Raw genomic sequence first — 144,179 nt, 5'->3', positions numbered from 1 at the left:
CATAGGGGGCCACGATATCATAGGCCTCCATCTGAACCAACACTCCACTTGTAGTCCTCATCTGTACGAACCCGCTCTCTCATCTTTGCCAGTAGCTCATCATCTGGCTGAGCTGCAATGATCCTATCATCAGTGAGGGGCTGTACTTGAATGTGTGTGACAACCTCATATGGCTCTTCCACCCTGGGTTTCTGCTCAAAGTCTCACACAAACTCCATCATGTCCCATTCTGCTATCATTAGCGGAGCCGCAAACTCTATAGTCTTCTTGCGACTCAACGCGTTTGCCACAAGATTTACCTTGCCCGGATGGTAAGAGACTTCAAACTTGAAGTCTTTCAAGGTTTCCATCCATCGGCGTTGCCTCATATTCAAGTCACGCTGAGTGAAGATATACTTAAGGCTCTTGTAGTCGCAAAAGAGCTCGAACTCCTCTCTATAGAGGTAATGTCTCAAGAGCTTTAATGCGAAAATGACAGCTACCAACTCCAGGTTGTGTGTAGGGTAATTCTCTTTGTGTTTCCTCAACTGTCTCGAGGCATATGCAATCACCCTGTCCTTTTGCATAAGGACACAACCCAGACCAATGCGAGAGGCATCAATATATATTGTATACTTAATCCCTTGCTATGGTAATACTAACACAGGGGCCGACGTCAACTTGTCCTTCATCTCCTGAAAAGCTGTTTCGACCTTCTCATTCCAGGCAAACTTCAAGTCTTTTCGTGTCAACTGAGACAGCGATCTGGCTATCTTTGAGAAATCTCGTATGAAGCATCGATAATAGCCTGCTAGGCCCAGAAAGCTTCTCACCTTAGTAACCGAACCAGGCTACTTTCAGTCCTGAACTGCAGCTACCTTAGCGAGGTTGACTGCTATCCCTTCCTTGGACACCACATGTCCTAGGAACTTGACTTCCTCTTTCCAGAAGTCACATTTCTTGTACTGCGCAAAAAGCTGATTCTTCCTAAGAGCATCCAAGACCGCTCTTAGGTGCTCCTCGTGCTCTCCCCGACTCGTCGAGTATATCAAAATGTCATCGATAAAGACAATGATGAATCGGAACAAAAACGGCCGAAACACCCTGTTCATCAGATCCATAAACACGGCCGGTGCGTTCATAAGACCGAACGACATCACAAGGAACTCATAATGGCCGAAACTAGTTCTGAATGCGGTCTTCTGCACGTCCTCATCCTTGACACACAACTGATGATACCCTGATTGCAAATCTATCTTCGAAAAGTGTCGTGCCCCCTTCAACTGATCAAACAGATCATCAATCCTGGGCAAGAGATACTTGTTCTTCACTGTCACCTGATTCAACCTACGATAATCTATACATAATCGTAAGGAACCATCCTTCTTCTTGGCAAATAGAACAGGTGCTCCCCAAAGGAACATACTAGGTCGAATAAAGCCCAAATTCAACAAGCCATCAATCTGCTTCCTCAATTCCTCCATTTCACTCGGAGGCATGCGATAGGTGGGCAATGAAATAGGTGTCGCACTAGGCATGAGATCGATGGTAAAATTAATCTCGCACCGAGGGGGTAATCCAGGAATCGTCTCGAATATATCCTTAAAATTCCAAACCACTGGCGTGTTTTCAAGCGCCAAACCAGCAATACTCTCCAACAGAGAAGTATAACAACCAAATCGGAAAGGGTAACTGACCTGAACAGGGAAAGTAAATGTCTCGCCCTCAGGTCCATGGGCTGTCACCAGTCTAGCCTCACAATCAATCTCTGCTCGCATCTTCGTGAGCCAATCCATGCCCAAAATGACGTCGTAATGATATAGAGGTGCGACAAACAATTCAACTAGAATCGACCTGCCCCCTAGATATATCAAACAACCCATACAAACCCTAGTAATATCAGAGGAGGTCCCTGTAACAGTAGTGAGTGTCACTCCTTTCATAGTAATAGCACCCAAACTCAGGCGCTTAACTGCCGCATACGATATGATAGAGGTAGTGGACCCTGTGTCCACCAATAAGAAGACGGGAATACCTTGGATGTGAGCTGAAACCTCAAAAGATCTCGGTGTTAAGTCAGCCCCAGGCACTTCAACTGTAAGCGCGTGAACTCGAGCCTGCTGAGGGCGATTCGGCGGTGGTACCATAGGCCGTTAAAGGGCCTGAAGCGAGGTACGGAAGGCCTGAAAGATGGGTGAGCTGGTGCTGAACGAATGGGTGGAGTTGATATGACCTGAGGCATCAGACGGCTGATCCTCTGTGGCGGATCACTCGGAAGCAAAGGAGTAAATCTACCCAGCTCCGTAAACCGATTCTCATACTCTGTCACTGACATCCCTCCCTGACGGAGGCGAAGGAACTCACTCTCCTTCTCGTGTCGGTAAGTGACCGAAAAATACTTCTCGTGGAAGCGAGTCTCAAACGCCTCCCACGTCCACACGAAACCCTCCGCAACTGTACGGAGAACACTGTCCCACCATAAACTGGCCTCCTTCTCAAACATGAAGGAGGCAAGCTCAACCTACTCCGCCTCAGAACAGTGAAGCGGCCTCAGCATCTTAGAGATGCTTTCAATCCAGTACTCGGCCTCCTTGGGTCTATGAGTACCCACGAATGTGGGAGGTCGTAAGCGTTAGAATCGCTCAAATGTGCCGCTAGCACTAGCGTTCCCAGATGGGTGCATAGGTGAAGTAGGTGGAGTCGCCCCCATCGACTGAGTAAAGATACCAGACATGGAAGACAAAAACTGCTGCTGCTGCTGCTGGATCTGTTGCTCTAGCCTATCAGGAGGCGAAGCGGACGGAGATGCATAAGGCGTCGACGCAGATGCACGATTCTGCTCAGGAACCGAAGGCTTGACTGGAGGAACCATAGATGGTGTCACAGGAGTCGGCCTAGCAGCGGGGCTAGTAGCTGGCTGAGAATCCGGCCCAGCACCAGACGGGCCCGACTATGGATCTGTTTGGCTATCGCCTAAGGGGGAGACCCCATCAAGCGACTCGCCCAAAGAGAGACGGGCCGAAGTCCTCGAGCCCTTAGGGGGCATACCCTACATTCAATAGAGGGTGCAACCTGTAAGATTTAACATCCACATAATCCACCCACACAGCATTCACATCACAACTTAAGGAAAACAACATGCATTTCATTTAACAAAATTGTCGCAATACAAGAAGTGCAGCATTACATGGATCGCGACAGAGAAAGCATGCGAGCTAATACAACTTAAGGTTCAAACAACAAAACAACTTTCAAGCTACTATGCCTATAACAACTACACACAATAACAAGCAACAAAACAGGGCAAAGGATGACTACATATGCAACTACTCGTCGAAATCTGGCGATGGAGGAGGGGCACCCTTATCCTGCAGGCAACATATGATAGATTTTAGAGTACGAGTCACCTTCTTGAACTTATGTTTCACGAGGCCCCGAAGATCCATAATGTCCTGTCATAGGACAGCCTGACCCTCCTCAAGTCGAGCTATACGGGCATCCCTGGTGGCCTGATCTGTGCCCTGCTCCGGTGCCGTAGGAGGAGAACTCTCACTCGTGTCCTGGCCCTCCACTTCTTCCTCGTCCTGCTCTTCTTCTTCTTTTATTTCGGCTCCACCTTCTTCATTACTCTCTTCCTCTTCGCTCTCAGTCTCATCCTCACTTTCTTCAAGTAAGGCTTGTCATCGACGTGGCCCGATATCCATCTGATTAAGAGTCGTCTCATTGATGTAACAAACAGGTACCGGCCTTTTCGCCCCAAGTCTATAGCCAAACTCATGTGCAATCTTACATATGAGTCGGCCAAATGGGAGCGATTCAGTCCTTCTATTCGAATGTGCGATAAGGACTATCTGTCGCAAGATGTACGTAGGCACACACAGCTTCTCTCCTTGCCCTACCTGATACAAGAAAACCACCATCAGGCACGTGTACTCACTGCGATTGCTCCACCTTGGATAAACATTGAATGTGCAGATGTGGTGAAGCAAGCGGAAGTCGTCTGTCATGTTGGTCGTTAAAAGACTTATGTTAGGTTGCCATTCAACTAGACGACCACAAAGGAACCGAGTGTGGCGATCCCTTTCATGCGCACTACTCAGATTCTTCTCACTTGCATGAAACTCGCCAAGTGGCACATTCAGAAGTCGGGATATCAAAGCAACGTTGATTGTGGCCTCCCGATCTCTTCTGCAAGGGATCTTGAACTATAATGGCTCCAGCGAAGGTTCTCGAATGTGGAAGTAGAAAGCTCGGACATTACCCACATTTGCGTGATATTCGCCCTCAAATAGGGGACCCCACCTGCCTCTTTAAGGAGCTCAAATAAGAGATTCTCTAAATAATCGCGCATCTACATGAGCTTCAAAAAGGACCCTATGGCCCTTATAAACTCCATGAGATAGCTCCGCCAAAAAATTCCTTCCAACAGGAGACTGATGATCGAGATCCTGCTTTGTCTGAAACTCTCGAGTGGCGGTTGTGCTCGTGGCGGCACCTCTCGGCCTCCATGAACGGGTTGGGCTGATAGGCCCGGCTTCATCAACGGGAGCTCTTTTCTTTCCTATGAAAGAGAGAATGGTGGAAATGGAAAATATTGTCGTAATAAGCTCGAATAAGGCCATGAAAAATGAGAGAACAGAGGAAAATGGAAGGAATGATGGGGCTTCCACGAATTTAAGACTCAAAGTAGGGATTTGAGTGCTCAAATGGAAAGAAAAGAGAGAAAAATCAGCAATGGAGATGGGTTTTGAGATGGGTAGATTGAGGGTGCATGAAAATGGAAGAAGAAAGAGTTTGGGGAGGGATTTTTGTGGGGTTTTGAAAGAAATTTTAAGAAAAGGGAAGCTTGGAGGGGTGATTTGTGAAGGAATGAGGGTTTATGAGCGGTTAAAAATGTCCGACCGTGGAGGAGTAGGCCACACAAGGCCCTAATGGTGCGGGCCTTGGGCGGCGAGGGCGTCACCGGTCTCTGGACTTTTCGACGAGGGCTCACCATTTGGGTGAGGTCCTCCTGTCCCCTGGGTCAGAAAATGATGTGGGTCCCACCCTGGGTCCCCCTGAAAATGCCTCGATTGGGCCCCTAGTCCGTTTCAACTCGTTTCGGGTCGTTTCGAATAGAACCTGATACAGATTCAAGTTTACTGGATTTTTAATGGCTAGGACAGGATGATACACGGTCTAAACCTGTCAATGGATGGTCTAGAAGTGATTTTGGGTCGTTGTGTGTGATCAAGAGTGTGCACGGACTTGATCTTGGCGATCGTTTTCAGTAAACTTTCACCGATTGGTGTAACTGGGAATCCTGCATTGTTTCTAGATTTATCTCGCACCTTCCTACACTAAGGTGGTGTCAATGTGCATTATGTGATCATAACCCAGGTCCGGTTTAATCCAAATCATGCTCTGATACTAACTTGTAACGCCCTGAAATTCGAAGGTCGAGCATAACTCAGCTCCCAAGTTTCAAAACATCACTTATGCAACATATGTAATGATGAATGTATGTTGTCTGTATTAGTGCATAAAACATGAAGTAGATTAAGCCAAACTGCAAATATAATCCAGGGACAGGTGAAATATATATGCAAGTGGAAGATCAAGAAATATATATATATATATAAGTCCCCGAGATATGTATGCTCCCAGTCATAATTACAAGTGTTTGTTTAAAGTACATGTATCAAAATGAAATAAACCATTCAATAATAACCTTGAATCCCCGTAGCTCAAGGACACGGCTCACATGAATCCGCCTGAGACTGCATAGAGGAGAATGCCACCTCATCATCCTCATACTCCTGCTCTGCCTCATGGGTTGCATCATCATCGCATCTAAGGCAGAGTCTGGTTGGTGTTTAAACACCATCCCGAACGTAGGAGTGAGTGATCAACTCGGTGGAACTATACAGAAAAGTTAACATGTTATCAATTCAATCAAGCAAGAATGATAAAGCAATACAATCAAACATGTCCTAATTGCTCTTGTTAATGCAAGGATATATGTAGAAATGATGCATGCTCTCGCCGCAACTCCCTCAGTATCTTCATCTTACGTTACGCATGCCACCTCCCGAGTGCTCCACAACGCGAAGGCACATGCAATGCGGTGCATGAACATGATTACCAAGTTGTTATTAGTCCTTTTCATATAGCAAGATTGGGAAGCTAAGGTACCTTTCCCATATCACCATCCAAACAGTGATCCATTCTAGGGTTGTCAGTCCTAGATCATCTCATACGATCATATGGTTTTAAGTCGCTGCAAAGGGCTCGTCACCAATCAATGCATGCCTAGTCATACTTAGTTACTAACCTAAGGCTCGTCGCCTCAATGCAGGATCAAGGTATGCTCGAGGTCACTACAAAGGGCTCGCACCAATCAATCGATAAGACGAATATAGTGTCCCATACCACCATAATTTGCTCACGTATTGTAATCCAAAGAGGGCTCATAGTGGTGGAGCCCTCCACTCTTTTCTCTCTCTCTCTCTCTCTCTCTCTTTCCCTATTGATGGCCCGCCTTGATGATGTATATGTTTTACCCCACTATCTATTTAACGAACTACATCCGCTATCCAAACTAGGATATGAAAGGAAATCACAAAAATCAGCTTGATGCAATGTGTGTGGCCCACTGGACGTGGGACCACTATGATTATGTATTTTATCCACGTCATCCACATAACTAGATGGTGGGACCCACGTACACGTGTGGAGTCCAGCACCGTCTACCAAGGATGGTGGGACCCCACCTTGATGTCTTACATGGTATCCAGGCCATCCAGGCCTGGACGCTGGAAGTAAACAGAGAATATATATATATATATATATATATATATATACATACATATGATAATATATAATTATATGTATATATATATATGTATAGCTGGTGGGCCCCACGTTGGACCCATCGGATGTAAGCTTCTCATCCACACCATGCATCCACCGTGATGCAAGTGTTTTATTTATGCCATCCATCCATGCAGGCCCCACCATGATGTGTGTTGAACATTAACACCATCCATTTGATGTGTCCCCTTTAATTATTAGGATGTCCCAAGAATCAGCCGTACACAGAACTTAAGTGACCCACACCATCTAAATCATGTGATGACATGTTATAACACATTAAAACACTTACTGGGGCCCACCTGATATTTGGATGCGTCTAAAACTCGGTCTGACCCCTTAACCAAGTGGGACACACTTATTGGATGGGCTAGATTTGTGAACCCCGGCTTGGTGGGCCCAACTTATGATGATGAATGTTTTAATGGAGGGTAAACCTCTCAATTGCGTGCCTGGTGTGGCCCACACAAAGCCACAAATTGACTTGATTTTAAGTCTCAAGCTCCACCATGATGTGTGTATTATACCCACACTATTCAACTATTTTCCTAAGGTCGTGGGCCCCATTGCATTGTATGGCCCACCATGATGTATGTCTTATGTACACACCGTTTGCTCAATTTTTCTAAGCCATGGGCTACCCCATAAGGCCCACCATGACATATGTGTGTTACACACACTCTCCATTTATTTTTGGGTCGTAGGCCTCATTGCCTTGAGAGGCCCACTTATTGTACATATGAGGCCCATTGTGTTGTGTCAAGCCCATTGTGATGGCATGAGGATCATTGTGATGTACATGAGGCCCATGGGATGTGTCCCATTATGATGTATATGTGGTCCATGAATGAGGCCCATGTGATGCGGCCCATTGTGATGTGTATTAGACACACGTGATGCGGCCCATTGTGATGTGTATTAAGCCCATGAGATATAACCCATTACGATATGTGAGGCCTATATGATGAGGCCTAGTGTGATGTTTGTGAGGCCTATGTGATGAGGCCCATTGTGATTGTATGAGACCCATTGCAATTGTATGTGGCCCATTGTGATTGTCCCATTAGGCACATGTGATGCGACCCATTGTGATGTATTTAAGGCCCAAGTACGAGGCCCAATGTGATCTATATGAGGCCCATGAGTGAGGCCCAATGTGATGTATATGAGGCCTATTGTGATCCGTGATTCCACTAAGATGGTTTAATGTCCGTGTTATATGAGCAATGATGGTTAGATGTCCACGTTGTAACTCTCCCTAGGTCCCATTGTTAGGCCCATTCTCATCTCCCCTTAATGGGATAACCCAAACCATTGGGCCTCTATTGATGATTATATTACCCATGTTTCCCTTTATTAGGCTATCGCAATCCGTTGAGCCCCCATTTGATAATGATGCTTTCCACCATACCCTGTAGGACCACCCAAGCCTTCGAGCCCACCTTGTATTCATACTGAGCCTTCCATAGGGAATGTGGTTTACCTTGTGCTTATTAGGCCCTTAGGAAGCCCAGATTGCTATGCGATTGAACGGGTAAGGAAACCCACTCCTTGTTCTTAGGCCCATTCTTGATAGGAGTAGGCCATCTAGGCCCATCCTTAATATAAGGAGAGAACATCGTCATCGTAGATGGAAAGATCGGTCGTATCAGGTTTGGTATATCTATTATTGAGGACCGATCCTCATATTATGTATTAGATCTGCCGTCCTTCTATGAACCTTGCCATATATATCGGCAGATTATCGATTATGGCTATGATTGGTATACATACTGAGTATGTGTTAGCATAACATTGTGATTGTATGAGGCTCATTGTGATTATGTGAGGCTCATCGAGATTATATGAGGTCCATTGTGTGATGGTGTGAGGCCCATTATGATTATATGAGGCCCATTGCGATTATATGAGGCTTATTGTGATTATATGAGGCCCATTGTGATTGTGTGAAGCCCCTTGTATATGTGAGGCCCAATTGTGATGTGTGAGACCCACAATGTGTATGTGATTGTGTGCACGCCACTCGTTCATTATTACGGGCCATGAGCCGTCTTATACAAGCTCACCATGATGTACGTGATTATAATCATGCTTAGTATACTTCATGGTACATGCCCATACGCATTATTCACAAGCTTGTTATGAGGAGTGATTGAACATAGCATGTGCCATTAGGCTGATTGTTTATAGAACTCCCCGAGAGATGCAATTGCCCCACATGAGCCTGCGGTACGGACAGGTTTGATGCATGATTGGATGGTATGGCTCATACGTCTTGCATTTTGTGACATGATCATTTGGCACCCTAATGACATCAGGGCTGTGGGCTCCACAGGCATATTGTGGATGTCTAGATGAGACATAGAAAATGTTTGGTTTGAACATATGGGAACTTTGGATGTCCATGGGTGAAAGTCCCTACACTCACGTGGCCAGGGAATGCTCCAACGTCTAAACTGAGTGGCAGACATGAGTGCTGAGTGCCGAATACTAGGAGGCCGTACTTTCCATTGTGTCGTGGTCGGTTGGGAGGGTGTGTGGCCTTATCAGCCCGAGTGAGGGAGCTGTAAGCTGGGCTGAGTCTGACCAGTTCCCAAATGGGTCTGCTATCGACGAGCCAAGCCGATATTGGTAGGCGGGTAGTGAGGTCTTTTCCACTGGCTAGGTTGCGTAGTCGGCAGGAGCAACAATTATGTACTTATCATTTGATTCATTCATTCATTTAGTATCCACTTGGGCTAGTAGTGCACAACTAATTGTTGTGTACCTTTACAATGGCCAGGATTTCGGTTAGGGCGTGTGACTAACATGAGATCAAGAGTTTACCACATTGAGTTTTTCTATCTAAATTTAGGTATGGGATTGGTTTGGATAAAAGTCCCTTGTAATGAACCCCATAGCCTGTGATACTACGTACTATCATCCCGACTTCACACTCCAGCTTGGTCATTTCATTCACACCGTATGTTACATTACATTTACAGCATATGGCATTTTGGGTTGCTACGTTTCTGTATTTATATGGCCCAGATGAGGTTAACGGTATTCATGGACCCGTCAGGATTTACATATTGTATTGCATCCTTAGTATATGATATTTGGCTTACTATGACTCCACATTGCATAGCTGATCTACATTGTTTCCTCAGTATATGATATTGGCTTATTATGTTTTGCATTGCATAGCCTGGAAAGGGCTGATGGTAATTATGGATTTACCGACATGTTTCTGGATTGCGTTGATATTGCATACTTGACACTTACTTTGTGCACATACTTACACCACCCTTTAAGCTTTTAATAAGCTTATTCACGATAGATGTATGTAGGTGGCACCAGGTCGTCGAAGCGTCGAGCTTGGAGCATGCAGCTATCTTTTGGAGCTTTGATTATCAATATATGTGTTTCCCTTTCAGCACTGTATTCAACTATTTATATTAGTAGATATGTGATGATGATGTTGCCTTTATAATTTGGGTAAACTTGTGGTTATGCTTTTTACGAGATAAATGTACGTTGGAAATCCTCCTTGTAGGATCCCAGGATTGGAATCTGGCGTATTGGTGCTGGATGTCGAGAATGGGGTTCTACAGAGGCTGTCGGCACCGGATTCGGCGATCGAAAATTTTGTGAGGCCAGTTTTCAAGTTTGGGGCGTGACAACACCACATTTCCACTACTTAGTCTAGGTCCGTTCAGACCCGCTTGAGCTCCCAAACAGGGAGGAAGAAAGTGGAAGAAGAAAGGAAGAAAGAAAGAAGAAGAAAGAGTAAGATGGAAGTGCGGCCGTTGCACAACTTCGACTCGACTCGCTGGGTGTGCGAGTTGGGCCTGGCACATTGAGGCAGAGCCTAGGCATTTCTGGACTTTTGAAAAGAAAGAAAAAGGGAGAAGCAGGAAGAAGACAAGGAGAAAAGAGAAGAAAGAAATGAAAAGAGAAGAAGAAAGAAAGAGAGGGGGTGTGCGGCTTTCGACAAATTGGATGAGTCATTGACTCACTGGTGCGAGTATTGGCTGATTTTTGGTCAAGAAATCTCACTAGACATGCCAGAAAGAAAGGAGAGAGGAAGAACAAAGAAGAAAGAGAATGGAAGAAAAGACAGGGAGAGGGAGTCGGGTGCAAGACCCGAACTCGAGCCGCACCAAGACATTGCTAGAGTCGTGGGCTGAGTCGGACAGGGGCTAGTGAGTTTGGGCATGAGTTTGGTCCATTCCAGACCTTGTGAAGGACCAAGGAGAAACAGGAAGAAAAGATGAAGAAAGAAAGAGAGATGGAGGGAAGGTGCGTCGTTGCACCAGCTTGAACCGAGCCAACTCGCTGCCGAGTTACGAACTCGAGTCAGGCTGGGTTCTGCTGAGTCCATTGCTAGACACCTCCAGTAAAAATGGTAGGGAAAAAGGGGAGAGAGAGAGAGAGAGAGAGAGAGAGAGGGAAGAGAAGTAGAGGGAGAAAGAGAGAGAGAAGGAGTGTGTGTGGATGGTTAATGGCTTCTTGGTTCAATACCGAGTTGACTCGTTGAGTCTTAAGTGAACCGGGATGGGTTCATTGCTGGAGTCCTGTGTCCGGGGTATGGCTGGACGTGTAATATGGAAAGGAAAATAGGAGAAGAATGAACAAAGTAAGGAGAAAGAAGGTAGAGAAGCAATGGGATCTTGACTTGCTGAGTCAACTCGGCTGAGTCAAATCATTGATCAAGCTACCAAATCATGAGTTAACTCTCTATTCCCAAATCAGATTATTTTGAGTTACCATTAGTTTCATTACCATAATTGTGACAATTGTTAAGCATGAATAGCCTTTAGTAAATTATTTATACTAATATTAGTTAGTACATATAAAAATTATCATTATTAAATATTAGAGTTTTATTTTGTCATTATTAAATATTATTATTGACGTTAGATTATACTATGTATTTTCATCACAATAATTATTAGTATCACGTTAGTTAATATTAAGTATATTATTAATATTAACGGTTATTTTGAAGTCATTAGTATTATTAGCATTATGATCAACTATATATCAATTAGCATTCGAAGCCTAAAATCTAACTTAGACCAAAACTCTAGGATAAAACCCTAGACCTAAGTAATCTAAACTCTAGGTCAATACCCTAAACCTAGGAAGTGTTTAGAACTTGGATCTAATTATACAAGTTCATGATTTGTGGTAGGATTCAATTCTAAGAGCACAAGCACTTAGCGACACTAGAAAGTGATTCAGTTTATCAGGTGATGACTTTTCCCCTTAAGCTTTCCATTTCTAAATTACTTTAAGCAATAGTCTTTAATTGTGAAGCTCCATCTTACGCACCGACTTAGAATTTCTGCAATCCGATCACGAAACTGCCTCATCTTACGTAGCCGCATTATGAAAGTGCTATGTTGATAAACCCTCAGTATTGTAAAATTTTGGTGTGACAAACCAATTCAAGTTTGTATCTTGGTTTGTATCAATCTTGTACATTTGTTCACATTGAATCTTCGACGTCCATTTTGTTCATGTTGAATCTGTCTTGCCGATATCTATGACGAACTTATCGAGATCTTCAAACTGGAAGAAAGTGAAGACTTTCATATATTGAGTAAAGGCAGAGTTTTTAAAAATATTGTGGTTCAAGATTTGGAACTAGAAAAGTCCAAGAACTCAAGACCTAGTTGAAGATTATATTTGGTATGTCGAGTTCAAGCTTTGAAGATCGTAAGAATAAAAGCTATTGAAGTGATCGATAGATTAAGTGTTCATATGTTCTATCTCACAAGTATGGTATGATTGACCTATATTGACCTTAGATCATGATTAGATCATTTCATACTTTTGGTCGGTCATTTTGATCATTTTATAAGTGTAAAATTCTGTTCCTTCGACTAGCCCTAGCACTGGCTCGACCAGTCCTAATATTTCCTTCACCAGTTCAGGATTTGTTATGAATTTTTAGAATTTTTCTATTGGTCTACAACCAGTCCTGAAAACTGTTTGACCAGTCATGTGGTGTCCACGACCAGTCGAGTAGGCCACTTAACTAGTCGTGGGACCCATAAGGCCAGTCGTGCAGCTGAAAAATCTTATCGCGCCAGAATATTTGAAAATCTATTTGGATAAGGCCAGTCGTAGCTAACCAAAGGCTAGTCGTGTGAACTGATTTTTCACCTATAAATAGTGCTCGAATTTCAGAGTTTTCTATTCAATTCTTATCATTCTTAAGCAATCACTCTGAGATAATTTTAAGTACATTCTAAGCTATTTTGTGCATTTTAAAGATTCTTTAAAGTAGCTCTTGTTTTTTAATTTGAATCTCTATTCCATTCTCATTTTGAAAAGGGATATTTGATTTACCCTTCCTTGAGATCAAAATCAATACAAAGCCCTTGCTGATTTAATTAAAAATTATCTAGACTTACAACCCTATATACTTGTGAGACTAAATGTTGAATATCTACTTCATCATCAAGTTGGTTCTCCCTGGCCACTTCAGAATCGTCATACAGATAAGTTTTTGCTTTTTCTATAATTCAATTCATTTCTGGTTTGTGAGATTGTTTTAGAAAATCTCTATTTTGGTTTCATTTGAGCTGATCCAGAAAATCTCAGAGCGAGGGGTTTTTTGAATTGTGTAACCCCATCTAAAGACACAAATGTGAAGGTTTTAGGTGAACCTTGAAAATTCTATTTTGATTAGTGAACGCTAATATCCCGAGGGAGTGGATACTAGGAGTGGAGTAGTTGTGTGGCTGTTTATTAATAGTTAGTGTACACACAAGCGAACCACTATAATTCTCTGTGTTTGGTGGTTGTGTGATTTATTTCTTTATCTTTTAAGGTTTAAGATTGTGGGATGTATTTGTGGATGTGAAAGTTGTAATCTTTATATTTCAGCATTGTGTGGTGAATGTTGTAATAGATTACTTTCTATTTCTTTCATATCCTCTTAAGTTTGAGTTTTGGATACTCACCCACGTTCTAATAAGGTTGTCCTGCTAGAAACCATTGGTTTTTGGTGTTAGGTTATCCTTAGAACCAAGTTTGTATCAACCTCTCAGTACTTGATTTTTGAGGTTGTTATTTCCTTTTATTTTTTGCATTCATTTTGGCTATTTGTTGTTTATATTCTTCTTCTTATTATTTTTTTTTGGCATAGTCCTATTCACCCCCCCTCTAGGACACATAGCTTGGCCTTTTCAAGTGGTATCAAAGCCTAATAACTTGTTCATTTGGATTTAATTCCTGAGCTAACTGATCTGAGCTTTTAAGATTTCAAATTCTGATAGCCTTTCTATAACTAGGCCTCCACCTTTTAATGTCTCTAATTATGTTTATTGGAAAGCCAAAATGAGAATCTTCTTAAGGTCTCTTAATGAGAATGTGTGGCAAGCCACAATAATGAAATGGACTCCACCTACTGTTGAAGTTTTAGGCGTTGATGGAACTAAATCTCTAAGGGTTGCTCCCTATAGCACTTAGACCACTCTTCAGAGAACTGAGAGTAGTGTCAATGCTAAGGCTTTAAATGCAATTACTTGCGTACTATCACCAGATGAATTCAAAAGAATTATATCTTGTGATATTATGAAACAAGCCTGGGATATCTTAGAAATGACACACAAGGGCACGACTACTGCCAAGAAATCTAAACTACAAATCCTCACCACTAGGTTTGAGGAAATACCTATGAAAGAAAGTGAAACATTCATGAACTTCTTACTAAGTTGAATGACATGGTCAACTTTATGTGGGGTCTTGGAGATAACATCCCAGAAAGCAAAGTTTGTACAAAGATACTATGCTCACTACCTGAAAGGTTCAATTTAAAAGTCACAGCCATTCAGGAACTTCCTGATACAGACCATATCTAGGTTGAAGAACTGGTTGGTTCTTTACAAACCTACGAGTTAAACTTTAAAACTCCGAAAGGTAAATCCATCGCCCTTAAGTCTTCTAAAAGCATGTCTCATGAAAATAATACTTTTGATTTAGAAAATTCTAAAGATGATATGACCCTTTTAGTTAAAAAGTTTTACAAGATTTTCAAAAGTAAAAAGAGGGTTGATGTTCAAAAACCTATTAAAAAGAAAAGATTAAGATCAAAAAATTGGAAATCTTTAAAAGATAGTCAATGTTAAAGCTACCATGAATATGGGCATCTAGCGAACAAATGTCCTAAAAAGGACAAACCTAAAAAGAAAGGTATGTTGGCTACATGGGATAAATCTTCCTGCTCTAAAGCCTCTTCTGAGTCAGAAGATTCTGAAACTGAGTCGGGTAATGATGTTAAGGCCCTAATGACTCTAGCCAAGTTCACTTTCTTAGATAATGATAAAACCAGTGAAGAAAATTTGGGAAGTGATTATGAGAATGAAGATCTTCAAGATGCTTATAATGCCCTATACAGGGAAAGTTGTAAAATAGTTGTTAAATTAAAATTATAGAAAGAAAAGTTTTTAAAATTGAAAGAGAATTTTGATAATCTAGTTTTGGAAAAATTACACCTTTCAGATTGCTTTGAAAAAACTAAGTGTGACTTAGATTTCAAAACGTCCCAAGTTGAAAACTTAAAATCTGAAAATAAAAACCTAAAACTAGAAGTCTCTTCACTTTTGAGTTTGAAGGACACATGGAGGTATGCCCAAGGTGACCCTAAATTAGAAAAATTCCTATCCGGATCCAAAAAATATGGTGATCGATCTGGATTGGGCTACGATAAAAATATTCCTTTCAAATATAAGAATACTCCACCTAAATTTGTTAAAGGAAAGTCTTCTAACTCAAAAGGGAAAAGTCTGAATCAAAATATTTCTAAAATGACTAAAACTTTTCAGTCCTCATATCCTACAAAGAACCATATCAACTATAAAAATCAGAACCGTAATCCTTTAGCTGAGAAAATTGTAGACTTACTTAACGAGCTTTTAAAATCTAACTCAGTGGGTAGGACGTATAACAATTATAAGAAGACCAACTATGGTCCTAAACCGAAAACTGTAATGAAATGTTTCCCTAAGGTTGCTTGTTTGGTTGCCTACACCGCATTTAAAGCCACGAGCTATTCAAAGTGGTACCTAGATAGTGGTTGCTCCAAACATATGACAGGTGACAAAAGTTTGTTCACTAGTCTTAAAGACATGACTAATAGTTCGATCACATTTGGTGATGGTAACAACTGTAAAATTGTTGGCCAAGGTACGGTTCAACTCCCTAACCTCCCTCTATTTGAGAATGTTTTATATATAGAAGGTTTAAAACATAATTTATTAAGCATTTCTCAATTTTGTGATAATAATCACAATGTAAAATTTTCAAACCAAAAGTATGAAATCTTAAATAAGAATGGTTCTGTAATATTAACTGGTCACAGAACTTCTAAGAACTGCTATATAGTTAGTGACTCAAGCTTATCTATGCTATCGTGTTACATGGTTTATACCAATGAGACCGAACTATGACATAAGTGCCTTAGACATGTACACTATCGCAAATTATATAGATTGAGCAAAAGTGATTTGGTAAGAGGTCTACCTAAAATAAAGAAAGCGTATAAGATATGTGGCGAGTGCCGGATTGGTAAACAAACCAGGAGTGTTCACAAAAAGATAAACTCCACTGCCACATCTAAACCACTCGAACTTCTTCACATGTATCTCATTAGACCAACTAGAATGGAGAGTCGAGGTGGCAAGAAGTATATTCTGGTCATTGTAGATGACTTACCAGGTATACTTGGGTAGTCTTTTTAAGAAAGAAATCTGAAACTCTCGATGAAGTAAAAAAGGTACTTAAATGTATCCAAAATGAAAAAGAGTTACAAGTCACTAAGATCCATCGTGATCATGGTTTTAAGTTTGAAAATAGCAGTTTTGAAAAATTTTGTAGTGACCAAAGAATATCACATGAATATTCTACTCCTAAAACATGACAACAAAATGGGGTAGTGGAAAGGAAAAATAGGGTGCTTCAAGAAATGGCAATTGTAATGTTAAATAGTATGAAGCTTCTTAAAAATCTTTGGGCTGAAGCCATAAATACTGCTTGTTATATAATTAACCGTGTTTATATTAGAAAATCTAATAATAAAATGGCTTATGAGATGTGGTTTGATAAGAAGCCTTCTGTCAAATACTTTCAAGTTTTTAGCAGTAAATGATATATCTTGCGTGACTGAGAACATCTGGGTAAATTTGACACCAAAAGTGATGAATGGATATTTTTAGGGTATGCTCTGAATAGTCGAGCATATCAAGTACTTAACAAGTGGACCAGTGTAATACAAGAATCTATTAATGTAGTCATTAATGATCATTTAAATATACCTGTCTCAAGTTTAGAAGATGATGAGGTTCTTCTAATTGATAAACTAGATTCTTCATCTAATCAAAATAACACTGAACTATGAATAAATAAAGATCATCCTACTGATCAAATCCTTGGAAATTCCCTCACTGGTATACGCACTTGTAAATAATTAGAAGATATGTGTAACTACGTGTGCTTTACATCTCAGATGGAACCGGCTAACATAAAAGAAGCTCTTACTGATAAAAACTGAATTGTAGCTATGCAAGAAGAGCTCAATCAGTTTGTGAGAAATGATGTTTGGTATTTAATTCCAAGACCAACTGATAAACATATTATCAGAACAAAATAGATTTTCAAGAATAAATCTAATAAATTTGGTAACATAATTAGAAGCAAGGTTAGGTTGGTTGTACAAGGATACACCCAAATTGAAGGTATTGATTATAAGGAAACCTTTGCCCCAGTAGCTCGTCTTGAATCAATCAGACTGTTTATATCCATTGCGTATTTTAAAATTTTCAAAATATATCAAATGGACGTTAAGAGTGCATTTTTAAATGGTAATTTGCATAAAGAAGTGTACGTTGAACAACCAAAGGGTTTTGAAGACCCTAAGCATGTTAATCATGTTTATCGCCTAAAAAAGGCACTCTATGGTTTAAAACAGGCTCCCAGGGCATGGTACAAGAAATTAACTAAATTCTTGTTAAGTCATGAGTTTGTTATGGGGAGTGTAGATAAAACATTATTTGTTAAAAAACATAATGATCATATTTTAATAGTGTAAATCTATGTTGATGACATTATCTATGGATCTACCTGTACTAACATGACTGTCGAGTTTGTAGATCCTGTGAAGTCCAAATTTGAAATGAACATAGTTAGAGAACTAAATTATTTCTTAGGGTTGCAAGTCAAACAGCTTCCTGATGGATTCTTCATCTCTCCAACTAAATATGCTCTGAACTTAGTTAAAAGGTTCGAATTTGAGAGTGGAAAAAATTTTGATACTCCAATGAGTACCACTCTGAAACTCTCTAAGGATTCAACAGGTAAGAGTGTGGATCCTAAGTTGTATCGCAGTATAATAGGAAGTTTACTTTATTTAACTACGAGTTGACTTGATATTGCTTTTAGCATTGAAATTTGTGCCAGATATCAATCGGACCCTAAAGAGTCCCACTTAATTGCTGTTAATCAAATTTTGCGATATGCCGGTAGTTCAGCTAATCTTGGTCTCTGGTATCCATATGATACTAGTATGTAATTAGCTGATTACACGAATGCTAATTTGGCTGGTAATATTGATGATCGTAAATCAACTAGCGGTGGTTGTTTCTATGTTGGGAACTGTCTAGTTTCCTGGCTAAGTAAGAAATAAAGTTTTGTATCGCTCTCTACTACTAAGGTTGAGTATATTGCTACAGGTAATGCATGCACTCATCTAGTATGGATGAAGAGAATGCTAGCGATTACGAAATTGCGCAAGAATCTATGATATTATATTGTGATAACTCAAGCGTAATTAATATTTTCAAAAATCCTATTTATCATTCACGAACCAAGCATATTGACATTAGGTATCATTACATTTGTGAATTGGTGGAAGAAAAGATAATTTCATTATAATATATTCAGACCGAGAATCAACTAGTTGACATATTCATAAAACCGCTCGACAAAAATCGATTTGCAAAATTGAAATTTGATCTTGGTATATGCAATATGAACTGATGATTTATGCTCGTTTGTGTCATAATATATGTATATATTATTTTGCATTTTTATTATTATTTAAGTATATGTAAAATTGTACATTTTCAGTGTTACATGACCAGTCGAGTACACACTTGACCAGTCGTGACACGACCGGTCGAGTATGCACATGACCAATTGTGAAACTCGTGAAATGGGGTTTTATTTAGGGAAAATGTCACTTTTTTCATTTCTTTCTTCTTCTCCATCAAGCCCAACCACGACCGGTTGAACCCATCTCTCGATTACTCTCCGGTTAGTGCTTCATTTTTTATTTCCTTGTAGATTTAAGTTCTTTGATCATCCTTAATCTTGATTTTGCTTCTTGTTTCAAGATTTATGGTGGTTTGAAAGGGTTTTTTCCTTAAAAACTGATTTTCTTGGAATCCTTTCATTTCTTTTTGCAATCCTTCGTTTCTTTGTTTTCTTATTACAGTGGAAGGAAGAAATAGGAAGAGAACCACTTGTGGTCCCTCTTCATCCCATTCCGCACCCATTACCGTGCGTCACCTTCGCCTCCTGAAGAGGATCTCGAGTATGTGAGGGATTTCTGTCTTAGAAATGTTATTGTTGAGCATGTTGTCATTATTGATCATCTTGAGTGCTTCAACATTGTCCCTCTCCTTCAAGCTGTAGGTTGGGAAAACATATTATCTTAGGGTGGTCTTGCATACTGATCCATTGAGTAGGACATTTACGCTTGCATTACTAAGTTCTCTCTAGAAGGCTTGACATTTACTATGTCAATTAGAGAACGTCCAATTGAGGTAGACAGTCATTTAATTTCAACAATTATGAATATGCCTGTTGTTGATGACGGCATATCTATATCCACTTTGCAATCTAAACCTTCTGAAAATGCTAAACAATTGATTATGAGAGTTCTCTGTAACATGAATGTGGAATGGAACGGTGGTACGGTGCTCAGTTCCAAATATATATTGTCTGGATATAGGGTCTTACATCAGATTTTTATTCCGAATGTCTATCCTCGCTTAGGTAACAAGACTAAGCTGACCTCTTTTATGGCCCACATTATGCATTCAGTTGTTTTTGGCATCCATATATGGCTTCCTTCTCTTATTTGTCATCATATTATTTAGTTTCGTCTCCATCCTAATCATAGCGATATTCCATTCACTTATCTTATGACTGCCTTAGCTAATTATACTTTGATAGCTATGCCTGTTGGAGAAGGTTCTATTAATCTTCGTTCATTTAACAATTCTAATATCAACAAGATGAACCTGGACTTAACACCTGGTCAAGTTGATGGGAATGATAGAGGAGATGAGGAAGCTGAAGAAGCTGATGCTTTACCTCAAGAAGACATTAATATAGATGACTTATTTGATGAAATTTAGTCAGATTCTGAGGCTGACCCTGATTATCAGCCTTCGGATTTCGATGAGAGGTTGTGTAATCTTGAGGAACAGGTGGCTCAGATTCGTGTAACCCGGGATTCTTAATTTGCTTATATGCACAAACATATAAGGCGCATTAATAAGGGTTTACATTAAATTGATCCATCTGTTCCTGCTCCCTCTTCAGGATATGATTAGTTTTGTTTTGATTTGATGGTATCTATAATAACTTTATTCTAACTCTTTTCCCTATGACTAATTGGATAATTTTGTTTCAACTCTTATCTATTCAGTTCAGCTACTCTGTTTATTTGATTTGAATAAGTAGTTATTAATTCTACATGCTCTCTTATTCTCTTAATTTATCCTTATTCACTTCCTTTGTCATGTTGTGACAAAAAGGGGGAGACATCGTAATATTGAATGATATGTGGATATGACATGATGAAATGTGGCTAATATTTTTTTGTAGAGAGTAGTAGATTAAGGGGGAGAGTTGATTATTGTACATGATATCTATTATGGATCATATCATACATGTGTATGCAGGTTAGTGCAATGTGTTGTTTGAATATCGATTGCATATTGTAATTTTGGTTTTGTCAAAAATTTGACAAAGGGGAAGATTGAAAGTGCTATGTTGAAAACCCTAAGTATTGTCAAATTTTGGTGTGACAAACTAATTCAAGTTTGTATCTTGATTTCTATTAAGCTTGTGCACCTATTCACATTGAATCTTTAATGTTCATTTGTTCGTACTGAATCTATCTTGCCAATATCTATGATGAACTTACCAAGATCTTCAAACTGAAAAAAGTGAAGACAGTTTTCAAGAACATTACGGTTCAAGATCTAAAACCAGAAAAGTCCAAGAACTTAAGACCTAGTTGAAGATTATGTTTGGTATGTCGAGTTCAAGCATTGAATATCGCAAGAATTAAAGCTACTGAAGTGATCGATAGATTAAGTGTTCATATGCTCTATCTCATAAGTAAGGTATGATTGACCTAGATTGACCTTAGATTATAATTAGATCATTTTATACTTTCAATCGGTCATTTTGGTTAGTTTATAAGTGTAAAATTTTATTCTTTTGACTAGCCCTAGCACTGTCTCTCGACCAGTCCTAGTATTTCCTCGACCAGTCCAAGATTTGTTATGAATTTTTAAAATTTTTTTGTTGGTTTACGACCAGTCCTGAAAAGTGCTCGACCAGTCATGTGAATAGTACTCGACCAGTCATGCAGTGTTCGACTCATTTTCCAGTGAGTAATCTGAACTCACACGACCAGTCATATCGTGTCCATGACCAGTCGAGCAGGCCACTTGACTAGTTGTGGGACCCACAAGGCCAGTTGTGCAGTTGAAAAATCTTATCGCAGTAGAATTTTTGAAAATCTGTTTGGATAAGGCCAGTCGTAGCTAACCAAAGGCTAATCATGCGAACTAATTTTTCACCTATAAATAGTGCTCGAATTTCAGAGTTTTTTATTCAATTCTTATCATTCTTAAGCAATCACTCAGAGATAATTTTGAGTACATTCTAAGCTATTTTGTGCATATTTAAGATTCTTTAAAGCACCTCTTATTTTTTTATTTTGATTCTCTATTCCATTCTTATTTTGAAAAGGGATATTTGATTTACCCTTCCTTAAGATCAAAATCAATGCAAAGCCCTTGCTAATTTAATTAAAAATCATCTAGACTTAAAATCCTATACACTTGTGAGACTGAACGTTGAACATCTACGTCATCATCAAGTTGGTTCTACCGAGCTGCTTCAAAATCATCATACAGATAAGTTTTTACTTTTTGTGTAATTCAATTCATTTCTGGTTTATGAGATTATTTCAGAAAATCTCTATTTTGGTTTTGTCTGAGGTGATCCAGAAAATTTCAGATCAAGGGCTTTTTTTGAATTGTGTAAGCCTATCTAAAGACACAATTGTGAAGGTTTTAGGTGAACCTTAAAAAAACCTATTTGATTAGTGAATGCTAATATCTCGAGGGAGTGGATATTAGGAGTAGAGTAGTTGTGTGGCCGTTTATTAAAAGTTGGTATACACACAAGCGAACCACTATAATTCTCTATGTTTGGTGGTTGTGTGATTTATTTCTTTATCTTTTATGGTTTAAGATTGTGGGATGTATTTGTGGATGTAAATGTTGTAATCTTTATATTTCAGCATTGTGTGGTGAGTGTTGTAATAGATTATTTTTAATTTCTTTCATATCCTCTTTAGTTTGAGTTTTTGATACTCACCCACGTTCTAGTAAGGTTGTCCTGCCATAAACCATAGGTTTTTGGTGTTAGGTTGTCCTTAGAACTAAGTTTGTATCAACCTCTCGAAACTTGATTTTTGAGGTTGTTATTTCCTTTTGTTATTTGCATTCTTTTTTGCTATCTGTTGTTTATATTTTGGTTATTAATTTTTGTTTGGCATAGTCCTATTCATGCCCCACCTTTAGGACACATAGCTCGGCCTTTTCAATAACTACTTACATGATGGTTTTCATTTGAACTTCAATTAATAGTTCTTATCATGACTTATTGCGATTATTATGAATCAACTTATGACTGGCATACTATAACTATATGCTTTCTCATGGATTGTTGTGAGTCGCTTATGGATCTCTATTCACTACACTTATTAGTGGGTAATCCCTCTTATGTTTGTGAACCCATACTTAGGATGTAATAAGATGAGTTGTGGTAGAAGTGGGCCCTCGATTTAGAGGTTGTACGAGACACGGGACCTTAATGTGGGATTTACCATCCATAAGACACATGGCTTGAGCGGCTTAGAAATGATTATTTAACTGCACTGATTTAGCCTTGCCTGACCCTCTTTGCCGTTTTGATTTGATGTCTGTGTACCCTTTTTGCCACCGTGATTTGACATATGTCCCATGTTTTGAGGTATGATCGACATGGTTTCAATGGCCTATACCATGCGATGGTAACCCCTACTTATTGAATTTGATTAGTCACTGGTCGATGGGCATCCATTAAACATCCTAGGATGGGAAAACTCATTGAGCCGGGGATGGTGGTCATGGGACACTATGCCCGAGCTGTCGACCTATGCTGGGTGACGAGCCCCCCGTAGGACTATTAAGTTACTTAAATTGCTGGTTATAATTGGAATAATAATGGTTTGATTAATCATGCATTCATAGCATATTGGCGATGATGGGTGGCTAATTTTGAATGTTGTAGCCCGTGCCCTTAGGCTTAGTGGGGTATCATTTTGCTAGCTCCCAGACCATCGACTATCGGCCTATTTTGATGACTTGACACCATGTTGTACGAGATATGCTACGCTGGTGACTCGTCTTATGCATGGGTAATGAGCCCAAGTCCGACTAGATGAACATTCCCAGGTCGATGATTGCATAGGTGACAAGCCTAAGTCCAACTGGATGAGCATCCCCAAGTCAATGTGCATTCATGCATCCATGCATTTAAAAAGACTACATCATGTATTATTTGTATGCCTTATTATGTTTTTATAACTATGCTTACGTAATGCAGTGGTGCGTAATCTTAAGGGAAATTCACACTGAGTTGGTCACTCATCTATCAAATATATAACCGTACAGGTAGCACAGGTGACTTAAGTGCTATGCAGGTTCAGACTGATGAGAAGCCATTATGATGGTCAAGGATGCGTGGTTGTACCTGTCAAGGAAGCTGCGCGATCTTGCAGCTTTCGTTTATATGTTTTAATGCATTTAAATCTCTTATGTATGTAAATCTTATAATTGTTAATTTTAGAGTCATTGGTTGTATAAGTCATTATAGGCAGCTTCTTATGTATTTAAATGATAATGAAACTTTCCTTTACAGTTGATTTGTCCATACTACGCTAACTGGTAACTCTGAATGATAAAGAATATATATATATATATATATATATATATATGAAATTTGGCTCTTTGTAGGTTAACATTTGGGTTTTTAGGAAATGGGTCATATAGTTAGGTCTTGAAAACACGGGGCGTTATAGTTGGTATCAAAGCATAGTTTGGACAAACCAGGCCTTGGGAAATGAACTTGTACAAACTATAAATGTCTCAAGCAGGATGCTGAAATTAGAAATTTGAACTTAGATGAATCTCCCTTAAACTTAGGAAGATTTGAGAATGTAAGAATCTAAACCTTAGCCCCCCTTGGAAGTTATCAGAATAACCATCTGAACTTAGGTGAAATTCCCCTGTAACTAGCAGAAGTTGAGAATATAGGGAATTAAGATTTTAAGTTCTCTAGAAAATTACTTGAATAACTGTAAAACTTAGAAGTGAACTTAAGTTCCCTTAAAAATTATTAAGATGGTCATTTGAATTGATGTGGAATCCCTTTAGGAGTGAGAGAATTGATAATATAAGAACTCGAAATTTTATGTTTCCTAGCACATCGTTGGGATAACGTTAGGACCTAGAAACGAGCTTTTTCTTTGAGAATCTCAAGTTTAATCATTTGAACGTAGAGACAAAACTTATGACCCCATTCCAACTATCAAGACAATTGTTTAAACTTAGAAACTAAACTTAGCTATTGTGGAAGTACAAATGCCCACTATGATGTAATTAATATCAAACGAGAACTATTCCTTGGGCTTGACTCCCAAAGAACACTTTTGTAATTCTAGAATTCCAACTTTTTCCATAATTTCCCTTAGTTAGAGATAACATTGTCACAATACTTAGTGAGTGAAATGAATTTACGCAGTGTATAACTTTCTTACCCTTCATATTGCATATTAAGCCAAGTTTAACACTCCCTAAACTTGAGGATCACATCAGGAGTTGTTAATTGATTTCCCTAATGCATCTATTTAGTTAGAGGCGACATCTCTCATAATTTTCAAGACTTAGAATTGACTAGAGGTAAAGCTATAGAATCTTGAGTAAATTTCTAACCCTAGACTAGCCATATTGGAACTAAATTTGAAATCCTAGATCAATTTATCAAAATTTCAAACTCAAACTTCAAGTAGAAAACCCTGGTCCTAAAATTTTTGCATTACACCTATTAGAGTGCGTAGCAAAAAGTGTAATGGGCCACGTAGACTTACCATTCATAAGAATATAAAATTTCATGATAATTCCCTGAGGACTAGAACAATCGGGATCATGGACTGATGGAAACATATTTACACGAAGTGTACGCAATTTGATCCAAATTCTAAGTCCTAACATATCTCAATGATCTCAATGCCCTAATCAAGGAAAGGATCGAGACTTACTAGGATTACTAATTAATACCAGTGGATCCTCTGCTTTGCCCAAGCAGATGATTGACATATCATGCTCAAACCTACCACAACCATCCATTCGTGTTAACTCATACACTAAAAATGGAAAAATGTATTGTACTTAGACAGTAAGGAACTATCATAAAAGGGAAAAGAAAGTAAAAGGGCAAACGTGATGATATTATTAGTTGCCACATAAGTGAACTGATAACCATAATAATTACTATAGGAAAATTCCAATGTTGATAAGCTTGAAACAACTCCCTAGATTTGGTTAATGTTGGAATGATTTCTAGCCTTTAGTGGGACTTAGACACCTTAGTTGATTTGCTAGACGAGAAACTTAAGGGTTATAAGAAATTCAAATAAGGTTCGTTGGGATGTCACACGTAGGCATGTACAAACTAGGGTACATCTTGAGGATAATTGAATCACTTGAAATATTAATAAATGGTACGTACATCATAAAATCTTGAAGTAGAACTTTATTTATTTTCCTTTAAGGGGGGTAGAGTGTAATAACCCCACTTTCTACGGTTAGTAATATACATTCGTACAAACACGCCACCTTTAAGGAAAAATGGCGAATGCTTAGAAGCATTGTAAACTAGATTGTCATTATTCCTATCCACAGTAGAAGTATTGAATTTCGGGGATGAAATTCTCTTTAAAGGGGGTAGTTTGTAACACCCCGTATTTTTCCATACTCGGGTGTTACTGCATAACATAACGTAGTATAAAAACTAACCTAGTTTACTTGAATGTTCACCTGATTTCCAATTTAAATCCAACCATGATAGAAGCAACTCCCATCCATATATTAAGCTAATCATCCACAAATCTAAAAAAGCCTATTTTTAGGACTTGAACTCCTTGATAGATGAGCCTAACCATCCATTGGTAGGCTTTGGTGTCAGATCGTTGAATCCTTTAACCATTAATCTAAGAAATTTGGGGGTAAATGATACATGACTGGACTATAAGAATCAGCCCTTAAATCCACATGTTGTCTTTCAAGATGGATCATCCTACCATAAAATTTCAAGTTGGACCATCACATCACCTAAAGACCCGCATTGAATCTCATGAGGCTTAATTCTAGGAACCTAATTAGGGTAAAACATCAGATGACATCTTGTTAGCCTGATTAAACGGTGGAGAGTCGGTTCCAAGACTTAAGTCACTACATTCACCATTTCTTAGACCTACAACCAATATTTGGGCGATCCATCCCTACAAATCACCTTAATGGACAGATTACAGCATCCACTGTCAATATCAACCTCTAGAGATCATTGATGGTCTGGTTTGGGAGCGATCAAACCGTCGGATGGATGGAAATCATAGTCGAACCTAGGAGAAAATGTTGTGTGACCCATCTGGTTAAAATAATATCAGTTTAAAATAAATAGTGGCCCTGGGTGGCTCACTAGCTAGATGAGCTGAGCATGGGTGTGGACACACACCACCTCGAATCAATGATAAATAGCCCTTAATGGCCATACTCGTGTTGATATGGCCCACATAAGTCATGAATCTGCCCCATCTTTTGGATTGAGCCTTAAAGTAAGTAAATAAAGTAAATGAAGGGCCCGGATCCATCAAAATCATCCCTATGGGCCCCACATCACATCATGTGTGCACCATGGGAGGTGTACTCGCGGTGCACTGGGCCAAAGGACCCGATCAATTGGGCATTGACCTGCAATTCCTCTAAAAAGGAGAGATTTCTCTCTCGTTTTGGCTTTTAACAGAGGATGGACAGACATCAATTTCGGTGATAAGTGGCCCACCTACACTGACCATCTGGATGATCCAAACCGTCCATCTAACTCAGGCGGTGGGCTCTACCAAAACCCAACTGTTGTATCAGGTTTTCCTAGACGTGTGGACACACAATTCTTGACGCAAGTAAGGCCTACAAACACATTATTTCCAAAAACAGAAACTGTCCTCACTACCAACTTCGCAATCTAGGTGAGGTGAAAGCCATCCATCTCAGCCGTCCATGAGATGTAATCCTAGCCCTCCAAGGCTAGATTTGTATAAAAGAAAGAGAATGAGAGAGGGAATCGATCGTCTCCTTCCAGTCATGAACCCATTATCCAAACCTCTCCCAAGCTTCAAAACCACATGTCTGTAAGCTTCTTAAGTTCCATACGGATCTTCTGAAAGAAGTCGATTGGATGGGGAAGCCTTCGTTTGAGATCCACCATTGGAGGCTAACTTTCTTCCTCATTTGCTGTCACACCACAACACACTTCTGTTGTCCGAGTCTGGGTCCGTTTGGACCCTCTTGAGCTCCCAAATAAGGAGGAAGAAAGTGGAAGAAGAAGGGAAGAAAGAAAGAAGAAGAAAGGGAAAGATGGAAGTGCGACCGTTGCACCACTTTGACTCGACTCGCTGGGTTTGTGAGTTGGGCCTGGTGCATTGAGGCTGAGCCCAGGCATTGTTGGACTTTGGAAAAGAAAGAAAAATGGAGAAGCAGGAAAAATATAAGGAGAAAAGAGTAGAAAGAAACGGAAACGGAAGAAGAAAGAAAGAGAGGGGTTGTGCGGCTGTCGATAAGTGGGGTGAGTCATCGACTCGCTGGTGCTAGTATTGGCTGGGTTTTGGTCCAAAAATCTCACTGGACATCCCAGAAAGAAAGGAGAGAGTAAGAACAAAGAAGAAAGAGAGTGGGAGAAAAGGCAGGGAGAGGGAGTCGGGTGCAAGACCTAAACTCGAGCTGCACCAAGACATTGCTAGAGTCGTGGGCCCAGTCGGACAAGGTCTGGTGAGTTTGAGCATGAGTTTGGTCCATTCTAGGCCTTTTGAAAGACCAGGGAGAAACAGGAAGGAAATATGAAGAAAGAGAGAGAGATAAAGGGAAGGTGCATTGTTGCACCAGCTAGCTTCTCCTTTCTCCCTTAGAATGCTTGGATGTTTCTCTCCTTCGAGTTGCTTGGAAAAATGGTAGGGAAAAGAGAGAGAGAGAGAGAGAGAGAGAGAGAAGAGAAGTAGAGGGAGAAAGAGAGAGAGAGAGAGAGAGAGAGGAGTGTGTGTGGATGGTTGATGGCTTCTCGGTTCAATACCGAGTTGACTCGTTGAGTCTTAAGTGAACCGGGATGAGTTCATTACTGGAGTCCTGAGTCCAAGGTATGGCTAGACGTGCAACATGGAAAGGACAGTAGGAGAAGAATGAAGAAAGCAAGGAGAAATAAGGTAAAGAAGCAATCAGATCTTAACTTGCTGAGTCAACTCAGCTAAGTCAAATCATTGAGTCAAGCTACTGAATCGTGAGTTAACTCTCTATTCCCAAATAAAATTATTTTGAGTTATCATTAGTTTCATTACCATAATTGTGACAATTGTTAAGCATGAATAGCCTTTAGTAAATTATCTATACTAATATTAGTTAGTACATATAAAAATTATCATTATTAAATAATAGAGTTTTATTTTGTCATTATTAAATATTATTATTGACGTTAGATCATACTATATATTTCATCGCAATGATTATTGTGTCACGTTAGCTAATATTAAGTATATTATTAATATTAATGGTTGTTTTGAAGTCATTAGTATTATTAGCATTACGATCAACTGTAAATCAATTAGAATTCAATGCCTAAAATCTAGCCTAGACCTAAACTCTAGGATAAAATCCTAGACATAAGTAATCTAAACTCTAGGTCAATACCCTAAACCTAGGAAGTGCGTAAAACTTGGATCTAATTATACAAGTTCATGATTTGTAGTTGGATTCAATTTTAAGGGCGCAAGCACTTAGCGACACTAGAAGGTGATTCGGTTCGTCAGGTGATGAATTTTCCCCTTAAGCTTTCCATTTCCAAATTAGTTTATGTAATAGTCTTTAATTGAATCACAGATGTTATATTATAGCATGTGATATTTTATCAATTCTTAATGTATGGCTTATACTTAAATTACATTGACAATTGTCAACCATGATTTCATATAATAACTACTTACATGATGATTTTCATTTAAACTTCAATTGATAGTTCTTATCATGACTTATTGCGATTATTATGAATCAACTTATGACTGACATGCTATAACTATATGCTTTCTCATGGATTGTTGTGAGTCACTTATGGATCTCTATTCACTACACTTACTAGTCGGTAATCCCTCTTGTGTATGTGAACCCATACTTAGGATGTAACAAGATGGGTTGTGGTAAGAAGTGGATCCTCAATTTAGAGGTTATACGAGACATGGGACCTTAATGTGGAATTTACCATCCATAGGACATACGGCTTGAGTGGCTTATAAATGATCTTTAACCACATTGATTTAGCCTTGCCTGACCCTCTTTGTCGTTTTGATTTGATGTCTATGTACCCTTTTTGCTACCATGATTTGACATCTATCCGATGTTTTAAGGTTTGATTGACGTGGCTTTAATGGCCTATACCATGCGATGGTAACCCCTACTTATTGAATTTGATTGGCCACTAGTCGATGGGCATCCATTAAACATCCTAAGATGGAGAAACCTCATGAACCAGGGATAGTGGTCATGGGACACTATGCCCGAGTTGTCGGCATACATGGGTGACGAGCGCCCCATAGTGACCATTGAGTTACTTAAATTGGCTGGTTATAATTGGAATAATAACGGTTTGGCTAATTATGCATTCATAGTATATTGGCTATGACGAGTGGCTAATTCTGTATGTTGTAGCACGTGCTCTTAGGCATAGTATGGTATCATTTTGCTAGATCCCAGACCATTAACTATCGACCTATTTTGATGAGTTGGTACCATGTTGTACAAGATATGCTATGCTGGTGACTAGTCTTATGCATGGGTGATGAGCCCAAGTCCGAGTGGATGAACATTCGCAGGTTGATGATTGCATGGGTGACGAGCCTAAGTCCGACTGGATGAGCATCCCTAGGTCGTTGTGCATTCACGCATCCATGTATTTAAAAAGACCACATCATTTATTATTTGTATGCCTTGTTATGTTTTTATAACTATGCTTACATAACGCGGTGGTGCGTAATCTTAAGGGGAATTCATGCTGAGTTGGTCACTCACCGATCAAATATATAACCGTACAAGTAGCATAGGTGGCTTAAGTGATATACCGGTTCAGACTGATGAGGAGCCGTTATGATGGTCAAGGATGCATGGTTGTACCTATCAAGGAAGCTGCGCGATCTTGTGGCTTTCGTTTATATGTTTTATATGCTTTTAAATCTCTCATGTATGTAAATTTTATAATTATTAATTTTAGAGACATTGATTATATAAGTCATTATGGGCAGCTTCTTGTATATTTAAATGATAATGAAACTTTTCTTTACGGTTGATTTGTCCATACTATGCTAACCACTAACTTTGAATGATATATATATATATATATATATATAATTTGGCTCTTCATATGTTAACACTCGGGTTTTTGGGAAACGGGTCATATACTCGGGTCCTGAAAACACGGGGCGTTACATCTTGGGACCTTGAAATCTTCAATCTTTGTCTCTGAAGATCCATTCTTTGCCTTGGTGATCTTTGAGCGTTAAATCCATGATTTTATCATCTTTTCCAATCCAAGCTCTTAAATTTACCTTGCAACACAAACATGAGTAAAGTTGGACATTAAGATATATCATATTCATAAAACCAAGATATAAATGGGGGATAATATGCAATATTTGACCCTCAACAAAAGCACACGTTGCTTTCAAATTTGGTAAATGAAATTATGGTTTAGACCATTGTAATAAAAGTATGGAATAGACCAAGAGTCCTAGAGAGGGGTGAATAGGACTTTTCAAATATTTTGCTAATTTAAAAATCTTAATTGCCTAACTTAAAAAGTTCTTCCATTTAAAGCAAGTAAGGAAATATAACTTTAAAGGCTTCCAATCTAATAGAGGTTCCAATCACATAGGCTACTTAAGATATACAAATAAAGTAGCTAGCTTGTAGCATAGTGAACTTGTGTATAGAATGTGCTACCTATCAATCCTGGGCATTCATCTAATCATGCATATTTAACTTAGCATTTAAATACATAAGCACAATTAAACAGATGTGCAGATAACAATTCCAAACACAAGCATGTATGGTGGTTCTGTTACTTGCCTACTCCACTCCCGACAACCGCACTCTCTCCTAGAGTGTGTCAGATTTCACTATGAATAGTTTTAAATCAGGTTCACCATTAACCTTTACAGCCCTACACATGGACTCAACAATTTATGCTCTTCCCATGAGCAAAGGTCATCTACTAAGAACCCATGTTTAGGCCCCATGGTCAAGGTCCCATACTAGACACATACGTTTAGGCCCACCGACCAAGGTCCCACACAAGACACCTCAATTTAGACCCCACGGTCAAGGTCCCACAATAGGCACCTACGTTTAGGCACACCGGCCAAGGTCCCACAATAGGCACCTACGTTTAGGCACACCGGCCAAGGTCCCACACTAGGAACCTACACGAGTTTGTTGATAACAAACTCTTATCCCTAATCCTACACGAGGATAGAGACTAACTTGTGGACTCTTAAAAATGACACTTAATTGTCAGATTAAGTCCTCTTTTATAGCTTATCTTGGGTTGCTTGATCTTTGCTCTCTTTAGCTTGAATCAGCTCCCCGATCTCCCCCGATCGATATGCTATAATTTGCTTATTGTGTCAGCTTCATGATCAAGAGCCTTGAATATGATGTTCCTATAAAGGTAACCAAGGTAATGGGAGTTCGTTGAATCTCTAACAACGGTTATGAATGAATTTCCTAAGAGATTCAACTAATGGATGCACTAGAGTATGGTTGAGACTAAGGATTTACCTATAAGTTGGGTCTCAATACTCTAATGTAGGCTTGAGATCATGTTCTTCATTAAAATGAGCTTTAAATGCTCATTGAGATGATGAATCATAATGAAAAGAACATAAATCTCATGTGAATAGAGTTTAGGATGAGTGATAAGACCTTGGGACAACTTAGGTACTCTGAAATGCCTAAATCCACACTTTTCACAAAGTTTTGAGACTTATATTTATAGCGAAAAGGTCCTAACGGATATAAAATGGATAGTTTTTGGCTCTACTGAGTGCACCTTCGGTAGTACCAAAATTCACTCGATAGCACCAAAATATCACTCGGTGGTACTGAATTAAATTCTGAAGTTGCTAGATGATATTACTACTTTTGGTGGCACTGAAATTTGTACATTAGTAGGAGTCGGTGGTACCAAATTTTCTTTAAAAGCTACTTGAACATTTTGGGCACTTTTGGTGGCACCTCCTCCTGCTAAACTAGGATAGATTTTCCTGTTTTAATTCTTTGTCCTATTATTCTTTCAACAACTTGAACTTTCTTAAAGATAACTCTATAATGGTGGAACTTATAAAGTTAGAATGACTTATATAGATGATCTAAAAGGGTTTTCCTATTTATGGGTCAAGGTCATCTATATGAAGGATCCAAATTTTAGAAGCTTTTCTTGTCTTACATTTGTAGCTTGTGCTTCTACTCCAGTTGCATCGTCGGTCTTCTTTTGCAAAGGGCTTATCCAACTACTTGCCACAACTAGTCACGTGATTGACAAACATATGTGCGAATTAGTGCACTAACAGTAAAGGGCAAGACTTATATCCATCACCCCACATAAAATCATAAAAATTACACATAATTAAAATCATACCTTAACCATAATTCCCAAAAGGATAAATAATTGATAATGGTAAATCACTCAATTAAAAATCACAGTAATATGAAAGTATACAAAAATAAGATAAATCATATTAGCTTAAATTAGTGTAAGCTTTAAAGGAATCCCTCACCTTAATCTTATATCTAAACCTTAGGTAGATCTCGATGTAGGAAAGCTTCTGCATGAATCACGACATCACTTGAGCAAGAGGGAGACACCACACATTTGGAGAAGGAAGAGGATGATGGGAGTCTAGGCTTCTCTCTCTCTCTCTCTCTCTCTCTCTCTCTCTCTCTCTCTCTCCAGACGTTGGGAGGTGGTGTGTGAGTGGAGAAGGGGACGCACACTACTTTTATAAAAGAGTGGACGTGTGGGAGGGGAGTGTTTCACATCCCACTTGGATTGGGTTTCTCCAATTTGACCTTTTTTAGTGATCTTTCTTTAAATCTAATTCATCTAGTGTGTCGAAGTCATCGAATAGAGTTTGGTATATGATTTTCTTGGTGATCTGAAATTTAGATTAACCTATCTTGAAAATTCTCCTAACGAGTGCCAAAATGAACTTGATTTCAATTAACAGTCCACACTTAATGATCAGGGCCAAATTTGGGGGAAATGTGTGATCAGGATAGGTAAACAGTTGGACAAAGGTTGGTAGTTGATCAATGGTGAAAATGACATAAATCCAAATTTTCACCTTTTGTACCAAAAAGAAGGAATCTGAGTCAAGGCGGCCATCATTCAATGGTGTAGGATTATAGATCAGAGTTTAAATTTTGTATGATATCATAGTCATATAAGGTCAAAGTGTGGTCCAAATTTGAGTTGTGATTGATGGTGTAAAGTGGGTCAATCGGAAGCTATGGATTTAGAAAGAGTTGGTAAGCCTAAGACGAATAACTTCGAGGCTAAGGAAAATCCTACCAAGGTGGGGTTCTTATATTTCACACCTACTTTATATAATGGAAAATCTGAGTCATTCATATGAAGGGAAATATTTTACTACAACTACCCACGAGCTTTCTTCACTCATTGGACACCAAAATCAATGGATAAGAGGCTGATTTGTCAATTGGGCCACTTTTACAATGATCTAAGGGCCGAAATTTGACGTGAATGGTTAATTTATAATAAATAGTCATGACATAAAGTTTTATATGAAATGGATTTAAGAACCATGTGATATAGAATTCAAGTATATCGGTTAATGACATTAAGTATTTACGATTTTGTCATCTTTTATTTCTCTAATTTACACCGTCTGTAACGTCAGACTATCCCATCCAAATGCATTGAAATTTGGCATACATTCTTTATTTTTCATTCTCATTTCATCACCCCATTTTGGTCCTTGATCGCTTACAGATGACCAAGAGCCTTTTTAAGGGGTTATACCGCCCCGAGGTCTAAATCAACGCTTTCATATATCTAATAGAGAAGTCAGCTGGTAGTTGTGGCATATACCTTATGATCTTCAAAGTAAGCAGTTCATTCTAATATTTGGGCGGCCTATTTGGCATATCCAAATATGATGGATGGTCAGATGGCATATTAAAAATAGAAAAACTTGATGGGTAGTACTTTGATCATGTATGTAGGTGGTTATACATCGGTTTTGTAAATAGATGAATACAACTAGCTTTTTTGGAGTGATCAAGAGGTAGAACATGTATAGATTACAAAAATCTCAATCACTTTGGGGGGGGGAGGAGGAGTGAATAGGACAATGTCAAATAATCGAAATAAATGCAGAATATGTAAAGATTACAAAAATCTCAATCACTTGAGTATTAAAACCTTTATTCCAAATAATTCGTAGGACAACCTTCACCTAAAATATTAGGTACGACAATCTTATTTTGTGAATGTCTCTAAAATTAATCTTTCAAACAAGCAAGAGTATATAAAAGGATTACAACATTCATTATAAGAATGAAATAATAAATTATATCCAATCACCAAAAAGAATAAAGCATTCACCATATGATACAAGGAGTTATAGTGGTTTGGTACTTAAAACAACCACACCTACTCCACTCCCAAAATTACTACCCTTATAAATTTGGCTTTCACTATAAAAAGGTTTTTACAGGGTCACCTTAACAACCTGATATAGTTCCTTGTTATTTTCACGGGCTATCACAATAAAAACCTTACTGAGGTTTTCATAGGCTGTCTCAGACAAAACCTCACTAAGTTTTTCATAGGCTATCTCAGAAAAACCTAAAAAGAATTTCAGAAAGTATACTTATCTTCGAATATAGAAGACGTGGTAGAAGCTTATAATAGAAGGACTTCTTTCTTGAACGTAGATGGCACAGTGTTCAATTAGACAGAAAGAGTTTAGGGTTCTATAAATTTTTAAAATGAAAAACCTAAATGGTACTTGATTTAATTCTCTTAGATATCAAAGAAGAGTATAGTTTACTCTCTTAGATTAAGTCTAAAATGATCTTTTAAAAAAGGGAATTGAATAAGCTATTAAAATAAAATGTATAAATACCAAGAAATAGCTTGCCAAGGACTTGAGCTTCTCTCTCTCTTACAGAAGGATTAAAGTAAATTTTCATTGTAATTTAGAATGAGAGAAAGACTCAATTTATAAGCAAAGAAATTAGAACTTCGGCTAGCCTAAGATAGGCTTCGACTAGCCTGAGTTCATCGGATTCTATTCAACGGATTTTAGATTGCGCGGGATAAGAATTATCCAAAATTTGGCTTTTCCAATGTCAAATTCAGTTGGTCGAATTTCTGCGAATCATAAAATATTACATTGCTAGAATTTCACCCAAACTTTCTTAGGCTAGCCGAATTTCAAGCTTACGCTAGCCGCATTTTCAATAGAAATTGTTATTTAGCTTAAGCTTGAAGTTGTACTAGCCGAACCAGAAGTTAGGCTAGCCAAACTCGATAGCAAAACCACTAATATAAACCCATGATAAAGAATTTTTGAAAGCAACTATTCCTAAGGTCTTTCTAGGGTTATACCACCTGTGATATAGTAAATATATGAGTCACCCTGTCTTGAACTTAGTCTTGAACTTTGACTTGAATATGGGTGACAATTTCTTTAAGGCGATGATTTCTTTGAGAAGATGTGTTAATCTTTTCTTGATCATAAGCCGATCTTGAGTTGATCTTCAGGTTTTACCTTCTAGCGCTTTTGTCTTAAAATTTTAACAATCTATGTATGCTTAACATAATAGCACTTACAATCTCCCCCTTTGTCAATTTTATAATAAAATACATAACATTACACAATACTATAACCATTAACAAGATCAACCATATACAATCTTTAATAACCTTTGTCACGCCCCAAATATAGAAACTGGGTTCACAAATTTCATGATCACCGAATCAATGCCAACAGCCTCCATAGTACCCCATTCTCGACTCCCGGCACCCATATACTGAAATTGTGGTAATAACCTCTTTAGTTGAAGTGAGAATATGCCAAGATGTCTTAGAGGGGGTAAATAGGACTTTTTAGTATTTTATGATATTTTAAAACCTATCAACCCTATCCTGAATAAATATGCAAGTATCAGGATTTCTTCAAAATAACTTTAATGGCTTCCAAGCCAAATAGAGGATCTAATCACAAAACTATTCAAAAGATAAATAAGATGCATAACATAGTTCATGATGGACGTGACTGTGTTTGAGGTGTGATTCTACTTAGTTTCAAAAAAACATGTGCATATGTAATATGAAAACAATCAAAGAAATCACACAAACAGTAGAAGTAAATTGCAATCTCAAACACAGTCATTTTTATAGTAGTTCGACTACGTGTCTTATCGTGCCCCAAACTCAAAAAACAGGCTCACAAAATTCTCGATCACTGAATCAGCGTCGATAGCCTCTATAGTGCCCCATTCTTGGCTCCCGGCATTCATATGCCAGATTCAGATCCTGGGATCCTACAAGGAGGATTTTCAGTATGATTTTTTTTTAATGGAGCATAACCACAAGCATAACCAAGTCACGAAACAACATCACCACATATCCATTATATCAAAAACTTTAAGTACAATGTGAAAAGGAAAAATACAGGGTGATCGAAAAGCTCCAAAATGGTCCGATATCCACTCCTGCCTCAGTGCTACTACGATCCAATGTCACCTGCACACAACGGCAGTGCATAAGCTTACAAAAGCTTAGAAGGTGGTGTAAGTGTGTGTGCACGGTAAGTGCCAAGTTTACAATATCAGAGTAATGTAGAAATATACGGGTAAGTCCATGAATGCAATCAGTTGTACCAAAGCTATGTGATGTAAGGCATGAATGCTATCGGCCATACCAAGGCCATGCGATGTGAGGCCTATGTAATCAAATGTCATATGCGAGATGCAAAACAAGCATGCCAGTCCTCATCAAGTACACATATTAATATAGTTTCTCTTTAGAATATCATCGGGGTCTAGTACACTCCACACTAATTGCCGCCTCCCTAGCCACACAGTCCAGCGAGTGGAATAGACCTCATTATCCGCCTGACCAGTAGTCTGCCTATACCTACCCGGCTCATCAATAGCGGACTCATTTGTGAGCTGGTCAAACTCAGCCTAGCTTATAGCCACCTCACTCGGGCGGATAAGGCCACACCCCCTTCCAACCGACCACGACATAGTGGGAGATGCAGCCTACTGGTATTCGGCACTCGGGTGCTCGTGTATCCACTCAGTCTAGGCGTTGGAGCATCTCCTGGTACCAAAAAGGTTCTGTGACTCTCACCCAAGGACATCCTAAGTGCCCATAGTGCTAGAACCAAGTATTTTCGGTATCCAATACGGCCATCCACAATGTGTCTGTGGAGCCACAACCCTGATGTCGCTAGCGTGTATAATGATCAAGACGTACAAATGCAAGATGCATGAAGCACACTATCCAGTCATACAACAATCTTGCATATACCATGCACTCATATGGGTAACTCCTATCAGTGAGTCCCATAAATAATCTGCCCAATGGCATATGCTATGATCAGTCACTACTCATATCAAGCGTACATATGATGCATATGGGCATGAGTCATGGAGTTATACTAAGCATGTTATAAGGTGATGAACTATCCTCACAACGAACATGGGCCTAAATGGCCTACACATAACAAGTATGGGCCTATCAATGGGCCTTAGGGAGAGATACAATGCGGACATTTAACCAACATTGTACTTACAATGTGGGTGTCAAACCGTCATTTCTCTCAAGGCATGGCCCGCCATTAAGATCATCACATAAACCACGGTGGAATCACATTACAATGGGCCTTATGTACACCCTATTGGGCCTCGACCCATGGGCCTCCAATGCATCAAATGAGCCTCATAACATGGGCCTCATATATATATCAAGGTGGGCCCCAACAACGGGCCACAAATACATCAAGATGGGCCTCGATAATGGGCCTCATAAATTCCAAAAAATGTGTCATATTGAAGGATCATTTAGACAATACCACAATAGCAGTAGAGATAATAATTTTCACTATTGAATAAATCACAGGGCCCACCATAAAGTTTATTTTCCACCCAATCCAATCATAAGGTTTTAAAGACTTGGATTAAGAAGGAAAACAAGTATCATTATGGTCTAAACCTTGTAGTCAAAGGGTTTTAATGGTGGATGCTCCATTCTACTATTTTCTGTAATGTGGTCCACCTGATCCTAGATCTGTCTCATTTTTAGTTTCATCCCATAAAATTATCTTTCAAAATGGTTGAATGGTTTAGATGCAACACAAGCATCATGGTGGGTCCCATAGATGGACGGCGAGGGTGAAATAGGTGGGGCCCACATAACTTGGTGACGTCACGTACACCAGCTATATAGCTAGTGTGTGGCACTCCAGCAATCTACTTCATAAGGTGAGTCCACACGTGTGGCCCACCATAACATTTATTTACCATCCAACGTGTTAATAGGGTCACACAGACCTGAATGAAAATGAAAAGGAAAAACAAATTTCGTAATGATCTAAAACTTTTATGACCAAAAAGGGTTTTAATGGCAGACGGTTCAATCCCACTGTTTCCAGTGACGTGGGCCACCTGAGTGTTGTATACGGTTGATTTTTGGGAGAAGCCCACTGCCATAAGGGGCCTACCAAATTCACGGTGTTGATGTTCCAACACACCTCACGGTGGGGCCCACAGGTGGGACGTGGGTCCCTGCCCGTTCACACCAGAGTGCAGGATGCCCTCCTGTCCTCAAGACGGTCAGCAGTAGACGCTGCTACTGCTTCTTTTATTTTATTATTTTTTAAAAATTTATTTTCCTGTGGTTTTTCACAGGTGGGGCCCGTATCAGAGGAATCCAACTCAGCCGTTGGATTCCATGTTTCAAGACAAACTCATCAGGCCCAATATTCATGGTATTTTGGCGTGTAGAAACATTAAATGATTTTCAACAGTAGAAAACATTATTTGTTATGCTATGGCCCACTAGAAAATCGGATTAGCTTCATTTTTCGGCACAACGCCTAAAATAAGTTGAGAAATAAGATGGACAGAGCAGATTATATTTATACATCAGGGTGGAGCCTACATGAGTGGCCCACCCCAAAAGCATAAACTAAGCTAATATTTTTTTTTGTTTTGTTTGTACATCCACTATGTGTGAATTTTTAACAAGGTGGGTCCCACATGAACATGGCCCCACCTGGTTAGATCAATCTAATATTTGTACCTTCCCATCGCTCCAAGGTATGGCCCACATGGTTTAGACCACCATGGGGTCCATTTGATGGACGGTCTAGATACCACATACACTCATCAAGTGGGCCACAAGATAAAGGAAGGAGAGAGAGAGAGAGAGAGAGGGAGAGAGAGAGATGTGTGATGGAGGGACCTCGACATTATGGGCCCTCCCTTTCAAGCATTCAATCATACATCAAGTGGGTCCCAATACATGTGGGCCCACCAAACCAAAAATCAATGGTGGAGATTACTTCACCACTAAAATGGAAGGTCTAGATGACCTCTTTAAATCTTAGAAAAGTAAACATCATGATGGGGTCCATGGAGAATGGCTCCATCATGGAATGATCATGTGAATCAAGGTGGGCCATCGGCCACACTTAGGGTCCAAAGTGAGATCCATACCATCAATCCGTAGGCCTCACTTGGCCCATCATCAAAATATGAAAATCTATCATATAAAGCACCCACCGTTCGATCTTCTTTGTCTGATGGAACGCCAATCTCCTTGTGCTTCTCTTTGATGGAAGATGATGAGAGATGAATGGCTAGGATGAAGGATTTGGGGTGGGAAGTGGGCCACACAACACTCACTTTTCTCTCACTTAGGATGCTTGGACGTTCATTTTTTTCTCTTAGAATGGGTTGGAAAATGTGTTGAGAAAGAGAGAAAGAATGGTGGTTGTAAGGGAGAGGTGATGTGATGGATGTCAGGTGATGGTGTACTTGACATGTATGGGTGTGTAAGAGAGAGGGTGAGAAAGAGTTGACTTTGGGGTTACTTGACTTGAGGAGAAAGAAAGCATCGATTGATTGATTGATTGACTAATTGATGGGACATGATGTAGAGATTCTCTTGGGATTGCAAACGCGCGGTGTTTTTCCTCGAACTGAATGTGGGCCCACATCTCTGAGCCAGGGTATCGGATCGGTATGCAAGATGCAGTGTTAGAACTGCGGCAACGGTCCGGTCGCAATGGTATAGGTTTCAGATTAAGCCGACTCAAATCTATGGGATATAACTTAGGTCGCGCACAAACGTCAATCATAGGTCGCAGGTTGCCAGAATTCGATGGGAAGGATGGCGGGAGTCGATGGAACAGTACGGACTAGGATACGGGTCTTACAGATCTCCCCACCTAATAAAAATTTCATGCTCAAAATTTATACCACCATCGCAACTAAGCATAACTCATATGGGGATAGAAAACATAACATTATATATAATCAAAACGCAATACAACATAGAATCAAACATCAAAAAGATGGGGATAGCACTCTCGAATCTCCACTTCACGTTCCCAAGACGCCTTGTCCACACTATGATGGCCCCACTGCACCTTCATCAAGGGAATGACCTTGGTCTGCAGGACTTGCTCCTTCCGATCGAGGATACGAACTGGCTGCTTAACGTAAGAAGCGTCCTCACGAACCTTTAACGGCTGCCAATTAATAACAGGAACGATGTCTGACCCACACTTCCTCAACATAGATATGTGAAAAATGTTGTGGACGCTAGACAACTAAGATGGCAAGGCAAGCTGATAGGCCATGGTGCCAATGCGCCCGGTGATCTCGAAAGGTCCTATAAATCTCAGGGTAAGTTTGCCCTTTACTCCAAAATGAACCACACCCTTTATCGGTGAGACCCTAAGATACACATGGTCCCCAATGGCAAACTCTAAGGGACGACACCAACGATCAACAAAATTTTTCTACCAGCTCTGAGTTGTACGCATCCTCTAACTGATGATGTCGATGACCTCTGATGTCTACTGCACAAGCTCGGGACCTAGGAGATGCCGCTCTCCAACCTCGGTCCAACAACTTGGAGATCTGTACAGTCTGCCATATAATGCCTCAAAATGAGTCATGTCAATGGTCACCTGATAGCTGTTGTTGTACGCGAACTCAGCCAATCTCAGGTGCTCGTCCAAACTACCCCAGAAATCAATCGCGCAGGCCCAAAGCATATTCTCAAGGATCTGGTTGACCCTCTTGGTCTAGCCATCGGTCTGCAGATGGTACGCGGTGCTGAGCTACAAATTAGTACCCATCACACTCTGAAAACTCACCCAACATTGAGACGTGAACTTTGGGTCTCGGTCTAAAACAATCGAGATAGGAACACCATGTAGTCTCAAGATCTCATCAACAAACATCATGGCGAGCCGGTTCGTATGCCACATCTCACGAATGACAAGAAAATGTGCGGACTTTGTCAGACGGTCCACTACAACCCAGATGGTGTCATGACCGCACTGTGTCCTCGGTAAACCCATGACAAAATTTGTAGATATGTGCTCCCACTTCCACATCGGGACACTCAATGGCTGCAATAGATGGGGGGGTCTCTGATGATCAGCCTTGACACGTTGGCACGTGTCACACTCGGCCACAAAACTAGCTATCTAGTGCTTCATTCCTCCCCAAAAATATTATCGCCTCATGTTACAGTACATCTTCGTCGAGCCAGGGTGGATAGAAAACCATGATCGATGTGCCTCGGTCATAAGATCTTGGTGCAACTTAGGAATATCTGGGACATATAATCGACTTATGAAGCGAAGTCCACCATCAGAACCAATCTGCCAATCTGACTAACTCTTTGATGCTACCTATGCTCGGGAATCCTGCACTGACTCATCTGCCTGCTGACCCTCGATCACCCTTGCGACAAGAGAGGGTTGAATCGACAAGCTCGATAACTATATAATAGAAGACTGCAAGCTGATCTCAAAGTCAAAAGCTAACACATCCTCAAGCATCTTCCACTCCTAAATCATCATGTGCGCCACCAGGCCTCTTGACTGACGGCTGAGGGCATCTACCACCATATTCACCTTGCTCGAATAGTACTAGAGATCAATATCAGAGTCCTTCAGGAGTTCCATCCAGCCCCGCCCACATCGCGCACTCCCAGCGCCATAGCTCGCCCAGACCCGCCCACATCGTGTCCGCCCAGCGTAGTAGCTTGCCTAGTGCGGTAGCTCACCCAGACATCCAGCCCCACCCACATATCATCCGCCTACATTGAAGCAGTGACTGAGGTGTCACATTATCCCCCACCAAGGGCAGAGCCATCCTCGGCTCTGATACCATTTGTAATAGCTCACACCCACACTGTATGATATTATCTGCTCTGGGCACAGCCCGCACGGTTTTGTTCTCAAGGTTGCCCCTAAAAAGCCTCATATAGTATAGGGTGACAACTCCACATATGACCACCATTACTTCAGACAACTCTTTCGATGTGGGATAAGTTATGCTACAGTCAACTACAACAGTAGCTCGTCCAGACATCCAGCCCCGCCCACATCTCACCTGTCCACATTGAAGCAGTGACCGGGGTGTCACATTAACGCCTCTGCCTCATGTTCATATCGGACTGAGAGAACAGATACTTCGAGCTCTTATGGTCAGAGAAGAGCTCGAACCTCACCCTATAGAGATAGTGCCTCCACACCTTCAGGGCGAAGACAACTACTGCCAACTCCAAATCATGCATGAGGTAGTTTAGCTCATGGACCTTGAGCTGGTGAGACGCATAAGCCACAGGCTTCCTGTACTGCATTAGGACAGCACCTAAGCCAACTCGAGAGGCATCGGTAAATACAACAAATCCATCACTCCTAGAGGGAAGAGTGAGGATAGGAGTGGACGTGAGGCAGTCCTTTAGTTCCACAAATGCCTACTCATAAGCATCGCTCTAAATGAACTTGGCACCCTTCTGGGTCAACTTGGTCAACGGGGCTGCAATACGAGAGAATCCCTCAATGAAGCGTCGGTAGTAGCCTGCCAAACCAAGTTAACTACGGATCTCAGATGCATTTGTGGGCTGGCCTCACTGACGCATGACATCAATCTTTGAGGGGCCTACTGTGACGCCCTTCCTTGTCACCACATGACCAAGGAACTTCACCTCCTCTTGCCAAAACTCACACTTCTCCAGCTTTGCGTAAAGCTGGTGTGCACGGAGGGTTTACAATGTAATCTCTAGATGCTGCTCATGCTCCTCATGAGTCCTCGAATATATTAGAATGTCATCGATGAACACCACAACAAACTGGTCAATATACGGACAGAAGACCTCGTTCATCAACTGCATGAATACTACGGGCGCATTGGTCAGTCTAAAGGACATGACCTGGAACTCAAAATGACCATAGCGAGTCCTGAAGGCTGTCTTCGGGATATCCTCATCTCAAACCCGAACCTGATGATAATCGGACCATAAGTTTATCTTCAAAAAGAACTGTGCCTCCTGTAGCTGATCAAACAAATCATCGATCCTCGGAAGCGGGTACTTATTCTTGATCGTGACCTTGTTGAGCTCACGGTAATCTACGCAAAGCCTCAATGAGCGATCCTTCTTCTTCATGAAGAGTACTGGTGCTCCCATGGTGAACTGCTGGGACGGATAAAGCCCAACTCACTCAACTCGTCCAACTTCTTCTGCAGTTCCTGTAACTCCAACGGTGCCATACGATATGGGGCCTTTAAAATAGGCATGGTACCGAGCACGAGATCAATCTCGAACTCAGTGTGCCGATAAGGTGGTAACCCCAGAATCTCCTGAAACACATTGGGAAAATCACAAATGATCGGTAGCTAATCGATACTCAAAGCAACTGACTCCTCAACGGCACACGACAACAGGCAGGAAAGCTGCTCTCCTCTAGGCTCGGCAACAACTGGAACTCTGACATTCCAGGTATATAGAATGTGACTATCCTTGAGGAGCAGTCCAATATGGCGTGGTACTCGGCGAGCCAATCCATACCCAGGATAACATCAAACTTGGACATCGGCAATACGAATAGGTCGGTAAGCAAAAAGATATCCCTAATCAGAATGGGGCAAGACGAGCAAAATCAGTCTAATACTGTAGTCTTCCCCAAGGGCGTCGATACTAACAAACCCTCATGGGTAGACTCCATCGACAAACCGGTCGATTGGCAAAAATCATCGGCGATAAAGGAATGCGATGCACTAGATTCAAACAATACATGTGCAATGCATGCAAAAACAGGGAGAGTACCCTCAACGACTCCTCCTGATGACTGAGGGTCCTGCTGGGTAGAATCTGCCCTGGGCCTACTGGGGAGGTGCAAGTCCCTTCTGAGGCCTCTGCTGATGCTGTTGTCACTGTGGTGGCTTGATCTGTTGCCTCTGCTGCTGTGAGGGAGGTCCTGGCTGGTGCTGCAGTCGTTGCTGTTGATGTAAGAGCTATCGCAGAGGCTGATACGGTACCCTCGGTTGCTGCTACTGCTGCAGATGGGGATATTCATGCCTACGATGTCCTGTCATACCACATCCAAAGCAAGTACCTAAAAATGGTCCCGGAGGTAGCGTTGGGGGTGCTAATGGTGCTCGAAATGCTGGGCGGGTCATGCGTCGCTGCTGTGGATGATACTACTGCTGTTGGGAACCACCAGAGGGCACCTTCCTCTTCTGATCTCCTCTCTAGTCACGGGCCCTCCAAACTGGCCTAATCTAACTCGTAGATCTGGGCCCTCTCTACAATCTACTCAAATGTCGGAAGCATGTGTCTGATCACACGACTCCTGACGGCAGGACACAAATTGTTCTCAAAATGGCAGGCCTTCCACCTCTCATCTTCAACAAGATACGTCGCGAATCTCGATAGTGCGATGAAATGTGCCTCATACTAGGACACAGTCATGTCTCCCTGGACCAGAGTCTTAAACTCTAATGCGTGCTGCTGTCGCACATGCTCGGGAAAGAACTTCCGATCAAACCGGTCTACAAAGTCCTCCCAGGTCCATATGAAATTGGTCACTACTGATTGGGCGATGGATGCCCACCAATGCTGAGTGTCACCCTAGAAAAGAAATACAACTTATGAGACTCGCTGTTGGGTCATACATCTCATGGCGTCGAATATCTTTTCCACCTCGGTGCACCATATCTCTGCTGCAATAGGGTCTGGCTTACCTCGAAAACGCAGAGGATCATGCTGTCGAAAGTCCTTGAGAAGGGCACTCATATGCTCGTGCTCAGCCTCGGCTGGTGTAATAGTGGAACGCCTACTCTGCCCCTGAAGAATAGTGGTCATCGCCTGTAGCATCTGCTGTAGCTGGACAACACTCACAGGTATGGTTGGATTCGCATCGGTGTTAGGTAGAGGAGTGGCATCCTTAGGTTGGAAAGCAGGAATATCGAGTGGTGGAGCGGGAGTAGCAAGTGGTAGAGCGGGAGTCATAGGTGGTGGAGCGAGATTCGCCCGGGTCACTGTTCTGGGTAGCATGTCCTACAGGAAGGAATAAGGGCCTATCACCCTTGAGAATTCTCGAAGGCATAAACGTTAAGGGTCTCTGTTGGAAAATTGCTAAGTTATTCAGACTCAGGACCTATTTATTTTAAGTTCATAGCAGATATGTGATGTGATCTTAGGTATTCCCAAGTTATGCTCTGATACCAACTTCTGTCACGCCTCAAACTCAAAAAATGGGCTCACAAAATTTTTAATCACTGAATTTAGCGCCGACAGCCTCCATAGTGCCCCATTCTTGGCTCTCGGCATTCATATGCTAGATTCCGATCCTGGGATCCTATAAGGAGGATTTTCAGTATGATTTTTTTTAATGGAGCATAACCACAAGCATAACCAAGTCACAAAACAACATCACCACATATCTACCATATCAAAAACTTTAAGTACAATGTGGAAAGGAAAAATATAGGGTGATCAAAAAGCTTCAAAATGGTCCGATACACGCTCCTACCTTAGCGCTGCTGCAATCCAATGCCACCTACACGCAACGGTCGTGCATAAGCTTACAAAAGCTTAGAGGGTGGTGTAAGTGTGTGCGCATTATAAGTTCCAAGTATACAATATCAGAGTAATGCGGAAATATGTGGGTAAGTTCATGAATGTAATCAGCTGTACCAAAGCTATGTGATGCAAAGCATAAATGTTATCGGTCATACCAAGGCCATGCGATGCAAGGCCTATGTAGCTAAATGTCATATGCGAGATGCAAAATAAGCATGCCGGTCCTCATAAAGTATACATATTAGGTATGGTTTCTCTCTGAAATATCACTGGGGTATAGTACACTTCACACTGACTGCCGCCTCCCTAGCCGCACAGCCTAGCGAACGGAATAGACGTCACTATCCGCCTCACCAATAGTCTGCCAATACCTACCTAACTTGTCGATAGCGGACTCATTCACGAGCTGGTCAAACTCAGCCTAGCTTATAGCCCCCTCACTCGGGGGGATAAGACCACATCCCCTTCCAAACAACCACGACACAGTGGGAGACGCGGCCTACTGGTATTTGGCACTTGACGCTCGTGTATCCACTTAGTCTAGGCATTGGAGCACTCCTGGTACTAAAAAGATTCTGGGACTCTCACCCAAAGACATCTTAAGTGCCCACAGTACTAGAACCAAGTATTTTTGGTATCCGATACGGCCATCCACGATGTGCCTGTGGAGCCACGACCCTCATTTCACTAGGGCCTATAATGATCAAGACATACAAATGCAAGATGCATGAAGCACACTGTCCAGTCATGCAATAATCTTGTACATACCATGCGCTCATGTGGGTAACTCCTATCAGTGAGTCTCATAAATAATCTGCCCAATGACATATGCTATGATCAATCACTACTCATATCAAGCATATATATGATGCATATGAGCATGAGTCATGGAGTTATACTAAGCACATTATAAGATGATGAACTATCCTCACAATGAAGATGGGCCTAAATGGCCTACACATAACAAATATGGGCCTATCAATGGGCCCTAAGGAGAGTTGCAATGTGGACATTTAACCAACATTGTACTTACAATGTCGGCGTCAAACCATCATTGCTCCTAAGGCATAGCCCGCCATCAAGATCATCACATAACCCACGGTGGAATTACATTACAATGGGCCTTTTGTATCCCCTTGGGCCTAGACCCATGGGCCTCCAATACATCAAATGGGCCTCATAACATGGGCCTCATATATATTAAGGTGGGCCTCAACAACGGGCCACAAATACATCAAGATGGGCCTCATAAATTTGTAAAAATGAGTCAATTGAAGGATCATTTGGACCATACCACAATAGCAGTAGAGATAATAATTTTCACTGTTGAATAAATCACAGGGCCCACCATAAAGTTTATTTTCCACCCAATCCAATCATAAGGTTTTAAAGACCTAGATTAAGAGGGAAAACAAGTATCATAATGGTCTCAACTCTCTAGTCCAAGGGTTTTAATGGTGGACGCTCCATTCCACTATTTTCTATAATGTGGTCCACCTGATCTTAGATATGTCTGATTTTTAGTCTGATGCGATAAAATTATCTTTCAAAATGGTTGGACGGTTTGGATGCAACACAAGCATCATGGTGGGTCCCATAGATGGATGGCAAGGGTGAAATAGGTGGGGCTCACATAACTTGATGATGTCATGTACAACAGCTATATAGCTAGTGTGTGGCACTCCAGCAATCTGCTTCATAAGGTGGGTCCACACGTGTGGCCCACCATAACATTTATTTGCCATCCAACGTGTTAATAAGGTCACACAGACCTAAATTAAAAGGAAAAACAAATTTCGTAATGATCCAAAACTTCTGTGACCCAAAAGGGTTTCAATGGCAGACAGTTCAATCCCATTATTTCCAGTGATGTGGGCCACCTAAGTGTTATATACGGCTGATTTTTGGGAGGGGCCCACTGCCCTAAGGGGCCTATCAAATGCACGGTGTTGATGTTCCAACACACCTCACGATGGGGTCCACAGCTGGGACATGGGTCCCTGCTCGTTCACGTCAGAGCATAGGACACCCTGCGCATCCTCAGGAAGGTCAGCAGCAGGCGCTGCTGCTGCTTCTTTTATTTTATTATTTTAAAAAAAAAGTTATTTTCCTGTGGTTTTTCATAAGTGGGGCCCACATCAGGAGAATCTGACCTAGCCATTGGATTTCATGGCTCAAGATAGACCCATCAAGCCCAATATTCGAGGTATTTTGGCGTGTAGAAACATCAGACGGATTTCAACGGTAGAAAACATTGTTTGTTATGCTATGGTCCACCAGAAAATCGGATCAACTTCATTTTTTAGCTCAACACCTAAAGTAAGTTGGGAAATAGGATGGACAGAGCGGATTAGATTTATACATCAGGGTGGGGCCTGTATGAGTGGCCCTCCCCAGAAGCATAAACTAAGCTAATATTTTTTTAGTTTTGTTTGTACATCCACTATCTGTTCACACTCACTGAGCACGTCCAGCATCCAATGACGCTGGATGGTGTGAATGTTTATCAAGGTGGGTCCCACATGAACTTGGCCCCACCTGGTTGGATCAATCTAATATTTGTACCTTCCCTTCGCGCTAAGGTATGGCCCACATGGTTTGGACGGCCATGGGGTCCATTTGATGGACGGTCTAGATACCACATACACTCATTAAGTGGGCCACAAAATAAAGGAAGGAGAGAGAGAGAGAGAGAGAGAGAGAGAGAGAGAGAGACGTGTGATGGAGAGACTCTGACACTATGGGCCCTCCCTTTCAAGCATTCAATCATACATCAAGTGGGTCCCAATACATGTGGGCCCACCAAACCAAAAATTAATGGTGGAGATTACTTCTCCACCAAATTAGAAGGTCTAGATGACCTCTTTAAATCTTAAAAAAGTAAACATCGTGATGGGGTCTATGGAGAATGGCCCTATCATGGAACGATCATGTGAATCAAGGTGGGCCATCAACCACACCTAAGGTCCAAAGTGAAATCCATACCATCAATCGGTAAGCCTCACTTGGCCCATCAGCAAAACATGAAAATCTAGCCTATAAAACACCCACCGTTCGATCTTCTTAGTCCGATGGAACGCCGATCTCTTTGTGCTTCTCTTTGATGGAAGATGATGAGAGATGAATGGCTAGGATGAAGGATTTTGGGGTGGGAAGTGGGCCACACAACACTCACTTTTCTCTCACTTGGGATGCTTGGATGTCCATTTTTTCCCTCTTAGAATGGCTTGAAAAATGTGTTGAGAAAGAGAGAGAGAATGGTGGTTGTAAGGGAGAGGTGATGTGATGGATGTGAGTGATGGATTTCAGGTGATGGTGTACTTGACATATATGGGTGTGTAAGAAAGAGGGTGAGAAAGAGTTGACTTTGGGGTTACTTGACTTAAGGAGAAAGAAAGCATTAATTGATTGATTGATTGATGGGACATGATGTAGAGATTCTCTTGGGATTGCAAACGCGTGGTGTTTTTCCTCGAACTGAACATGGACCCACATCCTCGGCTAGGGTATCGGATTAATATGCCAGACGTAGCGTTGGAACCACAACGACGATGTGGTCGCAATGGTATAAGTCTCGGATTAAGCCGAGTCAAATCTATGGGATATGACTTAGGGTCACGCGTAAACGTCGATTATAGGTCGTATGTTACCAGAATTCGACGGGAAGGATCGCGAGAGTCGACGGAACCGTACAGACTAGGATACGGGTCTTACATGTCTACTTCACCTTCGATGGACGCACTCAACCCTTGAGTGTACCAGATCTCACTAACGGAGGTTTCAAATCATGTTCACCTCAAACCAGTACAACCTACACTAGGCAGACTCTAATGTGTCTACATGACACAAGTTTATGCCCTACACAGGAGCAAAAGTCAATACACAGCACCCAACTTTTAAGCCACACTAGGCAAGGATCCACACAAGAAACCTACCAGTTTATGCTCCCATGAGCAAGGGTCAACACATAGCACCCAAGTTATAGACCACACAAGTCAAGGACCTAAATAAGGACCTAACAGTTTATGCTCTCCACAGAATAAGGGTCAACACAAAGCACCCCACATGTACACTCCCATCGGAGGCCTTCTATAAGGACTTAAAAGGGGTGAGAAGCACCTTAGTCTCAATCCTACAAAAGGAATGATCACAAGGGTTCTCTGGACTCTAATGACTTACAGATAAGTAGATAAGCCCCATTAAGCACATTGATGAAGATCTCCTCCTTTGATGACGAAGAATCTTCAACTCTCTTGAACCGCAACATAAATGATGTACCAATGTAAGGCAACGGGTTAGGTCAAGGTTATGATGGAATCCTACTCTATTAGATGTTTTCCTATAAAGGAGACAGAGGGATTCTAATCATCTATGCATTCAAGGTATCCTAGCTTAATGATTTACCATTAAGGTGGTAGCTGGAGGATCCTTGAATGCAGAAGCTCATTCCCCAATCCACTCTCTTGATTATCAATGATGAGGGTGGATTCGGGGATGAACTCCCATGACAGAAAAGGCTTAGGGTATATGATCTGGATTTAAACACTCAAAAGCACTTTCTATTTTCTCTACAAAGAACCAAAGGCAAGCTCTCATTAATAGGCAAAAAGTTCCAACGGATACAAAATAGTCATATTTTTAACAGAGTTCAATATTGTCGAGACGGGTTTGATATCATTAAGCATATACTCTCAATAGCATCGACTAGTCGCTTGATGATATGAACTCAAACTGTCAAACACTTTTGAACCTTTTTGTCAACTGGACGAGGAGATCGAACATGCTTCGATGTCATCAAATTTCGAACTCTAATTTAATCGAAACGAGGTTTGATTCCTCGACATGTGAAAATGAGAGAGCAGATGCCTTTGAAACTTATCAGGTATATGATATGTTCAAGGATCCTTCGATATCATCAGAATTTGAATATCGATGGTATCAATGATGGTGTCGATTCATCAATAATTTCAAGGAATTTTCCTATAAGCTTTCTGGACAGTTTATGTCCTATTTCGATGACATCGACCACGTATCGATATGATTGATATTTGAATATTGATTTTATCGAGTGATCCTTGATATGTGAAATATTTTACCTTACAACTTGTTGGGTAGTTTAGTTTCCCAATCTGATATCATCGAAGGTCTATCGATGTCATCAAGATTTGAATGTCGAGGATATTAAGACTCCCTTCGATATATCGAGAATCACAATGTTTGCCTTAGTAGTATGTTGGACACAATTGAGCAGATGTCGATTTTATCGAGACGTCTCAATGGACTTGAGATTCAAAATTCGATGATATCGAACAGTCCATCGATTCATCAATAATTCGGTCTAGAGTTTTGTGGTTGCTGGACATCTGAAGTCCTCATTTGAATAATATCTAGTGAGTTTCGAGGACATCGATAACAAGGTTCGATTTCATCGAACCATGTGTCAATAAATCGATAAAGGCAGAAAACTTAAAGATTTTTCTGATTTTGCAAATTAGTTTTCTCACCTAAAACCCTAGGATGTTCTATCTAATTTTAAGGGTTTTATATACCTAGTGTTTTGGGACAAGGGATGTGAGGCTGAGGTTTACCTTTGGCGAGTTTGGGCACACATCCTGTTGAGGCAGACGCTTGAGCAATCTTCCTATGGGGCTCCTTTGTCTTGCTGACTCAACAAACCAGGCACTTTCAATCTTCCCCTTTGTCAATTACGTGACAAAACACCCTAGAACAACATCTAGAGCAACAACCTAAATTGTTTGTACATGAACTTTACATAAATTTATAAAGCTAGTGAGTTCACACACACACACACACGACTGTATCATTCAGTAGTAGCAGCTCCCCCTGTCTTCTTACAGCTGCTCCCCCTAACACCTGTACCACCATTAACAAATACATACACACAATTTTCAGTAGTAGCTGCTCCCCCTGTCTTCTTGCAGCTGCTCCCCCTAACACTTGTACCACCATTAACATAGATATGGGAGAATCAAGACCCAGATAATAGCTCAAAATGCATAATCAGAAGAGATAGATGTAAGACAGATAATGACATCTCTTATAGAAAACACTTATGCAGACCAGGCCAAGGGAGAACTGTGAATTGAACAGACAATAGTAGTATAGACATAACTCACAAAGTCAATTCTTAAGTGATAAGGAATATGCAGAAGAAGATAATCATAATGGATATCAGCATTTCACAAACATAGGCGCATAATTGAAAGTAGAGAGAATTGACAGTAAATATATATATGAAGCATCAAACAACCATAAAAAAAAATATCCAAAAGAAGAACTGCCCACACAGGGCAATCTTGCAACATCCATCCCAAAAGAACAAAACCAACCGGTCTGGCCCAAACATTAGCATAACAAAATGAAGTGTTTTCCATATACAGAAAATAAACCAAAATGGGGCAAAGAAGAACAGCATGTGGTCACCAAAAAGAAGTCAACCACAATGTCCGGTTATGGCCTCAGCGATACCACACCTTCTTGTTGGCACTTAAATTCCGCAAGGGTCCCCATTGGTGAGCAATTCAACTACATGCTGACTGGTATGCTAGAGAGCGTCAACTTTATCTCAATTGTTGTTAGACATCTCTCACAGTTGCAAAAAACACTCCTCAATACCAGTCAGCAGATGACGTTCAAGGCGATGGTCTCGGCGATTGGTGATGGACTCCAGACTGTGCAGCAGTGTACGATTTGATTCCCATGGCGTGGGTGAATACGAGAGTTGATCATTTTTTATGCCAGCCAGCTGTACGAGAGGACTATCCACTAGGAGAGATGAAGGTAAGCATAACTGTTGTGCCTCCTATACAGCATCGTGATCAAACCATGCTTCTGGATGAACAACATCGGATGTGGTAGGGAGGCCCACATAGTGAGCAAGCTTGCATATGAGAGCAGGAAATGGTAGCGTATCTCGATGGTCTCCCCTGATTATACGAATGACCTGCCCTAGGATAAGAGTTAGAAGACACACTTGGACCTCTTGATACACATCATATAGGACATTTAGCACAAATGGAATAAGGTGACTACCCTGTACATCACATGTATACACATTTGTCCCTAGGATGCTGTGAAGAACTTTAAAAGAGGGTCCAAGATGGTTGAGACGAAGAGAATTTTCATCATTCCTAGGAACTGTGGTGCCATGCAATAGTGCTCGTGTTATCTCACCCCATATACCTAACCCATTTAGATTCCAATTTGTTACAAGGATTCAAATGACTTCGTTATATTCCAATTTGTTACAAGGATTCAAATGACTTCGAGGTTTATAAGACGGACAAGAGTGATTGGGCTGATGAGTTTTGTGTGATGCACAAGTTCCACTCGAATACATGGGGGATTATCATGAATAATATGGCAATTGTTGAAAAACTCATGAATCAATCCAAGTTGATAGGGTCCACCAAGATTGAGTATATTTTTCCACCCTATAACTTCTAAGACCAGATCCACCCCAAGTGGTTCAATGGCACTGTTCAGAACAAGGTGCTCAGCTATTGTAACTTGTCCTGAAGCCACTTGATTGAGATGAGACTAACTTATTTCAGGTTGCTTATTCTTTGATTTGGTCGATTGAGAAGATTCTTACCTTTGCTTTTCACCATGATTTGTCTTAGAGAGAAGCCCAAGAAGACAGGTATAGATAGTGAGAAACAACCAGAGAAGAGAAGGAATAAGCTGATAGACAAATCTGATTGCCGCTTCTCTTTTATAGCATAGTTTCGATGATATCGATATCGCGTCGATGTCATCAGAATCTGGTTCATAAAGATATCGCAGACTATGCCGATGACTGTTGGGAAGATGCAACTAACCAGTAGTTGTTGAGGCAGTCTAACTTAGTAGACGTTGGGAAGGATCGACGGTTACAACATGGCATTCCCGAGAGCCGTCGATTACAGATAGTGAACTTCGATATCATCAACATTTGAATCTCGATGATATAAAAAATGACTAGATATCATCGAGTATGTTAAAATTCAGCATATCTGTTGACATAACTAATCATGGTTAATACATGAAGATTAGACTTTGTTGTGTATAATTAACCATGAATATCTCAATTTGAAGATTTTCCTATGTAGACCATTTTAACTTAGACTTTCATCAATGAGCACATATTCTGATTGATTTTTGAAGATTATTAAATCAGTTTGCATCAAGAGGCTTCGTTAGGATATCGGCAAGTTGTTTTTCTGTAGACACATAGTCCAACACAATAATCTTATCTTGAACAAGTTCTTGGATAAAATGGTGACGGATGTCAATATGTTTGGTCCGAGAATGTTGAACAGGATTTTGAGATATTTATAGCACTTGTGTTGTCACAAAAGAGGGTCATTGTGGATTGCTCAATCCCATAATCCAACAACATTTGTTTCATCCAAAGGAGTTGTGCACAACAACTACCTGCAATAATATATTCAGCCTTGGCAGTGGACAGAGATATTGAATTTTGCTTCTTGCTCTGCCAAGAGACCAGATAATTTCCGATATAAAAGCATCCTCTACTTGTTGATTTTCGATCATCCAAATTTCCAACCCAATTGGCGCCAGAGTATCTAACAATGGTGGTGGATGTTTCAAATGGATACCATAGACCGAAGGAGGTTGTTCCTACTATATATATTTGATGATTCTCTTAATGGTTGTTAGGTGGGATTCCTTAGGATCTGCCTAATATCGAGCACACACTCCCACACTGAAGGATATATCTGGACGACTGGTTGTGAGATACAATAGACTTCCTAACATGCTTCGATAGGGATGTTCATCCACGCTTTTGCCATTAACGTCTTTGGAGAGTTTGAGTGTGGTACTCATGGGAGTATGATAAGTACAACCAGACCCAAAACCAAATCTCTTCACCAAGTCTTTTGCACATTTGGTCTAACATATAAAGATTCCATCATTTAATTGCTTCACTTGTAAGCCTAAAAAGAAATTAAATTCACCAATCATACTCATTTCAAATTCAGATCTCATGAGATCAACAAATTTGTATGCAATATCTTCACATTTAGAACCAAAGACTATATCATCCACATAGATCTGAGCAATGGCCAATGAATCCTTTGTCTTTTAGGTGAAAAGTGTTTTATCTACACTCCCCCTATAGAATTTATGATCCAAAAGGAATTTCGTCAAACGTTCATACCAAGCACATGGTGCTTGTTTGAGACTATAAAGTTCTTTGCTCAAATGATAGACATGATGAGGATACTTAGGATCAGAAAATCCCTTAGGTTACTCCACATAAACTTCTTCATCAAGTTCCCCATTAAGAAATGCACTTTCCACATCCATTTGAAATAGTTTAAATTTTAACGTGCATGCAACAAACATGAGAATCCTGATAGAATCAAGATGAGCCAGAGGAGCAAATGTTTCATCAAAATCAATGCCTTCTATCTGTGAATATCCTTGAGCTACCAACCTTGCTTTATTCCTGATCACATTACCAGATTCATCGGATTTGTTCTTGAAGACCCATTTGGTTCCAATGATATTTGCATTGAGTGGTCTGGGAACCAATTTCCACAACTCATTTCTCTAGAATTGTTGACATTCTTCTTGCATAGCATTTATCCAATGTTCATCTTAAAGAGCTTCCACAATGTTCTTAGGTTCAATCTTTGAGGTAAAGCAAAAATGACTATAGATGTTTTTTATCTATCGTCGAGTTCTTACACCATCATTAGGATCTCCAATGATTTACTCTCAAGGGTGATCCTTAATGATGGGTGGTTTGGTTGATGGTTGGGGTTTATTAGATGATGGAGTTTTGTTATCCGATTTATCTATAATGCATGAATCCACATCATCTTCTAATTCATTCAAGGGGTTGTCTTCTTCATGGGGCTGGTCATCAACCACCACATTGACTGATTCGTGAATAGTGAGGGTCCTTAGATTGTATACCATATAAGCATGACTATTCGAGGCAATACCCAAGAAAAATACCTTCGTCACTTTTAGACTCAAATTTACCTAGGTTATCTTTGTCTCTCAAGATATAACATTTACTACCAAAGACACGGAAGTATTTCACACTAGGTTGTTTTCCATACCATAGTTCGTATGGTGTTTTGTTCAAACCTGCTCTGAGATATACTCTATTTATTATGTAGCAGGCGGTATTGACTACTTCAGCCCAGAAGCTTTTTGCCATATCTTTTCATTTAATATAACTACCCCATTTCCCGCGGTACTCAATTTTTCTTTTCAACAACTCCATTTTACTGTGGAGTTTTTAGGGCTGAGAATTCATGACTGATTCCTCTCTCATCACAATACCTTTCAAATCGCTCATTTTCAAATTCTCCACCATGATCACTCTTAATGCAATTTATGCAAAATCCTTTCTCATTTATAAGTCGCTTTGCCAATATTACAAATTCATCAAAAGCATCATATTTTTTATAAAGAAATGTGACCCAAGTAAATCTGGTGTAATCATCTACTACCACCAGGAAGTATCTCTTTCTGCCATGACTCTCAACTTTGATGGGACCAACTAGGTCCATATGTAATAGATCCAATGGCTTTGCTGTTGCTATGGTGGTTGTCTTATTGTGACCAACTTTTATCTGTTTACCCTTTAGATAATCACCACAAATAATTTTTTCTTCTTTTCTAATCTTGAGAAGTCCTCTAACCAAATTTCTTGAACTTGGCTAAGTTTCGGTAGTGAACATGTCTCAGCCTTTGATGCCATAATTTGGATTCACTCTTTACAGCCACATTAAATTTTGTGGATAATACACTTTCATTCGCACTTTCAATAACATAGCAGTTATCACTTGTGCGTAAACCTTTTATGATAGATTTTCCTATATGATTTAAGATCTTACACACATCTTTTGAGAAGGTGACCAAAATGTTCTTTGTCATAGATTTGAGAGATACTAAGGAGATTATGTTTTAGACATTCTACACAGAGAACATTTTTAATTTTTGGAAGTCCTGGTTTAGCTATCGTTCCTTGCCCAATAATTCTGGCGGAGCTCCCATCTCCAAACATGACCGATCTACCATCAAAGTCTAAATATTCAAAAAAAATGAGATTGGCCACTGGTCATGTGTCTGGAGCACCCACTATCAAGATACCATTTTGAAGTATTGCTGACTTTCAAAGCAGTATGACTTACTAGGCAATTGTTCAGATATTTTACTCCCTCTGATCATACATTCTTGGACATGATTCCAACTTCAGTCAAGATCACTCTCTAGGCGGTAAAGCCCGTAAGAGAGACCTGCTCTGATAACAATTGAAATTGAAGTGATGGCCGCTTTAGTTGAAATGGGAATATGCCAAGATGTCCTTTGGGGGGGGGGGGGGGGGGTTTTTAGTATTTTATGATATTTTTAAAACCTATCAACCCTATACTGAATAAATATGCAAGTATTAGGATTTCTTTAAAATAACTCTAATGGCTTCCAAGCCAAATAGAGGATCCAATCACAAAACTATTCAAAAGATAAACAAGATGCATAACATAGTTCATGATGGATGTGACTGTGTGTAAGGTGTGATTCTACTTAGTTCCAGGAAAACATGTGCATATGTAATATGAAAACAATTAGAGAAATCACACAAACAGTAGAAGTAAATGGCAATCTCAAACACAATCATTTTTATAGTGGTTCGGCTACATGTCTACTCCACTTTCGGCGGACTGAAAAGGTGAGTTATATGTCCTAAAGGGGGGTGAATAGGACTATGCCAAATTAAAACTTAACAGCGGAATATAAATAAATTAAACATAGATAGCAATAGACAATCTCACAATGCTGAATTTAAAAACAACCTCAAATGTACGAGTATTGAGAGGTTGATACAAATGTTGTTCTAAAGACAACCTTACACCATAAAAACCAAGGGTTTATGGCATGACAACCTTACTAGAACGGTTTGTGTATCAAAAACTCAAACTTATACAGAGGAATAAAGAAATAAATAGCAAGAAGGGAAATCTAAGCTATTACAACATTCTCCACATTTGTATAAAAGAAATTACAACATTCTCCACAATGCAAAAAGGAAATTATAATCAATCCACAAAAGAAATAAACAATTAATCTACAAGACAAGAAATTATAGTGGTTCACTTGTGTGTACACCAACTGTTTAGAAAAATAGCCACACAACTACTCCACTCCTAATATCTTCACACAGTGGATATTAGCGTTCACTATGAAAATAGGTTTTTCCATGTTCACCTAAAACCCTCACAATTGTGTCTTTCAAGTGGGCTTACACAATTCAAAAACCCCACTCTCTGAGTTTTCTAAATCACCTCAGACAAACCAAAACAGAGATTTTTTGGGCACAATCTCAAAAACCAAAACAGAAATTTATAATAATGTAAAATACCTGGATATTCTCTTTTTGATGCCACTCGAAAGAACCAAATCGGAGTAGAATTTCAACATAGAAGTTCAATATCCAAACTCACTTATGAAATGGTTCTAGGTTCTAAATTGATTTTAGATTAAATCAAGTTGGGCTAGCTCTATTTGATTTTAATTCTAAGAAAAGGGCAATTTCAATCCCTTCTTCAAATATGATTGGAATAAAGAATACAAAATCAAATATAGAAAAGTAAAATTAAGATAATATTAAATGACCACAATATAGCTTAAAAAGAACCCTAACTTATCTTTCAAAGTGACGTATTGATTTAGCTTGAATTGAATGAAAAACTGTGAAATTCGTACTCTATTTATAAGTGAAGAAATCACGTTCATGACTGGTCCTGTGGACACTATGACTGGTTGTAGGACCAACATATTTTTGAAATTTTAAGCGCGATAAGAAAAAACCGTTCAACGTCATACGCCCTTCACGACTGGTTGTGTGGCCTCCACGACTGGTCGTGTGGAGCCTGTTTAGTCGCTGGACTTTAAGTCGTGGCTGTAGGACTGGTCGAGAATGAGTCGAGCACTGTTCACATGACCGGTCGAGCAGTCTCTTGGACTGGTTGTGGCTTAATAAAAAATTTTAAAAATTTACGACAAACTTAGGACTGGTCATGGAATTTCTTGGACTGGTCGAGCCAGTGCTAGGAGTAGTCGAACAGAGTCTAGGACTAGTCGAAAAACAGTCTATTCACTTATAAAATGAGTCAATTGAATTATGTATTCAAAATGACCAACCCTAAAGTCAATCTAGGGTCACTTATACCTTGTTAGTGATGTATGAACATTGAGTCTTCTTTTTTCTTCAGTTGATAGTTGTTCTTTGAAGTTCACGAAGCTTGTGATCATTACACATGATGAAGCTTGAGCTTGAAACCTTTTGAAGTCTCAACTTAAAATATATTGAATCTTGAGCTTGAGATTCAAAGTATAGGAACTTTGTCTTGACTTGGAGCTTGAACTATGAATCTTAAACATTGAACACACACTTGATGTTGTACTTGAACATAACCATGTAAACTTGCATTTCTTGTAGAAAAGATCTTTATTCTTGAGTGATACACAATCTTCATTATGTAGAAGTGCTACACAAGACACAGATTCCAAGAGAGGTTTTGGCACTACAAAATTTGACAATATAGGAGCTAGAAACCATAGCACTCACAATCTCCCCTTTTGTCAAATTTATGACAAAACACACTCCATACAAATATAAGCATTATACGCACAAAGAATCATGCACCAGTTATCAATATAAACCAGTCAACCTGGTTAAAGAATCATGCACCAGTTATAAAAAAGAAAGCAAGCATTTTGCTACTACTCACCCTTACTCCTATCCTTCCATCCACAATCCACATGCCTTAAATAACAAACACCATATATCAAGCATGTCAAAATTCTCCCCCTTTTTGTCACAATATGACAAAGGAAGAACCCAATATAAGAAACAAAATGTAGATAAACAAGGAAGAATAAGATGAGCAATGAGGAATAAAGGAGCAAGATATGAAAATTCATAAGCAAGTAAAGTTCAAGTATCATCAATCAACATCATCCAAGTTCAACCAAAGTCAATCCCACAAACCGAAAGGAAGCAAAGTATCATAAGAGTTATTACAATCCAAAATTAGAAAATATTAATCTGATCCTGAAGAGGGAGCAGGAATAGATGGATCAATCTGATGTAAACCCTTATTAATGCGCTTCATATATTTACGCATATATGCAAATTGCAAATCCTGGGTTACACGAATCTGAGCCATCTATTCCTCTAGAGAATGCAACCTCTCAACGAAATCAGAAGGGTGATAATCAGGGTCAGCCTTAAAATCTGATTCGATCTCATCAAAGATATCATCCATGTTAATGTCATTTGCAGGTAAATCGCCTTCATCTTCATACACTGCTTCAGCTCCACCAACACCCACATTGACTTGACCATCAGCCAACCTCAAATTCATTTTGCTTATATTTGAGTTGTTGAAAATAAGGTGTTGAATGGGAGCCTCTCCAACAGGCATAGCCACTAACATATGGGTGGCCAACACAGTCATAATATATGCAAAAGGGACATCACTTTGTCCACAATAGAGACGGAATTATATAATGGAATGATATATTAAAAAAGGAAGACAAATAGATGTACCAGAGATGATGGAATGCAGAATCCGAATCTTGAAAGAGGTGAGTTCGGTTTTATTACCAGAACGAGGATAAAGATTTGAAATAAATATCCTGTGAAGGACCCTTTATCTGCGTAATAAGTACTTTGAAGCAAGCGCATTCCCATTTTGACTCCATTGCACATCTATATTACACAATGCTTTAGTAAGCATACTTTTTTCTGATTCAGATGGTTTAACTACTAGAGAGCTAATTGGAATACCTTCATCATTGACAGGTATGTCCATTAGGCCAGAAATCAAATGTCGGTCTATTTCAAATGGACCTTCTCTAGTTGCTATAATAAAAGTTAAATTTTTATTTGAAAAATCAGAAATACATGCAAATATAGCTTGCGCAATAGACCGATATGCCGCCTCACCCCAATGTAGAATATTAGCCCATCCTACAGATTGGAGTAGAGAGAGTTCAAACGGAGTAATATGTTCAACATGAACAGGTTGTTCAACTATAACATTGTGTAACCTTAAATCCCACACATAGGAGGGATCATTTTCAAGTGACCGAAGATGGCACCTTGTTATAGGTGTCAATCTAGAAGTTGAAGCACCATAAGAATTTTTCTTTTTGCCTTTAGCATCCATTTGCAACTAAGAAATGAAGGAATCTAGAGGTTGCAAAACATGTAGAGTGGGTTTTCTCAAAATCAGATTTTGGAGAAGAAACCCCAAAAACCTCAAGGAAATAAGAAAAAAATCACTCTAAAGATGAAAAAGAAGCGATATGAACTTGAATCTAGAAGGAAAATGGAAATAATGGACTAACCTTGAAGATTTAGGGAGATGGGTTCGACCGGTCGTGCTAAGACCCGTTGGAGAAGAAGCCCCAAATAGAAGAAAAAGGGATTTCCCCCCAAATAAAGGTCAAAGTCACGCTACACGACTAGTCGTGCAATCCAAAAATATGCATGTTTCTTAAAATTTGAAATTCTAAACAAATAAAATACCAAATATATAATTATGTACATACATGCATGAATAATCAATTCAAATTGCACATACCAAGATCAAATTTTAATTTATTAAACCTACTTTTGTCGACCGGTTTCGTGAAAATGTTAGCAAGTTAAGTCTCGGTCGGAATGTATTCCAAAGAAATTATCTTTTCTTCCACTAATTCACGAATGTAGTGATATCTAATATTAATGTGCTTGGTTTCTGAATGCTGGATTGGATTTTTAGATATATTGATTGCACTGGAATTATTAGAATATAAAACCATAGAGTCCTATGCAATTCTGTAATCGCTTAACATTCTTTTCATCCATACTATCTAAGCGCATGCATTTCCTACTGCAATGTATTCAACCTCAACGGTAGAGAGCGATACTGAACTTTGTTTCTTACTTTGCAAAGAAACTAAACAGTTCCCAACATAGAAACAACCACCACAGGTTGATTTCCTATCATCAACATTACCAACCCAATCAACATCAGTGTAACCAGCTAATTGAACACTAGTTTCATGTGGATACCAAAGACCCAGATTAGCTGAACTTGCGACATATCGCATAATCCACTTAACAACAGTTAAATGTGATTCTTTAGGGTCAGATTAATATCTAGTGCAAATCCATACGCTAAATGCAATATCAGGTTGACTTGCAGTTAAATACAACAAACTACCTATCATACTGCGATAAATTTAGGATCAACTCTCTTACCTGTAGAGTCCTTTAAGAGTTTTAAAGTCGTACTCATAGGAGTATCAAAATTCTTCCCATTCTCAAATCTGAACTTTTTAACTAAGTTCAGAGCATATTTGGCTTGGGAAATAAAGAAACTATCAAGTTGCTTTTTAACTTGGAAACCAAGAAAATAATTCAATTCTCTAACCATGTTCATTTCAAACTTAGATTTCATAAGATCTGCAAACTCAACAGTCATGTTCATACAGGTAGATCCATAAATAATATCATCAACATATATTTGCACTATTAAAATGTGATCATTATATTTCTTAACAAACAGAATGTTATCAACACTTCCCATTATAAAGTTATGACTTAGTAAAAACCTAGTCAAATTTTCATACCATGCTCTGGGAGCTTGTTTTAAACCGTAGGAGCCTTTTTTAGGCGATAGACATGATCAGTATTCTTAGGGTCTTTAAAACCCGTTGGTTGTTCAACATATACTTCTTCATGCAAATCATCATTTAAAAAAGCACTCTTTACATCCATTTGATAAGTTTTGAACTTTCTAAAGTATGCAATGGATATAAATAGTTTGATTGATTCAAGATGAGCTACTAGGGAAAAGGTCTCATCATAATCGACACCATCAATTTGAGTGTACCCTTGTACAACTAGTTTAGCCTTATTTTGAATTATATTACCAAGTTCATCAGACTTATTTTTAAAAATCCACTTAGTTCCGATAATATGTTTATCTTTCAGTGTATGAACTAAGTACCAAACATCATTTCTAACAAATTGATTAAACACTTCTTGCATCGTAACTATACAGTTTTCGTCAATAAGAGCTTCTTTTACGTGAACCGATTCTATCTGGGATGTAAAGCACACGTAATTACACATATCTTCAAGTTGTCTACGAGTGTGCACACCAGTGAGAGGGTTTCCAAGAATTTGATTAGTTGGATGGTCTTTAATAGTCCTCAGTTCAGAGTTATTTTGATTTGAAGAATCCGGTTTATCAATTAGAAGTACTTCATCATTATCTAAACTTGAGATAGGTACATTCAAGTGATCATCAATAACCATATTAATTGATTCTTGAATTACATCAGTCCTCTTAATACGAACCTAATATGCTCGACGATTCAAAGCATACCGTAAAAATATTCCTTCATCACTTTTGGTGTCGAACTTACCCAGATTTTCACGGTCACGTAAAATATAGCACTTCCTGCCAAAAACTCGAAAGTATTTGACAGTAAGCTTCTTATCAAGCTACATTTCATAAGCCATTTTATTATTTGATTTTCTAGTATAGACGCGATTAATTATATAACATGCAGTATTTACGGCTTCGGCCCAAAGATTTTTAGGGAGCTTTATACTGTTTAACATTACATTAGCCATTTCTTGAAGCACTCTATTTTTTCTTTCTACTATACCATTTTTTATATGGTGTTTTGGGTGTAGAGAATTCATATGATATTCCCTGATCACTACAAAACCTCTCAAAACCGCTATTCTCAAATTCTGATCCATGATCGCTACGGATCTTATAGACTTGAGTCTCTTTTTCACTTTGGATACATCTAAGTACCCTTTTAACTTCATCAAGAGTTTCTGATTTGTCTCTTAAGAAGACTACCCAAGTATATCTGGTAAAGTCACCAACGATTATTAGAATATACTTTTTGCCACCTCGACTCTCCGTTCTAGTAGGTCCAATCAGATCCATATGGAGGAGTTCGAGTGGTTTAGATGTGGCATTAGAGTCCACTTTTTTGTGAGCGCTCCTAATTTGCTTGCCAATCTAGCATTCGCCACATATTTTATCTATTTTTTTATATTTTGGGTAAGCCTCTTACTAACTCTCTTTTGCTCAATCTATATAAGTTGCGGTAGTATACATGTCTAAGGTGTTTATGCCATAATTCAGTCTCATTAGTATGAACCATGTAACACGATAGATTAGATGAGCTTGAATCACTAACAATATAGCAGTTTTCAGAAGTTCTACGACCAGTTAATATTACTGAACCATTTTTATTTAAAATTTCACACCCTAGGTTAGAAAATTTTACGCTATGATTTTTATCGCATAATTGAGAAATGTTTAATAAGTTATGTTTTAAACCTTCTATATATAAAACATTTTCAAATAAAAGGAGGTTAGAAAGTTAAATCATACCTTGGCCAATAATCCTGCAGTTGCTACCATCACCAAATGTCACTGAACCATCAGTCATGTCTTTAAGATTGGTGAACAGACCTTTGTCATCAGTCATGTGCCTGGAGCATTCACTGTCTAGGTACCACTTTGAATGGCTTGAAGTTTTAAAAGTTGTGTGAGCAACCAAGCATGTAACCTTAGGAACCCACTTCATTACAGTTTTGGGTTTAGGAGTATAGTTGGTCTTCTTGTGTTTATAGTTGTTATAAGACCGACCCATTGAGTTAGATTTTAGGAGCTCCTTAAGTAAATCAACAATTTTCTTAGCTAAAGGATTACGATTTTGAATTTTATTATTGAAATTATTGCTTTTAGGTTTTAAGGATTGAAAAGTTTAGGCATTTTAGGAAAACTTTGATTTGAACTTTTCCCTTTTGAGTTTAAAGACTCTCTTTTCACAAACTTAAGAGTATTCTTATGTTTGGGAGGAATATTTTTGTCGTAGCCCAAACTGGATCGGTCGCCACATTTTCTTGATCCAGTTAAAAGTTTTTCTAACTTAGGATCACCTTGGGCGTACCTTAAAGTGTCTTCAAACTCAAAAGTGAAGAGACTTCAAGTTTTAGTTTTTCATTTTCAGATTTAAGATTTTCAATAAGGGAGGTTTTGAAATTTAAATCGCACTTAGATTTTTCAAAACAATCTGAAATGTAAGATTTTTCTAAAATAAGAGTATCAAAATTTTCTGTAAGTTTCAAAAACTTTTCTTTCTGAAGTTTTAGTTTAACAGCAATTTTATAACTTTCCTTATATAGGGCATTATACGCATCTTGAAGATCTTCATCATTTTCATGATCACTATTCAGATTTTCTTCACTAGTTAAATCATCATTATCGAAAAAAGTGAACTTGGCTAGAGTAATAAGGTCTTTAACTTCATTGCCCGATTCGGTTTCAGAATCTTCTGATTCAGAAGAGGTTTCAGAGTTGGAAGATTTATCCTAAGTAGCCAACATACCCTTCTTTTTGGGTTTATCCTTTTTATGACAATTGTTTGCTAAATGCCCAAATTCATGGCAGTTGTAACATTGACTGTCTTTTAATGATTTTCAAGTTTTAGATTTGGATCTTTTCTTATCATTAGATTTTTGAAAATCAACCCTCTTTTTTACTTTTGAAAATTTTGTAAAACTTTTTAGCTAAAAGGGCCATATCATCTTCAGAATTTTCTAAATCAGAATTACTACTATTTTCTTGAGAAAACCATTTAGAAGATTTAAGGACGATTGATTTACCTTTAGGAGCTTTAAAAGTTAACTCATAAGTCTGTAATGAGTCAACTAAATCTTCTAACCTCATATTGTTTGTATCACGAAGTTCCTAGATCGCAGTCACCTTTGAATTGAACCGTTCAGGTAATGAGTGTAGTATCTTACACAAACTTTATTTTCTGGGGTTTTATCACCATGACCTCATATAGAGTTGACAATGTCATTCAATCTAGTATAAAAGTCTATAAAAGTTTCACTTTCTTCCATACGTATTTCCTCAATTTGGTTGTGAGGATTTGGACTTTAGATTTCTTGACAATTGTTGTTCCCTCGTGTGTCATTTCTAAAATATCCTATGCTTGCTTTGCAGTACTAAAGGATATAATTCTTTTGAATTCATCAAGTGATAGTGTGCAAGTGATTACATTTAGTGCTTTTGCATTGACACTACTCTTACTTTTCTGAAGTGTGGTCTAAGAGAAATAAGGTGTAATTCTCATAGATTTGGATCCATCGATGCCAGTTACTTCAGTGGCAGGAGGGGTCCAATCAGTCACTATGGCTTGCCACACGCTCTCATCCATGAATTTTAAGAAAATTCTCATCCTAGCTTTCCAATAGGTATAGCTGGAGCCATCAAATGGTGGAGGGCTAGTGACTGATAGGCTATTAAAATTTGACATCTCAAATAGCTCAGATCAATTAGCTCAGGAAATTAATCCAAAAAAAATATTAATAAAATGAGCTACTAGGCTTTAAAACCACTTGAAAAGGCCAAGCTATATGTCCTAAAGGGGGGTGAATAAGACTATGTCAAATTAAAACTTAACAGCGGAATATAAATAAATTAAATACAGATAGCAATAGACAATCCCACAATGCTGAATTTAAAGACAACCTCAAATAGACGAGTATTGAGAGGTTAATACAAATGTTGTTCTAAGGACAACCTTACACCATAAAAACCAAGGGTTTATGATAGAACAACCTTACTAGAACGGTTTGTGTACCAAAAAGTCAAATTGATACAGAGGAATAAAGAAATAAATAGCAAGAAGGGAAATCTAAGCTATTACAACATTCTCCACATTTGCATAAAAGAAATTACAACATTCTCTACAATGCAAAAAGGAAATTATAATCAATCCACAAAAGAAATAAACAATTAATCTACAAGACAAGAAATTATAGTAGTTCGCTTGTGTGTACACCAACTGTTTAGAAAAATAGCTACACAACTACTCCACTCCTAATATCCTCACATAGTGGATATTAGCGTTCACTATGAAAATAGGTTTTTCCAGGTTCACCTAAAACCCTCACAATTGTGTCTTTCAAGTGGGCTTACACAATTCAAAAACCCCACGCTCTGAGTTTTCTGGATCACCTCAGACAAACCAAAATAGAGATTTTTCTGGTACAATCTCAAAAACCAAAATAGAAATTTATAATAATGTAAAATACCTGGATATTCTCTTTTTGATGCCATCGGAAAGAACCAAATCAGAGTAGAATTTCAACGTAGAAGTTCAATATCCAAACTCATGAAATGGTTCTAGGTTCTAAATTGATTTTAGATTAAATCAAGTTGGGCAAGCTCTATTTGATTTTGATTCCAAGAAAAGGGCAATCTCAATCCCTTCTTCAAATATGAGTGGAATAAAGAATACAAAATCAAATATAGAAAAGCTAAATTAAGAGAATATTAAATGAGCACAATATAGCTTAAAAAGAATACTAACTTATCTTTCAGAGTGACGTGTTGATTTAGCTTGAATTGAATGAAAAACTGTGAAATTCATACTCTATTTATAAGTGAAGAAATCGTGTTCACGACTGGTCCTATGGACACTATAACTGGTCGTAAGACCAACAGATTTTTGAAATTTTGAGCGCGATAAGAGAAAGTTGTTCCACGTCGTATGCCCTTCACGACCGGTCATGTGGCCTCCACGATTGGTCGTGTGGAGCCTGTTTTAGTCGTTGGACCTTAAGTCGTGGCTGCAGGACTGGTTGGGAACGAGTCGAGCACTGTTCACACGACCATTCGAGCAGTCTCCAGGACTGGTCGTGGCTTAACAAAAAAAATTTAAAATTTGCAACAAACTTAGGACTGGTCGTGGAATTTCTTGGACTGGTCGAGCTAGTGCTAGGACTAGTCGAACAGAGTCCAGGACTAGTTGAAAAATAGTCTATTCACTTATATAAGGAGTCAATTAAATTATGTATTCAAAATGACCTACCCTAAAGTCAATTTAGGGTCACTTATACCTTATTAGTGATGTATGAACATTGAGTCTTCTTTTTCTTCAGTTGATCGTCGTTCTTTGAAGTTCATGAAGCTTTTGATCATTACACATGATGAAGCTTGAACTTGAAACCTTTTGAAGCCTCAACTTGAAATATTTTGAATCTTGAGCTTGAGATTCAAAGTATAAGAACTTTGTCTTGACTTGGAGCTTAAATTATGAATCTTGAACATTGAACACACACTTGATGTTGTACTCGAACATGACCATGTAAACTTGCATTTCTTGTAGTAAAGATCTTTGTTCTTGAATGATGCACAATCTTCATTACGTAGAAATGCTACACAAGGCACATATTCCAAGAGAGGTTTTGGCACTACAAAATTTGACAATATAGAAGCTAGAAACTATCGCACTTTCACAGATGCACTCAACCATTGAGTGTACCGGATCTCACTAACGGAGGTTTCAAATCAGGTTCACTACAAACCAGTACAACCTACACTAGGCTAACTTTAACGTGTCTACACGACACAAGTTTATGCCCCACACAGGAGCAAGGGTCAACACACAGCACCCAACTTTTAGGCCACACAGGCTAAGGTTCCACATAAGGAACCTACTAGTTTATGCTCCCATGAGCAAGGGTCAACACACAACACCCAGGTTTTGAAATACATAGGTCAAGGACCTACATAAGGACCTAACAGTTTATGATCTCCATAGAGTAAGGGTCAACACAAAGCAACCCCCACGTACACTCCCATCGGAGGCCTCCTATAAAAGGAGTGAGAAGAACCTTAGACCCAATCCTATAAAAGGAATGATCACAAGGGTTCTCTGAACTCTAATGACTTACAGATAAGCAGATGAGCCCCATTAAGCACGTTGATGAAGATCTCCTCCTTTGATGATGAAGACTATTTAGCTCTCTTGAACTACAACATAAATGATGTACCAATGTAAGGCAACGGGTTGGGTCAAGGTTATGATGGAATCCTACTCTATTAGATGTTTTCCTATAAAGGAGACAGTGCGATTCCAATCATCTATGCATTCAAGGTATCCTAGCTTAATGATTTGCCATTAAGGTGGTAGCTAAAGGATCCTTGAATGCAAAAGTTCATTCCCCAATCCACATTATTGACTATCAATGATGAGGGCGGATTGGAGGATGATCTCCCAAGAGAGAAAAGGCTTAGGGTATATGATTTGTGTTTGAACACTCAAAAGCACTTTCTATTCTCTTTACAAACAACCAAAGGCAAGCTCTCATTAAATAGGCAAAAAGTTTCAATAGATATAAAACGGTCACATTTTTTACAGAGTTCGACATCATCGAGACGAGTTCGATATCATCGTGTGTATACTCTTGATAGAATTGACTGGCCGCTCGATGATACAAACTTAAACTGTCAAACACTTTTGAACCTTTTTGTCAACTGGTCGAGGAGATCGAACATGCTTCAATGTCATCGAATTTCGAACTCCGATTTAATCGAAACGAGGTTCGATTCCTCAACATGTGAAAATGAGAGAGTAGATGCCTTTGAAACTTATTAGGTATATGATATGATCGAGGATCCTTTGATATCATCACAATTTGAATATCAATGGTATCGATGTGATATCATCGAAGGTCTATCGATATCATTGAGATTTGAATGTCGAGAATATCGAGACTCCCTTCGATATATTAAGAATCACGTGATTTGCCTTAGCAGTATATTAGACACAATTGACCAGATGTTGATTTTATCAAGACGTCTCAATGGACTTGAGTTTCAAAATTCGATGATATCGAATAGTCCATCGATTCATCGATAATTCAGTCCAGAGTTCTTTGTGGTTGCTGGACATCTGAAGTCCTCATTTCGATAATATTGAGTAAGTTTCGAGGAAATCGATAACAGGGTTCAATTTTATCGAACCACGTGTCGATAAATCGACAAAGGCAGAAAACTTAAAGATTTTCTTAATTTTGCAAATTAGTTTTCTCACCTAAAACCCTAGGATGTTCTATCCAATTTTAAGGGTTTTATATATTTGGTGTTTTGGGACATGGGATGTGAGGCTGAGGTTTAACTTTGGCGAGTTTGGGCACACACCCTGTTGAGGCAGACACTTAAATAATCTTCCCATGGGGCTCCTTTGTCTTGCTGACTCAACACTCACGTTAATTGACAAACCAGGGCACTTTCTTATATTAGGTTCTAATTCTAGGATCTTACAAGGAGGATTTTTTAGCATGAATTTATTTCGTAATAAGCATAACCATAAACATAACCCACGAACAATAACCATAACACCATCACAAAATCCACTATGATAAAAAAATTTAAAGTACAATGTGCATAAAGGGAAATACAATGATAATAATAACACAACTCCAGAAGCTCTACAACACTCTTCTACTCTTGCTCAGCTACTGTCTGGCGTCACCTGCACGCATCAATCGTGCACATGCTTATAGAAAGCTTAAAGGGTGGTGAGAGTGTGCGTACAATATAAGCGTTCTCAGAATGTTATATCAGAGTAATGCGAAATATGCATGCAAATCCATGAATACTATCAGTCGTATCAAGGCTATACGATACAAGGCATGAATGATGTTAGCCATATCAAGGCCATGCGATGCAAGATGCAACTCAAGCATGCAGTCCTCATCTGAATCCACATATCAATGCAACTCATCAATAGAGCATCAAATATCAGTACAGTTCTCACTCTAGATAAACACCGGGGTTTAGTATACTCAAATGACACTGCCCCTTTCCCAGGCTCGCAATCTTAGTGAGCGTAAAAAACCTCACTATCTGCCTGGCCAACAACCTGCCAATACCTATCCGACACATCGATAGCAGACCCACTTATGAGCTGGTCATACTTAACCTAGCAATTGCCCCTACCCTCGGGCAGGTAAAGCCACACCGCTTTCCAATCGACCACGATATAGTGGGAGATGTGGCCTCCTGGTATCCGACCCTCGTACGTTCATGTATTCACTCAGTCTCGACGTTGGAGTCATCCTCTGGTACCATCGAGTTTAGGGATTTTCACCCAGGGACATCTATGGCTCCTCGATGCTAATAACAGTATTTTCAGTGTCCAATCTTACCATCCGTGATATGCCTGTGAAGGCTATGACCCTAATGTCGCAAGGGCGTACAGTAATCACAACACACAATGTAAGATGCATGAGTCATACAATCCAGTCATACATCAATCCTGCGTATACCGTGCGCTCATGTGGGACAACTCCGCCTATCAGGGAGCCTCATAACAACCTGCACAATGACATATGAAATGGTCAACTACATCTCATATCAACCATGTAGATGATGCATATGGGCATGTGTCATGATGTTATACTATCACGTACTCATAATCGGTATAAATAATCGACCTAACAAAGGGCCTAAGGGAAGGTCACAATGTGTACATTTAACCATCATTGCCCATCAATGTGGACATTTAACCAACATTGCTCCCAAGGAGTGACCCACATAAAGCCTGAAATATAGTGGGGCCCATGGCCTATTATACTTTTCAATGGGCTTCATCATATGGGCCTTGTATACATTGTATCAGGCCTCATCATATGGGCCAATATACATCACATCGGGCCATACTCATGGGCTATAGATACATCACATTGGGTCTGATATCTAGCCCTCAAATACATCACAATAGGCCTCACGCCTAGGCCTCAAATACATATCAATGGGCCTCACGTCTGGGCCCCAAATACATCGCATTGAGCCTCATCAAATGATCTGCAAATATACATCATAATGGGCCTCATAGGTCAACTCAAAGGTCCAGAAAAGTAGATGGATAGTGGGCCTACATTACATACATCTGGGTGGGCCTATTACACCACAAAATGGGCCTCATAAGGCAGCCCATAATCCAGGAAAAATAGGTGGGTGGCCTGGATATACAACGTATTCATTTGGGTGGACCACTGCCCTAGACGGTGTAAATGTGTAACACATATATCACAGTGGCCCTATGTCCCACAGATGGTGCAAATGCACAGCACGGTGGATATTATCGAGTGAGTTTCCAGTACATCAATAACAGGGTTCGATTTCATTAAACCACATGTCGATAAATCGACAAAGGCAGAAAACTTAAAGATTTTCTTAATTTTGCAAATTAGTTTTCTCACCTAAAACCCTAGGATGTTCTATCAAATTTTAAGGGTTTTATATACCTGGTGTTTTGGGACATTGGATGTAAAGCTAAGGTTTACCTTTGACGAGTTTGGGCACACATCCAGTTGAGGCAGACGCTTGAACAATCTTCATATAGGGCTCACTTGTCTTGCTGACTCAATCATGCATGCTAATTGACAAACCAGGGCACTTTCTTATATTAGGTTCTAATTCTAGGATCTTACAAGGAGGATTTTTTAGCATGAATTTATTTCGTAATAAGCATAACCATAAACATAACCCACGAACAATAACCATAACACCATCACAAAATCCACTATGATAAAAAAATTTAAAGTACAATGTGCATAAAGGGAAATACAATGATAATAATAACACAACTCCAGAAGCTCTACAACACTCTTCTACTCTTGCTCAGCTACTGTCTGGCGTCACCTGCACGCATCAATCGTGCACATGCTTATAGAAAGCTTAAAGGGTGGTGAGAGTGTGCGTACAATATAAGCGTTCTCAGAATGTTATATCAGAGTAATGCGAAATATGCATGCATATCCATGAATACTATATGCGATGCAAGGCATGAATGATGTCACCATATCAAGGCTATGCGATGCAAGATGCAACTCAAGCATTCCAAGCCCTAGACTCGGAACCGGACTCACAAGGAACCCGATGGCCGGGCCGCAACAGCCTCCGTAGTACCCCATTCTCGGCTCCCGAGGTAGGTTCCGATCCGGATCCTACAAGGAGGATTTTCATAACAATATAATCACTTCCAATACGAGCATACCCAAGATCACAGCAAGTACATCTGAGAATAACAAAGGCACACATCACAAAATCTACTAAAAATTTGAACTTTTACAATCATCCAAAAGGTCTAAAAGGACATACATGAGAATAAAAAGGAAAAGAGAGAGAAATCAACAATACTGGAGTCCTCACTGCTCAACTCTACTCCATGCTCTGCTGCTACGGCGCCTACCTAGAGTCTCCTGCACGCATCAATCGTGCATAAGCTTATAAAAGCTTAGAGGGTGGTGTAAGTGTGTGACAATGATGCAGAAGAATAGTAGGAGGTATAAGGAGAGAAGCATAATCAATGAACATATCACTAGTCTTACCAAGGCTTACCATGAATGCGATACAATAAGTAATGAGTGCCATACCAAGGCAATGTATGAAAGGGGGGCTTATACCAATGCTAATGCGATGTAAGTAATGTCGTGCTCATATCCAAACCATAAGTCAAGTACATTTTCAATCATAAGGAAATCACGGGGTCCATTACACTGTTGAATGACTGCAACCGCACAGTCAAACGAGCATAAGAGATCTCACTACCCACCGTGGACAACCAATCACCAACAAGGCCTCGAAGGTAGCGGACCCATTTACAGCTAGTCGACTCAACCTAGCAATGCCTCCTCACACCGGGTAAGGCCACACCCTATCCAACCGACTACACGACGGTGGGAGTCGCGGCCTAACGGTATAAGGCCCTCGTGCGCTCATGTATTCCACCCGGTCACGGCGTTGGAGCAGATCCTTGGTACCATGGAAGTTTTGAGAATCTCACCCATGGGCATCCTACGCACCCAGTATGCTCAAGTAATATTTCCGGTGTCCACACATGCGGCCATCCACAAATGTCCCTATGAAGGCAAGGCCCTGATGAAGCAAGGGCGGTATCCTCATGAAATGCGATGCCAATGCATGAGTCGCACTCACGAATCATGCACAAGTTTCTGGCACTCAATGTGCAAAAAGGGAAGAAACTTCATCCCTGAATGACCACTATACAATGCAATCCATTCATACAGATGATGCATATGGGTTGCAACGATATAAGTGTGCTACCCGAGGAATATGAAATCGTCTGTCCCAAGGAGGGTCAAGATCTAGGCACATCGACAGTATTCTAAGAAGAAGAGAAGTCCTCTAGTGGGAGCCCAAGACTTTGGGATGACCCACAAACTAAGAGAGTCAAAATCCTAAGGAGGAAGAGCAGGCCCAAGGTGGGACTTTAACCACCTATAAGGGCCTCTATGGGCCTACCTTAGGGCCACCAAGGAGGACATCCAACCTCAACTGGGTCCCAAAAGGTAGCCTACTATATATGCAAAGAAAGGTCCAAGGCACAATCAACCCATGGCCTAGTGGGCCATACATTAAGCCCAAAAACAAAGGCAACCTGGTGGGCCCTTAAGCAAGGTTAGGGCCCAACCATAAGGGTCATAGGTTCATTCATTGTGGTAGGCCTAATGGGCAGCCCATTATCCCAACATATGGGAAATTCTTAAATTTTTAACACATGTAAGTTGGGCCTCACATCTCGGCCCAAGTATGGATTTATTATAGTGGGCAAACAAGGGCCCACCTAGTGGAGTCTTTGGCCCATAAGGTCCATCACAATGACATGGTAAATATAGGACCCAAGGGTTCAATGGGCCTATCAAAAGTTCCACCAACCAAGGCTATAAGGCCCTTACTTAACTAAGAGACTAGCCCAAGAAGAATCCTATTTGGGATGGGCGTTTAATCATACACTAATTAAGCCCAAAAATAAAAATTAAGATGATAAGATACTGACATAAATCCTCCTCAAATCTAGCGGGCCATATTGCCCCAAAGAACATCTATAGGCAACAGTTATTGGGCTCAATGCCAAATTCCAGCCCACCCAAATTTCTGGGTTGGTTGGAGTTCAGCATTAGAAGTATTTCTTAGTATAATTAATTCTGGATGGCTCACACACATCACTGTGGGCCCCACCAGATGAGAGAGGATATATAATACATATATGAAATGGGCCAGACTGTTAGAATGCAAGGCCAGCAGTAGCCTAAGGCAGGGATGTCCCATGTGTAGGCAGTCCTATGGGCCTGAGGTATATGACCCAAAAATCCACCTAATGTGTTCTAATTGAATAAAAAGGGGGTAAGTATGATCAATCCCCTAAGGACCCTACATGGATGGGTGGTGGGACATTCAACACATCGAGGTGGACCCACGAAGCAGGCTAGATGCCCCAGCCTGGGCGTCCCTGCCTAGCAGACCACTTCCAGCCATACCACGGGCAAATCAAATGTATTTTGAGTCTGAAGTTTTACAGGGTGATACTTCCATAGGTGACACACACCCCCACAATATTTCAAGATTTTTGGACACTTAAAAATATTTTAATTTATTTAAATAAAATATACTGTCCAGAAAATCGGACTGACCTGGACGTCCCAACATAGTGGGCCAGTCCGGCCCTTGCCACGATGTGCACAGAGGTCCGTTGGCCCTAAAATTGGTAAGTGGGTCCTAGAATGGGTGGAACATATCTCCACAAATTTTCAAAATTTTTAGACATATATAAATATTTTAATTTATTTAAATAAATCAATCTGTCCTAAAAATCGGACTGATCTGGACACCGTATTGTAATGGCCCAGTCCAGTCACCACCATGGTGTGTAAAGGTGTCCATTGGCCCCAAATTTTGTAGGTGGGTCCTACCATGAGTGAACCACCTTTCTAAAAAATTTTATGATTTTTGGATACTCATAACTATTTTAATTAAATTAAGAATTTCAATCTGTCCAGGAAGAGATGTTGTTGTCCATGCATTGTTTACCAAATAACGTGGGCCCAACCTTCATCCAAGAGGGGAAAAATGGAGGTTTAGTATTTTCTTTATAAAATAAAGTAAGGTGAGGTCCATAAAAGTGGCCCATCCCTCAGAGAAACCAAGCTGAAGTGTATATTTTCCCTCCATACATGTGGGCCGGACAGCCCAACAAGGTGGACCGCCCACCCCTATGGGCCTCCTTTTTGGGTACCATTTCATGGGCCATCTGAGGTATGACCCATCACACCTCACAGTGGAGTCCACACCTTCTCATTACACCCTATAATTATAAAGAACATAATGGCAATCATGATCCAAAAATCCATGTCAAAGATTGAACATGATAGTCCATGCAACAGTCCAGGTTTTTGGACAGCAATACATGGCTGGACACATTAGCCTATATCTCAATAATCTCAGCCATAAAAAGGGTGTGTGGCCTTCCTCAGTGGGCCCCACATAAGTCCAGATCACATACTAGGACTAGAACACTTGCATGCATTGATTAAGGTGTCCAATGATCATGGAGTTAGGTGGTAAGAGCATCCCACCTTGCTGGATTTTTATTTTTATTTATTTTCAGACATCCAAGGCCCACTATAAATGGGCCACACACACACTATCATCCATACATCAGAGAAAGAAAAGAAGGAAAGAGAGTAATCCGGCCATGGGGGTAGGGCCCCGCCACTAGTGGGCCCTCCCAAGAGTGAATCATACCCATACAACTACATTGATTTTACATGCAACATAAAATCACTACATGCATGATATATAATTGTTATGGATGGTTGGGATGCCATCCCAACATGATCCTTAGGGTCTAGATGACCTTAAGATGGAGTGGATTATAAAATACATCATGATGGGGTCTATGGAGAATGGCCCCATCATGGATCATGACATGCATGTAGGATGGGCCAAAGGGCCACATCCATGGGATCAAATGGGATCCCCACCATGGATTGGTGGGTCCCATATGATCCATCTAGAAAGAAAAAAAGATCAAAGGGTAGAAAATAAGATCAACAATTATAATCACCCACCTTGAATCTTCAAGCTACCACCAACACTAGGTACTCCAAGCTCCAAGCTTAAAGGTTCAATGGTCAAGATGAATTTGTGGTGGCTAGATGGAGGAAGAAAGGAAGGGAAAGTTGCTGGAAATTGGGAGAGGGAGGGCTGGAAATTCTTCCATGGAAGAGGAAAATGAGAGAATGAAGGAGGAGAGAGAGGAAGGGAAGGTTATAGGGGAGTCATCATTACTCTCCCTCCTTGGTTAGAGAAAGAAATCATGACCTATGGTGATACAAACAATGCTTGCTAGGGTAGGTTAGGTGTGGGTAGTGTTTAGGATGGGTAGTGTTTATTCCATGGAAATTGTAGTGTGTGTGGGTGGTGTGCATGGGAACTTGTGCCTGAGAGTGGTCCATATGCTTTTGTACAAAAAGTGGGCCACATGATGAAATGCTCACAACTTTTGATCTATAAGTCGGATGAATGCACAAGATGCGTCGTTGGAATCGCAACGACGATGCGGTCACAATGGCATAGGTCTCAACTCGATCCGAGTCGGGTCTTCATGACTGGCTCATGGATGACCGCAAACACTATCCAACGGTCACGGGTCGCCGGGATTCGATCGGTAGGACCACGGGATCAAGATGGACGGAATGCATACTCACACACACACATGCACACATGTGAACTCGGATCGGGTCTCACAACCCTCCCCACCAACAAAGAAATTTCGTCCTCGAAATTAAACAATCTTAGACAAAATAAAAGACAAAATACCACCATCATATAGCAATCATCATATAAGGAAGGTAATACGAACAATCATATATCAATCAATCATCAAACAAATGGGGATAACGTTCTCTAATCTTGGCCTCACGTTCCCAAGATGCCTTAGCCTCCAAATGATGACCCCATTGCACCTTCACTAAGGGAATGACCTTGGTCCCGAGGACCTGCTCCTTCCGATCACAAATACGAATCGGTTGCTCAAAGTAGGAAGCATCCTCACGGACCTCGAGTGGCTGCCAATCAATCACGGGAATAGTGTCTGACCCACATTTTCACAATATAAAAACATGAAACATGTCGTGGATCGCGGACAACTTTGGAGGTAAGGCAAGCCTATAGGCCACAACGCCCACGTGCTTGGTAATCTCAAAAGGTCCAATAAATCTCGGGGGGAGCTTGCCCTTCACACAAAGCCAACCATGCCCTTCATAGGGGAGACCTTAAGATATACCATGTCCTCGACTACGAACTCAATGGGTCGATGCCGACAATCAGCAAAACTCTTCTGCCGGCTTTGATCTGTGCGCATCCTCTGCCTGATAACATTAATAGCCTCTGACGTCTGCTGCACAAGCTCGGGACCTAAGAGACGATGCTCTCCAACCTCGGTCCAACAACTAGGAGATCTGCACGGCCTGCCATAAAGTGCCTTAAAAGGAGCCATGCCGATAGTTGCCTAATAGCTGTTGTTGTACGCGAACTCGGCGAGGCACATATGATCATCCCAACTACCGCCCGCAAAGTTGATCACACAAGCCCCGAGCATATCCTCAAGGATCCGGTTGACCCTTTCGATCTGCTCTCTCTGCGGATGATAAGCGGTCCGAGATGCAAAGTGACCCCCAATGCCTGTTGAAAACTCCTCCAAAACCGAGACGTAAATCTCGGTCTGAAACGATTGAAACTGGAATGTCGTGACGTCTCACTATCTCCTCAATGAATATCTCGCTAACTGGTCCATAGAAGGAAGCACGTACTCGAATGAAATGAGCCGACTTCGCCAGACGATCGACGATAACCCGGATGGTATCGTGACCGCCTGAGTCCTCGGTAAACTCGCGATGAAGTCCATCGATACATGCTCCCACTTCCACTGTGGAACGCAACGACCGCAAGGGACCAGGGGGTCTCGATGATCGGCCTTGACACGTTGGCATGTGTCACACTCGGCCACAAAACTCACAATCTGGCGTTTCATTCCTGAAGTACCGCCTCCTCATATCACGATACATCTTCGTGGAGCCCGGTGGATAGTAAGTCTCGATCGGTGTGCCTCGGTCCATCAAATCATGATGCAACTCGCACATCCGGGACACACAACCGACCTCTAAAGCGTAATCCACCATCGGAACCAATCGCCCGACTGCTCCACGGATGTGGCTTCTGCTCGATACTCCTGAAGTGACTCGTCCGTCGCCGAGCCTCGATCACCCTAGCCACTAAAGAGGGTTGATTTGACAAGCTCGAAAGTCGAACAATGGAAGACCGCAGACCGAACTCAAAGTCAAACTCGATACATCCTCAAGCATCCGCCACTCACGCACCATCATCTGTGCCACAGGCCTCGTGGCTGACGGCCGAGCGCGTTCGCCACCACATTTGCCTTGCCCGGGTGGTATCAAGGTCAAAATCATAATCTTTCAAAGCTCCATCCAACCTCTCTGCCTCTTGTTCAGTTCAGACCGAGAAAATAGATACTTCAAGCTCTTATGATCCGAGAAGAGCTCAAACTTAGCCCCATATAGATAATGCCTCCACACCTTCGGTGCGAAACGACTGCTACGAGCTCCAAATCATGAGTGGGGTAGTTCACCATGGACCTTGAGCGGCGCGAGGCATACGCCATCGGCTTCCCATGCCGCATCGCACAAGACCCAAGCCAACTCCTGAGGCATCGTAATCAAATAAAACATGAGCAATGCAGAAGAAACAAGAAGAATACCCTCGACTACTCCACCGGCCGATGATCGCGGTCCGCTCGACGCCGCGTGCGAATAGAAGCGGCCCCGAGCCGGGTAGGGGAAGCAACTCGGAAGACTGAGGGTCCTGAATGCTTGTTGGCCTGCAATACATACTCGACTTAGGGACTGGACATGTGAATATCCCCTCTTCTCGTGCCGCGCCGCTGCTCGCTGCGCTGCCGCCGAGGAGGTCTCGCCTGGGCCGCTCTGCTGCTGAGGAGGAGCCCTAGGAGCGACGGGTGGAAGCTGAGCTCTCTGCTGCTGCTGAGGAGGACGAGGAGGAGGCAACTGCGGTGGCCTCTGCTGCTGAATGGGGAGAGGGCACTCACGCCTCTGATGCCTGGCCTGTCCACAGCCGAAGCATACACCAGAAAAGGGGCCGAAAGATGGTGCTGACGATGATGATGAAGCTACTGTCTGAACCGTAGGCTGCTGAAATCCTGACCTGCCCCTCCGTCTCTGCTGACGGTGCTGCCTAGAACTGCCGGCTGGTGCCCTCCTCTTCCGGTCTCCACCGGAACTCTGCTCTCTCGACCTCTGGGTCATAGCCCAGTCCTCCTCATAAACTAGTGCCCGATGAATGACCTGGTCAAACGTCTCCAAACAATGCCCTACCACACGACTGCGAAGGATAGGATGCAAACCAGTCATAAAACGACGGGCCCTCATCTTCTCATCGCTAGTGAGATGAGGAGCAAATCTAGACAAGGCCAAGAAATGGGCCTCATACTGAGATACGGTCATATCACCCTGCACTAGGGTCTCAAACTCGATCGCCCGCTTGATCTGAACGTGCTCAGGGAAAAACTTCTGGTCGAAACGGATCACGAACTCTTCTCATGTCCAAACAAACTGAGGTCTTATCATCCTAGATACAGATGACCACAAATGGCGGGCCTCACCCTGAAGGAGATAGGTCGCAAGGGATACTCTCTGACCCGCAGGACACTGAATAGTGTCAAAAATCCTCTCAACCTCAGTGCGCCAAGCCTCGGCAGCAGAAGGGTCAGGGTCACCACTAAACCTCGGGGGATCATGCTGCTGGAACTCTCGAGCTATCGTACTAGCACGTGGTAAGTCAGACTGCCCAGAAACCTCGGGCCAGAGCAGTCGACGGTCCGCAATGCGGTGGCAACAAGTCGCATCAACTGGAAATGGTCGGCTCCTCAGTGCACTGCGGAAAGGCGGCGGCACTCACCTCAAAGTGAGGCACTGGGACGGTCGGTGGAGCAGAGCCTCAAGAATCGGAACAAGAGCCGAGTAGGGGAATAGGTGGGGGAACCGAGCAACTCTGGAGGTATGGGCGCTACGGGCTCAATTGGAGGAACAGGCCGGATCGGGACCTCTGGAATCGGATCCTCAACAACGGGAGTAGGATGTGCTCGAGTAGAAGGGGTAACTCGGGCGCCTCGTCCACGGACACCATGACCACGGGTGCCACGACCACGGGAGCCACGTCCACGCGGCATCGTCTACAAAATAATTATGATGCAAAGAATCAAGACAATTACAGGCTCAATACGGAGCGAAAGGAAGGATCTCGGGACACTACTTGTCCCATGTTCTTAGCAGACCGGCGATGTTATCCTTAGTCATTCCAGAATTACCTGCCATGCTCTGATACCAACTCCTGTCACGCCCTAGACTCGGTAACCGGACCCACAAGGAACCCGATGGCTGGTTCTGGCCGTAACATCCTTCGTAGTACCCCATTCTCGGCTCCTGAGGTAGGTTCCGATCCTGGGATCCTACAAGGAGGATTTTCATAACAGTATAATCACTTCCAATGCGAGCATAACCAAGATCATAGCAAGTACATCTGAGAATAACAAAGGCACACATCACAAAATCTACTAAAAATTTAAACTTTTACAATCATCCAAAAGGTCCAAAAGGACATACATGAGAATAAAAAGAAAAGAGAGAAATCAGCAACACTGGAGTCCTCACTGCTCAACTCTACTCCACGCTCTGCTGCTACGACGCCTACCTAGAGTCTCCTGCACGCATCAATCGTGCATAAGCTTATAGAAGCTTAGAGGGTGGTGTACGTGTGTTACAATAGTGCACAGAAGAATAGTAGGAGGTATAAGGAGAGAAGCATGATCAATGAACATATTACTAGTCTTACCAAGGCTTATCATGAATACCATGTAATAAGTAATGGGTGCCATACCAAGGCAATGTATGAAGGGGCTTACACAGCCAATGCGATGCAAGTAATGCCAATGCTCATATCTAAACCATATATCAAGTACATTTCCAATCATAAGGAAATCACCGGGGTCCAATACACTACTGAATGACTGCCTCTCTATAGACCCCGCACAGTCAAATGAGCGTAAGAGACCTCATTACCCGCCTGTGGACAGCCAATCACCAGTAAGGCCCGATGGTAGCAGACCCATTTTTGAGCTAGTCGGACTCAGCCTAGCAATGCCTCCTCACACCAAGCAGGTAGGGCCACACCCCTATCCAACCGACTACACGACAGTGGGAGTCGCGGCCTAACGGTATAAGGCCCTCATGCACTCATATATTCCACCTGATCACAGTGTTGGAGCGGATCCTTGGTACCAGGAGTTTTAGAAATTTCACCCATGGGCATCCTATGCACCCGTTATGGTCAAATAATATTTTCGGTGTCCATACATACGGCCATCCACGAACGTCCCTATGGAGGTAAGGCCTTGATAAAGCAAGGGCGGTATCATTATGAAATACGATGGCAATGCATGAGTTACACACACAAATCATGCACTAGCCGCAGGCACACAATGTACAAAAGGGAAGAAACTCCATCCCTGAATGACCACTATACAATGCAATCAATTCATACAGATGATGCATATGGGTCGCAATGATGTAAGTGTGCTACCTGAGGACTATGAAATTGTCTGTCCCAAGGAGGGTCAAGATCTAGGCACATCGACAGGTATTCTAAGAAGAAGAGAAGTCCTCTAGTGGGAGCCCAGGACTTTGGGATGACCCACAAACTAAGAGAGTCAAAATCCTAAGGAGGAACAGTCCTAGCCTGCCCAAGGTGGGCCTTTAACCACCTATAAGGGCCTCTATGGGCCTACCTTAGGGCCACCAAGGAGGACATCCAACCTCAACTGGGTCCCAAAAGGTAGCCTACTACATATGCAAAGAAAGGTCCAAGGCACAATCAACCCATGGCCTAGTAGGCCATACACTAAGCCCAAAAACAAAGGCAACCTGGTGGGCCCTTAAGCAAGGTTAGGGCCCAACCATAAGGGTCATAGGTTCATTCATTGTGGTGGGCCTAATGGGCAGCCCATTATCCCAACATATGGGAAATTCTTAAATTTTTAACACATGTAAGTTGGGCCTCACATCTCGGCCCAAGTATGGATTTATTATAGTGGGCAAACAAGGGCCCAACTACTTGAGTATTTGGCCCATAAGGCCCATCACAATGACATGGTAAATATAAGACCGCAGGGTTCAATGGGCCTATCAAAGGTTCCAGCCCAACCAAGGCTATAAGGCCCATACTTAACTAAGAGACTAGCCCAAGAAGAATCCTATTTGGGATGGGCCTTTAATCATACACTAATTAAGCCCAAAAAAATAAAAATTAAGATGATAAGATACTGACATAAATCCTCCTCAAATCTAGTGGGCCATATTGCCCCAAAGAACATCTATAGGCAACAGTTATTGGGCTTAATGCCAAATTCCAGCCCACCCAAATTTCTGGGTTGGTTGGAGTTCAACATTAGAAGTATTTCTTATTATAATTAATTATGGATGGCTCACACACATCACTGTGGGTCCCTCCAGATGAGAGAGGATATACAATACATATATGAAATGGGCCAGACTGTTAGAATGCAAGCCCAGCAGTAGCCTAAGGCAGGGATGTCCCATGTGTAGGCAGCCTTATGGGCCCGGGGTATCTGGCCCAAAAATCCACCTAATGTGTTCTAATTAAATAAAAAAGGGGTAATTATGATTGATCCCCTAAGTACCCTACATGGATGGGTGGTGGATCATTAAATACATCATGATGGGGTCCATGGAGAATGGCCCCATCATGGATCATGACATGCATATAGGATGGGCCAAAGGGCCACATCCATGGGATCAAATGGGATCCCCACCATGGATTGGTGGGTCCCATATGGTCCATCTACGAAGAAAAATAAGATCAAAGGGGTAGAAAAGAAGATCAACAATTATAATCACCCACCTTAATGAATCCCACTCCAAGCTTACATCAATCTTCTCTTCATGCTCCAAGGGACATGTTTCAATGGGTGAGATGGATTGTTGAAGGTTAGATGGGAGGGGATTTGAGGGAGAAGGGGCTGGAGAAGAGAGGAAGATGGAAGGGAAGTTGCTGGGGAAGAAGAGAAGAGAGAGAGAGAGAGAAAATGAGAGGGAAAGAGAGAGAGAGAGAGAGAGAGAGAGAGAGAGAGAGAGCTCTCTCTCTCCTAGGCAATGATGGTGGCCTAAGGTGATATAAACAAGGCTTAGGGTCATAGCCTTTCTAGAAATCTCAGCCTAGGGTGAAATTATGGCATAGAAAAATGTGCAACCCATGGTGGGGTCCACCAATTATGCAATCAATGGCCCATATCGATCAATGATCATAACTTGAGATGTACATATCGGATTAACGCATGGGACACGGCGTTGGAATCGCGGTGACGAGACAGACGCAATGACATAGGTCTCAAGTCAACCTGAGTCGGGTTTACATGACCAAACTCAAGGGTATCCACAAACACTATTCGAAGGTCGCGGGTCACCAAAATTTGACCGGTAGGACCGCAGGACCAAAATGAACAAAATGCATTCTCACACACACACATGCACACAAGCGAACTCGTCGGGTCTCACATGTAGTCATCAATCAGACAGAAAGAGTCTAGGGTTCTATAGATTTCAAAAATGGAAAACTCAAAGAATAGTATAGTTTACTCTCTTAGATTAAGTTTAAAATAATCTTGAGAAAACTGGAATTAAATAAGCTATTAAAATAAAATGTATAAATACCAACAAATAGCTTGCCGATGACTTGAGCTTCTCTCTCTTACAAAAGGATTAAAGTAAATTTTTTTTGTTATTTGGAATGAGAGAAAGACTTGATTTATAGGCAAAGAAGTTAAAACTTTGGCTAGCATAAGATAGGCTTCGGCTAGCTCGAGTTCACCAGATTCTGTTCAAAGGATTTCGAATTGCGTAGGATAAGAATTATCCAAAATTCAACTGGTCGAAAATCACAATTCGGCTAGCCAAATTCTTACAAATCACAAAAGATTGCATTGCTGGAATTTCACCTGGACTTTCTCAGGCTGGTCGAATTTCAAGCTTAGGCTAGCTGAATTAAAATTTAGGTTAGCTGAATTTTCAACAGAAGTGGTTATTTATCTTGAGCTTGAAGTTGGCTTGGGTAAGGAAATTAGGCTAGCTGAATTCCATAGCAAAAACATTAATAAAAACCCATGATAAAGAATTTTTGAAAGAATTTATTCCTAAGGTGTTTTTAGGGTTATACCACCTGTGATATAGCAAATATCTGAGTCACCTTGTCTTGAATTTTGACTTGAATATAGGTGATGATTTCTTTGAGGCGATAATTTCTTTGAGAAGATGTACCGATCTTGTCTTGATCATAAACTGATCTTGAGCTGATCTTTATGTTCTAACTTAAAGTGCTTTTGTCTTACGAAATTTGACAATCTATTTATGCTTAACATAATAACACTTATAGAGATATTTGTAAAAATATTGAACGACATATATATATCTTAAAATGCTCCACAAGAAATGGTTACACACATGATAGGGCAGCTGCTTGCTCCCTGAGCCATCACCTTTTTCAGTTGATGAACTGCCATTAGAAGGCCGTGACCATGGGCAACAACTGTTGAGTGTGAAATATTGTATATTTCCCCCAGCTATACATTGGTTTTATAAACGTGATAATGCTTAATCGATTTATTTATACATGTTTTCTCTTACAATGTGATTTTAAGAGCTTAAGGTGAAAAGGATACTAAAAGCATAGATTTGAAGCTCAAGAATTACTAAAGTGAGGATTGGATCTTTGGGAGTCAAGATTGAAGAATTCAAGAGTCTAAGATCTAAGAAAACCAAGTGAAGAAGGAAGAAAATTGAAATTGCAATGTGTAGAAATCTGAAACTGCTAAACTTGACAGTTCGATGCCATTAAAGTAAGTGTTTGATGACATTGAAGGAAGCTTGATCCCATCGGAAAAATCAGAAAAATCAAGTTTGGGTGTTGGACTTATGGGTGCAATTCTTGATGCCATTGAGGACCTCTTCGATCCCATCGAAGACCAATTTGATGCCATTGAAGGTAGGTCAATGACATCGGACAAATCGAAGAAAAATCAATTTACTCGCTGGATAGTTTTGTACATTTTTCGATCCCATCGAGAACATGTTCGATGACCTCGAAGATAGTTTGATGCCATCGAAGGTCAAGCGATCTCATCAATAGACTTACGCAGATGGTTGTTTACAGTTTCCATATTTGAATTGAACTTGTCGATGGAACTTCTATTCCATCGAAGTCCCATTGAAGCTCCCACTAAAGCTTTATAAACTGTGTAAATTGAAGTTGGTTTCAAAGTCAGTCCGAACAAAGAATATATAAAGGACTTTTCTAAGTTCTTCTAAGTACAAATTAGGGTACAAAGAGGAGAGAAAAGAGTGGTGGTGCTTTACGGTGTTCTTCCTTCTTCTCCAATCTTTCTTTTCTAGTTAGTTTTTATGTTTTCTCTAAGAGTTTTAATTTAATCATGTCTTTGGATGGCTAATCTCTTAGCTAGAGCTAAGAGGTAAAGCTTGTAGTTTATTTTAATATTTATCTTACTTTAATTGATGTTTATTGGTTTATATGTTGAACTATTTATTGATTTTTGTTTTGAATGAAGGAATATTTTCAGTTTACTTTGATCTATTGTCGACTTCGGGCACAATAGATACTTAGGAAGCTTTTGATATGTTCTTATCTGTTTGCAATTGTGTGATCTCTAAAATTCCATAATCTACCATTGACTCCAGGCACGGCAGATGCTTTGAATTCCATGTGAATATTACATTGATGCTTTATGAGGGAACCAATGCAATGAATGTTCAGAATCTATTTTGAGAAGTTTATGATGTTTTAACCACTCTATTATCCAACTAGATAGGATTGGATATAAACCTAGATCTTAAGTAAAATCCTAGATCAACAAGTTGACTTGGTTACAATTGATTCTGGCTATTGACTCAGGGAAAATCTTTACAGTGGTTGGCAAATCTCTTAACTAATACACTACCCAAAATTATTTCTATCATCCTTACTGATTTATTATACTTAAATTCTCCATGTATTACTCACGAGGTAGGTATGTATACGTCTAAGTGCATATAATTGGCTATATGAATTAGGACGTTATAACCTACCCCCTTAAAAAAATCTCAACCTCTAGATTTGATAATTTGAATTAGTCCCCATACACCTTTCCTGATTATGGTTCTATTACTGGGATTCGAACCTGGGTCATCTGGGTGAAAGCCATCTGGGTGAAAGCCAAGTATCCAAACCAACTAGACTACAATGGATTTGAAATTTTTAGAGGAAGGTTGAAGGGGACCTAGATTCCATGTCTAACTTAATATCTCCAATAGGGAATCTGAGTATGGGTTTTTAATTCCACAACTCCCTAGTTCCTTTAGGAGTTAGTCCTAAGTATAGATATTTAATTCAAGAGTTTATCCTAATTCCTTTGGGAATCCATTTGAGTGTATGTATCTAATTCATTGTATGATCTAGTCGCGTAAAACTTATAGTGGTCTACTCCCTCAGGGCCAGTGAATCTCATTCTCATGCTCTAATACCAACTGTAACGCCCTAAATTTTCACGGCCAGAGTTCGTACTCGTGCCCGAGGAAACCGAGTGTTAATGATGTATAAATTGGATGCTTTGGAAAATCACACCTTTTTTTTCATTTGGATCACATCCAAATACATTCATGAAGGTAACATTTACAAGAATAAAATCAACTGTATTGATTATATTTCATCAAAGTAAAAAAGAATAACCAAATGCCCTCTCAATGGGATTTTATTACATTTATTGGGTTCAAAGCGGAAGTATAAAACTAAATAGTAAAACTATCTTTGGATTCTTTCAGTATAGTCTTTTATAGGGAGAAGGTCCTCTAGATCTTCAATCTGTACGGTTGGTAGAGGGTCAATGCCCTACTCATAGTGATGGTCATCCTTTAAGAATAACAATGATTAAGAGATTCATATAAGCAAATGTAAGGGTTCTGATACATCACGCACTCCACTACTACGAGAGATATCAGTATGCGCAAACAATCTATATGAATACAAGCCTAGTAAAGTGTGTGCGGCTCATCATACATAGTGACTACTATCACAATGTGGAAAATAGTTCATGATATCTGAATCGACCTGCACTCTCACTATACGGATATTCGCCAGTGTATCCAACGTTAATGTGGCTTTGCGTGAACATCTCAAGGTGATACCACAATGCAATTGGGGGATTTATGTAACATGATGTGTTCAAGGAGCAAGTATTTGCGACGTCCAATCCCAAAAAGTGATGTAACACTACATTTGCCATTTACATACAACAATTGTGTACCACACCAACCAACTCACGGAATTACGTGTCACACAAGAGAGCCGCCACCCATAACGCATTACGTACATGATAAATATTGAGTCACTAGTCGTGATACCTTTAACACAACACTTGCAATGATAGAATGTAAACTGAATTGTGATTCCCAAAAAGGGTAAATAAATGATGGTAATAAATCAATTAAAAGGATAACTCTCAATAATATGTGAACATAAAGAGGTAAGATAATAATCATCAATTAAATCACGGTAAGCTTAAAGGATAAAACCCTCACCTTTAGCACCATTTCTTCCTTAAGAGTGAGCATACACCGTAGGATTGAATTCCAACATGATTTAAAACAATTTTGGTGGTTAGATCACTCAATTAACTGTCTCATATGGTTAAGATAGAAGGCTAGGATTTGACTTAAGATCTAGGTGTATGATCTGGTTTACCAAGTCAACTTATTGGATATAAATTTAGTAAACGAGAGGGTTAACCTAGTTAGTACTCAACCTTAGCAGATCCGACCCAACCCGAGTATACAGCAGATTTACCTAGCTGAGTAGACTTGGTTCCACTCGATCCTGAACAGCCTACATATGGTTATTAAAGACCCAAAGAAAATCAAGAAGCTAAACTTAAAAGCTTACCTCTATTCCTTAAAGGGATCCACCCCATATTTGAACCCAAACTCAATAACTCAGTGAGTTGTCAGTTGAACCCGAGCAACACTCGGTCTCTCAATTCCTCTCTCTTTCTTTTCTTTTCTTTTCTTCTCCTTTCTTTTTCTTTCTTTCTTTCTTTCTCTTTTCCTTACCACTACATCCAGCTGCTCCCTCACACGTTTCTCTCTCTCTCTCTCTCTCTCTCTCTCTCTCCTCTTCTTGGTCGGTGGTTGGCTAGCCCAAACGAACCAGATTTGCCCGAACCTCTCTCATTCCTTCTCTCTTGTTTTCATTTTTGGTAGGGTCCTTTTTATTAGTTGTCTAAACCCAAGGTCCTCTCGGCATTCTTTAGTTTATGCAGCCAAGAAGTTGGTGCGTAAACCTCATGCACTATGAAACTAGAAATTCTACACTGTAACACCCTGAATTTTCATGGCCAGAGTTCGTACTCGTGCCCGTGGAAATCGGGTGTTAATAATGTATAAATTGAATGCTTTAGAAAATTGCATCTTATTTTTTACATTTGGATCACATCTAGATACATTCATGAAGGTAACATTGACAAGAATAAAATCAACTGTATTGATTATATTTCATCAGAGTAAAAAGAATAATCAAATACCCTCTTAATGGGATCTTATTACATTTATCGAGTTCATAGAAGAAGTATAAAACTAAATAGTAAAACTATCTTCGGATTCTTTCAGTATAGTCTTTTATAGGCAGAGGGTCCTCTAGATCTTTAATCTGTACATCACCTGCATAATCTGTACAGTTGGGAGAGGTCATGCCCTACTCATAGTGATGGTCATCCTTTAAGATTAACAATGGTTCAAGAGATTCATACAAGCAAATGTAAGAGTTCTGATACATCACGCACTCTACCACTACGAGAGATATTAGTATGCACAAACAATATATATGAATGCATGCCTATTAAAGTGTGTGCAGCTCATCATATGTAGTAATCACTATTACAGTGTGGAAAATAGTTCATGATATCCAACTCAACCCGCACTCTCACTATACAGATATTCGCCAGTGTGTCCAACATTAACGTGGCTTTACGTGAACATCTCAAGGTGACACAATAACACGATTGGAAAATTTACGTAATACGATGTGTTCATGGAGCAACTATTTGCGACATCCAATCCCAAAAAGTGATGTAACACTGCATTTGTGATTCACATACATCGATTGTGTAGCACACCAACCAACCCATGGAATTACGTGTCAAACAAGAGAGTTGTCACCTGTAATGCATTATGTCCATGATAAATATTAAGTCACTACTGATGATACCTTTAACACAACATTTGTAGTGATAGAGAATCTAAACTAAATCATGATTCCCGTAGAGGGTAAATAAATTATGGTAATAAATCAATTGAAATGATAACTCTCAGTAATATGTGAACATAAAGAGGCAGGATAATAATAATCAATTAAATCACAGTAAGCTTAAAGTATAAAAACCCTCACCTTTATCACCTTTTCTTCCTCAAGAGTGAGAACACACCATAAGATTGAATTCTAACACGATTTAAAACAATTCGGGTTGTTAGATCACTCAATTCACTGTCTCATATGGTTAAGATAGAAGGCTGGGATTTGACTTAAGATCTAGGCTTATGATATGGTTTACCAAGTCAACTTATTGGATATAAATTTAGTAGATGAGAGGGTTAACCTGGTTAGTACTCAACCTTAGCCGATCCGACTTGACCCGAGTCTTCAACAAATTTACCTAGTTGAGTTGACTCGGTTCCACTCAATCATGAACAACCCACATATGTTTATTGAAAACCCAAAGAAAATCAAGAAGCTAAACTTAAAAGCTTACCTCTATTCCTTAAAGGGATCCACCCCAGATTTGAACCCCAACTCAACAACTCAGTGAGTTGTCACTTGAACCCGAACAACACTCGGTCTCTCGCTTCCTCTCTCTTTCTTTTCTTTTCATTTCTTTTCTTCTCCTTTCTTTTTCTTTCTTTCTTTCTTTCTTTCTCTTTGTAATGCCCTGTGTTTTCAGGATCTGAGTATATGACTCGTTTCCCAAAAACCCAAGTGTTAACTTATAGATAACCAAATTCCGTACATTTTTTTCTTTATCCTTCAGAGTTAGCAGTTTAATATAGAATGGACATATCAACATAAAGGAAAATTTGCAACTTCATTTAGAATATACAAGAGGCTGCCCATAATGACTTAACCAATGTCTCGATATTAACAATACAAGATTTACAAAATTTAATACATGAGAAATATTAAAAAGCATTTAAATATAAGTTACAAGGTCGCGCATCTTCTCTTGGTAGGTACAACCATGCATCCTTGACAATTACACCTGACGCCTCATCAGTCTAAACCTAAATTTCACTTAAGCCACCTATGCTACCTGTACGATTATATATTTGATGGATGAGTGACCAACTTAGTATGAATTCTCCTCAAGATTACACACCGCCACCGTAGCTAAGCATAATTAAAAATAATAAGAAAATCAAAATAATACATGATGCAGTCTTTTTAAATGCATGGATGCATGAATGCACATCGACCTAGGGATGCTCATCCAGTCGAACTTGGGCTCGTCACCCATGCAATCATCGACTTGGGAATGTTCGTCCAATCAGACTTGGGCTCATCACCCATGCATAAGACTAGTCACCAGCATAGCATATCTCGTACAGCATGGTGCCAAGTCATCAAAATAGGTCGATAGTCGATGGTTTGGGAGCTAGCGAAACGATACCCCACTAAACCTAAGGGCATGTGCTATAACATCCAGAATTAGCCACCCATCATCGCCATTATGTTATGAATGCATGATTAGCCAAACCATTATTATTCCAATTACAGCCAGCTAATTTAAGTAACTTAATAGTCACCAAGGGGGGTTCGTCACCTAGCGTAGGTCGACCGGGCATAGTATCCCATGACCACCATCCCCGACTCATGAGGTTTTTCCATCTTAGGATGTTTAATGGATGCTTGTTGACCAATAGTCAATCAAATTCAATAAGTAGGGATTACCATCGCATGGTATAAGCCATTGAAGCCACATCGGGAAAACCTCAAAACATGGGACAAATGTCAAACTGTAGCAGCAAAAAGGGTACACAGAATATCAAATCAATCGGCAAAAAGGGGCAAGTAAGGCTATATCAAAGTGGTTTAAAAAGATCATTTCTAAGCCACTCAAGCCGTATGCCCTATGAATGGTAAATCCCACATTAATGTTCCATGTCCCATTTAACCACTAGATCGAGGGCCCATTTCTCACCAACCCATCTTGTTACATCCTAAGTCTGGGTTCACATACACAAGAGGTAGTTACCCACTAGTAAGTGTAATGAATGTAGATCCATAGTGATTTACAACAATTCATGTGAAAACATACAGCTATAGCATGGTAGACATATATTAAGCATAATAATCACAATAGGTCGTGATGTGAACTATAAATTAAAATGAGAGCTACCATGTAAGTAACTATCACATGTAGTCATAATTCACAATTATCAGCTATAAGTCAGATATAAATCATGTCTTAAGAATTCATAAGAGGTCGCATGCTAGGAGATAACAACTGTGATTCTTAATAAAGACTATTTCTTAAACTAATTTCGAAATGAAAAGCTTAAGGGGAAGAAATCATCACCTTATATTTTGAATCACCAACTGATGTTGCTAGGAAATGCATGCACCCTTAGAATTGAATCCTACCATGGATTGTGAAGTTCTACGTGAGATCAGGTTTCTACAAAGTATTTATGGTCAAGATTAATATAACCTAGGGTTTGGGTTACTTTTTTTTTAGGATTTTAATGTAGAACTTAGGGTTTTACCCTAGAGTTTAGTCATATACTTAGATTCTAGTGGTTGAACTCTAGTTGGTGTTCTATTAATTACAATGTAAATTTAATAATTACAAGATAACTATTAGCATTAGTGTTAAAATTTATATTATCTAACATAGTAATAATAATCATTATGTTGATAATTAATATTATGATCTACTATTAATGACAATATTTATGATTGATAAAACAAAACATTAATATTTAATAATGATAAATTTTTGTATGTAATAACTAATACTAGTATGGATAATTTACTAATGGCTATTCATATATAATATTAATAATCCTAATAATGATAGTAATGGTAACAATGATGATTGTAATCGAAAGAATTTTGATCTAGAAGGAGAACGTGAACTCACCTTAGATGAATGTCTTCCTTGTGTGATTGTATGCTTGAGGGTTTGTGAATCCTAAAATTTAAGCAATAGTCAATTAATTCTTATCCTCATTACATGCACACCCGATCTAGTTTGAGTGGAGGTAGGAGAGTTCTTCAAGATAGGCAGCAATGGATATTCCCTGTTTGCCCATTTCAGCGAGTTACAACTGAGTCGACTCGGTCTATATACTAGAATTCTAAGGTGGTATGCATGAGAGCTAGTACCTGGTTATTCAGCCCATGAGTTTGGCAATATCTCCACGAATCTGCTTAGACCAATCTATGCACTAGTCTGGAAGCAAGATAAATCTAACTCAATTGAGTACTAACCAAGTCGACTCGCTAACAAGTTGAGTGTAAAAAAAAAAAACTTATTTGAAAAGAAATGGGTCTGGCGATGGTACCTGAGCTGATGGTGAAGGAGGTTGGGGTGTGACTCATGATGAGTCTAACCGAACTGAGCTCACGAACGGAACCCGGTTCATAACTAAGTTCACTGGGCTGCTGAGTGGACTCAGCATGACTCGAGGAATGGACCAGCGTCATTCATCCCCTCTTCTTCTTTCTTCATTTCTTCTCTCTTTTCCTTTTCTTCCTTTCCTCCTCCTACTTCTCTGTTGCGAATGTCCAGCTATTGGACTCGACTCAGATTCTCCCCAAACTCGGCAGATTCGAGCTGAGTCTTGGTGTGGCATGGCAACATTAGCCCTGCAGTGAGTCTTCTTTGTCTATCCTTCTCTCTTCTTCTACTTCATCCTTTCTTCTACTGGAACTCCATGAATGCCCAGCCTAGATCCAACTCATAACCCACGAGTCGAGTCAAGATGGTGTAGCGAGTTGGTGCAACTCGAAAAAACCCAACCCAACTCTCTCACCTTCTTCATTTCTCTTTCTCCTTGTCTCCCTCCTTGCTAGAAAAGAGGTCCAACAATGGCTATTAAACTCGGTGGCATGAGCTGAGCCAACTCAGGGACGAGTTGCATGGTTCAGACCCAACTCGAGTTCATCATCAACCCAAACAGCCGCAAGCCGATCCCACCGAGTTGATCTCCTTTTCTGTCTCATTCTTCTCCTTCATTTTCTTTCCCTTCTTTCCTATTTCCCTAAAAACTTAGTCGTTTCTGGCTTGAACCAAATCGAGTCACGTCAATAAGTCATCGACTCAGTGCAGCACAAAACTGCACTCCTCCCTCTCCTCTCGTACTCTATTTTCTCCCTCTTCTTCTCTCTCTTTGTATTCTCTTCTTTCTTTTTCGAGCATGCTCCACAAGGTCTAGACGAGGCCATATAAGGGCAAAAACACCAGCGCTCAGACTGCTTCTCGGTGGAGAAGAATACAACATTAATGACATCTTCAGTCTCCCTGCTCCTTCCTTCAATCCAGCCCTTAAGGGCAGTCCGTATGGACTGTGGTTTTGAAGCTTGGGAGAGATCGGGCTGGTGGGTTCGAGCTTGGGAAGAAATGACTCAATTTTTCTCGGGCGACTGCAAGAACGGTGGGTGAGCTCGTATTACTCAATCCACTCCCTCTCATTCACTCACACTAACGTTCCAAAACCGTTGGATGGAAGCCAAATGGTCGGGATTTAATCTACCCAAAATTGCCTCCAAAAATAGTGGGCAGGGCCGAAATCGACCATTTTCTACTTTTCTAGTATAGAGATAACCCTAAACCACATAGCTAGGGGTGAAGGACTGAGATTTTCCCTCAGCTAGACAGTCAGAATCAAAGGTGACATGCGCATGTAGACTGTCACTTGGTAGCAACAACATTTTCCATTTTTGGAAAGAGCCTACTACACACAGTCCTTTTGCACCCAGGTTTATGCCCACGCATGTGCTTCTCATCGAGTGAACCAGACCGGGCTTTGGTAGTGTGTAGATTCTCCATCAGATGGCCGGTTTGGATCTTCCAATTGAGACGGGATAGTGGGCCACATCTCAATAAAATGAGTCATTTTCGAATGACTGAAGGTAAGAGAGAGAAAGTAGGGAGAAAATGTCCCTTTTTGAGACTTTGTCGGGTGAAACAGTTTGACCCGACTTTACTTCTAATGCACGGCGGGTGAACACACCATTAGTGCACACACACCACTAATGTGGGGTCCACAGTGATGTGCTTTGTAAATCCACTCCGTCCATTCCACTTGGGTGTTCCCGAGAAGGACCCTTAATAAAAAAATCAAGTAGATTAAATGCCTAGGTGGGGCCCACAACTGGATTTGGGCTCTATTTATGGATTCATGGCGATCTGACGATTGGACCATCCCGAATTTAAATACCAATGGTTAAAAGAGTCATGTTTGTAAGACTTTCATAATACTACCCAAATACTAATACTAATGTTAATTACATTATTACTATCTATCATTATCATTATTTATTTTTCCTTATTATTATTATTATTATTATTATTATTATTATTATTCACACATGCACGCATCTTTATTAATGTTGTCACATGGGTCCCACTTTGCAGGTAACTAAGATTACCCATAGTATGGTTTTATACTAATTGAACATTAACTATTTATCATTATTGTTGTTGTTATTCATTTGTCTTTTCATTGTACTTCTACTTAAAATGTGGGACTACTCATTATGTGTCATTTAGTTGTATACCCTAATATTAGCGTTACGTTACATTAAACTGGGCCACTCCAAGTGAGCGTCTAACTCTCAATTCTCGACATCCTACTAATTTGCTTAATTCAATGGTTGGATTGATTCATCTTTAGTTATTAATGGTCTTAGGAACCTTAAGAAATGTTTAGGTGTGATCCGGTAGCCAGATATGGGTGTAGATGATCCGATTTATGTTTCCAAAGGGCAGATAATCCAACAAGACGTTTTAACCTAATGAACAGTGGGTCTTGTGAATTGGGTCTAATATTTTAAGATGATTTACAGCCAGAGCCTTCCATAGTCCACACTAGATGGTTTTAATGATTTCTAGGGTTGTCTAATTACAACCTAAAGATTTATTTTATAACATGATGGTTAGGTTAGAGAAATTAGGTGTTAAAGTGATTGTCCTAATGTTGTGGATCCGATGGGCAATGATAGATCCATGGTTTCTCTGAGGAGTCATACTTGCAATTGTATAATATACCTTGAGATTGAATGATAGGTTTGGTGATCTAAGAGCTGATGTTGATAATGAATGACTTGATTTGTCTCTAACTAGGTTTAATGATTGTTCAATAGTTGGATGGCTCGAGGAATGCATGGAGATTACCCCCATCAGTCTGATTTAGGCTAGAATGAATGTGAATATTTGGATAGGTAATTTACATTTATATTAAATCGGGTTATTAAAAAACACTCGAGTACTAGAAAGTATGGGTGTTACACTCTTTTCCTTGCTGTTATGTCCAGCATCTCCCTCTCACGTTTCTTCTCTCTCTCCCACTACTAGAAAAATGGGCAAAGGCTATGGATAAAATCCGTAGCCATAGACCTATGGCTACGGTTTTAGTCCGTAGCTAGTCCGTGGCACGACCGTAGTCGTAGGTGCCGTAACAATAGGTCTGGAACCTATAGCTACGGATTTTATCTGTAACTATAGGTTACAACAACTATGGATATAATCCTTAGCAATTATATCTGTAGCGATAAGCATAAACAGCTACGAATATTAGTTGTAACTAAAAGTCCGTAGCTATATGCCAAATTTAATAATGGCTACAGGTGTCAGATTACTGGCTACGGTCAATATCTGTAGCTATTTTGTACATTAAAAAAATATATAATCATTTGTTCATTCAATTACCACCTGGATAATCATTCATTCATTCCATTACAATCATTCATTCATTCAATTACAAACACTTACAATACTTCATTCAATTAATTACAATCCTTCATTCAATCAATTACAATTACAATTACAACAATGCTGAAAGTATAAATCTTTGGCTTTATTAGAGAAATTTGCTCGACTTTACCCTGAAATTTCAATGACAAAAAATTGAAAGAGAAGATATATTTTGACGGTATGATATTTTTTCACAAGTAAATAGGCCTTTTTCAGCCATTAGCCCATCATCCACCTGAAGAATCAAAAATCAATTGTTGTCCAAGTCCACTCTTTTTCCTTTCAATTTCTTAGTGACTTCTGTAAAATTATTTCCACAGTCATTTATGTAGACATTTTGTAACGACCTTGGAAATTTTGTGCTAATCTTTCCTTAAGTAGTTGTTTTTGGGGTAATTAGCGCTCTACTTGATTGCTTGTGAAATTCGCATCAATCACTTTAAATTGTATCTGCATGGCTCTAAACGTGCGATTAGTGAGCGCTACGTTACTGTGAAATGGGATCCATCGCTAAATCCGGTTGTTCTGGGGAATTTTTAAATCCGTATCGGACCTTGACCGCGCATCGAAAGTCCGATGGCGATGATCTTAGTCAGTTGCATCGAGTTGGGCTTGGTCTTCACCTCAAAAATCAAGTCGATCGGATGTTCTAGGTCGATTTGATTGAGTTCGGAGTGAAGAGTGTGAGAACGGTTGGAATTTAATAAGCTTTTTATGAAATCGGAGTGTCTCTTGCGCGACGATTTTAAGCTATCGACCGTTGGATTCGACCCAATTTCACCCTCGATCGGGATGGTTGGCCCAGGCATATCCTAGTGCTTGTGGACTGATCGAGTTTCGTGACCGTTGAATTGAGTGTGGTCCGCCACGGTTGATCTGAAGCCGGTCGGTATGAAAACTCAGCTGACCTAGATCCATGGTCGGTGAGCTTAAGTCCGACCTTTCGTGGTTATAGGCCCACCGAAGTGCTTCGTTGGATCGAGAAAGGCGTACTTTGGTTATTACCTAAGTATACCTTGACCATAGGGTTATTTCCATCATTTTAAGGCCTATATATAGTCCTTAAACCCTAGCTCTCATTTCCATACGAATTTTCTCTAACCCTAGCTTGGAGAGAGTGGAAAGAGAGATTTAGTGAGAGAGATTGGTTGCTGAATCATATTGATTCTACCTTGTTCTTCATCACCATTGAATCTTCACTTTGAATCGTTCCTCTGACGATTCTGAGTTCCTTTGGGGTAAGTTAAAATAACCCTAACCTGTGTTAGAGCTTAGATTAGACTTGGTGTTGTTGTATCTCATTTCTATCCTTATTTTAGGGTATTCTTGCGCCGTTGACGAAGACAACTCGTCTAAATCAGGTTCGGCGGTTCTTTCTTTGCTTAAGGTGCGGACTTTAAGTGTATAGGTTATGGTTTTCAAGGCTTTCAATCCCGGTTAGTGATTTATTCTTGTTATGGATGAGATTTCACATGTCAAATGTTATGTTTGCATTGCTTTCCTGATATGCATGTGCTATATTGAGATTTGTGTATTCTATGTGTATTTATAAAGTACCGTATACGTATAGAATATGCACTTATGTTTGCCATGATTATTGGTCATGTATGTATGCTAGATGCATGTATGACAACTCCTTGATAAAAGGAATTGTCTAAGTGCATGTATTTCAACATGCGTCATGTATGTTGTTCCATGTATGCTAAGTGTTTGTAGAAATGCATGAATGACCTAAGTGTAACTGATTACACTAAATGCAGGCGTTGAGAAGTGGTTCTCAATACTTCTATGGATGCGCATGATTTCCCTTATGCATTTACATTCCAAGTTATTTAAATTCAAGCATTCCTATGCTTACATTTATGTTAAGTTGATATTATTCAGATGTGTATGTAACATGATTTGAGTTATTGTTCCATTACTGATTTACATTACATATGAATATATGTCGTAGTGTAGGATGTTTGGGACTATGCCTTAGTCCAGGAAATCGGTAATTGACCCTTTGGTCGTGGTTGAGATTGCTTTCGCCACGTGAGACGCATTAGACGAACCCGAGTCGTATTAGAGTTGGCGGCAGTGGTTTGGCCACGCGGAGTGTTTGCGCACTCTATGTCGTTCAATTCAACGTGCGCTCGTGCTAGTCGAGTTCGTCAACTAACCCGATTGTCCAGTGTATGTTAACCATGTATGGACGCTACTGCTTGAATCTAGGGTACCGAACTTACCAGTGAAATCCTAATAACCATGGTACCGATCCGCTAAGACTCATGAGCCGGACATGGTGGTATGGGACACCGTGGTCGAGCGTCGGCCTACGCTGGGGTGACGAGCCTCCCCGTAGTGACCGGTGAGCAACTAAACTCGTGAGCCGATTATGGTGGTATGGGACACTATATTCGTGCTTTGTCGGCCTACATTGATTGGTGACGAGCCCTTTGTAGTGACCTCGAGCATACCTGGAGACCACAAGGAGGTGACGAGCCGATCTGTGGTAGTAAGGGCATGAAAGGCGTGCATTGATTGGTGGCGAGCCCTTTGCTACGACCTCAACTATATGATCGTATGAGATGTCTAGGATTGACGACCCTAGTATGGATCAATGTTTTGGATGGTGATATGAGGAAGGTATCTTAGCTTCCCAATCCTGGTGTATGAATTGGACTAATAACAACTTGGTAATCATATCCATGCACCGCATTTGCATGTGCTTTGTAGATGTGGCGCACTTTGAGGCGATGTCATGCGTAACGTAAGATGAAGACGGCGAGGGTGTACGCGTGAGGGCACGCATCATATTGCATTCATACTTGCATTAACAAGAGTACTTAGGATTTATTTAATTGTCTGCTTTATCATTCTTGTTTGATTGAAGCTGATATCATGTTAACTTTTGCGGTATTATTCCACGAGTTGATCACTCACTCCCACGTTTCAGGGGCGGTGTTTCACACCCACAAGACTCTGTTAGGCCCTGATGTTGCGGATGTGGATGTGACTTCTGAGGGAGCGAGAGCTGGATGACGACGAGGCCGCCTTCTCCTATATGCGGTTTTCGAGACGGGTTCTAGCGAGCCTCGGTGTATTGCGCGGGATCTATGGGATTACTATTTTTGGGAACCTGAAATGATGTAACTTGTACTTATAAATTTTGATAAATAACACTTTTACACGATCCGGTTGTATATGTAATTCAAGGGACTTACACTTGTACACATATTTTACTATAAGTCTTCCGCTTGCTTTATTCACTTACCCCTGAATCATATCTGCGTTTTGGCTTAATCTATCCCGTGTTTATGTGCTAATACATCAACATACATCTCTCATTAATTATGTTGCATAAGTGATGTTTTGGAACTCGGGAGCCGAGTTATGCTCGACCCCCGAATTTCAGGGCGTTACAAGTTGGTATCGAGCATGATCTGGATTAAACTGGACCTGGGTTATGGTCACACACCGCACGTTGTCACCACTATAGTGTAATTGGGTGCGGGTCTATCATCGCTTTGTGTTTGTGCTCCGTAGTTTCTATCGGCGAAAGTTTCTTGAAAACCTTTACCGAGATCGAGTCTGTACCCTTACCTGATCACACACAGCGACCCGAAACCTGTTCTAGACCCTCTATTAATGAGTGTAGATGGTCTACCCTCCCATTATTCAGTTTTAAACCTTCCAGAAATCGCTGTTTGTATCAGATTTCTGTCAGAATGACCCGATAAGCTTCAAATTACACAAGGGGCCAATCGGGGCATTTTCTGTGGCCCCGGGGGGGAACCACATCATTTGGACCAAGGAGGACCAGGAGGACCTCGCCAAATCGGCGAGGCATCGCCGATATGTCCAGAGACCGGCGATGCCATCGCCGGTTCGGCGGGCTAGGCGGGCCGGGCCGACGCGGGCCGATCGTCCATGAGGCTTGTGTGGCCCACCCCTCCACGGTTTCCATTTTAAAACCCTTCCTTTCATCTATTTCCTTCACAAAACCCTCTTCCAAGCTCTCCTTTTTTCAACAACCTCTCCAAACTCTCTCAAATCTCTCCCAAATCTTCATCTTCCTTCCATTTTCGTGCAAACCCATCACTCCATTCTCAAATCTTCCATTCCATTGCTGATTTCTCCATCTTTCCCTCTCATTTGAGCCCTTTCATTCCCTTTTTGGCTCATAGTTGTGTGGAAGCTTCACCATCTTCCTATTTCTCTCTTTCTCTCATTTCTCATGGCCCTCTTTGAGCTTGTGGCGGCCATCTTTTCCATTTCTTCCCTTCTTTCCTTGATGGGGAAGAAGAGAGCGCCGTGGATGAAGCCGGGCCGATCCGCCCAACCCGTGCACGGAGGCCGAGAGGTGCCGCCGCTAGCACGTCCGCCACGCGCGAGTTCCAGACGAGCGGGACCTCGATCCTCGAGCTCTTGTCATTAGGACCTTGTTGGCGGAATTGTCGCATGGAGTCTATGAGGGGCGTAGAGTCCTTTTTGAGGCTCATGTTGATCCGCGGCTCTTTGGTGAGTTCTTTTTGTTGGAGCGCCTAGAAGGGGCTGGTTGGGGTCCCTTGTTCGAAGGCGAGTATCGCGCGAATGCTAGCACTGTTCGGGCCTTCTATGCCAACATTCTGGAGCCTTCGCTGGATCCTCTGCAGTTCAAGATTTCCTGTGGTAGCGGTCGAGTTGGAATTGTCAATGTTGCTTTGATATCCCGACTCTTGAAGGTGCCACTTGGGGAAGTGCATGCCAGCGAGAAGAATGTGGACAGTGTGGCGAGAAGGATCGTCGCACCCGATCCTTGTGTGGTCATCTGGTCGAATGGCAGCCGAATAGGAGTCTTTTGGCTTCTCACATGACGGACGACTTCCGTTTGCTTCACCACATCTTTACGTTCAATGTGTATCCCGGGTGGAGCAACCGCAGCGAGTGTACGCGCCTGATGGTAGATTTTCTATATCAGGTGGGCAGGATGCGAAGTTGTGTGTGCCGACGTACGTCCTGCGCCAGATTATTCTCATCGCTCGTTCGAGTAGACGGACCGAGTCTCTTCCCTTTGGCCGCCTCATTTGCAAGATTGCACATGAGTTTGGCTATAGGCTTGGAGCTGAGAAACCGGTCCCTGTTCGTCGTCTCAACTTGAGGACCCTTAAGCCGATGGAGGTTGGTTCGGTCGGCTTGCCTCCGAGGGTGAGGCCGGGTCTGAGAGTGATGATGAGAGTTATGCTGAAGGTGGTGCGGAGTCTGAGGAAGAAGCAGAGCAAGACGAGGAAGAGAGTGGGGCACAAGATTCGAGTGATCGCTCTCCTCTTGTGGTGCCAGAGCACGCAGAGCAGGTTGCCCGAGATGCCCGTCTTACACGGCTTGAAGAAGGGCAAGCCGCTTTACGCCCAGGAGATGGTGGATCTTCGAGGCTTGGTTAAGCACAAGTTCAAGAAGATGTCCGGACTTTGAAGTCTATCTGTGTTGCTTGCAGGATTAGGGTGCTCCGCCTCCGTCTCCGATCGACGAGTAGCATCGTCGTGGCCGTCTTTGCTTTGTTTGGTGTTTCTTTACGTGTGTAGCCGTTGTTGGCTTGTAGTTGGAGTTGTTGTAGTGTGGTAGTTGTTAGTGGTTGTAGTAGTTGTGGTTGTTTGTAGTGTTAGATGTTGTTGTTTTCATGCTTTCCTAGTCGTGATTCATGTATTGTTTGCACTACTTGTATTGCGACGATTTTGGTTAATGGAATGCATGTTGTTTGTTTTTGGAGTTGTGCTGTTGTGATTGATCATGGAAGTGGATCGATCCGTGTTGATTTGCTAGTCGCACCGCTTTATCACTACGATGTTATTATGGGTATGGATTGGCTCACGAGGATGCGGGCTGAGATTGATTGTGAAGCTAGATCAGTGACGATCCATGGACCTGAGGGCGAGATTGTTACTTTCCCGGTTCAGGTCAGTTACCCTATTCGTATTGATTTTTATTCTTCTCTGTTGGAGAGTTCGGCCGAGTCGGCGTTGGTTAGTACGCCGGTAGTTCAGGAGTTTGAAGATGTGTTTGAGTCGATTCCTGGATTACCTCCTCAGCGTGAGATTGATTTTGCTATCGATCTTATGCCTGGTGCGGCGCCCATTTCTTTACCCACCTATCGGATGCCTCCGAGTGAAATGGAGGAGTTGAGGAAGCGAGATAGATGGTTTGCTAGAATTGGGTTTTATTCGGCCCAGTGTGTCTCCTTGGGGAGCACATGCTATTTGTGAAGAAGAAGGATGGTTCCTTGCGATTGTGTATTGATTATCGCGAGTTGAATTAGTAATCGTGAAGAATAAGTACCCCTTGCCCGGGATTGATGATCTGTTTGATCGGTTGAAGGGGCACGGTACTTTTCGAAGGTTGATCTGCGGTCAGGGTTCATCGGTTGCGCGTCAAGGATGGGGACGTGCAGAAGACCGCTTTCAGGACCAGCTTCGGTCATTATGAGTTCCTTGTGATGTCGTTCGGTCTGACGAACGCACCGGCCGTGTTCATGGATCTGATGAACAGGGTATTTCGGCCTTTCCTGTTTCGATTCGTCATTGTATTTATTGATGACATCTTGATTTATTCGGTGAGCCGGGAAGAGCACGAGGAGCACTTAAGAGCGGTTTTGGGTACTCTTAGGAAGCATCAGCTTTTCGCACAGTTCAAGAAGTGTGATTTCTAGAAAGAGGAAGTCAAGTTCCTGGGACATGTGGTGTCTAAGGAAGGTATAGCCGTCGACCTTGCCAAGGTAGCTGCAGTGCAGGACTGGAAGCAGCCTGGTTCAGTTACTGAGGTGAGGAGTTTTCTTGGCCTTGCAGGATATTATCGACGCTTTATTCAGGACTTCTCGAAGATTGCCAGACCGTTATCAAGGTGACACGGAAGGATTTGAAGTTTGCTTGGAGTGAGCGGGCGGAGTTAGTTTCAGGAGCGGAAGGACAAGTTGACGTCCGCCCCTGTGCTAGTATTGCGAGCAAGGGGTTAAGTATATTATATATCCTGACGCCTCTCGCGTTGTGGGTTGTGTCCTTATGCGGAAGGACGGGGTGATTGCTTATGCTTGGCGTCAATTAAGGAAACACGAAGAGAATTACCCTACGCACGACATGGAGTGGTCATCTTCGCATTAAAGCTTTGGAGACATTACCTTTATGGTGAGGAGTTCGAGCTCTTTGCGACCACAAGAGCCTTAAGTATATTTTCACGCAGCGTGATTTGAATATGAGGCAGCGAGATGGATGGAAACATTGAAGGACTTCAAGTTCGATGTTTCTTACCATCCTGGTAAGGCGAACCTTGTGGCGGATGCGTTGAGTCGCAAGAAGGCTTTGGAGTTTGCGGCTCCGCTGATGATAGCAGAGTGGGAGATGTTGGAGTTCGTGCGCGATTTTGAGCAGAAGCTTACGGTGGTTGAGCCGTATGAGGTTATCGCACACATTCGTGTACAGCCCGTCATCGACGAGAGGATCGTTGCAGCTCAGGCAGATGATGAGCTCTTGGTGAAGATGAGGCAGCGGGTTGGTACAGATGGGAACTCCGACTGGAGTGTTAGTTCTGATGGGGGCCTACGTTTTCGTGGCCGGTTATGTGTTCCTGACATCCCTGACTTGAGACGTGAGGTTCTCGAGTTAGCCCATAGTTCTAAGCTTGCGATGCATCCGGTAGCACGAAGATGTATCGGGATATGAAGAGGTCTTATTGGTGGGACAATATGAAGGTCCAGATTGCTGAATTTGTTTCTCGTTGCCTCACGTGCCAGCAAGTCAAGGCAGAGCATTGCCGACCTCCTAGGTTGTTGCAGCCCATGCCCATAGCTGAATGGAAGTGGGATTTCATCTCTATGGATTTTATCTCTGGGTTGCCGACGACGAGAAAGAGATTTGACACTAATTGGGTGATCGTCGATCGAATAACAAAGTCGGCGCATTTCTTACCGATCGAGTCACTTACTCTGCGACGAGTTGGCTAGGTTGTATATCAAGGAGATAGTGCGTGTGCATGGATTCCCTTGGAGATTGTGTCCGATAGAGACACGCGTTTTACATCTATCTTCCGGACTCGTATCCAGGAAGCGATGGGTGTGGAGTTGTACCGCGTTTCATCCGCAAGCAGATGGGCGAGACGGAGCGCGTGAATCAAGTCCTGGAAGATATGTTGCGAGCTTGTGTTTTGGATTTCAAAGACAGTTGGGATGATTGTCTTGAGTGCCGAGTTCGCGTATAATAATAGTTTCCGTGCGAGTATCGGTATGGCTCCCTTCGAGGCGTTGTATGGTCGCCGTGCGAGCACCACATTGTTGGGCGAAATTGGTGAGCGTAGTTTGCTTGCCTAGAGTTGGTGAGGTGACTTCAGAGAAGGTCGACATCATTCGACGTCGACTTCTAGCAGCGCAGAAGAGTTATGCGGATCGAGGCGTCGACCGCTTGAGTTCGTAGTGGGAGATCATGTTTTTACGAAGGTCTCTCCTATGAAGGGAGTTTTGCGGTTCGGTAGGAAGGGGGACGCGAGATTTATTGGTCCATTTCAAGTTCGGATCGAGTGGGAGCGGTAGCTTACCGCCTTGCTTTGCCCACACCTCTTGCGGGCGTGCATAACGTATTTCATATCTCTATGTTGAAGAAGTACGTTCCTGATCTTATCAGTTGGGAGCAAGTGCAGTTAAGTGAGGATGCCACTTATGTCCTGCAACCAACACGTATTCTGGATAGAAAGGAGCAGTGCTGCGTAGCAAGGTTATCCCTCTCGTGAAGGTGTTATGGTCGCATCATGGCGTAGAAGAGGCTACTTGGGAATCTGAAGCTGAGGTCAGGAAGACCTACCCTCTGATCTCGAGGATTATATGAAGGTATGAATTTCGAGGACGAAATTTTCTTTAAGGGGGTAGATTGTAACGACCTTGGAAATTTTGTGCTAATCTTTCCTTAAGTAGTTGTTTTTGGGGTAATTAGCGCTCTACTTGATTGCTTGTGAAATTCGCATCAATCACTTTAAATTGTATCTGCATGGCTCTAAACGTGCAGATTAGTGAGCGCTACGTTACTCGGAATCTGGGATCCATCGCTAAATCCGGTTGTGGGGATTTTTGGAAGATCTGGATCGGACTGGGCCGCGCATCGAAAGTCCGATGGCGATGATCTTAGTCTTGCGGTCACGAGTTGGGCTTGGTCTTCACCTCAAAAATCAAGTCGATCGGATTTCCGGGTCGATTTGATTGAGTTCGAGTGAAGAGTGTGAGAACGGTTGGAATTTAATAAGCTTTTATGAAATCCGAGTGTAGCTTGCGCGACGATTTTAAGCTATCTCACCGTTGGATTTCGACCCAATTTCACCCTCGAATCAGGAGGTTGGCCCGGGCATATCCTAGTGCTTGTGGACTGATCGAGTTTCCGTGACCGTTGAATTGAGTGTGGTCCGCCACGGCGATCTGAAGAGCCGGTCGAACGAAAACTCAGGCTGACCTAGATCCATGGTCGGTGAGCTTAAGTCCGACCTTTCGTGGTTATAGGCCCACCGAAGTGCTTCGTTGGATCGAGAAAGGCGTACTTTGGTTATTACCTAAGTATACCTTGACCACGGGTTATTTCCATCATTTTAAGGCCTATATATAGTCCTTAAACCCTAGCTCTCATTTCCATACGAATTTTCTCTAACCCTAGCTTGGAGAGAGAGTGGAAAAGAGAGAGTTAGTGAGAGAGATTGGTTGGTGAATCATCTTGATTCTTCCTTGTTCTTCTTCACCTTTGAATCTTCACTTTGAATCGTTCCTCTGACGATTCTGAGTTCCTTTGGGTAAGTTAAACTAACCCTAATTTGTGTTAGAGCTTAGATTAGACTTGGTGTTGTTGTATCTCATTTCTATCCTTATTTTAGGGTATTCTTGCGCCGTTGACGAAGACAACTCGTCTAAATCAGGTTCGGCGGTTCTTTCTTTGCTTAAGGTGCGGACTTTAAGTGTATAGGTTATGGTTTTCAAGGCTTTCAATCCCAGTTAGTGATTTATTCTTGTTATGGATGAGATTTCACATGTCAAATGTTATGTTTGCATTGCTTTCATGATATGCATGTGCTATATTGAGATTTGTGTATTCTATGTGTATTTATAAAGTACCGTATACGTATAGAATATGCACTTATGTTTGCCATGATTATTGGTCATGTATGTATGCTAGATGCATGTATGACAACTCCTTGATAAAAGGAATTGTCTAAGTGCATGTATTTTAACATGCGTCATGTATGTTGTTCCATGTATGCTAAGTGTTTGTAGAAATGCATGAATGACCTAAGTGTAACTGATTACACTAAATGCAGGCGTTGAGAAGTGGTTCTCAATACTTCTATGGATGCGCATGATTTCCCTTATGCATTTACATTCCAAGTTATTTAAATTCAAGCATTCCTATGCTTACATTTATGTTAAGTTGATATTATTCAGATGTGTATGTAACATGATTTGAGTTATTGTTCCATTACTGTTTTACATTCCATATGAATATCTGTCGTAGTGTAGGATGTTTGGGACTATGCCTTAGTCCAGGAAATCGGTAATTGACCCTTTGGTCGTGGTTGAGATTGCTTTCGCCACGTGAGACGCATTAGACGAACCCGAGTCGTATTAGAGTTGGCGGCAGTGGTTTGGCCACGCGGAGTGTTTGCGCACTCTATGTCGTTCAATTCAACGTGCGCTCGTGCTAGTCGAGTTCGTCAACTAACCCGATTGTCCAGTGTATGTTAACCATGTATGGACGCTACTGCTTGAATCTAGGGTACCGAACTTACCAGTGAAATCCTAATAACCATGGTACCTGATCCGCTAAGACTCATGAGCCGGACATGGTGGTATGGGACACCGTGGTCGAGCTGTCGGCCTACGCTGGGGTGACGAGCCTCCCCGTAGTGACCAGTGAGCAACTAAACTCGTGAGCCGATTATGGTGGTATGGGACACTATATTCGTGTTGTCGGCCTACATTGATTGGTGACGAGCCCTTTGTAGTGACCTCGAGCATACCTGGATACCACAAGGAGGTGACGAGCCGATCTGTGGTAGTAAGGGCATGAAAGGCGTGCATTGATTGGTGACGAGCCCTTTGCTACGACCTCAACTATATGATCGTATGAGATGTCTAGGATTGACGACCCTAGTATGGATCACGGTTGGATGGTGATATGAGGAAGGTATCTTAGATTCCCAATCCTTCTGTATGAAGTGGACGCATAACAACTTTGTATACATATCCATGCACCGCATTTGCATGTGCTTTGAAGTTGTGGAGCAATTTGATGCGATGTCATGCGTAACGTAAGATGAAGACGGTGAGGGGGTGTGCGCGTGAGGGCACGCATCATATTGCATTCATACTTGCATTAACAAGAGTACTTAGGATTTATTTAATTGTCTTGCTTTATCATTATTGTTGATTGAACTGATAACATGTTAACCGATGCCTTATTGTTCCACCGAGTTGATCACTCACTCCCACGTTTAAGGCGGTGTTTCACACCCACCGAGACTCTGTCTTAGGCCACGATGTTGCGATGTGGATGTGACGTCGAGGCGAGCGAGGCTGATGACGCAGGCGCCTTCTCCTATATGCGGTTTTGAGACGGGTTCTAGCGAGCCTCGATCTTGTGCGGGATCTATGGGATTACTATTTTTGGGAACTGAAATGATGTAACTTGTACTTATAAATTTTGATAAATAACACTTTTACACGATATGGTTGTATATGTAATTCAAGGACTTACACTTGTACACATATTTTACTATAAGTCTTCCGCTTGCTTTATTCACTTACCCCTGAATCATATATGCGTTTTGGCTTAATCTATCCATGTTTATGTGCTAATAAAGTCAACATACAACATTCATTAATTATGTTGCATAAGTGATGTTTTGGAACTCGGGAGCGGAGTTATGCTCGACCCCCGAATTTCAGGGCGTTACATTAAGAGTTGTCTCGAAATGCAACTCTAGTAATGACAAAGTCACTTCCTGCAACAACTTCGTATATTCCATCATCCTACAAATAGTCATGGCATTCATAAATCAGAGTGACCATTGGAGGAAAGAAAGACAAAGTGAAAGAAGTGCATCATGTATAACCATTTTCTTTTTTATTCTTAATGAATTAATAAAAACTCAAAGAGGAACAAAATTTACACAAAAGGAATGGTCTCACCATATGATTTGTAGGGCCAAAATAAACGTCTGGACGATTTTCGCAAGGAGGACCATCGATAGCCACAAGTACCCACTTCCCAAGAAATAGTCTCACTATATGGTTTAGGTTATAAGTTTATGACCATCATGAAAAGAAAATCTTCATTTGCTTGTCAATTGCAAGTAGGACATGCCAGTGATTAGTGGCAATGCCTCGAGTTCTAGATAGTTTATAAGTTTTGGGATTTGAGAATAGGTTTAGGTTAATGTTGTAGGTTATAGGTTTAGGTTATAAGTTTATGTTAATGTTGTAGGTTATAGGTTTAGGTTTAGGTTTAGGTTTAGGGATTTGAGAATACATTTACGTTTTAGGTTTAGGTTTAGCTTTTACGTTTAGGTTAAGGTTACAGGTTTAGGTTTAAGTTTTGGTTACAAGTGTAGGTTATAGGTTTAGGTTTATGTTAGGTTATAGGTTAAGGTTTAAGGAATTGAGTTTAGGTTATAGGTTATATGTTAAGGTTATAGGTTTAGGTTATAAGTTAAGTTTGTAGGTTTATGTTATAGGTTATAGGTTACAGGTTATAGCTTTAGGGAATTGAGAATAGGTTAAGGTTTAGGTTTAGAAAATCGGGTTCGAGTTTGGGATCGGGTTTAGGTTTGGGTTTTCAAGTTTAAGTTTAGGTTAAGGAGTTCAAATTAGGATTAGGTGTAGGTTTAGGTTTAAGAATTTGAGAATACATTTAGGTTTTAGGTTTAGGTCAAGGTTATAGGTTTAAGTTATAGGTTTAGGTTAGGTTTAGGTTTATGTTATAAGTTATAGGTTATAGCTTTAGGGAATTGAGAATAGGTTAAGGTTTAGGTTTAGGAAATCGAGTTCAGGTTCAGGATTAGGTTTAAGTTTGGGTTTTCAAGTTTATGTTTAGGTTTAGGTTTAGGTTAGGGAGTTGAGATTAGGTTTAGGTGTAGGTTTATGTTTAGGGATTTGAGAATACATTTAGGTTTTAGGTTTTAGGTTTAGGTTTAGGTTTTGAGTTTAGGTTAAGGTTAGGTTATAGGTTATATGTTTAGTTTATAGGTTATAGTTTATAGGTTAAGGTTTAGGTTTAGGTTATAGGTTTTGGTTTAGGTTAAGGTTATAGGTTTAGGTTTAGTTTAAGGTTTAGGTTTAGGTGAAGGTTTAGGTTTAGGTTATGGGTTATAGCTTTTGGTAATTGAGAATAGCTTAAGGTTTAGGTTTAGGAAATCGGGTTCGGGTTCGGGATCGGGTTTAGGTTTGGGTTTTCAAGTTTAGGTTTCAGTTAAGAAGGTGAGATTAGGATTAGGTGTAGGTTTAGGTTTAATGATTTGAGAATATATTTAGGTTTTAAGTTTAGGTTTAGGTTAAGGTTATAGGTTTAGGTTATAGGTTTAGGTTAGGTTTAGGTTTAGGTTATAGGTTATAGGTTATAGGTTATAGCTTTAGGGAATTAAGAATAGGTTAAGGTTTAGGTTGTAGGTTTAGGTTTAGGTTTAGGTTATAGGTTATAGCTTTAGGGAATTGAGAATAAGTTAAGGTTTAGGTTTAGGAAATCGGGTTTGAGTTTAGGATCGGGTTTAGGTTAGGGCTTTCAAGTTTAGGTTTAGGTTAAGGAGTTGAGATTAGGATTAGGTGTAGGTTTAGGTTTAGGGATTTGAGAATACATTTAGGTTTTAAGTTTAGGTTTTGGTTAAGGTTATAGGTTTAGGTTAGGTTTAGGTTTATGTTATAGGTTATAGGTTATAGCTCTAGGGAATTGAGAATAGGTTAAGGTTTATGTTTAGGAAATCGGGTTCATGTTCGAGATTGGGTTTAAGTTTGGGTTTTCGAGTTTAGGTTTAGGTTTAGGTTAGGGAGTTGAGATTAGGATTAGGTGTAGGTTTAGGTTTAGGGATTTGAGAATACATTTAGGTTTTAGGTTATAGGTTTAGGTTTAGGTTTTAGGTTTAGGTTAAGGTTAGGTTATAAGTTATAGGTTATAGGTTAAGGTTTAGGTTATAGGTTAAGGTTTAGGTTTAGGTTATAGGTTTTGGTTTAGGTTAAGGTTATAGGTTTAGGTTTAGGTTTAGGTTAAGGTTTAGGTTTAGGTTATAGGTTTAGGTTAAGGTTTGGGTTTAGGTTATAGGTTATATGCTATAGGTTATAGCTTTTGGTAATTGAGAATAGGTTAAGGTTTAGGTTTAGGAAATCGGGTTCGGGTTCGGGATCGGGTTTAGGTTTGAGTTTTCAAGTTTAGGTTTTGGTTAAGGAGGTAAGATTAGGATTAGGTGTAGGTTTAGGTTTAAGGATTTGAGAATACATTTAGGTTTTAGGTTTAGATTTAGGTTTTAAGTTTAGGTTATAGGTTTAGGTTAGGTTTAGGTTTAGGTTATAGGTTATAGCCTTAAGGAATTGAGAATAGGTTAAGGTTTAGGTTGTAGGTTAAAGTTTAGGTTATAAGTTAAGGTTATAGCCTTAAGGAATTGAGAATAGGTTAAGGTTTAGGTTGTAGGTTAAAGTTTAGGTTATAAGTTAAGTTTTAGATTTAGGTTATAGGTTTAGGTTTAGGTTTAGGTTATAGGTTATAGGTTATAGCTTTAGGGAATTGAGAATAGGTTAAGGTTTAGGTTTAGGAAATCGGGTTCGGGTTTGGGATCGGGTTTAGGTTTGGGTTTTCAAATTTAGGTTTTGGTTAAGGAGGTGAGATTAGGATTAGGTGTACGTTTAGGTTTAAGGATTTGAGAATACATTTAGGTTTTAGGTTTCGGTTTAGGTTTTAGGTTTAGGTTAGGTTTAGGTTTAGGTTATAGGTTATAGGTTATAGCTTTAAGGAATTGAGAATAGGTTAAGGTTTAGGTTGTAGGTTAAAGTTTAGGTTATAGGTTAAGGTTTAGGTTTAGGTTATAGGTTTAGGTTTATGTTTAGGTTTAGGTTTAGGTTATAGGTCATAGGTTATAGCTTTAGGGAATTGAGAATAGGTTAAGGTTTAGGTTTAGGAAATCGGGTTCGGGTTTGGGATCGGGTTTAGGTTTGGGTTTTCAAGTTTAGGTTTCGGTTAAGGAGGTGAGATTAGGATTAGGTGTAGGTTTAGGTTTAAGGATTTGAGAATACATTTAGGTTTTAGGTTTAGTTTTAGGTTTTATGTTTAGGTTAAGGTTATTAGTTTACGTTAGGTTTAGGTTTAGGTTATAGGTTATAGGTTATAGGTTATAGCTTTAGGGAATTTAGAATAAGTTAAGGTTTAGGTTGTAGGTTAAAGTTTAGGTTATAGGTTAAGTTTAATTTAGGTTTAGGTTTAGGTTATAGGTTATAGGTTATAGTTTTAGGGAATTAAGAATAGGTTAAGGTTTAGGTTTTGGAAATCGGGTTCGGGTTTAGGTTTGGGTTTTCAAGTTTAGGTTTAGGTTAAGGAGTTGAGATTAGGATTATGTGTATTTTTCGGTTTAAGGATTTGAGAATACATTTAGGTTTTAGGTTTAGCTTAAGGTTATAGGTTATAGGTTATAGGTTATAGCTTTAGAGAATTGAGAATAGGTTAAGGTTTAAGTTGTAGGTTAAGGTTTAGGTTGTAGGTTAAAGTTTAGGTTATAGGTTAAGGTTTAGGTTTAGGTTATAGGTTTATGGTGTGGTTTACGTTAAGGGTGTGGTCCTTGCAAATACAGATATAAACACGGCTTGTCCAAATGGCCAGGCCACTCCAATGTTGTCTATAGAAAATGCACAGCTTCATCATGGTCATAACAGCAGTTCCCACCTTCTAGGGACCACCGTTCAACATCCGGATATCTCCGATGCACATCTATTGCTCCATCAATTTCGAGAAAATACATAAACATGGCCTGTCCAAATAGTCAGGCCACTCCAATGCTATCTATAGGAAATGGACAGCTTCATAAAGGTCATAACAGCGGTTCCCACCTTCCAAGGACCCCCACTCAACATTCGGATAGCTCCGACGCACATCCAGGTCTACTCCATCAATTTTTATGAAATTATGCATGTCCTACTGATGAGCATGCCTAATATTGTCAATGCATCGGATTCAGCACAAATACCTTTTCATGATTCAAAGAAGGGAACTCGAGGGTTTTCCTCACCTTCCATTGTATGCTTCTAAGGTGCAGATGGCTCCTGAAACACACATTCATCTTGGGAATCGCTTCTCAAAACTGCAGACTGTTTTGTTTTGAAACTCGTTCATCTCACCTGAAAACCTGTCACATAATGAATAATTGTAAACACAATGATAACTATTGTGAATGCACTATAATGAACAAATTATTATTATTATAGATAACTGTAATTACAATATAGATATCATGTACACGATATCACGAACATATTGTTGCAACAAATAAATGTAATTATAATCACATAATGTATTGTTTGATGAACTACACATGTGCATTCTTAATAAGAGACGTACCGGATGCTTGAATCTGAAATATACAGCTCCAATCCTCTCACATGCAACATTCACCTGAAAGAATGTGCATAACCATCATGCTTGAGTAATCAATACAGGATTGTACAAGTAAAACCATAAAACTAGAGATACTCACTGCATTTTCAGGATCTCCTCCATAGTTAACGATCTCATTCTAAAGCCCTTCTCCCTCCTCCTTTACCTGAGCTTGGGACCAGCAATGCAAGGAGTTGCATTGGTGGAGTTAAAAAAGGGCTTAAGCTCCATTTAGTTTTCATATAAATACGTTCAAATATAGAGTACAAAATTCATTCAATATTAAAAAAATTAAACCTGTTAGCATTCGGATCAACATGGTTACATTTGAACCTGTTAGCATTCGGATCAACATGGTTACATTTGAACCTGTTAGCATTCGCATCAACAGTCAATCCATTTTGAAAAAAGATGCTCATTTGTAATGATTTACTAAGGAATGCCATGCCAAGAATTTTCAAATTACATGGTTCCTTTGTTTCCTTCAGAATTCAAACAGCCATAAACAATTTGGCCCGGGCTTCCAATAGTTCTGACATGACTATAAACAGAAGTAACCACCTCCAATGCGCTAACTTGGAGAAGAAAACTAGATATTTTCATAATGAGGGAACCTGTTTTGCGATAGATATTTTCATAATCAGTGAGGGAATCTAAAGCAAACTAATCTTGTAGCAGGTTATTCATCCCTTCACTGGGACATTTTCATTCTGAATTTCAATGCAAATTGAACTGAATCTCACACAATCACCATGTGGGATAAACGAATCTCACACATCCACAAGCATCTTTCCTCTGTTTTGATTAGATTTTATTGGATTATCAGATCAAACGCACACGGACAACATGAAAAATAACCCAAAGAGAAACCTTTGATACTCTGGCAGAGGGTGGTAGATGATCCATGTGCCAATTTAGATCCATCATGCTCTGGCAAGAAGCTGAACAAGAAATGGGGCGATCACAAATATGGAGAAAACCCTTCTCCTAAATGCATCTGCAGTAATGAATGAGACCACTAATTAATACATAATGCATGTCAAGGCTAAAACCAAGGATCAAAATGCTCGTTTACTATACTGTGATAGGTCATCTAAAAGTACACCACGTGTCTATTTGAATATGCAGCAAAGGCTACTTAAAATTATTAACTTTTACTAGTATTTGATAGATTGTTTTTCTTCTTCTTTTTTTCATGAAAAAACCCCCAAATGTTTTCTGAAATTTCTACATTCTCCCAAGCCATGACTAAGTATCTTGACTCCGAACTTTTTTACAATGGATTGAGGAGCAAGAAAATACTCTGGAAATTCATCAATTCTAAAAAGCTATAATCCAATCAATATCATTGATCACAATTGAAATCAATCTCAGTATGCCACATTTAGATGCACATGTGAATCAGACTGCAAACTTTCTTTAGTTTGAACAAGATGAAATGATAAAATCATGGCAATCTTTCCTAGCAAAATTAACAATTCCCATCCTATCGAGTCCAACTTGAAAGTAATGTAATTGCTATTTGGAGCACAGGTCTTCCAAAGATGTTGGCATTGGTCACATGATGGGATGCACCTGTTGGACGGGCTGGATGTCATACACATTCTACTGGGCCCCATGATGCTCAACTCTACCACCTTTTCAGAAGAAAAAAAAATGCCAGGCATTTGGTCATTTCACACACTAAAAAGCATTTGTAGCATTCTTGGTCAAATCAAAATTCTTGAGGAATTTCCTCTCATAAGGGAATTGACAAGGACCATTTTCTTGGAAACTCGGTCAAAATGGAAGTTGATTTTTCATCGAATTCTTGAAAAAAAAAATAAAAATAAATCATTCCACGGATGGTTAACTTCCACTTTTCAATTTCCACCAATTCAAACAGGTCCTAAAGGTAATTAAAACTAGCCATTGATTTCTATTTCATTAGGTTGACATAACTGCAATTCAATTCAATAGTGCATCTAAACGCACCCACATCACTCATCATTTTAACAAATGCAGATCACAACAAGGCTTTGCAGATGATCCGGGACATATTGATGTACATGAATAGGACCTTCGTCCCCAGTTCACATAAGACTCCTATTCATGACCTTGGACTGAATCTATGGAGGGATAATATTATCCATTCCACCAAAATGCAGACAAGATTATTGAATACACTCCTTGAGCTTGTGTACAAAGAGCGGCCGGGTGAAGTTATAAATCGTGGCCTAATGAGGAATATAATAAATATGCTGATGGATTATATATCAGAATTAATGGGCGACTTAGATCAAACACATTTATTCCAATGGACCCCATCGAGCCCCTTAAGCACCGTCTATATTTAATAACGTTTAGGTGAGGAGGAAGGATTTAGCTACGGATCAGTTATATTGCTACGGATTTAATTCGTAGCTAAATGCTTTTAACGTCCATAGCCTTTACTCGATTTTTTGGTAGTGTCCTCTTCTTGGCGGGCGGTTGGCTGGCCTAGACGAACCAGATTTGCCCGAACCTCTCTCATTCATTCTCTTTCGTTTTTGCCTGGGTCTTTTTTTATAGGTTGTCTGAACCCAAGGTCCTCCGGCATTCGATCGTTTACGCAACCAAGAAGTCGGTGCGTAAACCTCACGCAGCAATATCTGTGAAACCGGAAATTCCACATTTTGTTTGCGCACAGCATATTGCTGTTTCCTGCGTGCAGCCCGAGATCGTGTTTAAATGCTACTTTCAATCTCTTACGTTCGTTGTGGAAGGGTCCTCTGATGAAGAGCCATCAGATGGAGGGTTAAGATCGTTCCAATGTGGTGGGATAGCGTCTGTCATCCAGCATCCTCTACGCGGAAGGTGCGTTCCGTTAATGGCAAATCTCCTCCCCGCCAAACCCTGCTCAAATTGATTCTTCTGGGCGGTCCGGATTTGTTGTCCGGTGCTTCCTGGCCCCTAAGATCGGAGATCCGATCGCTCCGGAGACGGTCCTTGCGATCGAGGCTTTCGCATTGCGCGGCTCAGCGTGAGGAACCAGCGGAAAAGCTGCAGTCTCTGACTTCTCTTCTGCCTTTTGGACGGCTTAGATCAGGGCCACGTTTTCAAGTTCGGTCGCACTGTGCGCGGAAGTTCTTGAAATCGGCCGGGTTTCTCTCTGCGTCGGTTTGTGGAAGGAGTTCGACTCCGGTTTCGCTTCTAGAGTCGGTGGGGTTCACTTATGATGATCTTTCGTTGGATCAGGGTCGTCCATTTGTTTTGTAGGGTCGAGTTAGGCTATGAATCCAGGTATGAATTGGATCCGTGTTTTGGATGGACCAAACCACAAATCAACCTAGTGTTGCATTCACCTGCGCTGTGAACACTTGTGTGTGCATGGATGCTTATGGACGCAATGGACGGTTCAGATCGTCCTTTTGGATGACCGTGGTGGGCCACAGCTTGTCCAGCGGACGGACGTCCGTCAACTGCGAAAGGAAGAAAGGAGTTTCCTTTCTTTACGTGGTTTTTATCGAGTCAGTGCGCACTGACCGGGAATCCTGGTCCGGTGCACTTCGGTAGTGCACCATCTGCCTACACTCCATCTAGGTGTGGGGGTTCTCTGTGAGGTCCTTCGAATCAATCTTCACCGTCCATTTGCTACTTCACATAATTTTAGGAGTTGAGTTCAAAGTTGAAGCATATCCAACGATCAGGTGGCCTCAAAATCGAGGATTAATGGTTGATCTATCCGTTCGGTCTTTTCTACCATGATCTAAGGGTTGAAATTCTCTGTGTACGGTTACTTTAGAAAAATTAGGCTTGGTGTGAAGTTTCCCATTGAACGGATAGATGGAACCATGTGATCTAGAATTCAATCTATAGGTCAATGGCATTTTCATAATTCTTGTTCATATAAGGGTTTTGTGAAATATAATGGGTGCACATGGTAGTAGGAATGTTTCTAAGTAATTCTTATAAAAGAATTTATATCCAAATCATCATGGATGAATGGTTATTTGTTTATTTAGTTAGGGAAATGTACGTGTATCAAACTATGTAATCAATGGTTGGATGACCTAATTTGTGGGTGAGAACCATTCTCAAGGGTCAAATTCATGTAAGGAAATAGACATATAGTTAGGATAGTTAGATTTGTACCACATGCATGTACATCTTACATTAAATTTCATGATAACACTTAAGGACTTTCGATACTCGGGTATCGAAATGTTCAGCGTGTTACATAGGACTTCGATTACAGTCGTTTTATTATTGAATCAAGTAAGATAGCATTAAGATGGCTACAAGTGGATCCTTATCGCTCTAGTTTTTCCATTATCTCTGATAGTTATTCACCATTGATCTCTTTTATTCCAAATTTTTTATTCTAGTTCTAGTTTTAGTTTATTTTAGAAAACACACATATACTAAATCCCTGTGGATTTGACCTTGGTATCACCGAGATTATTACTACAACGTAACCCTACACTTGGGGTTATGAACAAGTTTTGATGCCATTTTCGGGGACTTTGATTGCATTTTTTGAGATTGATTAGTGTTGGAATTAGTTTAGGATAAGGACTAACTTTTAATGTATTTTTCTTAGAGTGGATTTTTCTGAGTTGTTTTCAGATACTAACTTATTTTTCTATTTTGTAGAAACCTAACATAGCAACTCCAATCCGATAACCACTTTCTAACTTTCTCTCTATTCAAATTTCTTTTCTTTTGTAGTTTTCTCTTTTTTATTAGCTATTAGTTTAGTTGTTTCGAACTTGAGGGCTGAGAGTGTTTCGTGCCCAAGTGGATCTGTGACAACACTCTATGTCTCTTAAGTGATGGAGAACTAGTGAAGGATTGCCTATTCATCACCGTATCAGACATCACTTAAGATCCTTTTGAGTTGGTAGAAGTTATGGCTGCAAATCAACCTCACCACCTAATTGAGGAACTTTAAGATGAGAATGAGGTGCATCAAGCTCCCCTGCCTAGAATGTTATGAGATTACTTACAACCGGCGAGGGTGAGTACACCTTCCTGGTTGGTGTTCCTAGACAATGCAGGAAACGTGGATTTCAAGCCGAGAGTGATACAACTCCTTCCCAAGTTTCATGGGCTATATTCTGAAAGCCCATACTTACACTTGAAAGAATTTGATGAGATAGTCGCTACCCTAAAATTCAATAATGTTTTTGAAGATACCTTAAGATTGAAATTGTTCCCTTTTTCCTCGAAAGAGAATGCTAAGTCGTGGCTCCACTCCTTAAGGCCTCGATCAATTGGAATGTGAGTTAAGATGACCCGGGAGTTCTTTAAAAAGTTCCTTCTGGTTTAAGATACAAATACCTTAAGGAGGGCGATTATGAAATTCTCCAAAAAGGAGAAAAATCTTCTTCTAATGTTGGGAGAGATTTAAGGATCTCTTGAATTCCTTTCCACATCATGGCTATGAAACATGGTGGGCAATAAGCTTTTTCTATGACGGATTGATTTCGCCCATATGCCAGTTTGTAGAGATGATGTGTAATGGAGAATTCATAAACAAGAAGGCCGATGATGCATGGGATTACTTTAACCTACTCAATGAAAACACGCAATCATGGGACTCCTCCTCAAGGCCTACCACTTCTAAGCCAGATCAATCAAAGGAGAAATGAAGAATGTATGTCTTAAGGGAAGATGATGACATGAGTGCTAGGGTGGCCAATCTCACAAGGAAAGTCGAGGCCATGAAACTTAAGAAGGTAGATACAATCAAACCCGACAAGACTGTTGAAGCTCTTGTGGTATTTGTGTTAGCAACATACAGTTAACATAGGATTGTCCCACAATTCCTACATTTCAAGAGTTGTTGCATGAGTAATCAAACATTGTGAACAATTACCAACAACTGTTCAATGAACCCATCTCAAATACATACAATCCCAATTGGAGGAACCATTCGAACTTTAGTTGGAGAAATGTACAAACGACTACCCCTCAAGAGGCCCTTTCTCGACTTCTAAATTAAAGGAGGCCTTAAGAGAACACGGTTCAGAAATTCATGCAAAATCAAGAGCAATTCAACTAGAATATGCTGCAAGTTCCAGGATGTCAAAAAAACTTTGGGAGTGTTTGCATCATTCATTTAAAGAATTGAGTCACAACTAGCCGTTAGGGAGAAAGGGACACTTCCAGCCCAACCTCTTCATAATCTAAAACAACAATGCAAGATAAGTGACCTAAGCTCTTCGAACCACATGGAGCAAGCTAAGTTTATCATCACTCTTAGAAGTGGAAAGACAATTGATAAAACCATCCCGACGAGGGCCGAAAAGCCTAAGGACTTGGAAGAAGTTGAGAGGGATGATGGACCTAGCATTAATCCATAAGAAAAAGAACTAAAAAGACAATTGTAACATCTCAGATTTTCAATATTTTTTACTTTAAAAAACCCTTGAAAAATCTCATTATAATTAACTTATATTGTCACTTACTAACCATTAATACTCAATGTTAGCCTATATGTGAGTGATACTAATACAGAATCACACAAATTTGATTAATCAACTATAGGAAACCAACGAATCTAGTCGATCACTTAAACATCGAGTTTAACCATGTGATTTACTCACACAGAGCCCAAATGTAGTTGACTTATCGCTAACTAATCAAGACAACCACAACTAAATAAAGACCTACTAAAATCCTAACTAGTGGTCAGATCTTAATTAACAAACCAAATCGAACCAGTATCCTTTTATCCTAAGAACCGACGGTTTAGGGTGATTATAATCGAATCATCATTTTCACTAGTTGCGAATAGGCCACACTAGGAACTTAACTAATCCAAACTCTAATAATTGCACACAAGAAATCTTGCTATCAAATTCATTCTAAAATTGCCCTGATTATCTAAACAGGCTCTAGACTATTCGTTAGTAGGCCACTAAACCCAAGATTATAAAAAGACATTCTTCTTAGTGGGTTTGATGTCCATCGTGGGAGATCGAGCTGAGGTTGTGTCTCAAATTGCACAACTTGGACCCGCAGGCCAAGTGCATGAAATGTGTGAATGCCTTAGGTGAAAACCTATAGTTTAACTAAAACTAGCCCCACTTCTCTTTTGCAAAGATGTGACTTTCTGACTGTTGGGTTTCAACCAAACTCAAGGTGCGAGTTAAGGGTATTTCCCCACACATATTCGTATAGCTACGACCCCAATTAACCATCAGTGACCGTCAAACAGACTTTTGATCAAACCCGTCGATCGGCACATCCAAATGGTGGGACAATCATAATCATATATATATTATCATTAAGGGTAACTATCCCATGGTGTATATTAACCCCTACACCCTATACTGGGCCCCAAAGGTTAGAAACACCATAGGGCTAGTATAATAAAAACTTAGCCCTGAAGGCCATTTGCACCACTTCTAACACTATATAAAGCCTTCATTTGGACACCCCTTCTCAGATACGAATTTCAACAAGAGGAAAAGGGAGAAAGGAGGAGAGAGAGAGAGAGAGCTTGGGGTGTGGGTGTTGGTGCACCTCCACCCTCTCATCCTCACTTTAGCCACTCACCGTAATAAGAGCCATCGTCGGAGCTTTTTCGACAATAAATGGAGGTAAGTGTTGAATCTCATTTATAATTTAAGGTTTTCAATAATTGTTTGTCCTTAATCTCACAAGCTTATATGCTTATTTAAAATTTTCAACGATTTTCTCTAAAACCCTAACCCTAAGAGTGTCGTGGATCGGGCGAATCATCACAAGATGCGGACCATTATCTGTAGGTTATGTTTTATCGACCCTTGAGGGTCTCAGTCAATGATTAGTTGTTTATATATAAATTTGTGCATGCTAATATGTTAGCATTTTAATTTTTCTATAATATATTATTAGTTGGATATGGATGCTCACATGTTTGGTGTAATGTGTGAGTGGTGGAATGTGTTGCTTTGTCAATGATCACATGCTTGATTTAATGCTTAAGTGGTCGTATTACTTTATTCATGCTCACATGTTTGACTTAATTCTTTAATAAAATGTAGTACCCTATGTATGCATACATGTTCGATGAAATGCCTAAGTGGTTGTGTAGTAGAACTTATGTTGTAATTGTGTAATGTAGCTTTTTATCTATAATGATATTTAGGACTGCTATGATGTTGGGTCAGCTGGGTAACCTCTTGAAGTAAAGGGGTGGCTTGAGTTAGGGCAGTTTACCTAGGCTTATTTGATTGACCCAGGTTAAACACGGACGGCCAACAGTAACTGGACTACACGGGATGTTTGCACCTAATACTAGTTGCATTGGGGTTCTCTCAAGTTAATTAAATTAGTCCACTAGCTGGCTGATCATGTATGTTCATAATGTATGACATGATTAAATCGAATCTAAGATACCCATTTCCCAATGGATGAGTTCATTCATAATCGTTAGTATGATATGATCCCACTAAGACTCATGAGCCAGACATGCTGGTATGAGATGTCGTGTCCGAGCTGTCGACCTATATTGGGGTGACGAACCTCCCCATAGTGACAAATGAAAACTAATGGAGGTGATAAATCATTGTTCGAACGACCCCTATCAAGTTACCCGGCTGATGGTTCTGTGTTAGAGTACCATTTGAACAACCCGAGTATGAGTGGAATTAGGTGACAAGCCCTTTCCTTGTGGTGATTTGGTATTATGTGACAAGCCCATACCTCGAAATTGAGTGATTATACTCAGTTTTGGTGACAACCCATACCGGGTCGATCCTCATACCTTTGGGTATCATGTCATACCTTTGGAATTGTTGATTTGTGAGATGAACAGGTGATACCTAAATTTAGATCAAGGGACATCGGTGAGGAGCTGCTACATGTCATAATGAGCCACGTGATTCAGATAAGCACTCATGATATAACGTTGGTATTCTAGCTTCGCCAATATGCTGGATGAATGAAACTTAATAATTACTCGACTAGCATATGCATTCACTACATTGCATTAGATAAGATTTTGTGATTTAGTGTTGGAGTCGCTTGTGAGGGAGTGTTGGTATTTGCAAAGTAGGCATTGAAGTCGCTTGTGAGGGAGTATTGGATTGTAAGGTGCATGCATCATTTATTAATCTCATTCGTGCATTTAACAAGAGTATTAGAAATTATTTGATTTCTTATTTTATCATTACCTGCGCTGATTGAGTTGATAATATGCGTAATTTAGAACTAATGGAACCACTGAGTTAGCTACTCACTCCCATCTGGAATGGTATTTTAAAACACCAACCAGGCATATAATTGATATAGGTACTAGTGAGACCTCAAATGGGTAGGCTTAGATTGGCTTGTGCCACCACCGTTATATTTTGGAGGATTGGGCATAAACTGAAAACTTTACACTTTAACCATCTTAGGTGTGTGTATATATATATATATATATATATATATATATATATATTGTGGCTTGTATAATCTTCATTTGGGTAGACACCACTTTTTAATTGTACTTTGACTGTTTGCCATATATTTATTAATTTTTGTTATCTCTACTTCGCTTTGGTTCCACTAAGCTGAATTGCCCAACTCTGATTATTCGGGTATAGTTTTAATGTGAATTAGAATGAGGACACTGAAAAGGTCAAACTAAGAGTCCTAGAGGGGGGGGGGGGGGGGGGGGTGAATAGGACTATGCCAAATTTAAATTTAAATGTGGAATTAGAAATAAATAAATAAAGATAATACTTATCAAATCTAAATAGCATAAATGAATAGCAACCTCAAATGCACAATTATTGAGAGGTTGATATAGATGTTGTTCTAAGGACAACCTTACACCAAAAACCAATGGCTTATTATAGTAGGACAACCTGATTTTTAGAACGGTCTGTGTATCAAAATCCCAAACTAATATTGAGGAATAAGGAATAAAACAGAAATATATCTACTGCTATTACAACATTCACCACATGTGCAGAAAATAGATTACAATTATTCACCACAAATGCTAAAAATGAATTACAACATTCACACACTTATTCACATTCAACCATCCACCATAACACTAGAAATTATAGTGATTCTCTTGTGACTACACCAACTATTAGAAAATAGCCACATAACTACTCCACTCCTAATATCCTCACCCTCAAGATATTGGCTTTCAGTATGAAATAGGTTTTCCAAGGTTCACCCAAAACCTTCACAATTGTGTTTTTAAAGGGCTACCATAATTAAAAACTGCACACACTGAGATTTTCTGGCTATCTTAGTCAAAACCAAAAATGAAAGATTTTCTAGCAATCTAACAAATCAAATATAGAAAATTAAAATATACTTATCTGGAGATTCTTCTTCTTGATGAAGCCTGGTAGAACCAATTTGATGTAGATGTTCAATGTAGACGTTCAATATCCAAACTCACACATGAAAGGGTTTTTAGGTCTAAATGATTTTTAAATTAAAATCAACCTGGGCTAGCTTGATTTGATTTTGATCTCAAAAAGGGTAAAATCAAAATTCCCTTTTCAAAAGAAGTAGAATTGAATAAAGATCACAAATCAAATACAAAAAAGCTATTAAAAGAATCTTAAATAATAACCAATTAGCTTCTCAAAAGTGGGGATAAGTTTTCTCAGAGTTGTGACTTGTATATCTTAGAATAAATTGAAAAACTCTGACAATCATGCTCAATTTATATACAAAAATACTGTTCACTCGACTAGCCCAGTGGTCAGCTCGACTGGTCGAAGGACCAATAAATTTTTAAATTTTCGGGCGCGATAAGAAAAGATCATTCCTCAACTGGTCGAGCGGGACCAAAAAAGCTTGCTGGACTTTGAGTCGAGCTTGCTCGACTGGTCGAGCACTGTTCACTCAACTGGTTGAGCAATCTCTAGGACTGATCGAGGGTCCAACAGAAAATCCTAAAAATTAATAATAAACCTGAGACTGGTTGAGGGACTTATTTGACTGGTCGATCCAGTACTTGGACTAGTCGAACCATGATTAATACTAGTTAAAAAATGACCTATAAAGTTATCAAATGACTTATGATATGAATGTAAATTGTATGACCTATCCTAAGGTCAATCTAAGGTCAAACAAACCTTATTTGTGAGATAGAATCATCACATATCATTCTTTTGATATAGTTAAAGCTTGATCTAGTACTTAAACTTCTTAATGTAGTTGAAGCTTAAAGACTTGATCCCTTATTTGAACTTCTTGAAGTAGTTGAAGCTTGAAGACTTGATCTATTACTTAAACTTCTTGAACTTGACTTTGAACTTCTTGCACTTGTATTTGAACTTCTTGATCTTGTCTTTGAATGTAGGCAAGGATGACATGAATTTGATCTTATAGTAATAGCTACACAAGATATAAATTCCAAGAGGTTTTGGCACTACAAAATTTGACAATCCTAGGAGCTCAATAAGATAGCATTTACAGACACATGTTCATTTTATTAAGTTAACACTTTGGAACTCAGGACCAGAGTCTATGTACTTGGGTGTCGATTTTTGGGGTGTTACAATAATACATACTGCTTGCACCATTCCCTCAACGGTTGATTTCACCAAAACATCTATCTAACACTCTTGATATTTTGGAGGTTCTAAAATAGGCGAATGTTAATATTCATCTCTTGGATGTCATTCAATAAATTCCCTCAAATGAGAAGTTTTTGAAAGACCTTTGTATGGCTAAGGGATGACAAAGTATTCAAAAGAAAATTTTTCTAATTAAGAAAGTGAGTGCTATCCTTAAGCAAGATGTGCCACAAAAATACAAAGATCTGGGTAGCTTAGCCATCACCTGTGTAATTGGGAATCACTGGATTGAGCACTCACTTCTTGACTTGGGGGCAAGTGTAAATCTGATCCCATACATGACCTACAAGCTACTGGGTCTGGCGAATTGAAACCCACTAGGACCATACTACAATTTGCTGATATTTTTGGTTCGTGTATCAAGAGGGATGATCAAGGACGTGCTAGTCCAAGTCGATAAATTCAACCATCTAGTGGATTTTATTGTTTTGGACACTCAGCCCGTCATTGATTTGAGCACTCAAATTCCTGTCATTCTTGGTCGACCATTTCTAACTACATCAAATGTAACCATGAATTGTAGGAATGGAGCTATGAAATTATCTTTAAGGAACATGATATTAGAACTGAACATCTTTAACATGTGCAAACAACTGGAGGATATTGATGATACTCATGATGTTAACTTGATCGACTCATTTGTGGAAGATAGAGCACTCTCGACTCTATACTCTGTCTCTTTGGAGACGTGCTTGGCCCACTCCCCTGATTTGAGTGATGACATAATTAGGGAGATGAACGTCTTGCTTGACACAAGACTGGTATAACCAATGGAGGCCACAATTTGAAACTTTGCCCCAAACTGATACAATGCCTCTACCGTATAGTCTCAACGCACCAAAGCTTGACCTAAAACCTTTACCCACCGATCTTAAATATGTTTATTTAGGTTAAGATGAGAAATACCCGGTGGTGATTTCTTCCCACCTTGATAAAGAAGGAGAGTATGTTCGTCTCTACTCTTGTAGAAAATAAAGGAGCTCTTGGATGGATGATTGCCGACCTTAAGGGAATTAACCCTTTAATTTGTACTCACCACATTCACCTTGAATATAATGCAAAAACTTCCAGACAACCACAACGGCATTTAAATCCAAATTATAAGGAAGTGATTAGAGCTGAGGTGCTCAAGTTGTTGGATGTGAGTATCATATACCCTACATCTAACAGTCAATGGGTGAGTCCAACACAAGTTGTTCCTAAGAAGTCCGGAATTACCATCGTAGCCAATGCCGATAATGAACTCATGCCAACTAGAGTTACCACTGGTGTAAGGATGTCCATTGACTACCAAAAGTTGAATACCATCACTAAGTAGGACCACTTTCCTTTACTTTTTATTGATAAAATTTTAGAAAGGTTAGCTAGTCAATCTTACTATTGCTTTTTTGATAGGTATTCGGGCTACAATCAATTAGAGATAGACCTTGAAGACCATGAGAAGACAACATTCACATGTCTCTTTGGCACTTTCGCCTATCGAAGGATGCGATTTGAATTGTGTAATGCTCGAGCTAAATTTCAGTGATGTGTGTTGAGCATCATTTCTAAGATGGTGGGGTAGTTTTTAGAAGTCTTCATGGACGACTTATCTGTCTTTAGTCCATCCTTCAGTGAATTCCTTAAACATATTAAATGTGTATTGAAGAGATGTGAAAAGAAGAACCTTATGCTGAATTAGGAGAAGTGCCATTTTATGGTTCCAAAGGAAATAGTCCTTGGACACATAATATTGTTCAAAGGAATCAAAATAGATAAGGCTAAGATAGACTTGATCTTTAACCTACCTCCACCTAAAAGCATATGCGATGTGCGATCCTTTTTAGGAAAAGCTGGTTTTTATATGAGACTTTAGTCATCTCTCTCATCCTTTATGTAATCTTCACTAGAAGGATATTCCATTCGAGTGGAGTGAAGAATGCCAAAGAGATTTCTCCAAGCTCAAGAGTATGTTGACTGGCACTCCTATCATGAAGCCACCTAATTGGAGTGTTCCTTTTGAGATCATGTGCAATACAAGCAACTATACTATTGGGGTGGTATTAGGTCAGAGAAAAGAGAAGAAGCCCTACGTAATCTACTATGCGAGTAGAACTCTAAATTTTGTCCAAGTGAACTACTCTATTACGGAGAAGGAACTCTTAGCTGCAGTGTTCTCTTTGGACAAATTTAGGTCCTACTTAATCGGATCCAAGATCATCATCTATATCAATCATGCAGTGTTGAAATACCTTCTTTCTAAGAAGGATGTCAAGCCTTGATAGATAAAATGGATTCTCCTACTCCAGGAATTTAACATTGAAATAAATGATAAGAAAGGAGTAGAAAATGTAGTGATTGACCATCTCTCTAGGCTAGTTCTATCAGATTCCCTTAAGCTGACACCAATTAATGATATGTTGCCTGATGAACAACTTTTTAAAGTCACCTAATCAACTTGGTTTGTTGATATTGCAATATCTTGCTACTGGTTTCACGCCGACTCATTGGACTATGTAAGTTAAGAAGAAATTCTATATTGAGATGCGTAAGTTTATTTAGGAAGATCCGTATCTATTTAAGTATTTCCTAGATCAAATCATAAGGAGATGTGTGCCTAAAAATGAACATTAAGGTGAAATCTCCTTCTATCATTCACAAGCCTATGGTGGTCACTTCTCTGCTAAAAAGACCATAACTAAAATTTTACAGTATGGCTTTTATTGGCTCATTATGTTCAGAGACACTCATGAGTTTTGCAAAGCTTATGAACGTTATAAAAATTGGGAGAATTGTCTCATCGAAACATAATGCCACTAAACCCATTCTAACTATTGAAGAATTTGATTACTGGGGCATTGATTTCATGGGACCATTTGTAATAATTCAAAATTTTCAATACCCAAGTATTGAAAGTTCTCGAGTGTTACTATGAAATTTAACTTATTATGTATATGTGTACGATACCAATCTGGCTATCCTAACCTTACATCCATTCTCCAACAGGAATCTGACTGTTGGAAATAATCTCCATTCATAGATCAAGTCATCTGACCGTTGATTTTGAGATATGATCATCATATACCCAAGTATTCTCACTTATCCATCATAACCAACTGTTTAGTCAACTATTCATTGCTAGGTAAAGATATCTGATCTTTCACTTTAGTTTGGACCAGCTAAACATAATAAACTAATTACTTGATCTCAGCATCCACTCATACACATATCAAATTGAGATTCTGATCCGTTCATCTTGTTACTACCTATGAATATACTTAACCTACCATCAAAACTAAAATTTGAGAAACTTATACATGTGAACAAAGTCACTTGAATCTAACGGTATACATGTTCTACCTCTTAATCACTTTAAAAACTCTCTTGTGATCATCCATTTGCAAAACTGACTGTATACCCACTTACATACATGATCAGAGTACTAACCATCAATTTTTTCTATTTTTAACATGTCATCTGACCATCCATTATGTTGGTTAATATATGTACATTTTCTTAATTAGTATGGTGAATAATTCTTTATTCATAATAATTTAGATATAAGTTCTTTTACAAGAATTACTTAAAAACGTGCCTACAACCATGTAGAACTATTATATTTTCCAAAACTCTCATATTAGCAATAATTATGAAAATGCCATTAACTTGTATCTCTGAATTCTAGATTATATGGTTCCCATGATCCGTTTGATGTGAAATTTTATATCATGCCTATGTATCACAAATTATGCATACATGTCAAATTTCGGTCCTTATATCATTGTAAAAGTGACCCAATTGATAAATTAGCCCATTAACCGTTGATTTTGGTGTCCATCGAGTGAAGAAACTTTGTAGGTAGTTATAGTAGGATATTTACCTTCATATAAATGACTTAGATTAACCATCATATGAACTAAGTATGAAATATAAAGACCCCACTTTGGTGGGCTTTTCCTTGGGTGTAAGTTATCCTGTCAAGGCCTAATAACTCCTTATAAATTTGGATCTTCTGATTTAACCACTTCATTCTGTTTACCGCAACTCATATTTCGACCAAACTTTGGTCTTATATGATTATGAGGTTATACAAAATTTAGGCTTCGATCTATGATCCTACATCGTTGAAGGTTTAAGCAAGTTCTTTCCTTTTGCTATAAAAGATGAAATTTTAGATTTAGGTTTTTTCCACCATCGATTAAGAACTAAATTTTGTCCAACCATTTTTCTATCTTAACTACACATTTTCTCAAAAATCTTGCCCTGATCATTAAGTGTGGACCGTTAATTGAGATAAGTTAGTTTTAGCACCCATTAAGAGAATTTTTAAGATAGGCCAATCTAAATTTTGGATCACCAAGAAAATCATATACATTGGCTCTATTCAATGACCCTGACACAATGGATGAATTAGATTTAAAGAAAGATCATCATAAAAGAGAAAATTGGAAACACACCCCTCTTACATGCCCACTCCTTTTAAAAAGGGGTGTGCATTCCCCACTCCTCTCATATGCCCAATCTCCCAATGCCCAACGAGAAAGAGAGAGAAAGAGAAAGAGAAAAAGAAAGAGAGAGAAAGAGAAAGAAAAAGAAAAAGAAAAAGAAAAAGAAAGAAAGAGAAGGAGAAAGAAAGAGAAAGAGAAGGAGAAGGAGAAGGGGAAGCCTAGACGCCCTCTTCCTTCTCCATGTGTATGGTGTCTCCCTCTTACTCAAGCGATGTCGTGATTCATGTGAAAGCTTTTCATTTAGTAGCTTTCCTACATGGATATCTACTTAGGATTCAGATATAAGGCTAAGGTGAAGGATTCCTTTAAGCTAACATTAATTTGAGTTGGTATGATTTATCTTGTTCTTTTACATGCTTTTATGTTATTGTGAATCCTCCCTGCAATTATTTGATTTATCACCATCAATTATTTATCCTTTGGGAATTATGGTTAAGGTATGATTTTAATTATGCATGATCTTTATTAATTTATATGGGGTGATGGATACAAGCATTGCCCTTGCCTTTACCAATTTTGTTGAGTTAGCTATTGTTAATCTTCTCCTTTGTTGAGTTAGCCCTTGCTACTCTCCTCTTCTATTGAGTTAGCCATTTCTACTCTTCTCTTTCGTTGAGTTAGCTCATTGCTACTCTTCTCCTTTTTTATATTAACCTTGTGTTACCTCCCTTTATGGCTTGGGCATGTGTCTTGTAAATTTCAAAACTCCCATGATTCAATTTATTTCCTCTTTGGTGAAAGTGATATATTAGAGGTATCACATCTAATGATATAAATATTTATCATGGACATAATGTGCTTTGGGTAGTGACCCTCTTGGTCGTGCGTAATTCCACGGGTTTAGATAGTGGTGTATAAATCGATGTAAGTAATTTACAATACATGTTACATCACTTTTAGGATTGGATGTCGCATATAGTCACTCCATGAAAAATCATGTCACGTAATTCATCCAACTCATGTGTTGTGCCGCCTTAGGATGTTCACGTAAATCCACAATAGCGACATGCCAGCGAATCTACATAGTTATGGGATACAGGGCGCGTTAGGTTTTCTATGAATTATATTCCACATTGTGATGATCACTACATATGATAAGCCACACACACTTTGCTAGGCATGCATTTATATATATATATATATATATATATATATATATATATATAGGTTGTGCATACTGATACCCCTCGTAGTAGTAAAGTATGAGGTGTATCGGAACCGTTACATTACTTTTATAAATTTCTTGAATTATTGTTAATCTTAAAGGATAACCATCACTATGAGTAGGGCATTAACCCTCTCCAACCATATAGATGATGCAAGTAATGTACAGATTGAAGATATAAAAGACCATTCCCCTGTGGAAGATAATGCTGATGGAATAAGAAGATAGTTTTATGATTTATGAAGATAGTTTTATGATTTAGTTTTATATTTCTACTACAAACTTGATAATGTAATAAACTCCCATTGAGAGAGCATTGATAATTTGTTAAATTCTTTTACTCTAATAAAATAATGAATACAGTCAATTTTATTCTCGTGAATGGTTACTTTCATGAATGTAATCAGATGTGATCTAAATGGAAAAAAAACTTATTGTCACGCCCCAAACTCAAGGACCAGGCTCACAGAATTTTCGATTGCCAAATCTGGCGCCGACAGCTTCCGTAGTACCCCATTCTTGTCTTCCAGCGCCCATATGCCAGATTCCAATCCTCAGATCCTATAAGGAGGATTTTTAGTGTGAATTTTTTGGTAAAGGAGTTATAAAGGAGCATAACCACAAGCATAATGAAGTCGCAAACAACATCACCATATATCCACTACAATAAGTCACTAAGTATAATGCGGAAAGGGAAATACAAGAATAATGAAAACTCCAAAAAAAATTGCCGCACACTCCTATCACAGCACAACTACATCCTCACATTACCTGTATGCAATGGTCGCAATATATGTGCCAAGTATATATGTGCACAATATATGTGCTAAGTATGCAATATCAGAGTAATGCGAAAAATACTGGCATGTCGATGAATACTATCAGCCATACCAAGGCTATATGATGCAAGGCTTATGTGGCCAAATGTCATATGCAAGATGCATCTCAAGCGTGGCAGTCCTCATCTGAATCCACATAACAGTACAATTCCTCTTTGGAATATCACCGGGGTCTAGTGTACTCCACATTGGCTGCCTATCCCCTAGGCGCACAACCAAGTGAGTGAAAGAGACCTCATTACCCACCTGGCCAGTAGTCAACCAATATCTACCTGGCTCGTCAGTAGCAGACCTATTTCTGAGTTGGTCAAACTCAGCCTAGCTCTGCTCCTTACGCCTCATGTGGATAAGGTCACACCCTCTTCCAACCAACCACGACACAATAGAAGATGTGACCTACTAGTATTTGGCACTCTGGCGCTCATGTATCCACTCAGTCTAGACGTTAGAGCAGCCTCTAGTACCATAAGGGTTTAGGGACTTTCACCCAGGTACATCTATAACGCCCCTGTGCTAGAACCAATAGTTCCAGTATGCAATCTGACCATCCACGATAAGCCTATTACATAAATGCGAGATGCATGAGTCATATTATCCAGTCATGCACCAATCCTACGCGTACTTCGCGCTTATGTGGGGCAACTTCATCTCTTAGGGAGTCCCATAACAATTAGCCCAATGGCATATGCTATGATCAATCACTCTTCATAACAAGCATACAAATGATGCGTATGGGCATGTATCATGATGTAATATTAAGCATGTTCTTAAATGTAGCAGACAATAATCGGCCTTAACTAGTATATCACATATAATGAGTAGGAGGAAAGCGATACGCCCTACTAGGCATGAAGCAGTCTATATGGTATGACCCATGTTAGACTATCATAACACTACCAGAAAAATGGGCAAAGGCTACAGATTTAATCCGTAGCTATAGACCTATAGCTACGGATTCAATCCATAGCACGCCCGTGGCACGACCGTCGTCGTAAGTCCCGAAACAATAGGTCTAAAACCTATGGTTATGGATCTAATCCATAACAATAGGTTAAAATAGCTACTGATATAATCCGTAGCAAATTTTTCTATAGCTAAAAAACCTACAGCTACGGATATTATTGGTAACTAAAAGTAGTGTTGGATCCGTAGCAATATCCCAAATTTTATAATAGCTACGGTTAATATCCGTAGCTATAGCCTACATTATTATTTTTTATTATCATTCATTCATTCATTCAATTACCACTTGCATAATCATTCATTCATTCAATTACCACCTTCATAATCATTCATTCATTCAATTACCTCCTGCATAATCATTCATTCATTCAATTACAATCATTCATTCATTCAATTATCACCTGCATAATCATTCATTCATTCAATTATCACCTACATAATCATTCATTCATTCAATTACAATCACATATGAACTGCCTTAGATTGAAGCAATTACTGATGGTGAAGAGTTACAAGACCATTCAGCAATGGTGAACCAAGAACCATTCTCTGGCCTCATATGAGCTGCCTTAGATTGAAGCAAGGTAAGAGAAACACTTTCATTTCAGTTGCGGATGACTTCTATGGCCAGCTGGTGAGCAGTCTTGTTTTGCAACTTTGCAAGTTCATCCATGGCTTCATATGTGTCTTTGTCAGCAAAAAGCTTCAGATTAAATCGTGCCAGTGCCTTTGTTATGCCCTCCCACTTCTCAACTATCTCTTTTAGTTTGTTAAAGCCCTGCATAGGACAGGAAGAAACTTAATGTGTGCTTACTTTTCCGGTATAGAACCGTTCAGATTTTCCATTAGTTGCCCCAGGAATGATATGTAGATGAAAATGGGGTAAAACCAAGCATTAAGACACTACTGATATAGAAATTTTCGGTGGTAGTGTTCTTTTAAAAATGGTTAGACATTTGCTAAATTTCAGATCCAAGAACCCATGAAATAATTCAAGTTGCAAGTATGGCTAGAAGAAATTCAGATGTTGTAAATAACATGACCTAAATACAAACTTGGGTACTCACCAGGCGGGTTGTGAAATCGCCGAAAGATTCTCCCAATTGGCGTTTGTGACTCCAGTTGTAGGTTTAGGGATTTGAGAATACATTTATGTTTTACATTTAGGTTTAGGTTTTACGTTTTAGGTTTAGGTTTAGGTTTAGGTTAGGTTATAGGTTAAGGTTTAGGGAATTGAGTTTAGGTTATAGGTTATAGGTTAAGGTTTAGGCTATAGGTTAAGGTTTAGGTTTTCGAAATCGGGTTCAGGTTCGGGATCGGGTTTATGTTTAGGTTTTTAAGTTTAGGTTTAAGTTTAGGTTAGGGAGTTGAGATTAGGATTAGGTGTAGGTTTAGGTTTAGGATTTGAGAATACATTTAGGTTTTAGGTTTAGGTTTACGTTTTATGTTTTAGGTTAAGGTTATAGGTTTAGGTTAAGGTTTAGGTTTAGGTTTAGGTTTAGGCTATAGGTTAAGGTTTTAGGTCATAGGTTTTGGTTTAGGTTAAGGTATAGGGTTAAGTTATAAGCTATAGGTTTACGGAATTGAGAATAGGTTAAGGTTTAGGTTTAGGAAATCGGGTTCGGGTTCGGGATCAGGTTTAGGTTTGGGTTTTCAAGTTTAGGTTTAGGTTTAGGTTAGAGAGTTGAGATTAGGATTAGATGTAGGTTTAGGTTTAGGGATTTGAGAATACATTTAGCTTTTAGGTTTAGGTTAAGGTTATAGGTTTAGGTTAAGGTTTAGGTTTAGTTTTAGGTTTAGGTTTAGGTTTAGGTTAAGGTTGAGGTTTAGGTCATAGGTTTTGGTTTAGGTAAAGGTTATAGGTATAGGTTAAGATTTAGGTTTAGGTTTTAGTTTAGGTTATAGGTTAAGGTTTTAGGTCATAGGTTTTGGTTTAGGTTAAGGTTATAGGTATAGGTTAAGGTTTAGGTTTAGGTTTAGGTTTAGGTTATAGGTTAAGGTTTTAGGTATAGGTTAAGGTTTAGGTTTAGGTTAAGGTTTTAGGTCATAGGTTTTGGTTTAGGTTAACGTTATAGGTATAAGTTGAGGTTTAGGTTTAGGTTTAGGTTAAGGTTTAGGTTTAGGCTATAAGCTATAGGTTTAGGGAATTGAGAATAGGTTAAGGTTTAGGTTTAGGTTATAAGCTATAGGTTTAGGGAATTGAGAATAGGTTAAGGTTTAGGTTTAGGAAATCGAGTTCGGGTTCGGGATCGGGTTTAGGTTTGGGTTTTCAAGTTTAGATTTAGGTTTAGGTTAGAGAGTTGAGATTAGGATTAGATGTAGGTTTAGGTTTAGGGATTTAAGAATACATTTACGCTTTAGGTTTAGGTTAAGGTTTTAGGTTTTAGGTTAAGGTTATAGATTTAGGTTAAGGTTTAGGTTTAGGTTTAGGTTTAGGTTGAGGTTTAGGTTATAGGTTAAGGTTTAGGTCATAGGTTTTGGTTTAGGTTAAGGTTATAGGTATAGGCTAAGGTTTGGGTTTAGGTTTAGATTAAGGTTGAGGTATAGGTTATAGGTTAAGGTTTAGGTCATAGGTTTTGGTTTTGGTTAAGGTTATAGGTATAGGTTAAGGTTTAGGTTTAGGTTTAGGTTTAGGTTAAGGTTGAGGTTTAGGTTATAGGTTGAGGTTTAGGTCATAGGTTTTGGTTTAGGTTAAGGTTATAGGTATAGGTTAAGGTTTAGGTTTAGGTTTAGGTTTAGGTTATAGGTTAAGGCTTTAGGTCATAGGTTTTGGTTTAGGTTAAGGTTATAGGTATAGGTTAAGGTTTAGGTTTAGGTTATAGGTTAAGGTTTTAGGTATAGGTTAAGGTTTAGGCTTAGGTTTATTTTTAGGTTAAGGTTTTAGGTCATAGGTTTTGGTTTAGGTTAAGGTTATAGGTATAGGTTAAGGTTTAGGTTAAGGTTAAGGTTAAGGTTTAGGTTTAGGTTATAAGCTATAGGTTTAAGGAATTGAGAATATGTTAAGTTTTAGGTTTAGGAAATCGGGTACGGGTTCGGGATCGGGTTTAGGTTTGGGTTTTCAAGTTTAGGTTTAGGTTTAGGTTAGAGAGTTGAGATTAGGATTAGATGTAGGTTTAGGTTTAGGGATTTGAGAATACATTTACGTTTTAGGCTTAGGTTTAGGTTTTAGGTTTTAACTTAAGGTTATTGATTTAGGTTAAGGTTTAGGTTTAGGTTTAGGTTAAGGTTGAGGTTTAGGTTATAGGTTAAGGTTTTAGGTCATAGGTTTTGGTTTAGGTTAAGGTTATAGGTTTAGATTTAGGTTTAGGTTAAGGTTTAGGTTTAGGTTTAAGTTATAAGATATTGGTTTAGGGAATTGAGAATAGGTTAAGGTTTAGGTTTAGGAAATCAGGTTCGGGTTCGGGATCGGGTTTATGTTTGGGTTTTTAAGTTTAGGTATAGGTTTAGGTTAGGGAGTTGAGATTAGGATTAGGTGTAGGATTAGGTTTAGGGATTTGAGAATATATTTAGGTTTTAGGTTTAGGTTTAGGTTTTAGGTTTTAGGTTTAGGTTTAGGTTTAGGTTTAGGTTTAGGTTTAGGTTATAGGTTAAGGTTTTAGGTCATAGGTTTTGGTTTAGGTTAAGGTTATAGGTATAGGTTAAGGTTTAGGTTTAGGTTTAGGTTTTGGTTAAGGTTTAGGTTTAGGTTATAAGCTATAGGTTTAGGGAATTGAGAATAGGTTAAGGTTTAGGTTTAGGAAATCGGGTTCGAGTTCGGGATCAGGTTTATGTTTGGATTTTCAAGTTTAGGTCTAGGTTTAGGTTAGGGAGTTGAGATTAGTATTAGGTGTAGGTTTAGGTTATGGGATTTGAGAATACATTTAGGTTTTAGGTTTAGGTCTAGGTTTTAGGTTATAGGTTAAGGTTTAGGTTTAGGTTATGGTTAAGGTCGAGGTTTAGGTTTAGGTTTAGGTTTAGGTTATAGGTTAAGGTTTTAGGCCATAGGTTTTGGTTTAGGTTAAGGTTATAGGTATAGGTTAAGGTTTAGGTTTAGGTTATAGGTTATGATTTTAGGTCATAGGTTTTGGTTTAGGTTAAGGTTATAGGTATAGGTTAAGGTTTAGGTTTAGGTTTAGGTTTAGGTTATAGGTTTAGGTTTTAGGTCATAGGTTTTGGTTTAGGTTAAGGTTATAGGTATAGGTTAAGGTTTAGGTTTAGGTTTAGGTTTAGGTTATAAGCTATAGGTTTAGGGAATTGAGAATAGGTTTTAGGTTTAGGTTTAGGTTTTAGGTTTTAGGTTAAGGTTATAGATTAAGGTTATAGGTATAGGTTAAGGTTTAGGTTTAGGTTGAGGTTTAGGTTATAGGTTAAGGTTTTAAGTCATAGGTTTTGGTTTAGGTTAAGGTTATAGGTTTAGGTTTAGGTTTAGGTTATAAGATATAGGTTTAGGGAATTGAGAATAGGTTAAGGTTTAGGTTTAGGAAATCAGGTGCAGGTTCGGGATCAAGTTTAGGTTTGGGTTTTCGAGTTTAGGTTTAGGTTTAGGTTAGAGAGTTGAAATTAGGATTAGATGTAGGTTTAGGTTTAGGGAATTGAGAATACATTTAGGTTTTAGGTTTAGGTTTAGGTTTTAGGTTTTAGGTTAAGGTTATAGATTTAGGTTAAGGTTTAGGTTTAGGTTTAGGTTTAGGTTAAGGTTGAGGTTTAGGTTATAGGTTAAGGTTTTAGGTCATAGGTTTTGGTTTAGGTTAAGGTTATAGGTTTAGGTTTATGTTTAGGTTTAGGTTATAAGCTATAAGTTTAGGGAATTGAGAATAGGTTAAGGTTTAGGTTTAAGAAATCGGGTTCGGGTTTGGAATCGGGTTTATGTTTGGGTTTTCAAGTTTATGTTTAGGTTTAGGTTAGGGAGTTGAGATTAGGATTAGTTGTAGGTTTATGTTTAGGGATTTGAGAATACATTTAGGTTTTAGGTTAAGCTTGAGGTTTAGGTTATTGGTTAAGGTTTTAGGTCATAGGTTTTGGTTTAGGTTAAAGTTATAGGTTTAGGTTAGGGTTTAGGTTTAGGTTTAGGTTTAGGTTTAGGTTAAGGTTTAGGTTTAGGTTATAAGCTATAGGTTTAGGGAATTGAGAATGGGTTAAGGTTTAGGTTTAGGTTTAGGTTATAGGTTATAAGTTTAGGTAATTGAGAATAGGTTTAGGCTATAGGTTTAAGGTGTGGTTTAGGTTAAGGGTATGGTCCCTGTAAATATAGATATAAACACGGCCATCCGGCATAAATGGCCTGGCCCTTCCAATGTTGTCCATAGGAAATGGACAACTTCATCATGGTCATAACAGCGGTTCTCACCTTCCACAGACCCTAGCTCATCCAAATAGCTCTGACGCATATCCGGGTCTACTCCATTAATTTTGAGCAAATACATAAACACCACCTGTCCAAATGGCCAGGCCCCTCCAATGCTGTCCATAAGAAATGGATAGCTTCATCATGGTCATAACAGCGGTTCCCACCTTCCAGGGACCCCCGCTCATCCGGATAGCTCCGATGCACATTCGGGTCTACTACATTAATTTTGAGAAAATTTAATGGAGCAAATACATAACCACTTGGCCCCAAATACTTACTTTATAAAAGAAAATTTCTCTTGTTTTCTCAAATTTTCCATTTCGATCTTTTTTGGCTCAAATCCATGTCAATGCATGAGAATCATGCTTAAACATGGATGTTAAGCAAAATGCATGAAGGAAATTACAACATAGATATCATGCACACGATATCACATAATGTATTGTTTGATGAACTACACATGTGCATTCTTGACAAGAGATGTACCAGATGCTTGAATATGAAATATGCAGGTCCAACCCTCCCATATACAACATCTACTTAAAAGAATGCGCATAACCGTCATGCTTGAGTAATCAATACAAGAATGTACAAGTAAAACCATGAAACCAGAGATACTCACTGCATTTTCAGGATCTCCTCCATAGTTGACGATTCATTCTAAAGCCCTTCTCCCTCCTCCTTTACCCAGACTTAGGACCGGCAATGCAAGGAGTTGCATTGGCGGAGTTAAAAAAGGGCTTAGTCTCCATTTAGTTTTTTTTAAAAAATGTTTTCATAAATACTAATGGGATGACCAAATGGAGTTTAAGACTATAAATACGTTCAAATATAGAGTACAAAATTCATTCAATATTAAAAAAAAACAAGTGTCAAATTAGTTCAAAATTAGTTCAAAATGCACACAACAAGTTCAAAATTAGTTCAAAATGCACATAACACATGTTCAATTATACAGTAACAAATTTGTTCAAATTATTAGCTTGGGTCGAATCCATTTTTTATTAGATGTATTTCCATATCATCATAAGAAACCGAAAAATGTACATCCGGGTCTGCTCCATCAATTTTTACAGAATTATGCATATCCTGCTCATGAGCATGCCTAATATTGTCAATGCATGGGATTCAACACAAATACCTTTTCATGATTCAAAGAAGAAAACTCAAGGGTTTTCCTTACCTTCCATTGTATGCTTCCAAGGTGCAGATGGCCCCTGAAACACACATACATCCTGGGAATTGCTTCTCAAAATCGTAGATTGTTTTATTTTGAAACTCGTTCATCTCACCTGAAAAAGACAGATCTGCAATTAGCTGATGGGCCAAATAGATCTCGACTGATGCCAATCTAACACCTTCATAATGTCCATGGTCCACCATGACTTGTTGGTTAAACTAGACCATAAAAGATCACCAAAAAACAAAGTTTGCATGGACCAAAAAGTTATAGAAATAAAAAATAGAAAAAAAATGAGAAAGAGAAAAACAAGCTTACCATCTCTAAAGAGTTACATTCCAACAGAGAAGCACAATGATAGAAGCAGAATTGCAAAATGAGGTAACTATACTTGACTTAACCAATTCCAACCAGAGTAAATAGTAAAGAATCTCCATGTCTCCAATGGCTTCCCCAAAGGTGAAACTTATTCTTTGACTTTGCAGAATTATAAGCACATTGCATCAAGTGTTAGAACAGAAGCCCAAGAAGAAGAAGAAAAAAGAGTCAAACATATATCATTATGTATCTAAAGACGGAATAACACAGTCAACATAATCTCATAACTTTCCATGTACCTGTGCAAGCCTAGCTAAGAGATAAAAAAGCAAGAGTGTGCCTCCAGCTCAAATCATCTAAAGCTAAAATGGACAATCCTACAAGCGAACCTGCTAGAATTATGCTCCATCATGCCCTTTAACTAAGTTATGAATATGGATGTGAATCTGTTTCCATCAGCATGAGCCATAAATAAGCTGGAGAATGGTAAAGGAAAAGCTGGGTAACTTGGAAGTTCACCTTAGGAGTGGTATAGTGGATGGAGTTGCATGAAGACACTGATAACAAAAGGGTCAATTGTGAAATCAAGCTGCCCAGCAAAATCTCTCATCATGGTTATCATCATCTATGCCTTATCCCACTTAATCGGGGTTGGCAACATGAATATCATGTTCTGCCACCAGCAAAGTAATCTCTATTTATACACATACTTACCATTCAGCCCCATCTTTCCTGCTAATGTGTCACAGGTGCAGGGATACATATCTTAGTTCCACACAAAGCTAATAGCAAGTATTTTTAAAAAAATATGTATTCAATAGTGTATCAGACCATTGTTCAATAAGAATGTCATCTATCAGCTTCACTTATAAAAATTCAACCAAATAGACCCAGTCAGATCAAGCATCATTTAATGGAACTGCAAAGTTAAAAAACTGCACTATTTCAATTCCCAAGGTGAAAAATGGTTATAAGCAAGTCAGAGTTACAGCTTAGGTGGGTCCTATGTATCTATTTCCAAGCACAAAGTTACACTTGCTGAACACATTTCTAGTGTCTCAACCACCAGCAGAGTACACAAAGAAACCACTTGTCTGCAAATCCAATACAATAATTCACAAGACTGATGTCAATACATCTTATAGGAGTTATGCAAGATCATGCAATCTGGGTACTCCTTCCTGATCTTGGACTAACATACATGCTTCAACAACAAAATAAAAATAAAAACTTGAATCAACATGATGAAAAAAAACTTAACATTCAAAAACCTGTCTTTCCAATGCACAAGAAACAGAGTATCTCCTCAAGAAACTGAGTTCTGTTGATTTGATTTGTCTTGACCTTTATGTCCATCTGAAATAAAGTGATGCCATTCTCATTACCAGGAACCTGCAATGCTAAAATCACATGTTATAATTTGCATGTTTTGTTTACGAAGTTAGACTTTAAGTAGTCCTCTTTGAGCTATATGCCAGCAACCTAGATTGTATGTGACACTGGGACTCTCGGCCATACTATTTTGTAGTTGGCATTCTAGTTTCATGGCCCCATATCCTGTTGTTATTTATTTTGTAATCAGATGGGGCTACAGACTTGCACGCCAAATGTTTTCATGGTTTTCCCCCAGCTAGATCATTCTTAAGAATAACCACATGAAAGGGCCATCTGTAGCCCATGTTCATGATTCTCACCTGCAAATCCTCGTGCAATCTAACTAGCAATTCTGGAATGTTGCATTTAGTAAAAATAAAAGCTTCACAAAGCTATAATGGAATCCCCAATTGGCCAAGTGGGTCAACAAATCCTAAAGAAGCATGCACCACAAACTGTAATCACACTGCAAAAATCAAATTTTGGGAGTAACCTTTGCATGTGCCTTGCAGCTAACCAGTGATTTAGTGACCTTTCATGGTACAAGCGGCCAACTAGTAATAGGAACTGTTGATATGGTGGAGTCAAGCTAAAGGTCAAGATCATGTTAGAAAATTCTAACCATCCAGTTTGAGTGTCACCAGGTGAATGCAGCTGTTTGTTGCTTTCCTCTCCAGATCAACAGCCACAATCATTACAATGCTTTCCACATTTACCATGAGGAAAGTGCATAGGACTAGTGTGATGCCAGCTGCAAAATAGTATTGTACAAATATGTTTTATACAATGATGATGTGAAGTCACTAGCAACCTGGATTTCATACCATGACATTTGACAAGCACTTCTCACTATACCTGATATCCTTGAGTAAGAACTTTTATCTTCTGCTCAAGCCACAGGGCCTTCTTGGCCTCATCATCCATTCTCTTCTTCACATTCTCAAATTCATTTTGCAAGGCCACAAGTTTATCACTATTGTTAGCAATGCTGGCAAGACCATAAGCTTTACGAGCCGGGAAGTACATCATATCTTCTTGGCATGCATCGCGTGCTTTAATAAATTCATCAAGAGATTCATCCTCATGCCCCATCGCCACATGAAGAAATTGAACCTCTTCCTTTTTCAAAGAATCAGCTTGCAAGAAAAATTAGTGTTCTTACACTGTTTGATGCTAAAACAAACCATAATGATATGTAACTTAGGCTCAGAACTCGTGTCTCAATGTCAAATGCAGAAATAATCTATCAGACTCAGAACTTGATCAACTGATAGGTCCATACATTAGATCCACAAGGCTAGAAATAGTATATGAATAATAGCAACAACGAAAAAAAAAACAGACCAAGGACTTATTACTAAAAAACTTGTGGCCATGTGTCCATAACATGAATCCAACAGCACTAGAAAAATATTCATTTAAACCGTGGAGGTCCATTTTACATGGATGTCTATGGACACTCAACCCAAAAGTGTCTTGCCTTTGACATAACAGAGTTGTTGAAGTTACAAGTCAATAGGCATTAAAAGCCATGGAACTACCCATGAGCAAGGAGAAGCTATCAAACACGTATTCATCAAATTTAAGGCTAGTGGAGAACTTTCACTCGTTCATTTAGCTGATTCATTCCAGGTTTACTTCATGTTTTGTGAAATTTGCACTACATCAGTTTGCTCTTGCTTGAAAACTTATGTAATATGATCTGATACTGTGAGATACCTTAACATATAGAAATAAACATAACATTTTGAATCAGACTCAAACATCTAATATCCTCCTCATCATCATAGCCTTCTCCCAGCTATTTGGGGTCAGTTGCACTAACAAACCCTTTTTCACCTGTTGATCCTGCCTAAGGCCCAATCCTTGGAAAGCAAACAAGCCTTCATACCCCTTCTCACCACCTCAACATGACCAATTCAGGTACATGTTCCTTTACGGACATTGACAAGGTGTATGAGTTGCAAGCTCTAAGCACGTGGATAGACAAGTAGTACACCAAGCATAAAACCAACAAGAGATTCCCGCATTAGCTTAGGAAAGTAGAAGATCATTCAGACAAAATATGAGAAGTGAACACATTTGCAATTTCCTTTTTCCTTTTCTTGTATTTCATTTGGTGATTATGACTGACAGTTAAAGAAACCAATATCTCCAAGTTGAGATCACTCAGATCCATAGACATCAACCTCACCAGCATATTAATTATCAGCATATTGTCTACAAAATTCTGCACTTGCTTTAGAGGGTGTTTCTTGCACCAAATTTCACTTTACCAAAGAATTATGACTTGCAAATTACAATGCTTTTGGATTTTAGAGTGTGACTGTCCCATTATACTATTTTTAAGAATAACAAATTTTTAAGTGGTAGACTGAGTGAAAGATACCTCATTTCAACACTGAGGTCTTGGTATCGATACCTAGTGGGGGTGGCTAACAGTGAAGTGTGAACTGACAGTTGGGTGTGCTAATAAGCTAACAGAAAAAGAAAAAAAAAGTACTCAAACCTTAGATATACATAACCGAAGAGCAAAAAAATAAAATAGATGTACTAATTTATCCTTAGAATAATTGTAAAATTCAATGAAAAAAAAAAACCGAATTCCCTGATATTAGATGAAAACTGGTTTGCTCAAATGTACATGACAATGGATGAGAAGCTGGGCCATAACAGGGCAGCTCATTTGCTTGTTGTGTTGATGCTGATAGATCTGCACCGCAGGGAAAAGAAAAGAAAAAATAAAATAAAATAAAAATGATAGCAATCAGT

Source organism: Magnolia sinica, chromosome 16 (genome assembly GCF_029962835.1).
Source record: "Magnolia sinica isolate HGM2019 chromosome 16, MsV1, whole genome shotgun sequence".
In the NCBI taxonomy this organism is placed as follows: Eukaryota; Viridiplantae; Streptophyta; class Magnoliopsida; order Magnoliales; family Magnoliaceae; genus Magnolia; species Magnolia sinica.
This window is presented reverse-complemented; position numbering follows the sequence as displayed.